General features: G+C 40.7%; 2 protein-coding genes across 3 annotated transcripts; one reads left to right on the forward strand and one right to left on the reverse strand.

Moving 5' to 3' along the window:
• Positions 1-15,179: 15,179 nt before the first annotated feature.
• ISM1 (isthmin 1) lies at positions 15,180-111,466 on the reverse strand. Of its 2 annotated transcripts, none has more exons than XM_060186488.1 (6): positions 111,319-111,466; positions 43,877-44,116; positions 31,717-31,981; positions 23,850-23,993; positions 17,865-17,954; positions 15,180-16,198 (listed from the first exon to the last, which is right to left on the reverse strand). In XM_060186488.1, the coding sequence occupies exon 6, from the start codon at positions 16,173-16,175 to the stop codon at positions 15,681-15,683; it is 495 nt and encodes a 164-aa protein (XP_060042471.1). In that variant the 5' UTR covers positions 16,176-16,198; positions 17,865-17,954; positions 23,850-23,993; positions 31,717-31,981; positions 43,877-44,116; positions 111,319-111,466; the 3' UTR covers positions 15,180-15,680. The 2 variants fall into 2 exon arrangements, with proteins under 2 accessions (XP_060042471.1, XP_060042466.1); XM_060186483.1 differs by lacking the exon at positions 111,319-111,466 and adding an exon at positions 110,564-110,711.
• A 2,385-nt stretch (positions 111,467-113,851) lies between these two features.
• On the forward strand, positions 113,852-115,139 carry LOC103116200 (S-phase kinase-associated protein 1-like). The gene has a single exon (XM_060186490.1). The coding sequence runs from the start codon at positions 114,574-114,576 to the stop codon at positions 115,042-115,044; it is 471 nt and encodes a 156-aa protein (XP_060042473.1). The 5' UTR covers positions 113,852-114,573; the 3' UTR covers positions 115,045-115,139.
• The last annotated feature ends 6,757 nt before the right edge of the window (positions 115,140-121,896 follow it).

Genomic DNA, 121,896 nt, shown 5'->3' on the forward strand with positions numbered 1-121,896 from the left:
CTAATGTAACAAGTTTTTTTTTTTTTAATTTTAATTTTTTTTTATTGCCACAGGGTCATTTTGAGAGACTCAGTGCAGGTACTATGAATCCACGCTCCCAGCAACCACTTTCCCTTTTTATTCTTTCTTCCCCCCCCATACTTCCTTTTTTTTTTTTTTTTAATTAGGTAGTACAGATAGAAATTGAAAGGAGAGGGGGATACAGAAGGGAAGAAAGAAAGAGAGATAAATGCAGACCTACTTCACCACCCATGGAGTTTCCTACCTGCAGGTGGGGAGCAGGGGCTTGAACCTGGGTCCTTACATATCCCATATGGTAATGCGTGAGCTCAACCATGTGTGCCACCACCTGATCCCCATGTGTCAATATTTTAAGGTTAAAATACCTCTTAAACAAAGAGCTAGTAGCCTTGCAGAAATCTTCTAATGAAGTCTGACTTATCCTTCAACCCTTAGCCTCTGGAAACCCTAGACGAGATGTATATCATTGGTAATGGTGTTCCTGAGTTCTGTCTTCTAAAACTCCCAGTTTCTAAAAACAAGCAGAAGTATCTGGCATGCCTACTTACATCTGGCTCATCTAGTGAAAGCTGCCTAGAGTCTAAATGTTTCTTACCCTGTTTGGTTTTCTGCAATTTGAGTTTTTAGAAGAAAGACTGTGGGAGAAATCTGTGGGCAGATTTGAGTGCTGAGTCATGGGTTATAGTGATGAGATGAGTCAAAGGAGGTTATCAGGTGAAACACATAAGGGCCCTAACTTGTATTTGAGACATACACAGATGAATCTCAAATCTCTTTTCCTGATGCTCCAGCTAGCTGATAGTTTGGTGAGAGTGGGGCATGATAGAAGGCACAGAAGTGAGCAAAGATACTATCAATACATTTGGCAGAACAGTTGAAAAGGAAATACAAATTTGGAGCCAGACCTACCCAGGTTTAAATATGGATTCAATTGTGTGATAATGTGTCAGTCTTCTTGAGTTTTGAGATCATCTGTGATGCTTTTTTTCCCTCCAGGGTTATCGCTGGGGCTTGGTGCCAGCACTATGAATCCACTGCTCCTGAAGGCTATTTTTCCCATTTTGTTGCCCTTTTTGTGGTTGTTATTGTTGTTATAGCTGTTGTTGTTGTTGGATAAGACAGAGAGAAATCGAGAGAGGAGGGAAAGACAGAGAGGAGGAGAGAAAGACACCCACAGACCTGCTTCACTGCCTGCAAAGTGACCCCCCTGCAGGTGGAGAGGTGAGGGCTTGAACTGGGATCCTTATACCGGTCCTTGCGCATTGTGCCATGTCTGTTTAACCCACTGCGCTATCGCCCTGCCCCCTGTAATGCTTTTAAAAGGTGATTTAGTGAGAGCAAATCTCAGTCTATTGTCTAGGACATAGGAGATGCTTTGTATCTAGGTCCTTTCTCTTCCTGCAGCAACAGGGGTGGGATTGCAGGGGTGAGTGGGAACTGCCACTCAGCAAGATTGTGAGGCTGGCTCAAAGTCTCCAATTCAGTAAGTGACAGATATAGGGACAATCTTCTGTTTATTACCTGTTGTGTATGAAACAAAAGGGAGGTATTAGGGAGAGGCATTAAGTACCTCTTCCGGATAAACTGATGTAGCTGGCAGGAGTGGCTTCATTGCCCAGGAACCAGTGATAGAGACGTTAACACCTGGATCTTCATCCAATGTAGCTGTCATATCCTCCTTTGTGTGGAGTGAAATACAGCAAGGGTATTGTAGAATGTCATTTAACCTCACAGCATTACCTATTTTTCCTTTTCAGTTTTGTTTATTTTTCAGTTCTTTAGTAATTTAAAATATGCAACTTAACCAGAATACAGTGTAACAGTTGTAAATTGTACACTACTCAGATTTAGGCAGTATTAATATTTTTAAATATGTATATATTTATTTATAAGGAAATAAAATATTTATCCACTCTGTCCACTCACTGTGATCTATGCCTAGAAGTAACGATTTACTTTAAAGTTGGTGTCTAGCCTTCTCATGCAGAATTTAGTACTTTCATTACTTATGTAATGAAATGTCCAGTTATATTATAGTATTATGGCATTGTTTGTGAGTCCTGAAATTATTGAAATTATATAATTCTACACATATACATTTGCAATTCACTTTCATTTTTATGACACATCTGTGACAAAATTCATAACTGTAGATCATTTATTTTAACAGCTGGAGAGTACTCTAGCCTAAGAATGTAACATGATTTATTTATCCATTTCTCTGTTGGTGGATAATTTAAATTGTTCCTGGTTTCTGATAATATTAAAAAAAATCCCTCTGGAGTGAGTGAGTTTGTTGAATTCTGCTACAGTTCACTTTACTACATGTATTCACAGTACTCTCCAGTTTACCTCACCAAAGGGAGTGGTGATGAATTTCTGTTTTCTCATTACCTTGCCAGACTTGTTTTATCTTTCTTTCTTTTTTTTTTTTTTTTGCCTATAGGGATATTGCTGGGACTCAGTGCCTGCACTACAATCCACTGCTCCTAGAGGCCATCTTTTTTCCATTTTGTTGTTGTTGTTGTTATTGTTATTTCTGTTGTTGTTCAATAGGACAGAGAGATATCGAGAGAGGAGGGGAAGACAGAGAGGGGGAGAGAAAGATAGAGACCTGCAGACCTGTTTCACCACTTGTGAAGGGACTTCCCTGCAGGTGGGGATCTGGGGGGCTCGAACCAGTATCCTTATGCTGGTCCTTGCACTTCATATCACTTGTGCTTAACCAGGTGCACTACCGCCTGACACCCTTACCCCACCCACCCCCAGACTTGTTTTATCTTATTAGGGTTATCTTATTAGGGTTTATCTTATTAGGGTGCATCTGGGTGACAAGTCTAGCAGATGGAGACTTGTCTCAAGTGGCCTCCCCCAGGGCTCTGTTCTGGCTCCTACGCTATTCAATATTACATCAATGACCTCCCAGAAACTTCTTCAAGGAAGTTCATCTACGCCGATGAGATCTGCTGTGCAACTCAGGCATCCAAGTTCGACATCCTTGAGGAAACACTCATGAAAGACATGTCTCTGATATCTGATTACTGTAAAAAATGGCGACTAATCCCTAGCACTGCAAAAACGGTATCATCTGTTTTCCATCTACACCATGCCTTGGCCTCATGTGAGCTTAATGTCTGCTTGGCGATATGAGAATCCGGCATGAAGCCCAGCCAGTCTATCTTGGCGTTACTCTCGATCGCACTCTGTCATTTCACGAACATCTCATAAAAACTGCAGCAAAGGTGGGCGTGAGGAATAACATCATTGCAAGACTGGCCAGCTCCTCATGGGGCGCGAGCACTTCCACACTGCGATCATCATTTCTGGCATTCTGCTATTCCACTGCAGAATACTGTGCCCCAGTATGGTTCCGTAGCCCCCATGTCCACTTGGTCGATTCCAAATTATATTCCTCCATGAGGATAATTTCTGGAACCATCCGTTCCACCCCGGTTCCATGGCTGCCAGTTCTTAGCAACATCGCCCCGCCAGATATTCGTCGGGATGCGGCATCATCTAAGTTCATTTCCCACGTCTACGCTCGACTGGACCTGCCAATATACGCGGATATCTTCGCCCACCCTGTCCAATGCTTGACGTCTCGTCATCCAATCTGGTCCCCTATGCCTACACTGATCTTCTCTGTTCCAGACTCTTGGAAACAGAGTTGGCAGTCAGCTGAGGTAAAGAACAAACACCTCATCACAGACCCCTGCAAGCGTCAACCCGGCTTTGACCTAGCACGTTATGATTGGGCCCTCCTCAATCGCTATCGAACAGGCCATGGCTGGTGCGCCGCTATGTTCCATCGCTGGGGAGCCAGAGACTACCCGAACTGCCCCTGCGGCTACAGACAGACTATGACCCACATAGTCAACGACTGCCACCTCTCCAGATTCAAAGGAGGTCTCGAAACTTTATATCAGGCTCAACCTGACGCTGTTGACTGGCTACGGAAGAAGGGCAAACGCTAGAAGAAGAAGAAGAATTAGGGTTGTCTTATCAGATCTGTTTTCCTAAACAATCTGTGGGGAATCTGGCTTATTAACTGCAGTCACTTTAACTAATCACACCTTCATCTGGCCCAACAGAACTATGGTATTACAAATAGTCTTCTGAGTTAGCTCCTCCACAGAACCTCTTTACATGATAGGGCTCTTCTCTGCTCCTCTTTGTGTCCCCTGAACCTAGAATGGTGAATGGTGATAGGCATGCAGAAATGTTCAACGCTTGTTGACTTTAAAAAAAAAAAAAGAAAGAAAAGGAGATGAAAGAATAAGATGGTCAAAGAAATCTTCCCAAAGAGATATCCCAAAGAGGATACAACTATCTACTCAGGTATTAAGAATGATAAAGTCATCCTTCTTCACCTCATCTTGGATAGAGCCTGAAGTAATCAAGTTAATTGAGCTAAGCCAGAAAGAGCAGGATGAATATGAGATGATTTCAGTCATAGACAGAACTTAAGAAACAATAGTAAAGGGCAGCATAAAGTAAAATTTGGACTGGTAGTGTATTACACCAAAGCAAAGGACTCAAGGGAAGGAGAAGGTGGGTGCGGTGGTGGGTGGGGTTGGTGGGGGGGGGTTGGTGGTGCTGGTCTTGCTACATGATGGTGGACCTAAATAACAGGTGAGTGTTCTACAGATGCCTATCTTGGTGAGATGAGATATTGTAACCATGTGCCAACAACCTAACTGGAAACCTCTCACCTCCAAATAAAACGAGAAAAAAGCAAGCAGAAAAGCCAATATTGGTAAAAGGAAGTGAGCTCTTCATATGCTCCTGGATAGCACTTCAGTTACTACAACCATTTTGAAAAACTCTTGGGTAGCATCTATTAATGCTGCATATATAAGGAAAGACAGAAACAGATTGGGGGGGTCAGGTGGTGGCACACTTGGCTAAGTGCACGTTACAATGGCCAAGGGCCTAGTTTTAAACCCCTAGTCCCCACCTGCAGGGGGAAAGCTTTTCGAGTGGTAAAGCAGTGTTGCATGTATCTCTCTCCTTCTCTATCACCTCCTTCCCTCTCAATTTCTGACTGTCTTTATCCAATAAATACATGGAGATGATGATGATAATAATAATAATAATGATGGAAACAGGCTGGAAGTATGGATCAATCTGCCAATGTCCATGTCCAGTGGAAAAGCAATTATAGAAGCCAGACCTTCCACTGTCTACATCTCATAAAGCATTTTGGTCCATATTCCCAGAGAGATAAATGTTAGGGGAAGATGACCAGAGGGCTCTGAACTCCAATTCCATCAGGATTCTGAGAGAGAAGAGGGAAAAAGGAAGGACATTCAGAAGTAGTAACAGGTGGAGGTGTGACTTAGAAAGGAAGAGAAGGTAGGACCATAGAAAAAAAGGGCAAATCTCTCTCATATATATATAATTGTCAACTCATATCTCTGAACTACTTGGGAAAACTACTGTAGTTTCCAATGAAAGGATTGGGGACACAGAAATCTGGTGGTGGGAAAAATGTGGAATTATACCCCTGTTATCTTATAATTTTGTACATTAATAAAAAATAAAGTTAAAAAGCAACATATGCTCTATGGTGTCTAATTCCACTTTTCACAGAAATGTGTACATCCCAACAACAGATATAGCCTGGAGTCTTTACTGCAGCACTGTTTATGAAAACTTCAAACTGGAAACCACCGAATACATGTCTACAGCAGAACTCTAAAATAGAAATGTGGAATACTAGACAATGGTAAGAAAGAATGATTGCTAGAAGCAACATGCAATCACTTCTTGATAGCATGCTGAGCAAAAACACATCTAATATCAGTCATGTATAATTCCATTTATCTGAAATTCAAAATCATATACTGACTTCATGTCAAAGTTGTGAAACTGATAAAGTTTGGTGGGAAGTGGGTACTCACTGAACAGGGGCATGAGAATATTGGCAACTTTATTTGTATATGATTTATTTTATTTGTTTACATTTGTATGTGTGTGTGGGTGGGGGGACTAGAGCATCTCTCTGGTCATATGTGGTGATGGGGAATTGCAGAGCATGAACTCTAAGTGCTGAGCTATACCTCTGGTTGCATATTTATTTTGTATTGATGCCAAATTACCATACAATGAAATTAATTTTTAGGTGCACAATTCAATAAGGTTTTCTTTTTAGTGATTTTTAAAAATTTATAAAACGGAAGTATTGACAAGACCATAGGGTAAGAGGGTACAACTCCACATTATTACTACCACCAGAACTCTGTATCCAAACCTCCCCCTTGAAATCTTCCCTATTTTTAAAAAATATCTATTTCCTTTTGTTGCCCTTGTTGTTTTTTATTGTTGTAGTTATTATTCTTGTTATTGATGTCATCATTGTTAGGACAGAGAGAAATGGAGAGAGGAGGGGAAGACAGAGAGGGGGAGAGAAAGACACCTGAGGACCTGCTTCACTGCATGTGAAGCGACTCCCCTGCAGTTGGGGAGCCAGGGGCTGGAACCAGGATCCTTACGCTTTGTGCCTCCTTCACTTAACCCACTGAGCTACCGCCGGACTCCCAAAATCTTCGCTATTCTTTATCCATCTGGGAGTATGGACCCACGATCATTATGGGGTGCAGAAGGTAGGAGGTCTAGTTTCTGTAATTGCTTCCCTGCTGAACATGGGTGTTGGCAGGTTGAACCATACTCCCAACCTGTCTCTCTCTTTCCCTAGTGGGGTAGGGATCTGAGGAGGCAGGGCTCCAGGACACATTGGTGGCAATTCAATGAGTTTTGACAAATGCATACAGTTATGTAGTCACCATCATAACCAACATCAAGAATATTCCTATCACCCTATAGGCATTCCCTGTGAGAAAGATATGCTTTGTTTCTTGACCTTGATTGTGGATTACATAGATGTGAGAACTTTGTGAAGATTCTTTGAATCTTGTGCACTTGTGACAAGAATGCATTTTTCTGATTGTATGTTGTATTTTTGCTTCATTTTTATTAGTGATTTAATATTGATTTACAAAATTATAAGATCACAGGGGTATAATTCCATACTCTATCACCACCAAGTTCTGTGTCTCCACTCCTTCCACTGAAAACTGCATTGGTTCTCCCAAGATCACATATATGGGTTGGCTATTATTTTTATAACTGTCTATCTATCTATCTATCTATCTATCTATATATATATATATATATTTGTCCATTTTTTTTTTGTATGGTCCTGCCGTCTCTTCTTTCCTATGTCACACCTACTACTTCTGAGTATCCTCCCCTGCCCCCACCTTTCCTTCCCTCTTCTCACTCTGGGTCCTGATGGAACTGGAGTTCATCTTCCCCTAGGCGTATGGACCAAAATTTTTTTATGGGGTGCAGAAGGTAGACGGTCTGGCTTTTTTAATTACTGGGAGTGGTGAATTCATTCTGCTGCTACCGAGGACCAGAGGTAACCCTGGTGACAAAACAAACAAACAAACAAAAAACAGTGCAGAACACTTTTGTATCGTGCTTGAAGAAATCCTGATCAATATGGCTTTGGCTGAGCTGAATCTAACCATCTGTGAAAGCTCCTTGGGAACAGGTGCATCAGTGTTGTGTCTTTTCTGTCTTCCTTTTGTAGAGGCTTCACTTTAGTTAACAGTGAGGGCAGTGAGTTACTTTAGAGCCCCCAGAAAATATTTCATTTTGGGAGATCCTGATTTTTTTTCTGCCTCTCTCCCTTTCTTCCTCCTTTGCTCCCTCTCCCTTCCTATCTGTCTTTTAAATTTAATTAATTAATTAACCAATTAATTAATTAATTTTACAAGAGCACTGCTTAGTTCTGGCTTATAGTGGTGTGAGGGATTGAACCTGTGACTTTGGAGCTTCAGGCATAGAAGTCTTTTTGCATAATCATGATGCTATCTCTCCTGCCCACATTCTTTCTTGCTTTTATTTTTAATTTTTGCTTTATTTTTACTTTTTCTTATATTTAGGACAGAGAGAAATTGAGAGAGAAGGGGGGAACAGGGAGTGAGAGAGACAGAGACGCACCAGAAGCACTGCTTCACCACTTGTGAAGCTTGGTCCCTGAAGGTGGGGACTGGGGCCTTGAAACTGGGTCTTTGCTCATGGTAACGTGTATGCTCAACCAAGTGTACTGCCACCTGGCCCTTTTTACCTTTTTTACTTTTTCATTTGTTAACTCTTTAAAATTTAACACAAAATAAAACAAAGCAGGTGCAGAGGGAAATAAATAAGAGTATAGCTAGACAAAGTGAAGCTGTATGACTTAAGGGTATAAAATTGAAACAGTGCTTCTTGAAGGCTGCTACTACCATTCCCTTCCACTAAGGAACTAAAGGCAAACTCATTTAGATGTTCCCTTCCATGGCAAATAAACCTAAGATTTAGTTATGACCTTTGTGAAAAATAAACACAGTTACACAGAAAAAAAAAAAACTTCTTTCTTTTATAAAAGTCAGGCTTGAAATTTTTATATCTTTTGAGTCATATTCTTGAAGCAATTGGCTGATTAATTCAAGAAATGTTACTTTCCCAACTCAAACATGACATTTTGAAAATAATCCATGAATTACATGCTTCAAGAATGAAAGGCTTTTCTGTGCCATTTAAAAGGTTCTTTTTTTTTTTTTTTGAGGGTAATCATGAATATCTATAAGGGCACATTTATTATTCCCAGAACAGATAGAAAATTAGCAAAGTCATAAAATTCTTACCCAGTTTTGCTTTTGCAGCTGTGTTTCAACCCAGTTCCCCGCCAATATCCTTGCCACTAAAGTGGTTAAGGATGATGCTATTTTTCCCATTACAAGCAAGGCACCAGTCTTTGTATGCTAGTTTTTGCAAATCTCTACACAGAGATTTAATAAAGTATCTAAGCGTTGTTCTTCTGGTGGCATTCAGTAAAGAGTTCTTAGTCTCATGAATTTACTTCTGGAAGAGTTTTCACCATAAAACTCTAGTTTGATTCTAGAAAACATCTCTCTCCTATTAATTCCATATAGTAAACCAGTGCTAAACCTCAGAAAAGCAACTGGCTATAAGTTATCTGCCTTAATTTACACTACTGTATCCAAGATCTATTCACATGGATGTATGTTTTTGTATATACCCACCCAGTAATTACTGAGGCAAGCCTTTAATTTGTCTGAAATCATGCAGGCATAATGGTGACGACCCACACAGTTTTCCATTGGAAATTGTATATGGATGACAAAGAGAGAGCCCCTTCTCATCTCCTCCTCCCCCCACATACTTCCTGGGATGATTTTTCATGACTTTTTGTATGTCAGGCCAAAATAATGTTGCGGTGTTTATCTCTGTGGTTCCATTGATTAGAGCAATGTTATTCAAAGTGCGTACTTTGGAGCAGGTCTGGTTGTAGTCAGCAAGAAGGTGCATTCAAAAAATAAGAAAAGGCACTCAAAAATTCAAGAGGTATTTGACAGAATAACTTTTCTCTCTGTTGAGATGGGGGTTATTATTATTATTATTATTTGCCTCCAGGGTTATCACTGGGTCTTGGTGCCTGCACCACAAATCCAGTGCTCCCAATTGGAGGGGAAGACAGAGAGGGGAAGAGAAAGATACACACCGGCAGACATGCTTCACAGCTTGGGAAGTGACCCCCCACACACACACACACAGGTTGGTTGCCGGGGCTCAAACCGGGATCCTTGCACCGGTCATTGTGTTTTGCACCATATGCATAACTCTTATTTCATTCTCAGAACTGGAAAATACAGAGGCTCATTAACCTATCTGATGGTACCCAGAGTGTAAGAGAGGTAGCCAAAACCAGAATTCAGGCAGTCTGATTCAGTTCTCAAACTCTTAATATTTTTACATGTAGCACAGTAGTTTTGGCTGAGTGCAATGATTCTAGGAGCTGGGGTGTAAGAAAGCAAGAGATATAACACATGCCCTTGAGATCTAATCAACTGAGTTCACATGCTGTGGGGAAAATAGACTAGTTTTCTTGTCAGTGGAGCAAGCTACCTTCTAGAAACATCCAGCTCTCTTATCCAGCCTGAGCAAGGTCTCAGCTATAGGATTAAAAATCCACTTATAGAATATAAGAAAACTGAGCAGAGTATGTAGAAATATCACCACACCCCTTGCCACTAAATATGAGACACCATAGAAGTTGGTGCAGGGATATTAACAGGTTCAAGTTAATTTGAGCAAAGGCACAGTGAGTTGGATTAAAAATCCTGGTTCTTTGATCTACTTGGTCTAGTACAGCTATATACAAGATACTGGGTACTGTACAGCAAACCCTAACAAAAGGACTTTTCAAAGTTAACCCAATTACCAAATAATGTGATGATAACATTAACTATTGATTGTCTTTTTGAACCCTAAGACAGCAGGAACCTCACATCTCCACTATAGAGCCTCTACTTCCCCCAGTCCTGGAACCCTTGGATAGGGCCCACTTTCCCATATGCCTCTCCCAATCCATATCAAATAATATTGCATCTGCCGATCACAACCTAACCAATGCAACGATTGCCACCTCAACATGCTTCACTTCAGACTGTGTCCAGAGACTTTACGTGTGGAATGACAACCCTTCAACTTCATTACTCGGGTGAGACCTTTCCTTTCATAGTATACTCTAATTTCATCTCAGGTGGTTCACTTTCTAACAAAGTCCCAAAACCTAGATATACACCAGTTTCTGTTAGAGAGAGCATATGTTCACACGTATCCGTAAACTACTACAAAATATATGCCTGAAAGCAGAAGTACACTAGAGTTTGCAGTGAGTACCCCCCTAACATTTCCTCTCCACTATTCCAAGCTTTGGGTCCATGACTGCTCAACAATTTGTTTGGCTTCATATGTTAACTCTCTTTTCAGTCACCAGGTTCCAGATGTCATCAGGATGCCAGCCAGGCTTCCCTAGACTGAAGACCACACTAATGTGTCCTGGAGTTCCGCTTCCCCAGGGACCCACCCTACTAGGGAAAGAGAGAGGCAGAGTGGGAGTATGGACCAACCAGTCAATGCCCATGTTCAGCGGGGAAGCAATTACAGAAGCCAGACCTTCTACCTTCTGCAACCCACAATGACCCTGGGTCCATGCTTCCAGAGGGATAGAGAATGGGAAAGCTATCAGGGGAGGGGATGGGAGATGGAGATTGGGTGGTGGGAATTGTGTGGAATTGTACCCCTCCTACCCTATGGTTTTGTTAATTAATCCTTTCTTAAATAAAAAATAAAATAAAAATCCTGATTCTGTGGTTTTAAGGAGAGTTAGGGAGAGACTAGAGCAAGGATATAGTAAGGGTAGAAGCATTGCCAAGGTCAATAGACAGAACTGGCTGCAACTATCTCTGCCATTTAGTGGAATAACAGCATTATGATCTTGAAAAGTAGTTAACCTTGTTGGACTTCTTTTCCCTCCTTTGCAAAATGGATAAAACATGTCAGCCTCCTATTGTAAAGTGATTAGTGTAGAGTCACAGAGTATGTGTTCAAGAAAGGGTGACTGACACAGAACCTGTTATTCAGTCCCAATTTCTAGTCTTAGGATGGGAACTCTTAACCTTTAGGTTACTGAGCTCCAATGACAGGAATACTTAAGAGACTAGTCATAGTGGATAATGAACCAAAGAGAAATATGACACTTCCCTGGCCTCTCACTCACTCTTCCTAGGTGCTGCCACTAGAGGGCATGGGCATCACTGCCTGCCCCTATTGGTTTGTTCAGATGTGATATACAAGAAAAAGGACTCTTTCTAGGGATAAGCAGTGGAACAAAGCATCCCAAGAGACATTTGTAGAGCAGTGAATGGCGGACTGTATTTGTATGTGCTTCGGGTAAGACCACAGATACTCTGCTTAGCTGTAAAACTGACCCTCTAGAACATGATACTTTCCATAAGGGAATTACGTGGGGTTAACTTGGAGTTGACTGGGGGACCCATACTGAATGAGATAAGGACTCCTTATCTTATTAGAAACAAGATCTGAGGATCACTCACTGGCCCCCTAGAACTTTGGGAATGAAAATTAGCTCATCCTTATACAAACAGATTAAAATTCAAAAGTTTACAGAGATGAAGCACCACTATCCTGATATGTGGGACACCAAAAGTGTTCTCAGTGGGGGGTTGTATTGTTATGTGGAAAACAGGGAAATAGTATGCATGTAAAAACTATTGTATTTACTGTTGACTATAAAACATTAATCCCCCAATAAAGAAATAAAAAAAAAGTGTTCTCAGTAGGCAATGAGTCGAAGAGCCTTCTTTGGATTCCACCTCATCCTAACTTCAAAATATGCACTCATCTGATCAACAAAACTTGATGGAAAGGGAAAACAGCATATAAAAAACACTGTTGCTGGGGCCAGATGCTAGCACAGTGGGTTAAGCACAGAAGTGCAAGAATGGGCATAAGGATCCCAGTTCGGGCCCCTGACTCCTCACCTGCGGCGGGGGTGGGGGGTGGGTTTCTGCTTCATGGGTGGTGAAGCAGGTTTGCAGGCATCTTTCTCTCCCCCTCTCTGTCTTCTCCTCCTCTCTCGATTTCTCTCTTTCCTATCCAATAACAATAACAACAAAGGCAAGAAAAAATGGGGAAAAATAGCCTCCAGGAGCAAAAAACAAAACAAAGAAAAAAAAAACAACCCCAAAACCACAAACCACTGTTGCTCAGTCATTATCATTGTAACAGGAGAGAGGTCTGTTCCTTTTAATATTCCATGCTAACTACTTAACAAAAATAATTTAGATATGATTCCATAACTCAACACTGCTCTACTACTCATTATTCTTAAAAATCTCAATTTCAGAAAATATCAGATGCTTTCCTAGTTCCTTGCTTTTGACGGTATTATATTGTTTTGTCGCTTTATAAAATATTCTTCTTCCACTGGACTCAAAAGGTTATTTCCCTGATTCTCACCTCTATTCTCACAGTACTTACCCTTAATAGAACACTTTTTCATGGTACTGTATGGTATATTTTTGTCTCTCCTTATTGTTCAATTGAACTTCTCATATTCTTCATTTCCAGTCTTGACAAGAAACTTATCATATATCAAAAGCAATGTACCTCATTGAAATCAATTCTCTTTATAAAATATATTTCCCTTTATTAGAAACTAAATCTGCTTCTCTGATATATGTATCTATTGACTCTCCCTCTACCAACCCAGTTGCCTAAAATTCCTCTGAATATTGTCTGATTATGGATCCTCCTTCCACAATTAGGAATTGATCTTAAATACAAATATCCTAAGAATAAGAAACACATAGATAATTCATTCAATAGTATAAGTGACTGATAAAGAATTTTTCCATGGAAACAATATATTATTAATGAGAACCCAAGAGTGTGGTTAGGAATGCCAAAGACACCAGATATTTCTGATGTAATAGAGGGATCACTGGGATTAGAAGTGAAAAATGGGCCTAGTATTATTTATTATTTTTTTTCTGGGCTTTGATTTTCTTATTTAGAAAAGAAATAATTAGTGTAATGAATAGTTACACTTAGTATAATGGTCACAGAATTTTATATAGACGTAACCTTGCTTGTTTGGGTTGTCTCAAGTCTTTTTGATGAGATTTTTTTTTTCTTTTCTTTTGTTGCCACCAAAGTTACTATTGTAGCTTGGTCTACTGTTCCTCTTGGCCAATCCCTCCTCCTCATCTTTTTCTTTCTTTTGCTTAACAGGACAGAAAGAAATTGAGAGGGACGAGGGAAATAAAAAGAGAGACTCCTGGTTATGAAGTTTCAGGTGGGAACTTGGGGCTTGAACCCAGGTCCTTGTACACTATAACGTTATGCTCTTTACTAGGCATGCTACTAACCAGCCCCCTCAAATCTTGGCTCTGGTTTAGCACTTTCTTTTCTTTCTTTCTTTCCTTTTTTTTTTTTTTTTTTTTTTTTTGCCTCCAGGGGCTCAGTGCCTGCATTAGGAACACTGATCTTGAAGGTCATCTTTCCCCTTTTGTTGCTCTTGTTGTTTTATCAGTGTTGTTATTACCATTGCTGTTGTGTTGCTGTCTGATAAAACAGAGAGAAATTGAGAGAGGAGAGGAAGACAGAGTAGGGGAGAGGGGGACAGAGAGGGAGAGGAAACTGCTTCACCCCTTGTGAAGCGATCACTCTGCAAGTGGGGAGCTGGGGGCTTGAACCAGGATCATTAACTGGTCCTTGTGCTTCTGCCGTGTGTGCTTAACCCGCTGTGCTAGTGCCTGGCCCCCTGGTTTAACACTTTCTTAACTCTGGGTGGACAAAAAGTCACATTTGTCTCAAAAAGCTTTAGACTCTTGGGAGACTGGGTTGGAGTCCTTTAAGCCAAAGATTCCATGACTTACACCACCCACCATCAGATCAGCTCATGAGCCTTTTATTCCTACCTGATTTGAACCTTCTTCTTCCTTGTCCTGAAGTCTTAATTCACCAGGACAACTTAAGGTATCTATAGTATAAATATTTTCAGGTAACACATTTAGTGCAGGTAACACATTTTATTATGATTTTATTATATATTCTCTTTTCCTGGAGTTTTACAAGTTAAGACTGTATAATAACCAACTCTTCATTTGTCCTAAGTTCCATACTACAGAATACAGAACCAGGTCATATTACAATTGCTTGATGCATATGCTTCAATGATTCAATAAATACTTTACAAAAATAATGTAGTTTTTTTCTTTTCTTAAAACATAAAAAAATTAGGATTTTCTAGATTTGAGCCCCTTTCCCCTCTTTTTATATATATTTACTGATAATATGCTGGTGGAGAAAAACATTGTTTAGAATTGTTTAGATGGCATTAAAATAAAAATAGATGAAATGAGGTCTATGCTCCTTTCTTATTTTGTTTTATTTTTTTGGAAAGTGCTATTCCCTGTTTTTATGTTTGGCGGTCCTGCAGCATTCTGAACCAACTAAGACAGGAACAGAAATTCTGCTATTCTGGGAGCATTTTAGTAGAATCAAAGCATTATGTTAACAATGACCTTTTATTTTAGGTCCTATTTAAAATCATGTCTCAGATTTGCCCCTAAAATGTCCATTTTCTTCCCTTTACCCACTCTGAAGCAAGAGCATTTCAGAAGCCGAGACTTCAGCAAATTGCCTCATGACCTCATGATTAAAGATTTGATGGGTATTTTCTTGTTTTGATACATTTTTTGGTGAGATTTAAAAAAAAAATTTCCAAATCATTATAAAAATTCCCTTTCTCTTCCAATTCCCTAAGCCCCTTTTTGAACTCTCATAGAAGTGATTAAATAGCTTCCCCATGACAACTCCAGAGAAAAGGTTACATTTAAGTCACATTCGTATTAAATAAGTTATATATAAAAATTGCTTATAACGTTTACAACTTCTGTCTCTGTCCTTCTTGCTTTGCTATGGAACACTGGATTGGGGTGTGAACTGAATCACCCACTATGCTTCTAGACTTTTAGTCCTCATCATTCTTTTGACCTATAGGAGGACTTCCAAAGAGGTCTGTAGGCATTGGGAAAGGCAAGGGTGGCTTCAAATGGCAATCACCTGGGCCTGAAGCACACCTTACATGTGGTTTATGAAAAATACTCATGTGGTATATACACATATACATGGATGTGGGTTAGAGTGACTCTGCCCCAGGTGGCAGATCAGTGCAGTGCTTTTGTATCCAGGCACCAGAGGTGGTGGGTGTCTCTTTAGTACTCTCTCGCTTCTTGGAATTGTTTGATGTAATCTTCATCTGAGGGGCTCTCCGTGCATTTCTGTCCATTGTTGGGAGGCCGGGCCTCATTATATCTGCTCCAGTCTCCTTTGCAGATAATCCAGGGCAGAATGTCCACTTTGTAGTGGAGTTCCGCTGAGAACTCCGTGCTGATGAGGTTGGGTGTCCCAGCCCCTTTGCCTCTGGTGATGAGCTGCATGTTGTCGCCATAGCAACAGTGTTGGGCTGCCAGTGTGGTGCTCTCCAGGGACAGCATGGACCGAATACAGTATCGGGCTGTTGGCTTATAGATCTCCAGTTTCTCCTTGGGCCCACTGGCGTCCTTCCAGCGGAAGTCCTTGCGCTTGACACGGTCAAAGATGTCTGCCGTGCTGTAGGCCACCTCTGTGGGGTAGGAGCAGGGGCAGCTGGGGAGGTCGTTGACCACCTTGTGCATGTACTTTTTCAAGAATTCGCTTTTGCAGCTCATCCATCTCTCACAGCTGTCTGTGTCTGCAAAAGGCCATATATAAGCCCTCTAATCACATGTGATAAAGGCAACAGGATGACTCTGAGGTCAGTTCCTCCCTTCCCAGAGTCAACCCTTGCAGTACTCTGGAACTGACAAGCCATGGATGGCCATGCTCACCTCACATAAACTTGGGAACCTCATTCAAGACATAGTCAAAAGCATTTATACTCTGAAAACTTTTCAGACACATAGAAAAGCAGACAATATACTTATGCAACAACAACTAAGTCTATACATGGCACTTCATAAACTTCAGTGAATCTTTTACGCTTTAGCTTTTGGGGAAATACATATTATTGCCCCAACATTTTAGTAGGCATATGTGAAAAAGTCTATTTTACTGGATAGAGATAGCCAGAAATTGAGAGGCAGGGGGAGATAGAGAGGGAAGAAGATAGACAGACACCTGTAGCACTGCTTCACCACTTGTGAAGCTTTCCTCCTGTAGGTGGGTGGGCCTGGGCTTGAACTCAGGTCCTTGAGCATTTTAAGATGTGCACTCAACCAGGTGCATCACCACCCAGCCCCCAACAAAGAATTTTCAAACTGCTTCCAGGTGGCCTAATGAGGCAAAAGTAAAGAAGTTAAGAAAGAACATAAAAAGAAGTAGGATAGACAAAGACTTAGGATTCTGTAATATAAAATCAATATCCAGAAACACACAAAACTTTATTTATTTATTTTAATATGGTACTGGGGAATGAATCAAAGACCTCGCCAGTGTATGATAACATTGAGCTAGTTCTCTGGACTGGCTTCTTAATTCTGTTTACACAGAGAGATGGGGGGGTGTTATATGGAGAAAGATTAGAGAGAGGTAGAAACACTAAAGTACTACTCTATCATAGGAGTTTGCATGGTGCCAGGTCTCAAACCTGGGGATTCACACAAGGTAAGACACGTGCTTTAGCTGCTGAACTATCTCTTGGCTCCAATAAGAAACTGAAGCTTCATGAACACACGATTTTATCACTCTGGGCTACATTTTTATTCAGACAGGGACAGAAAGGGAGAGACACCATAGCGGTGGAGTTTCCTGTGGTGCCATAGCAGCGTCCCCCATGTGTTGCTAGGGCTTGAACCTACCTGCTGAGCTATCCATATGGTCCTATTAAAATGTTTTTAAAGAGCCAATCTCCACCTTGCACTTACCTGCTCATGATATCTAGCCTAGTACTTTCTAGCAGTTGAACGCTAGTGTGTAAGAAAGTTTGCAAAAATACTATGTGGTGGAGGAGAAAGTCCTTTCCCTTTGTTAGAGACCTGAGGCCATCTTTTTGTTTCTTTGTTTGTTTGTTTTATCAGGAACACTTTGTGAAGACTGTGAGAAGAGAGTCTATGTGACTTGATATGTGCTATGAACTGATTCTGTGCTAAGGAAGGAGTGGTCTGTATGTGGCTGTGAGGCTATGAGGCTCACAGGGCAGGCATAGAAGAAACTGTTAGCTCATTCTGGTCCAAGGGACAGAAAATTGTTGTCTCTTGCTTGGAATATGCTCAGTGAGGGAGGGATATGCTGGGAAAATTGGACCCCATCAGAGGAAAATAAAACATTTAAATGAATCCAGTACAGTGTTGCAAAAGCAAAAGGAATCTTCAAATCACTAAGTCACTATGTGGATGAAAGAGAAAGAAAAATCTTCTTACCAACTTCAAACAGTTTGGTGGCATTGAACTCTTCACTTCCCGCAAGCAGACTCACTTCAGTGGCAGCTGTCCTGAAGGTGTCTTCAATTCCTAAACACAGACAGGAGCTTATTTTTCCCTAGCTATATGGAAAAAGTTACCCCTTTCCCCCCAATTAAAAAAAAAAATACACCTGAACAAAGCTTTTTTTGTATTCATGACTACTCAAGGGCAGAATCTTGCCAACAGAGGAAACTGTAAAAAGCACATAGCGGAGCATAAAATATATTAGAACCCCAGATACCTTTGCAGCACGAAATCAGATGCAAATGTGCAGAATAGGTCCTAAGGATGCCATTCACTAGGCTCAAAGATGGACTTTTGGGCAATAGGGGATACATGTCAGGATGATATCTGTCTGTTGGTATCAGAGTGATACATGAGACTGGAGACAGTTCAGTATAATGGTTAATATCACACTTTGGGACTGACTTACTGGTTCATGTCATGGCTCTTAACCCTTGTGTGACTCAATTGTCACATGTGTGAAATGGGAGAACTAAGTGACCTACCTCATAGAGTTGAGTGAATTTAATGTTATATGTAAAGAAAATACCTAGAACAGTAAATGGCAAGTGCCAAGCTTATTTTTCCCCTGAAGATTTGCTCAACTCATTTTGAGGAAGAGGCAATTCATAGCTAGAGACCAAGTATCTCAAACATATCCTAATACTATACCAAAAAGAATAAGCTGGGCTTGTCAATACTTGTTCTGAGAAACTGAAATCAAGTGGCCTCAAACTTTCTCAAATTTCCCTCCAGTTCCCAAAATACCTCCCCCTTCCCACACACCTACTAGGCTTCCATTACAAACAAGAATCTTGGGCACTCTAAGGCACTCAAAAGAGGTGGGAGTGGTAGAAAGTGGACTATTCATTGGGGAACCTGGGCTGCCCTGTAAGGCATGATTTTATTTTAAGGGACTCTGATTTTATGTGAGGTGCCTAAACTTACTTGTAAGTTGGCTTAAGGTCAAAACTTTTATAGTGTAATCACCACCAGGGACACTGCTGCTTCATATTTTTTTCTAGTAAGGCTGAGAATCAACAATAACAATAACAACAACAACAAATAAAAGAAAGGAAGGAAGGAAGAAGATTATGCAAAAGGAAATTCCTGAAAAAGATGAAAGATAAATTTAGGAACAAAAAGGTAGAAAGGATGGAAGTAGGACAAGGTAAGTTGAGAAGATGTTTGAGCTGAGCTGTTGGTCACAGTGCTCTCAGCAGTGAAAGAAAGTATTCAAAAAAAAAAAAAGTGACAGAAGAATCTTTCCCTAGTAAGGTGAAGTCTGTTAGCTTGCCAGATGGCTAGACTTGGGCCTGAATACTAGCTCTGGTAGAGAAAACAATAGGCAAATTTCATGCACTGACTTCAAATGCTATTTACATCCATGTGTAGTGATGAGCCCAATACCTTTTCTGTTGGAGATAGGTTTAATGGGCTCACATTGTCTGGATTCAAATTCCAGATTGGTCACTTGTTGCCCATGTGATCCTTCAGTTTCCAAAGTGTCATATAAGGGTTAGGGGAGATAGCATAATGATGATGCAAAACAAACAAACAAACAAAAAACTTTCATGCCTGAAGCTTCTAAGTCCCAGTTTCAGTTCTCCTGCCCTACCATAAACCAGAGCTGAGCAGTGCTCTGGCAAAAAACAAAAACAAAAACAAAACAGCAACAAAAACTCCACCTATTTCATGATGCTATTATGAGAATTAAATGAAATAATCTATGTAAAGACCTTACAATTTACCTGATACATAATTATTAAAAAATCCTATACTTCATTATGTTCTCTATTACTGCCTCTTCATCTTTGTTCTCCCGATTTTCATTTTTCTTTTGCTTCAATTGCTGTTTTCAGTAGCATTTTCATCTTTTCTTCCTTTATAATTTTGTCTCATTCTCTTTTCCTTTTATTTTTATTATTCATTGTTTATTCCTACCCACCCAATTGCCATTATGTCAGACTTTCAACTCAGCTCTACTGTAGCAAGCATGGGAAAGACTGGGAAAAGCATCTTTATGGTTTTTCCACTTTTTGAAATTCATCTGCATGGCTAACAGGGAACCAGAGTTTCCTGTTTTTATTTTTTATAGCTTTATTAATTTTATTATTAAATAGGATAAGATTTAAACATTTCCACCTGCACTTTTACTTCTATTAAAAACATAGCTGTCACCTGGGATAACTCAATTTAGCAGTTTATGGTAAGATAGAAACTAATCTAAAAAGAGCTCATACTCTCAGATTTCTTAAAGAGGAAAAGTATGAAATAGGCAATATGTTCATGCTTATACAAGCAACCCTGGCATTTTTCTCCAAGTTGAAACCTTTTGGTATTTGTATATTGGAATGTTATATGAATTTAAAAAATTGAAGTAATATTGGTTTATATCACTTTCAGGTGTACAGCTCTTTAAAGTTAACATCTGCATGTATTACATATTTTTACCACAAGAACTCTATCACCATATAACTGTTATTATTTTTTTAACCAACTATATCCATACCCTACCACTTTTCCTCTATGGTAATTACTATTTTGTTCTTTTTCTTCTAAGTTTGTTTCATATTTATCTTGTCTATTTACCACATGTGAGTGAGATCATATGGTATTTGTTTTTCTTCACTCATCATAATGCCTCTAGTTTCATCTATATTATTATTATTATTATAGGATTTCATATTTTATAATACCTGAATAATATTTCATTGTGTTATATATCACATTTTCCTCTGTTCCCTCATCTGCAAATAGCTTTAGATTTAAGTTGCTTCTAGCTTCTGGTAACTGTAATAATTCTGCAGAACTACCACTTCGGCCTCATTTTCTACATGTGGTCCTTTGCCGATTTACACCTTCTCTCTCACCTTAGAAAATCCTTTACTCATCAACTTTATTTTCGTTGTTGTTCCAAATATTGGCTTTATAGATTGGAGAATGGAACTTCTAACAGTAAATAAGAGTCTGAGGGTATAGAGATCGTTTTCTGTCTCTAAGTCTCTTTTAGATGTAGCCACTGAATGTGTAGCTTTTTGGAAGAGCCTAAGGTAATATTTTAGTGGGAGTCAGGTGGTAGCACAGTGGGCTAAGCGCATGTGGCGCAAAGCACAAGGACCATCTTATAGATCCGGGTTCGAGCCCCTGGCTCCCTACCTGCAGGGGAGTCGCTTCACAGGCGGTGAAGGAGTTCTACAGGTATCTATCTTACTCTCTCTCTCTCTCTGTCTTTCCCTCCTCTCTCCATTTCTCTCTGTCCTATCTAACAATGATGACATCAACAACAAAAATAAAAAAACAAGGGCAACAAAAGGGAAAATAAATACAACATATAAAAATATTTTGGGCTGGTATTATTTTTTTAAATATTTATTTATTCTCTTTTGTTGCCCTTGTTTTTTATTGTTGCAGTTATTATTGATGTTATTGTTACTGATGTCATTGTTGTTGGATAGGATAGAGAGAAATGGAGAGAGGAGGGGAAGACAGAGAGGAGGAGAGAAATATAGACACCTGCAGACCTGTTTCATTGCCTGTGAAGCGACTCCCCTGCAGGTGGGGAGGCAGGGGCTCGAACCGGGATCCTTATGCCGGTCCTTGTATTTTGTGCCACCTGCGCTTAACCCGCTGAGCTACCACCCAACTCCCTTGGGCTGGTATTCTACCTGGCAGTGGGGACCACATAGTAAATGTAAAACTACACACCAGAAATTGATAAGTTTCTTTCTGGGGTGTGGGTCAGCAAATTCTCAGAGTATATATTATGCTTTTGGGCAATATGTGATGCTGGTGGCATGTTATTCCTTATTCTCTTCATCTTCTTTTTAATAAAGAAATGTACAGGTCACACAAATACAGGCCATTGTCTAATACCACTGCTCTATTCAGAATTCTGTTTTACTGCTAGTATGGCCAGTCACTGACTGTTTTTTAAAACACTGACAATGCAGCTTAAATAAATGTCAGGTTGCCCCAGTATATTGTCACGGGAGCCCTCAACAAGTCTCAGGCATGACCGACAAGGCTCACTGTGGATTTTTTTTTTTTTGTCTGCGCTATCAAGCCCCTAACCTTAGTTTCCATATCAGATTGTGAATGTCTGTAACCATGTGTCTGTTCATTGCACAACAAATCCCACATCAAAGACCCAAATTGACTAGAGTTCTTCCTTTAAATTAAGTAACTATTCTGTGGCATTATCTCCCAGGTGATGAGGCGATTGTAATTGTGTGTAGAAGACAGAAAACTCATCATTTCACCCATTCGGCTCATTATTTTTCTTTTGTTTCCATCTGGTCAGAATTCTCATTGTAGAAATGTTTTTCTTTTTCTTTTTTTTTTTTTTTTTTTTGCCTCCAGGGTTATTGCTGGGGCTTGGTGCTTGCACCATGAATCCACTGCTTCTGGAGGCTATTTTTTTTCTCTTTTTGTTACCCTTGTTGTGGTTATTACTGTTGTTGTTGGATAATACAGAGAGAAATGGAGAGAGGAGGGGAAGACAGAGAGGGGGAGTGAAAGATAGATACCTGCAGACCTGCTTCACCACCTGTGAAGCGACTCCCCTGCAGGTGGAGAGCTGGGGGCTCGAACTGGGATCCTTACACCACTCCTTGAGCTTTGCGCCACATGCGCTTAACCCGCTGCACTACTGCCTGACCCCCGGAAATGGTTGTCTTTTAAAGTCAAAATCTGTAAGATTTTGGTTTTGTTCTTTTTTACCAGAGCCGATGACATCTGCTGTGCAACTCAGGCATCCAAGTTCGACATCCTCGAAGAAACACTCACGAAAGACATGTCTCTGATATCTGATTACTGTAAAAAATGGCGACTAATCCCTAGCACTGCAAAAACGGTATCATCTGTTTTCCATCTACACCATGCCTCGGCCTCGCGTGAGCTTAATGTGCAGCTTGGCGATACGAGAATCCGGCATGAAGCCCAGCCAGTCTATCTTGGCATTACTCTCGATCGCACTCTGTCATTTCACAAACATCTCATAAAAACTGCAGCAAAGGTGGGTGTGAGGAATAACATCATTGCAAGACTGGCCAGCTCCTCATGGGGCGCAAGCGCTTCCACACTACGATCATCATCTCTGGCATTCTGCTATTCCACTGCAGAATACTGTGCCCCAGTATGGTTCCGTAGTCCCCATGTCCACTTGGTCGATTCCAAATTATATTCCTCCATGAGGATAATTTCTGGAACCATCCGTTCCACCCCGGTTCCATGGCTGCCAGTTCTTAGCAACATCGCCCCGCCAGATATTCATAGGGATACGGCATCATCTAAGTTCATTTCCCACGTCTACGCTCGACCGGACCTGCCAATATACGCGGATATCTTCGCCCACCCTGTCCAACGCTTGACGTCTCGTCACCCAATCTGGTCCCCTACGCCTACACTGATCTTCTCTGTTCCAAACTCTTGGAAACAGAGTTGGCAGTCAGCTGAGGTAAAGAACAAACACCTCATCACAGACCCCTGCAAGCGTCAACCCGGCTTTGACCTAGCACGTTATGATTGGGCCCTCCTCAATCGCTATCGAACAGGCCATGGCTGGTGCGCCGCTATGTTCCATCGCTGGGGAGCCAGAGACGACCTGAACTGCCCCTGCGGCTACAGACAGACTATGACCCACATAGTCAACAACTGCCACCTCTCCAGATTCAAAGGAGGTCTCGAAACTTTACATCAGGCTCAACCTGACGCTGTTGACTGGCTACGGAAGAATGGCAAACGCTAGAAGAAGAACCAGAGCACTGTTCAGCTCTGGCTTATGGTGGTGCCAGAGACTGAATTTGGGATCTCAGAGCATTAGACATGTTAAGTCTCTTTGCATAACCATTGTGTTATCTCCCTAGCCTATATATGTATTTAAAGTATAGATTAAAAGTTTCCCATGGAACTTGAAGCTACATCCCTGTGTAAACTCACCTGGGCAGTCTGGACGGTCACATGTCCTGGATTCTGTTGCAGTACACGCATAGCCGCAAGATCTAGTCCGTTTCTGGTTGCCATTCCCGCAGGTGACACTGCACCCAGACCATAGACTCCAGTCACCCTCACCATCTATGGAATCTGGAAAGGAGCCAGGGAGAAGATCATCAACCTCATCCAGTGTCCCCAAATCCCCTCTGTCTGGCAGGCAGCCATTTGTCTGCTGTCAATGAATACTCTTACTGTTAGGGAGGACTGGGTGCCTATTGGAGCCCAAAGGCATGTATGATTGCAGGGTTCACTTGAGGGATTATCTTCACAAAGGTAGGAATTCTGAGGTGTGCAGAGCTCTGGTCATTCACATATGGTCAGAACCCTGATTCCTAGAGGGTTCTCAGTAAGTTCTTATTGAAAACACATATTATTTTCAGGCAAGGACCAAACAGTAACATGACCATTTTTTTTTCCCCAGAGATGACAGTTCCTTCTCTCCCTGTTTGTATATTCAAAACCTGAGCAGGCTCTGGCTAAGGAGGCTAGACAACATCCTATGATTGTTCTTGGGAAGCCAGTCCCTGTGGAAGAAGCCTCAGCTGACATGTTAAATTGTGTGACATCACATAGAGGAGCAACATGAAGGGCTATCCAACATGGGAAACTAGTGAAATATTCTTGAACTTCCCAGCCCTTCTCATAGCAGAATGTAGCTGATGGCATTAGGGGTACAGGAACTGTCCCTTGCTTGGGTCCTGGACTGAATCCTAACCACGGAATTATGAGAAATAATAGATTACTATTGTCTTAAGCCATACATTCTTGAGCAGCTTTATAACACAGAAGATGAGCAATACATGATAAAGTTAAAAGAGGTCCTCTGAAGTCATCATTTAATATACAGTTGATATTATTTGTTGAGTCCCAGCCATATTCATAGCAAAATTCTACAAATGTAGGCTATATCATTAGAAAAAAAGTTGCAGATTGGGGAGAGCTATCTAATAGATAAAACTAATAGATACAACTTCACCATATCTGAGGACTCAGGGTCAAGCCCTCAGCACTACATGGAAGCAGCGTGCAGGGCTCAAAGGGAAAGCTCCATGGAAAGGGCTGTGGTGTTTCTTCTCTATGTCTACCTCCACCTTTGTCTATATATGAAATTGAAAGAAAATTTAAAAAGTCCACTAGGAGCAGTGGAATTGTACAGACACAGGGCTCTTGGTAAAAAAACTTGGGGTCAGGAGATGGCTCAACAGATAAAGTACATACCTTACCATGCAAGAAATTCTGGGGTCATCCCCAGCACTACATAAAAAAACAACAACAACCCATGATTAGTCAACAGGTTTTTTTCCCCCCTTTATATGTTAACTCTTTTTTCAGCCACCAGGTTCCAGAGGCTACCATGATGCCAACCAGACTTCCCTGGGCAGATGACCTCACCAATGTATCCTGGAGCTCCGCTTCTCCAGTGCCCTATCCCATTAGGGAAAGAGAGAGACAAGCTGGGAATATGGATTGACCTGTCAATGCCCATGTTCAGCGGGGAAGCAATTACAGAAGCCAGACCTTCCACATTCTGCACCCCATAATGATCCTGGGTCCATACTCCCAGAGGATAAAGAATAGGAAAGTATCAGGGGAGGGGGTGGGATATGGAGTTCTGTTGGTGGGAACTGTGTGGAGTTGTACCCCTCTAATCCTATGGTTTTTGTCAGTGTTTCCTTTTTATAAATAACAATTAAAAAAGATTTATACCACAAAAAATAAATAAAACAAAGAAACTTTCAGGGCAGCACTAGGGTAAGTTCATTTATGAAGCAGTGCTTTGGTGTCTGTCTCAAAAAATATAGACTGGGGCCAGTAAGATAGCTTACTTAGGTAATGTGCTCAATTTGTCAAGAGTACAACACAGGTTTAAGCCTGGACCCACTGCTCTGATGGAAGCTTCTCCCTGTCTCTGTCTTTCTATCTGGAAAAGCTAACCCAGAGTGGAGAAGCCTTAGAGATGATCAGAAAAAGAAAAACACAGACTAAAATTTGGGTTGAGAAAGCAAGTCAGTGTGCAGTATGCATGTATGAAGTGTTGGTCTTATTCTCCAGAATCACATTTAAAAAATGATAATAAAATAACAGCATTCAAAGGTCCCTACCCTTATGGAATTAGTATTTTCAAGAGAAGAGTTCAACAGTAATTGATAAAACACAAAACCTGGCTAAGTTATATACTCTGTTAAAAGTCCACGTGTAGTATGGCAAAAGAAGAAAATCAGGTGTGTGTGTGTGTGTGTGTGTGTGTGTGTGTGTGTGTGTGTGTGTGTGACAGATATGGAGGTAGCATATTATTTATATTACTCTACTCCATGAAAATATAGGTGTTACATTCTCAAAGGGTTGGGTGACTTAACTAAGGTCATAAGGATAACAGGAAAACTTGGGTTCTAGGGCTAAGTCCTGGATGTCTAGAGTATTTCTGTAGCATTTCTTAAGTATTTCTCCTGGTTCCCAGAGCCTTGGAACTTCTGTCGGTGCCAAGCATAGAGCCATGAACATGTATTTTTCAGGGAAGGGGTCCTCTGTTTTTATAACAAGTCATGGTAATTGCTATTACATAGACCCTGGAAGAACATAGTCAACACATGTTTCTACCTGAGCTGTGGGCTCTGTGCCAGCCTCCTAGGCTATGTTTACATAGCATTCATTCTGAACTCTCTACAGGCCAACAAGAGCACTAAGTTTCCTCAGTCCATTAAGCAGACTCCGTAGAATTCAGGGCTATGTCCTCTTTCCTATTCCAGAATTCAGACCTTGCCTGCCTCTAGGGCCTCCATCTATTTCCTCCTGCATTCTCCCAAACCCCTTTATGCCTCCCACAAGATAATTTTTCTAGTGTCAATTTTCTTCTAAGTAATGGTTTTCCCAATCACACTACCAAAGCAGATGTTTAAAACTATAGCTTCACATAAGGAACCTGGGCCCGCTCCCCTGACATTAGCCTTCTTCATCTCTCTTATCTGTGTGGGCATCAACATACAGAACTGGAGACACATGTGGTTTCCAGACAGAAGAACCACTGAGGTAGGGTAGTTGCTGCTCCTTAAGATCTTTGTGGTCTGGTATCTCTTCACAGCCTCCCGAGAACAACAGAGATAAGCCTAGAACATTCACAAGAACTGTTCTTGTCAGTGGGAGCACCTGGGTGCAGTGCTTGTATGCACATGGTCACATCACCACCAAGGAAGACTTTGTTAAAGGTCACAAAAACTCCCAAATGTAGACTATAAAATCTTTAAACCCACAAAATGGAGATACCAGCTCAGTCAAAACAAAATTTATTAAATCACAGAGGTAGAATTTATGTGCTGGCTACATGTCCTGCTTGTAGCAACAGACATGACGTGACTTGAAACTGTCTAAAAATCTCTTGTAATCTTTCTTCCCTGTTACAATAGTGTGATGAGCTGGTTTTGGGAAATATCATCCTAAACATTGAAATTTTAGTGTTAAATGACACCTTGAGACTTATATTGGTCTATCTGCCTGAGTAGATTTTGGGGCCTAAATTATTGAATGTTATTACTGTGCCAGATTATGTGAAAAACAACTTTCACAATTCCTCTCTTCATGCCTACTTCCTTGGTTATCCCCTTCTCATGCCAACTCTAGCTGGAGCTATGTGACTTGTTTGATCAGTGGGGAAACAGAAAATATGAGGCAGAGATTTAGGGCTCATTTTTGTGCTTTAGTGGGTACTGCCATCATATGAAGAGCCCAGGCTAGTCTCCTAGAAGGTCAGGAAAGTCCAGAAAACATGCCAACTCTTGAGAGAGAGTATACTTGTTCTAGCCACTAAATTCTAGGGATAGTTTTTTTTTAAATTTTTTATTTATAGAAAAGGAAACACTGACAGAGACCATAGGATAAGAGGGTTACAACTAAGCACAATTCCCACCACCAGAAGTCTATATCCCATTTCTTCCCCTCATAGCTTTCCTATTCTTTATCCCTCTGGAAGTATGGAGCAAGGGACATTAAGGGGTTCAGAAGGGGGAAAATCTTGCTTCTGTAATTACTTTAGGGATAGTTTCTTAAGCAGCAAAAACTAACTATTACAAACATATAATAAAATTTCCTTTGAAATATGTTCTCCAGATGTCAAGCAGACTCTGGAACCATCAAGGATTTATTATCTTGATAAATAGCATTCTCTATGTCTTTATTTTTTAAAAAAAAACCAATTTGGAGGGGCCAGGCAATGGCACACCTGGTTAAGCACACATATACATAACAGTGTGCAAAGTCCCAGGTTCAAGCCTCCAGGTCCCCACTTGCAGGGGGAAAGCTTTACAAGTAGTGAAACAGGGCTGCAGGTGTCTCTCTGTCTCTTTCCTTCTCTACCTCCCCCTTCCCTATCAATTTCTTTCTGTCTCTATCCAACAGTAAATAAATAAATAACAACAACAAAAAAACAACTGGAGAGAGAAAGAGAGAGAGAGAGAGATGTAGCATAGAGTACCACAAAGCTTTGGTATTATGCATTGCTGCAGACTGAACTTGAAATCTCCTGAATGCAAATCCTGTGTCTTAGTGTTATACTATGTCCTGGGATCCATGTGGATTCAGTCGGCTAGGAAGGATCGTCAGTTTCCCCAATTGGGGAAACTGACGATCCTTCCTAGCCGACTGAATCCACATGGATCCCAGTCACTTTCAAAGCCAGCAACAAGCAGCTCCTGACAGCTTTCAACCTGACCTGTTGACTGGCTACGGAAGAAGGGCAAACGCTAGAAGAACTATGTCCTGGCCCTCAATGCCATTAGCTCAGCTCCTTATGTAATCATTTATTTTCCAAACATTTTTGTGTTACCTCATAAAGTTAGATGTGCTAGTTAGAAAAGCTATATTGCCATGTGTTGACAATTTATATTAGGCTCACATAAAGAAGGAAACAACTTCTTAAAAAAAAGTGTGTATGTTAGTTTGACACTCCATAGCCTTTACAGCACACCATCTTAGCAAAAGCTATCCATTTCAGATTTCTATTTGTTAAAATGCTCAGAGGACAGAAAGAATATTTCTAACCATGGAACAAAGCTTGGTGGCCAGTATTCCTCTCTATTGTAATAAAAGAAACCTGTTCTTATTTGCTCACTTATCAGGGGATATCATTCAGAGCAGAAAATGAATGTGAGCAGCAGTAATTGCAAAGACCATAACAAAGACAGTAGAGAACAGTCCCTGTGAAAATGTATATGGGGCTTTGACTAGCCCTATCTGTGACATCAAAGACTTCAATGAGGGAAGAAAACAACCCACACTGCATTGGGCTGCGAGCTGGGTTTCAAGGATATCATTTGGAATTTTAAAATAGTCATTATACAGCTTGAAGGCCCTAGAGTTCTCAGGGTCAGTTATAGTGTTTGGACAACTGAAGTATCTTGGGTCTTGCATGGGTCACTGAAAAATCTCTACTACTAATCCTAGATGATTGTGGCTACTGATTTTTGATGACTTGTTTTAACCTGCAGGTCTGCCTAAATACATTGATCTCGTTCCAGTAGTAATCTTGCAAGGTATGTGGAGTCATCCTCCTTTTGTGAATAGGAAACGGTGTCTCAGAGAGGTTAAAGTACTTGCCTAACATCACACAGCTCCATTTTAACAGGGCCTGGGTTAGACCTGAGATTTTTATGCTTCTAGTCTATAATTTGATATTCCAGCAGCCTGGAGTCTGGCCCAGACTGGTGTCACTTCTTTCAAAAACAAACAAATAAACAAACAACCCCCCACTATGTAGCCAGAATTCAACATTACAAAGGAACAAACCTGAGAAAAAAATCACTATAAGGTCTATGAAAATAGGACCATGGGTAGGATTTAGAGTTACAAAGAAGTGAGTTCTAGCCCAAGATACTATAAGTAGTATTGGGGCCAGGCAGTGACGCACCTGGTTAAGTGCACACATTACAGTGCACCAGGACCTGGGATCAAGTCTCCTGATCCTCACCTGCAAGGGGAAAGCTTCACAAGTGGTGAAGCAGGACTATAGATGTCTCTATGTCTCTTTGTCTCTCTCCCTCTCTATCTCCCCCTTCCCCCTCAATATTTCTCTCTATCTCTATCCAATAATAAATAAATAAAAATAATTAAAAAAATAATAAGTAGTGTTTATGTTAGTTCATTGTATGGGTTATTCTGAACAATTTTAGGGGAAAGCTTACTACTGTTCTATGGAAAAATGGTTATTTGGACTCTCTTCCTCAAACACATATCACCTAAAATTAAGTCAACTTACGTGTGTTCTTCCAATAACAATTTAAGTCTAATATCTCCCTTATGTATATTTTATAATTCACTCTAAAGATAACATTATATCGTACCTGGGTCCTTGTGCATGGTAATGTGTGAGCTCAACTGGGTGCACCACAACCCAGTTCACAGATCTGCACTTAAATCTGGGTCCCAGTTGATGCTGATGCTGCTGACTTGGGGGGCTATACTTTGAGGACCATTGAATCTCCAATATACAACTGGTCACTCAGTTATAAAATTGAGGGGTAGGGGTGCGATTGCAAATGAGGCAAAAAGAAAAAAAAAGTCATTCTTATCATCTGGTGTTTGCTCTCAAGTCTGCTGCTGGTGAAGCCACAAGAACATTTCGATGGTCAGTGCATTTGTAAGACATCAAATATTCTTATAACACAAGGCATACTGCCTGATTCTCCGATAAGGCTGACCAGATGCTTGTCAAATCTGTTTCCTCTTCTTGGATGCTAAGAATTCATTTCCTACCCAAGCTTGCATCTATGACCAGGTCTTGCCAATAGAATTTGAGTAGATGTGATGCATGTAATGTCCAGGCTGAGAGGGTTAAGAGCATGTGTGCCTTTTCTAGTTTCCCTCAATTTATTTGGCTGCCAGCCAGATTCAGAGCATCAGGTAGGAAATCGCAGGTCCTAACAGATGGTGGGGCCCCAAGAAGGAAGGGTTTGGAGTTTCTGAATGACTGGTCAGAACTGAGTCCCCCCGCCCTGTCTCCTATTCCAACTCAAGTGAGAAAATAACTTTTATTATTTTAAGTCACTTCATTCAGAAGTTATTACCTCATCTACCTTAAAAAAAATGTATAAAGGGGCGGGGGTAGACAGCATAATGGTTATGCAAACAGACTCTCAAGCCTGAGGCTCCTAAGTCCCAGGTTCAACCCCCCGCACCACCATAAGCCTGAGCTGAGCAGTGCTCTGGTGTTTCTCTCTCTCTCTCTGCATCTCTCTCAAAAATAAAATTAATAAAAAAAAAAAAAATTAAAAAAAAAATGTATAAAGTTAGAAGTCACCATGTGGGCTTTGAGATTTATTGATGGGGAGGCCTGCCTTCGACAACCCATCACATTTTCATGTAGACTTCCAAGGACCATTCCACTGTTAGTGTCAAGCACAGCACAGTTGCCTAGTCAGAGGAAGGAATTGAACACATGTCTTTTCCAAAATTGATTTTGAATATGAATTTTCATCTTCAAATATGAGAAGCTCTTATGGTAATTTCTTGATATTTTTTTTTTTTTTAGGAAAAAGCTAAATTTGGGGAGAGGGGAGCAAATGCAGAATCTCAAAGATGCCTTAAGAAAAAAAAAATTTTGCTTCAGATAATTGGCATGATTTTAAAATTATAGTCTTTCCAGAAATATTTGGTTGCTGGTGCTTCTTTGGGGCTTCTGTGGGACAGTTTTTATGAGGTACGCCTCCTAGAAGACCAAAAGCCACATACTGTAAACTGGGTTTTGCTTGGCTCCATTTCTGTCAAGCCTCATCATCCTCACTTATTCTCCCTCCCCCAATTTTACATTACTGAGTGGTAAACTTACCATATTCTGGCTGCTCTTTGGTTTCAAAAGTCCGGTGGCCTGGAACTGGCCGGTCCCAACCCCTGGGGGGATTAAGGAAGTTGCTGTCATCGGAGGTACTGTCGAACTTATAGTCCTGGTCCCCACTGTTGGCTCTTGCTAAGGATAAGGACCTCTGCCACCAGGCCCGCCAGTCAGGGGATGGGACTGACCAGCTGGGTTTATTCTCTGGATGCTGATCTTTATCTGCTTCAGAGTCAGGACCATCCACGACCTCTATAGTCACCTGAAGAATTCAGAAGAGGTACGGATCAGAAAGGAGTCAACAGCCTTTAAGTGGGTGAGCCTTGGAAAGAAGTCTGAGCAAGCAGGAGGTAACAGCAGATGCATCGCTCATGAAGAAAACTGGTGCTGCACGATGAGACGGAGCAGAAAACACCCAGAGATCACCCAAAAGGCCCCGCTACTAGACAGTACTAATACATGTGGGCCTCTGGTTGGGAGGGGACAAAACCTTGCTTTACTGATAACTACACAGTCGGAAATTCTTTAGATCAAGAAGCAAGTACTATGGATGCTGCTGAAGTAGCACAAGATTAATTTTCACAAAACTGAACTCTTGTTGAATACACACCCTGTCCTAAATGCTCTACATGCTCTGTGAGGACTCTGTTGTTCAGAAAAAAAAATGGATGGAAGTGGAGATGATTATGAAGTAAACGACAACTACCGGATGATTTCACTCATATATAGAATACAGAAAATTGAAGTACATGAAGTTAAAAAGAAAAAAAAAAAGAGGGTGGGATAGATAGCCTAACAGTTATGTATAGACACTCCCATGCCTGAGGCTCCAAAGTTCCAGGCTCAGTCTCCACACCACCATAATCCAGAGCTGAGCAGTACTCTAGAGGGGAAAAAAAAAAAAAAAAAAAAAAAGCCAACTTGCCTCTAAGATCTTGGGAGAATTGTGGTGCTGGGAGGAGAAGTGGGACACAGAATTTGATGAGGTGTGGTGTGGTGTGGAATTATACCCATTATTTTATCACCTTGTAAATCACTAATAAAAAATAAAAATTCTAAACATAAAATAAACGCTCTATACATGCTAATTCAATTAATCTTCATAACAGCCCTCCCTAGATGAATCCCTGTTTGCTGGGAAATTGTGCCGATGCAGTCACACCTGCCATGTTGTCCCCTCAGGCTACTGCTAGTTCCCGTGAGAGTTGGGACATTCTCGGAGTGCCTGTTCAGCCATGTTGTGCCCTCAGGGCATTGTCTATATTTGGAGTGCTTTGGTTACTCCTCACCCCTCCCATTCTCACGAGAGTTATTATCCTATCCTGGAGTGCTATGGTTACTCCTCCCCCTTCCCATTCTCGCAAAAGCTACTCCTATAAAAGCCCTTCTTCTTCCGCACCTCGTTCTCTTGCCAGCGCTTCACTCCGGTGTTCAGACGCAGGAAAGGTTACTGCGTGAGGCGGCCATTTTCGCTACCTCCACGTGGCCCAACCTGCCTGTCTAGCACCCAACTCTGAGGTGCCAGCGCAAATAAAGATTTGTGTTTCCTCTTCGCTCTGGACCCCCTCTCTCTCTTCTCCACAGCCCGTGCACAACAACACCTGTTTTTTTTTTTTTTCTGAAAATGTGAGCCATACTACACCTTCCATGAGTGGTGGAACTTATCTCTCCTCCATCCAAAGTGACCTTAGACTCAGTCTGTCAGTAGCACGTGGTAGGAATGACACAGGGACATGTGTTGTGAGGTCTCAAAGCTTGTTTTCATTCTTTCGGAATGCTCCTGTCATTATTTAAGGAAACCCAGACTAAGCTACTGAAAACAGAAACCATGTGAATGAGAGGCCTTGCAGAAGAGAAACAAGTTGCCTCAGCCAACGGCCAGTCCAATGAGCCCAGCCTTATGGGGCCATCTAGGATTCTTCAACCCAGTAGTTTCAGCCAAGGTGATTATCAAATCATGTGAAATAGAGGCTAGTTCTCCTGGATAAGCCCTGTTCAAATTCCTGACCAAATAGAAGCAATGGTTGTTGCTTCAAACTATTAAGTTAGGGAGTGGCTGCTAAATAGTAACAGATAGCTCTTCACAGACAGGGAAAGCTGGTATACGGTGAAGCTGACAATTGGCCTGTCACAGGAAGAAGTTGGCAGATGTGGGCAGTTAGGCTTCAGAACCTGTACTCATACCCGTCTTGTCACATTACCTCTCAAAAAGTGGGTAATGGAAATGCCATCCCCTCATAGAACAGAGGAACTAAAAAGAGGACAGATGCTGGTCGGTGCTGGATACTGCAAGTTCTGAGGGGATATGAATACAAAGGCCCCAAGATCCCAGTACCCACACTTAATGGTTTTTACTCATCCCATAGTCCAGATCTCATGTACCCCATTCATCAGTCCCCAGGGTCTGAGCAGATTATTCCCAGAGCCAAGATCAGACCTTGCTCTTGGATTTACACAGCCTAGTTTGGAAGTCTTGTGACTGGAAAAATGCAGCTTCTTGGCTCCAAGAGACAATCAACATAGGGAAACTTGTTTTAAAAATATAATAAAAGACTCACTGGGTTCCTTTGGCCATCACATAGCTCTTGCAACACCCCCTGGATGAGTTATGTGCAAATGAATCAGAAACATGCGCTCCAAGTAATCAGCGCAAGATGTACTGGGCAGATGCATTTCCAGTTTTGCCCTGACCTGACATCTGAGAGAGCTGCTAGGACGCTCTGCCAAACATCACCAGGGTGTGCCCAGTTGAGAGACAAACAGCCCCTTCCTTTTGTGTCACTGATGGAGAAGTTTCGAATTCAATTCTCTTTCACATCCAGAGGAAGCTGCCCAGTTTATAGTAGGTCTGGGCAGCGGCCTTCTGTGGTCCAGAGTGTGGCCTTAAATTCCAAAGCATACTCAGGCTGCACCAGGCTAACTGCATCATCCCTTTTTGGCATCCGGTGCCCAGAAGGGCAACATCAGCTTTATTTCATGCTACCACCATCACCCTGGTCTTGTAAGCATTCCTGGAATATTTGTAAATAATTATGATGCTTTGAGTTATCCCCAAAGAAAGAAAAAGAGAAGAGAGAAAAATATATCATGCCTATTGTAACCCTGTGGTATGCCAGAAACGGATGGTTGATGGAGAGTGACAGTGACCAGGAAGCTTTTACAATCCTAAAAGGAAAGATGGGCACATCTGAGTGGTGCTAATACAGGTTCTGACCTGAAAATGCTGAGTTCTTTGCAGGCATGAACTTTCCCCTCGGCAGTCTAGCCCTACCCTGCCTGCAGACAGACAGAACAACTGAGCCACAACAATCGTCTGCAAGGCTATTAAGGGTCTTGGAAGGGAGAAGCTGCCAAGAGCCAAGCAAGCCTGCAATTATGATAATGAAATCAGTCTCTGGGTAGGAGATAAGGGGGAATATGCCCAATGGTCTTGGTATTCCATTTGTATTCAGACTGGAGTCAAAGGGATTGCCTAAACAAAACATGCCCTGCAATTTCTCCAAGCTGGGAATAAAAACAATTTTATGTTTTAAACTATTACCGTCAATATGAGTTTTTATTTTATTATTTTTTTCAAACTGCTGCTCAGATCCAAACAAAATAGATTTATTGCCTGTCTAGGCAATGAGTAACAAAACACGAATTTACTCCAAAAACTCTATCAGTGACTAAATCTCAACAGCTTAAAGGTTTCTTTTTCCCCTTTAATTTCTAGCCATTGCCCCAACTGAATTAAAAACAAAAAAACAAAAACCACATAAACCTTTGGATCTACACTCCTCTACATTTAATACTGTGGAAACCTCATACTTCTTCTGTTATCAAAAGGAGAAATCTAATCTTGAAACTAAAATTTCATAGGCATCCAATTAAAAAAACTTAATGAGCATGATCAATGACTTCTCAAACGGTAGGATTAGTTTTACATTTCCCACTGATTTCATTCCATTTACATGTTCCCTACCATCAAAGAGTCTGTTTATAAAGATTTCTTGAATACGATGTCAATGTGAAGAACTGATGTGTGGGAGTGAGCCCAAATATTTACAAGCTTGATAAAGACTCTAGATTTTACCATTTTTTTTCTACTCTTAGATATACATAATTGGAATTTGTTCCCTGTGGACACTTCCATACTTTGAATCAAATAAAAAGATAGAAGAGGGGGCAGGTGGTGGTACACCTGGTTAAGCACACACTACAGGTCACAAGGACTCAAATTCAAGCCCCTGGTCCCCACCTGCAGGGGGAAAGCTTCATGAGTGGCGAAGCAGGGCTGCCTCTCTCCCTCTCTATTTCCACTTTCCCTCTCAATTTTTGTCTCTATCCATTAATAAATAAATAATTAAAAAAAAAAAGTTAAAAAGAGAGAGAGAGAGAGAAGAGACTTGTTCAAAAGACCAAGACCAACTTCTGGCTCTTTAGTGATTAAGAAAGAGAGTACAAAGTAGATGCCAACTGGGGAATTTTGTTCAAAGTCACGAAATGAGGATCCTATGCAATACCATCAACTTATTTCATCCACTTGGTAGTTAAAACATTTATTAGAAATACACTCTTGCTCAAAAAAGCATATATGGAAAAGATACATTGGGGAATGAATATAATTATTAATTAAGCTTATAATAAATGAATGCCAATGATACTATGCCAGTCCCTGTTCAGGCGCCATTTGCCAGTCCCTGTTCAGGGCGCCATATGCTGGGCTGGGCTAACTTCATGGGTGGTAGAGAGATGACCAAGGACTCATGGCTAAGCTGGGAAGCAGTATCTCGTTTATTAATCAGATACATGGCCTTTTATGCATCTCTTCACCGGAAGTGACAAGGCAAAGGAAATGACTAGGAGAGGGGGTGGAGCAAAAAAAGAGTGCGAACAGAACATAGAAAGCTTCCATCTAACCAGTGGGGATTAAACCAATACCCTGCAGGCAGGGTGGGACCCAGGTAAAACAGTGGTTATGTAAATAGACCACATCGTAAGTAATAAAAGCGAACCTAATGTGATGATCAAAACAGAAGGTCTTGTAAGCAGAATTTAGAAGCATACCAACAATACTACAGAAGTACTGATATTCTGAACTCAGTATAATTTTCCAAAATGCTCTAGCTCACTGGTTTGTCAAGCCTTGTGATTAGGAGTAACTGAGTAGACAGGGATCAGCTTTCCCAGAGAGGAAAGTGAGACCCAGGAGGTAAAGTGATTTCCTCAGGAACACAGATTACCAAGGGACATGAACACAGTCTCTAGTGAGGGGTTAGGCCCTGGAGTAGGTTACCCTTTCTTTGACTGACCTGGCTACAGAAGGAACATAGAAGGAATTATGGAATATATGTTCCTTTTTTCTCAGACCCACTGTTGGCAAAACAAAAAAACCTCTGGCAACATCAGTTAAAATGTGAACCTTAAGATTTGAGATGTGTTGGACCAAATATTACTACTTGTGCAACACAAGTTAGACCCAAACTTCAGGTAAAGAAGTTGGTTTGGAGAATTTGGGTTCCCAAAGTGAACACCAAGGATGACGTAGAAATGGTTTCCAAGCTAAGTCTTCTGCTCCCCAGTGATTTTCTTTTTCTTTTCTTTTATTTTATTTTATTTTATTTTATTTTATTTTATTTTATTTATTCCCTTTTGTTGCCCTTGTTGTTTTACTGTTGCAGTTATTATTGTTGTTGTTGTCGTTGTTGGATAGGACAGAGAGAAACGGAGAGAGGAGGGGAAGACAGAGAGGGGGAGAGAAAGATAGATACCTGCAGACCTGCTTCACCGCCTGTGAAGCGACTCCCCTGCAGGTGGGGAGCCGGGGTTCGAACTGGGATCCTTATGCCAGTCCTTGTGCTTTGCGCCACCTGCGCTTAACCCGCTGCGCTACAGCTCGACTCCCCTCCCCAGTGATTTTCTACATACTTCCTGAATCCCCATCATTATCACCAAATAGCATTTACCAGTTTGGGAAGTTTATCATCTTCTTGAACCAGAGCTAAGCATGTCCATGAGAGATGTCAGTGGACCTTCTTAGTAGTATTGTCTTATACAGGAATCATATGAGGATACTGAAGCACAGGAAAGTTGAGTCACTTATGTGAAACTACAGAGCTCAGGCTTAGATGACTAAATGGTGGCACCAGATCCTAAAATGTAGGTCAGTGGACTAAGTAGCTCATGTTTTGAACAGCAGGGCCCACGAGAAGCTGAATAATACAGAGCTGGCCCCATAGGTGTGAGGGTCCTTGTCTTGGACACTGATATGTCTTGGTTCTTTCTTATATCTGTGATTCCAAAAGTATTTTAGGGTAAATGGAGGAGGAAAAAAATAAAAAATAGAAGCACGTACAGTACAGTATTTTTAGCTCTACTCAACTTATCTGATTATATCTGGTGGCATTCAAGAGGCCTAAGGCCATGTAAATAAGTCTGTGTAAGGAAAAAAAAAAGGTCTTTAGATAACTTTTTAAAATTTTCCCTCTGTGGAAGAAAAGAAATAAGTACTCTGGTTGAAGTGGATACTAATCTCAGCATGATCCAGAAAAGAGAAATATTTGGTTGTGAATAGCTACTGTGGTAATGAATTGATGCAGTAAGCCTAATAATGAGTTTATTTTAGAGATTTTTGTTTTTGCTATCAGGCCATCAGCTGTAGACTAAAAAACTCAGCTGAGGAGGGATACTAAATTCATGTTTAACTTTTCCTGAGGAACTTTTCTTTCTCCATCCCTTCTTTTCTTCCTTCTTTCCTCTTTCTTTCTTTCTTTCTTTCTTTCTTTCTTTCTTTCTTTCTTTCTTTCTTTCTTTCTTTCTTTCTTTCTTTCTTTCTTTCCTGAATGACTCTTAAAAACAAATCCCAAAACCCAGCTTCCGGTATTGTTTTAAATTTAATATGGAGATTTGGTTCAGGAGTCTGAGGCTCTTTCTTTCTATTTTGCAAATTATTGTTTTTTTTCTCCCCTTACTTCCATGGCCTAAAGCAGTCTTAAAATGGAGAGTCCGACTGCGACAAAGTTGTGTCTCCCCCCAACCCCCCCATACACACAAAGGGTTAAAAACGAAAAGCAGGGTTTTTTGAAGGATTTCCCTTCCTAAAAGTTAAGAGGCCCAAGAAAGATTGGGGAGGGAGGGTGTGCAGGAGGGGGGCTTGCCTGGGTTAGGCTCAGCAATGCCAGTTTGGAAAGGTGTGGGCCATTTGGCAGGAGTGACAAGGGACCCTGCCTGGAGCGTGGGAAAATTTTCCTGACACTGAAGGGGTGGGAGAGGGGGGCTGAGTTGGTGTGTGTGGGGAGTTAGGCAGAAGGGTATCAAATTCCTGTTCAGTTCCCCAGCTCCAGTCAAAGGTAACTAGGTAGGGGTGAGGGGCCGGTTGCTAGAGAAAGGAGACAAGACCAGTGCTCCTGGCAGCTGAAGCAGACCCAGGCAGGCTATGCCCTTCATCTGTCCTCACTCTGCTCCCCAGGGAGAGAAAATGTTTTGATGGGGCCCAGGGTCACCAGTGGACTGTCTGCTTGGCTGAATTGGCCTGTGTCAAACCAGTGGATTTCAACAAAAGAGCAGTGCTCTAAGAAAGGGGCAAGGGCTGCCAACACACAACCACCACCCCCTTTTTTTAGAAAACACTTCATCTTTTAAAAGACCACCGGGGAGCTGGTTTACTCAAGTGCACTGGTGCATGGGGCTGCCTGGGGACAGTGGTGTGTGTGTGTGTGTGCGCGCGCGCACATGGGCACATGCACATACAGAGGCCTGTGGTTCTAGCAATAGCAGCTGCTTTGCTCATTTCTTTGAACATATTTTTCTTTTTTTAGATATTTATTTATTTATTCCCTTTTGTTGACCTTGTTTTTTATTGTTGTGGTTATTATTGTTGTTATTGATGTTGTTGTTGTTGGACAGGATAGAGAGAAATGGAGAGAGGAGGGGAAGACAGAGGGGGAGACTTGAAAGATAGACACCTGCAGACCTTCTTCACCGCCTGTGAAGTGACTCCTCTGCAAGTGGGGAGCCGGGGGCTCGAACCAGTATCCTTAATCCGGTCCTTGCGCTTTGTGCCATGTGTGCTTAACCCACTGCACTACCACCCAACTCCCAACATATTTTTTTCTTTGAACATATCTGAACATACATTTGTTTCTGATTAACCAACATTAACCTTTTTGATCCTATAAAGAGAAGATTAGAAAGGTAGTTCAACTTTCTTTCCTTTTGGGCTAATATGTTATTAAAGCACAAGACTCCCCACCCCCTTTGATACTGTTTGGGGAAGGTTAAAAGACACAGGGAATGTATGAAGCAGATATGGAATGAAAGATAGTGGTGGCTAGTCTTTCTTTTTTCTTTTTTTTTTTTTTTTCAGTTTAATAATATCTAGGTTGGAGTTTTGTTAGTATCTACAGTTCTGATATTTGGAGATATGGGGAGACCTACACTACACTGTTGGGAATTCTATAGGGTGTGATCTTTACTCTCCAAAGGGTAACCCAAGAAAGGTAAGGGTGCTTTGAAGAAGTGGCCCTGTCCCTTTACTATGCTGTACTACAAAGCATACTGTTTGGAAATAGCACCTATATGTGAGCTTGCTCCTGTGCTGAGGTAAGGGTAAGACCTTAGAGGAACTGCCAGAGTGAATCTCATGTATGACTGTCCACAATTCATGGTTTGCGTGGTGAGACTTACTGGGTTCCCATCTCTCAGGAAGCCAGACAACTGTCTGGGCCTTTGGTTCCCATGTGCATGGGAGAAACTTTACAAGTGGTGAAGAAGTTCTGCAGATTCTCTCTCTCTTTCTAACTCTATTTCCCCCCTCAATTTCTCTCTGTTTGTCAAATAAAAATAAAATAAAATCAATTTAATTGCAAACTTGGTGGCACCACCTACTTCATTATGTACAAATCTGTCTTGTAGACTGGAGGAGGTAGTTGCTCTGTTCTTTTTGGAAAAAGAATCTGGATTTCTAAGCTCTGCAGACCCTATACACCTCTGTATCATTATTCTTTCTTGACCCTTAGGTAATATTTTTAAAAGGTCCCAAGTGGGAATTTACTGACTAATGGTTTCACCTGAGTGGAAGAAGGGGGAGTTGGGAAATTCTCTTCAAACTTTGATTCTCAGTTGGAGCCTCATGCACTTAGTAGCTTTTCAACAAGGCAACACTCTCCCTAAAGCCTTCCACTCCCTCACATCCAGACCTTTTCTTATAATTACTCATGAGTAATTTAAAAATGCATTACAGTAATAGTTCACTTCTTAATATTAATCCCCACAGTGACATTTCATATTAATTATTTTCTAGGAAATAATGTGATCCACAGAAAGCTTAAAATTGTTTTGGAGGGCACCATTGGGGTTCTCAAACCATAAAACCTACAAACAGGGAAAATCATTTCCTGCAGATGAAGGCATGATGGGGAGCAATGTTGAATGTTGATGCCTGTTCCTTCTCCTTCCTTCCTTCCTTCCTTCCTTCCTTCCTTCCTTCCTTCCTTCCTTCCTTCCTTCCTTTCTTTTTTTTAAATATTTATTTTATTTATTTATTCCCTTTTGCTGCCCTTGTTGTTTTATTGTTGTAGTTATTATTGTTGTTGTCGTTGTTGGATAGGACAGAGAGAAATGGAGAGAGGAGGGGAAGACAGAGAGGGGGAGAGAAAGATAGACACCTGCAGACCTGCTTCACCGCCTGTGAAGCGACTCCCCTGCAGGTGGGGAGCCGGGGTCTGAACCGGGATCCTTATGCCGGTCCTTGTGCTTTGCGCCACCTGCGCTTAACCCGCTGCGCTACAGCCCGACTCCCCCCTTCCTTCCTCCCTTTCCTTCCTTCCTTTCTTCCTTCCTTCCTTCCTTCCTTCCTTCCTCCCTCCCCTCCTTCCCTTCCTTCCTTCCTCCCTTTCCTTCCTTCCTCCTCTTCCTTCCTTCCTTCCTTCCTCCCTTTCCTTCCTTCCTCCTCTTCCTTCCTTCCTTCCTTCCTCCTCTTCCTTCCTTCCTTCCTTCCTCCCTTTCCTTCCTTCCTCCTCTTCCTTCCTTCCTTCCTTCCTCCCTTCCTTCCTTCCTTCCTTCCTTCCTTCCTTCCTTCCTTCCTTCCTCCTCTTCCTTCCTTCCTTCCTTCCCTTTTTATTTTTCTTCATGCCTTCTTTTTTCTTTTTCTTTCTTTTTTTTTGTCAATCTACACTCCCCCCCTCCCAGTCCTTTGTTCTTTATCAGAAAGCCATGTGGCCACTTCCTGGAGGGAAAGCAGTGGAGTGAAAGTTCTATTTTTCTAATTCATCAACTGGAACAATCCAAGACTCATCAAAGATTACTTGGGTCATGCAGTGATTTCTGCACATGGGTTTTCAAAGCGTCACCTGACCTCTACAACATCTTTCTCTCCCGTGTCATAAACACTGTCCTAGCCTGTATCTGCTCATCCATTTTGAGCTGCCAGTTGTGGAGTACAATAATTTTCCCTCCTGTGTCTCTACAATCCTCTGGCATTGTTTTAGGTAATACTTGAGGTCTTCAGACCAATGTCATTTCCAAGAGGGAAAAGACCTTAGATTTCTTAATTGCTCAGGGCCAACACTGTCATTTTACATGTGACAGTGAATGGTCAGTATATCCTCTCTGGCTTGTGCTGTCAGTGACAGTATTTAGTCACTATGACATTAGTGCTATGGCTAAAACAACTCTGGCCACAGAAATTTGATGTGAAATGCTGAGATTGTTGGTCTCGAGAGAATTACGGATGAGTTGCTTGGGAGTCATCCTCAGAAACTTTCTACCATGAAAGCTAACTGGAATTTGATGCAGTGCATAGTAATAAGAAAATGCTGCCTCTCCACAAATGAAATACATTGAGAATAGAACTAATACAGAATCAGGCAGGTGAGAGCATGAACTCTATAGCAGTTAGGTTGTCTGGGGGAGAGGAGAGACTGCACAGCTGTCAAAGGGGATCTTCTCCGGGAAGACTCAGCAAGACAAAAGCAAAATTCAAAACTAGCAATTTTTCTGAAATGTCAGTGGTAGAGTGAGTATTCTTGGGGACCATAAGCCTGGATTTGAGCTCCACAACTACAATTAATTTGACATGTGACCATGGGGAAACTCTAACTTCCTGAGTACTAGTGGGATTACTGATGATATCCAGAAAGTGACCTGGGCTTCATCTCTCACAGGAATGTGTTGGAATAGTCATATTGGATCAACATCTGCTTTGTGTATCTGGTGCTATTTCAGTAGAGATAATGAGTGTTGTTGTTTTCAGTCCAAAGCACCCCGGCCCTTTGCCTGCCCATACTCTCAGTTCATCCCATCCCATCCCATCCCATCCCATCCCATCCCATCCCATCCCATCCCATCCCATCCCATCCCATCCCATCCCATCCCATCCCATCCCATCCCATCCCATCCCATCCCATCCCATCCCATCCCATCCCATCCCATCCCAGTAGCAATCTTTTCCTTAGGAGTTTCTCTATCACTTTCCTTTCTTTCTTTCTAGTCACTTACACTTCAGAGACACTGAATTATTATCATCTCCTGAAGGGACATGGTGTCCAAGGTCAACTTAGAGAAGAACCTCAGAGAGTACCTTCCTCAGAACCTCTAAAATCACACCAGACTTTTCTCAGTCTCTTTGAATCCTAGGCTGGTTCCTTCAGATAACTACTCATTTTTCATCATTTTCTGGACATAATGCTTTCTTTTGTTTTCATATTTAAGTGTCTCTGAAATTAGGACATATGATATAATCATCAGCATCATATCTTAATTGTGTTTTTATAGTTCATGAAAAATGGCACATTCATAATATACAACAGGCTATATCACATGGATAAAATGGTAACATCATTTTTTTTTTGTCATAGCAGGTACCTCATCACTAAGGGATGAGTTTTTTCAAACAGAAAGAGAGGGAAAGTCACTACAACACTCAAGCTCCTTGAGTGCATTGGGTCTGGGCTCAAATCTGGGTTGCACATATGGCAAAACAGGTATACTACACAAGTGATCTATTTTGCCAGCCTTGTAACAGAATTCTCAACACAAAAATAACATGTCCATAACGAGTGGGATTCATTAACTGGTGAAGAAGAAAAGTGAAATCAGATCAGGAAAAAAGAAAGGAAGGAAGGAAGAAAAAAGATGAATAATTTGTTTTGTCCACCTTCTTGCTGCCAAGCCTTACCTGGATATTTGGATTCTGCCCATTGATATCAGCTTTGGAAAGATCTGGAAAGTTTGGTAGGTCAAGAAGAAAGGATCTGGGACCATCTCTTTGCAATGAAGGATGCTCAGCCTCTGGCTGGAATCGCTGTCGGGGGAAGGGTTGGTGGGCTGCTTGGTGACCTGGATGCTCCTCTGGAACTTCTTTGGAGAGAGGAAAGCTGGTTTCTGATGCAGAGTCACTTTCCACATTGAGGTTTTTCTAAAAATAAAAACAAAGACTAAGCAAACAAATAAATAGGAGACACAGGATTAAAAAACACCAACTTTAAGAGATCACTAAATTCAGGAGTAAGCTTACTTGTAGTGGTTAAAACCAATCCAGGATAGTATTCCTTACTCATTTCCATTCTCCATGGCTTGGTTTCTCCATCTTCAGAATGCAAAATCATCAGGAAACTTTTTCACAGTCTGATATTTGCGGCTATTTTAATGGTGGTTGAGTTATAAACTATTTAGCATATCAATACACAAGTGATGTTTTGAAGGAGAGTAAGTCCTCATTTAGGACTGGAATCACATTTATTCTTTTTAAAATTTTTATTTACTTATTTTTACTAGAACACTGCTTAGCTCTGGCTTATGGTGGTACTGGGGATTGAACCTGGGACCCTTAGTACCTCAGGCACAAAAGTCATTTTGCATAACCATGATGCTAGCGCCCCAGTCACAAATCATGGTTTCAATCTCACAGCCTCAATTGATTAAGAACTTTGGTTTCACTTGTAGCCCTGTATCTAGAGTTTTTCTATGATGTGCATCTTGAAGCAAAAAAATAAGACACAACTGGATAAAATATTTGAGTCAAAGTATTGATTGCATTTTACTATTTATTCATCAACCTGGCTAGTCATCCATCCAACTAATCAGTATGTGCTAATCACAAGCTAGACAGAGAAGATCAGCCATGGTCAAAGTAGACTTGGGTCCTATATCTAGGAACTACATTAATTTATTCCTATTTGTTATCAGTGATTAAATAATGGTTTACAATATTATAAGACGATAGGGATATATCAATAGTTCCATACTTCATCCACTACCAAAATCTGATCCCTTCACCCCACAGGATAACCCTGGTAGTTTTCAAAGTCTCAAGACAGTGTGGTCACTTTTCCCCCCTAAATTAATGTACTTCAATTTCCTATATAAGAATTACATTTAGCTGGGGTGCATAAGGAATCAATATTCCAATAAATAAATAAAAGTACAGCAGAGAGAAAGAAAAAAGAAAATGAGAGGGGCCTTGAACAAAGATAGGTAGTTAAGGAAGATCTTTTTAAGAGCATGAAGATATGCCCTGCAAGGAAGATCTGGGGCAAGAATATTCTAGCAGAGGAAATAAGTGAAACCAGTCCTGAGATGAGGCTGGACTTGGCTCATTTGCAGAACAGAAAGAAGGCCAGTGTAGCTGGTATGGAGTAAAGACTAGAAAAGTGTTATTATGTGAGGATGGGGAGCTAAAGAAAAAGTGATATTTATGAAATCAGATACTTTTATTCTGAAAAGTACAAGTTTTTTTTTTTCTCCAGATAGTGAAAAATGTCTCTATTTAGTTGTCACTGGGGAAAATTATTCTAGTAATTTAAGAGAGTACAAATTGTCAGACTTCTTTCCCAAACCAACTCCTCTGTCTCCTTGGATCTCTTACTGGAGGTTTCCTCCATCCCTTCAGAGATAGCATTTTCATGCTCACTTGGGAAGGGATAGAATTTCATCAATGTTTGGGTCAGTGGTTAATGTTGTTGTTATTCTTGGGCATGCTTTGGGGATTGGGAGTGTATGTTCCAGCACACTGTCTCCACATATACTCCATGCCCTCTTCCTCAGTGCCTTTGACCTAGCTCAAGGGTTATATCTGGTGTCAAAACACTCCTGACTAAGCACTGAAGGTCAAGAACAGACCAAAGATGAAACATGTGCAGTTCATAGATATCTTCTTCGAGAGGGAACCTGAGGGAATGGATTTTTCTGTATCTCTGAAACAAAAACAGGGCTATGGGATAAATTTGCTGACACACAGGCAACCTTTGTGAAGGTCAAGGAGGTCAAGAGCAGGACTGAGACGGGGAACACATCTTTTCTCTTCTTTATTTTATTATTATTTTCATTTTTTATTTTTCTTATATTTGATAGGACAGAGAGAAATTGAGAGGGTAAAATAGCACTGCTTCACTGCTTGTAAAGCATCCCCCCCTGTAAGTGAGGATCAGAGTGCTCAACTGGGTGAGCCACTACCTGGGTCCTCTGTCTCCTCTTTAACACATGCATTTACAGAGAGGGAGACAGGCTGCTCTTCGTCTTGTTCCTCACTCTACATCACCCCCCCCCAAACAATCAACTGGGGACAGTGTCTTTGTTCACTTTCCAAGTCACCTCTCTTCACAGATGTATTATTGGCTGATCCACCTTTATAGAGAGAATTTCCCTGGCATTGCTTGATACGGCAGAAGTCAAATGTACTATGCTGACTTACTCTGGAACAGAGAGAAATGAGAGAGAAAGAAATCCATAAGTAGACAAAGTTGTGCTGCCCTTCAGCCACCAAGTTGCAGACCCTATTATGATTTTATCCTGACTTCCCTGGGCAGATGACCTCACCAATCTGCCTTGGGACCTCACTGCTTCAGAGCCTTCCTCACTAGGGAAAGACAGAAACAGGCAGGAGTGTGGATCAAACTGCCAATGCCCATGCCTAACAGAGAAGCCATTACAGAAGCCAGACCTTTTACCTTTTGCACCCCCAAAACAATTTTGATACAGATTCCAAATTGGGGACAAGATGAACAGAGGGCTCTCAACTCCAGCTCTATCAGGAATCAGAGAGAGAGAAAGGTGAAAAAAGGGAGGGAAATTTGGATGTAATAACCGACGTACCGATGGTTATAGAAATAATAGTTGAGGGGGTCGGGTGGTAGTGCAGAAGGTTGAGTGCACATGGCATGAAGCACAAGGACTGGTGTAAGGATCCTGGTTGGAGCCCCTGGCTCCCCACCTGCAGGGGCATTGCTTCACATGTGGTAAAGCAGGTCTGGAGGTGTCTATTTTTCTCTACTTCTATCTGTCTTCCCCTCCTCTGTTGATTTCTCTTTGTCCTATCCAATAGCAATAATAACAATAAGGGCAACAAAATGGAAAAAATAGCTTCCAGGAACAGTGGATTTATGTAGGCACTGAGCCCTAGCAATAACCCTGGAGGCAAAAAAAATAATAAGTAATAGTTGACCTATATTTGCAATCTTGGGAGAATAGCTATAGTTTATAGTGGAGGGAGTGGAGATCAGAACTATGGTGGTGGGAACAGTGCGAAGTTGTACACTTATTACCTTGTAATTTTGTAAATTAATATTACGTCACTCATAAAAAAGTATATAAAGTTGTAAGACTTCTCTGTCACACTCCAAAGGTTGATAACTGAATGCAATATTCACTTGAGTTTCTCCCTGTAGCCCCAACTCTAAAACTTCTACAACAGTGTAAGTAGAGACAGGGAGCTCATTAGAATGAGTTTGGCAGTTGCTTGTCAATTTCCTGAGAGACCACCTGCAAATCAAATGTTAATTTCTTTTTTTAAAAAAATTAAATTTATTGGATAGAGAAAGCAAAAAATCGAGAGGAAGGGGGTGAGAGAGAGAGAGAGAGACACCTGCAGCACTAATTCACCACTCGAAAAGTCCTGCAGGTGAGGACTGAGAGTTTGAACCTGGGCCCCTGCGCATTGTAACCTGTGCTCAACCAGGTGTGCCACCACCTGGCCCCTTCAACTGCTAATTTCTTTGTAGCAACTGGGATATACTGCTGAATTGGGTTAAAAATGGAGTTCACTTTCCATTTTCCTGTGGTATAGTGTACTTCCTATTCCTAAAACTTATATTTAATTAAAATTTGTTTTGTTTTTCACTAGAGCACTTCTCAGCTCTGGCTTACTGTGGTGTTGGTATTGGACCTGGGACCTTAGAGCCTCAGGCATAAGAGTTGTTTCACATAACCATTATACTATCTCCCCAGCCCTAAAACTTGCATTTTTAAAAGAAGAGATAGGTAATGCACTTGTGTTATTACGGGGTATTTTGCTTGAATGGCTGAGAAAACAAAAACTGAATTTAACTGGTTACTTGATTTGACTCTGGAATGTTTCCTGGTAGGAGATACATCACCACAGTGTGATCACTTAAACTTCTGTGGCCCAGTGATTCTCCACGTAAAACAGAGGAAAATAAAAAAGTCTATAACCTTTTAGTGAGGTGGTCAAGAGGACTCAGCTTGGGTTGGATCTACATGGGGAAAAAAAGAATGCAGAGCTGGGGCAATTGGTTGGACAGCTCAGGCCACAAGTGCCTTTGCCAGGAATAGACTGGGAATAAAGTATATCTTGGCTTGAGTTATGCACACAATTGTGGCATTTCTCCATCTATCTCCAATTCTTACAAGCTCAGTGTTTCTAAAGCATTTGAGAAATGGACAGTAATAAAAAAAAAAAGTTCTCCATGATCTGTGAAATATCTCTCCCATCTTTTCTCAAATGTGCTTATGTGAAAGTCTTGACTGCAAAGGCACACCTCAAACTGCCTGGAGGCTGGGTATTGTAGAATAGGAGAAATGTGTCTAAGAATGGCTCATGTAAAATGACAATCCACTTCGTCCAATGAAAAGCAAGATTCTGGGTAGCCATTACTTGAGGGAGTCTAAAGTTTAAATATAAGGGAGGAGATGGAAAAAGGGATCTGCTGACAGTGTAGGAAAAGAGTATTCCCTATCTTTGTCAAAGTGACACACCATGTATCTTTCTTGCTGAGGCCCTGTAAGAGGCCTTGGTTGATGGACATCATTCCATGTATCATCAAGCTCCTTCTGAGTGTATTTATTTATTTATTTTAAATATTTATTTATTTATTCCCTTTTGGTGCCCTTGTTGTAGTTATTGTTGTTACTGATGTTGCCGTTGTTGGATAGGACAGAGAGAAATGGAGAGAGGAGGGGAAGACAGAGATGGAGAGAGAAAGATAGACACCTGCAGACCTGCTTCACCACTTGTGAAGCGACTCCCCTGCAGGTGGGGAGCCGGAGCTCGAACAGGGATCCTTCCTCTGGTCCTTGCGCTTTATACCACGTGCGCTTAAGCCGCTGTGCTACTGCCCGACTTCCCGGAGTGTATTTATTTTTATGTGTGTGAGAGAGAGTCATCGATTGGTATGCTGCTCAGTTCTGGGACATGTGGTGTGGGAATCAAATCTAGGGTGCCAGCCTTGCAATTTCTTGCTCTTTTCTTTCTTCCCTTCCTTCTTCCTCCCTCCCTTTCTCCAACCTGCCTGCCCACCTTGAGTGTTCCATTTAAATTATTCTAGCTGAGTGAAGATTCTCTGGAAGTGTGGATCTCAACAAAGAGGACTTAAATAATTTGTGTTTTGCTCAGGAAATTAAATCCTTTTTAAAAGATGTCAACTTAGTAAGTCCAGGAATTGAAGAAAATAAATATCACCATTCTTCCCAAGGTTCTGCAAAGTTCAATAGCTAAAATCAAGTGACATTATGAAACCTGCTTAGATTAGGGAAATGTTTCTTTGCCTACAGGGTGTCTTTGATATGATTTTTAATTTGTGATAATGCTATAGCTATACTAGTAGTAGTCTTTCAAATTTTGGGAGAAATAGAACGAACGCTTGTTTATACACATGCACTGTTCAGCTTCTGAGTGGTCAAATTATCTGGCTGCTGCTTGATGTGCTCTATCTTTGGGCAAGGTACTTATCCTTCCATTATTTTATAGCTTATTCTTATAAAACAGGAATAAATAATAACAACAAAACAACAATAACAGTAATAAAAATAATAAAAGACTCAATACTCATGTAGCCTAGTATTTTACTTCAGATGATAGTTATTGTGGTATTGCAATTTCCTTCTCACTATGCACATCCCTATTTTTTACTTGATATTTGTTTCAGGAGGCAATATGTCTGTGGAAACTATGTTTCTCAGCATCCACTGTTGCTAGGGGTGAGAGATTTGTCCTCACCAGAAGAAACCAGAGTTTCTTGGACAAATGGCTGATTCTAGAACTTGAGACAAGGGAGGTATATTTGGGATTTACTTTTCCAGAAAGCAAAGACACTTATGGATATTTATAATCCTCTCAAAGGAATATAGAAATGGGTCCTAACGTATACATAAAGATTAGACATTTGGGTGTCATAAAGAAAAAAGCTTACAGTTGACTAACACATACCAAATCTATGCAAATCTATGGAACTACAATGATTCTCACAAGTGAAGGTCAGAAAGAAATATATTTTGCCACCCTTTGAGGTAGCTATTATAAAATTCCTTACTTTGGATATTAGAATTAAGAAGGAAAGGTTTTTTTCTGAAGAAATAATGTTTCAGCTAAGATTGAAAATGAGAGTAAGCAGGGAGAGCATGTGATGAGAAAGAGAGAGACCATTGGATACATCCGTCCTCGTGAAAGAAACAGAGGATGCAGAAGCTCTGGTGCATGATGGGAACTGACCAATAGAGCCAAAGGAGAGCAGAACTGGAATGAAGCTAGTGTTTGAATTGGGGATAGTCTTCTACCTTTGTAAGAGATCACTGAGTTAAATAATACACACACCCAGATGTCCCCACTCACTAAATGTTAGTCTGAAAATTAATTAATATTGTTACACTTTTCCACCAGGCCACTACTTCCTTGATGCCATTTTCTAGGCCATCTGGAGATGCACTGAAGCTATATAGTACTGAAATCTCCTTCCTGCTTTCACTAACCCTAGGAAAACACCAACAACATGAACTGAGAAGAGAACATCTCATTTGTAGACTAGGTATAAGTTCTAAGATAACTGGTCCAGGTCTTGTATCCACTCTCCAGTATAACACTGACTCAAGAACAAAATTGGCCAACCATCTTCAGCTACAACATGGCCAGAGCCACTCATTTTGTCTGTCCTGAAGAACAAGGTGGATTGTCATAATCTTGTCAAGGTCAAAGTATTAACACTGGTCAGGGCTCACCAAAAGGATCATTTGGTAGGCAGAGAATGAGGGAATGTGTCTCTGGAGAAAAAAGCCACCAGGCAAATGAAGGTAATCAAAGGGGATGAGGAAACTGGAAAAACTGCTAAGGCACGATTGTCTCTTTGCAAACAGTCACCTGTCTTATTCTGCAAACGCCAGCCAAAGATTGTTGTGTGAAAAACAGGGCTGACTCTACTACCACTTCTAGAACCCCCAGAAGAGGCACAAATGAGCAACAAATTGTGGCTGGCTAAGACAGTTTGAATGCTTTTGCTTAAAAAAAAAAAAGGCTGTGGTAACTCTTCTCAGATTAACACAACCAGGCAGACTACTTGGAGGCTGACGAGATGGCAAATTTCTGTAGGGCACAGAGCAGGCCATATCTGCAATCTCTAACCCCCCACACTCTTAATTCCACTAGCTCAGGGGGCACGAATAAGTACTAGTTGATGATAATGATGGCTGTGAGCCTAGTCAGATTTTGTTTTAATTAGGCTCAGGCTACAGGCCTCATTACCCCTAATGTGGCTTTTATGTGGGATTCTAAAAGCGAAAAAAAAAAAAAATCCAGGAATCTTCTATTGAAGATATTAAAGAAGATATTATTAGCAATGCTTTTGGTCTCATAGACTTTGAACAACAAACAACAGAGATTATAATTAACGTCACTGCAGCTCTCTCCTTAAGACATACTAACAATATAGCTAATTAGCAATATGTCCTCATTTGGGGCTGGACATCTGCATATTATTATCGACAATGCCGGTTTCCTTTTCCAGATTAAAGGAAGCCATGCTACACCCAAGCATATGGCTATGCTCCCTCCACATTAAAACACTTCGTTTTCTTCTACCCATGGTAAACACACTTGGGGCTTTATCTGTGCTGGGCATCGTTTTTTTTTTTTTTTTTTTTTTTTGGTCTGGAACACGTCCACACGTCTAAAAATAAGTTCAAGAATGCCATTGGTGGTATTTCAAAGGGAAGAGCAAAAGTTTCCCCATTTGGGAAGATAAAAAGATAAAAGAACACACTGATTATCTTCACACATGATTGGGGAGTGAGCTCTCTTTGGTAGGAAAAAGTCAGAAGAATCAACCAGATGAGTTTCAGACTTAAAAAACTGGCTTTCTCATGGGGGCGCACTTGCTCTCAGTGCTCAGAAAGACAGCAAGGGGCTACCATCACAGGAGCAGTAGTGGCGGGGAGTGGAGGCTTGTTCTGTGAAGTGTTGGAAAGAATTTCTCTTCCCCCACTGGGGGCAGTTGGGGGGAGGGTGACTGCAATGTTGAATACACAGATGGCAACAGTGGCTGTCTTCTGCTTCTCTCTCTCTCTCTGTGTGTGTGTGTGTGTGTGTGTGTGTGTGTGTGTGTGTGTAATCACTGTCCCCCAGACTGCATGAACAGAGTGAAATCAACGTCTCTATTTTGTTGCTAGCATGGAAATGCAGTGTCCCCAAAGGAAGCATTCCCATTGGATGGCATGGTGGCCAGAAATGTGCTCAGTCTTTGCACAGAACCCTGGGAGCTGGTGACACAGGCACATCACATTTCAGGAGTGCAGGAGTGTTGTATCTTAGTTGGAAAACAGAGTCTTCTGTTCAAAGTCTGACTAATAGCTGAGGAATCTTTTATTATGGTGGCAGAATGTATCCAAAGGATGTTTACTTTAGGGCTTGGGAGTGACCCTGCTTATGATCATAGTCGATGCTTTGGATGAAATGAGGAACGGGTCAACTCACTGCACTAGGGTAGGGAGCCTGTTCTTCAGGGAAAGACACGACTAGTATGGGCCACCCACCCTTGTGCTTCTTTCTTAATTGACAGCTCTTGGGGCTAGCTGACAAAATGGAAGTCAACACCACACAGACTCCTCTTGAATCCTTCTGTAAACAGCTTTGATCTTGAGAATGTGTGGGTTACTGGTGCTTTTTTCAAGTTGTGATTTCTCTACTGTTGGCAAAGAAAACACATCGGGAAGTATCCCATACCCATTTCCTTTATGTTCTGTTAGGCTGAAGAATGGACATAAATGAAACACAAATTATTCTTTTAAGTCTATGAACACACTAATAGGTAGAGCAGTAGGATGGAAAACAAATTGGTAAGAATTTTGCTTTCATCATCTCTGCAAATGTAAGGTGATGGGGAAATTGTATTTTTTCCAAAGCTTTTCAGGAAGAATTGTGGGCTTCCTGGAAAGGACACTGATAAACCTCTGGGTGTATAGGTCACACCCCTTTCTGAAATAAGAAGCTAAGCAAAGGCTTCATTTGCTGAGAGGGTATTTGAATTTGAGCAGAATTATCTTGTTCAGGGCTCTGAAGAACTGGACAACAGTGACCACCAGGGGGCATCAGTTGCTGCTCTTCACCAGTGTGGAACTCTGCCCAAGTTAAATTTAAAATAAATGACAACATCCCTTTATGATCAAAACAAGTACAAAAAATGGGAATAGACGGAAAATTACTGAAGACAGTGGAGTCTATATATAGCAAACCTATAGCCAACATCATACTCAATGGTGAAAAACTGGAAGCATTTCCCCTCAGATCAGGTACTAGACATGGATGCCCACTATCACCATTATTATTCAACATAGTGTTGGAAGTTCTTGCCATAGCAATCAGGAAGGAGCAAGGAATTAAAGGGATACAGATTGGAAGAAAAGAAGTCAAACTCTCCCTATTTGCAGATGACATGATAGTATACATAGAAAAACCTAAGGAATCCAGCAAGAAGCTTTTGGAAGTCATCAGGCAATACAGTAAGGTGTCAGCCTACAAAATTAACATTCAAAAGTCAATGGCATTCCTCTATGCAAACACTAAGTTAGAAGACGACAAAATCCAGAAATCAATTCCTTTTACTATAGCAACAAAAAGAATAAAATATCTAGGAGCAAACCTAACCAAAGAAGTGAAAGACTTGTATACTAAAAATTATGAGTTACTACTGAAGGAAATTGAAAAAAACACAAAGAAGTGGAAAGATATTCCATGTTCATGGGTTGGAAGAATTAAGATCATCAAAATGAATAAACTACCCAGAGCCATATACAAATTTAATGTTATCACCATAAAGATTCCCATCACATTTTTTAGGAGAATAGAATAAATGCTACAAATATTTATCTGGAACCAGAAAAGACCTAGAATTGTCAAAAGAATCTTGAGAAGAAAGAACAGAACTGGAGGCATCACACTCCCAGATCTCAAATTGTATTATAGGGCCATTGTCATCAAAACTGCTTGGTACTGGAACATGAATAGACACACTGACCAGTGGAATAGAACTGATAGCCCAGAAATGAGCCCCCACACCTACGGACATCTAATCTTTGTCGAAGGTTCCCAGACTATTAAATGGGGAAAGCAGAGTCTCTTCAACAAATGGTGTTGGAAACAATGGGTTGAAATATGCAGAAGAATGAAACTGAACCACTATATTTCACTAAATACAAAAGTAAATTCCAAGTGGATCAAGGACTTGGATGTTAGACCAGAATCTATCAGATACTTAGAGGAAAATATTGGCAGAAATCTTTTCCACATAAATTTTAAAGACATCTTCAATGAAACGTATCTAATTACAAAGAAGACTAAGGTAAGTATAAACCTATGGGACTACATCAAATTAAAAAGCTTCTGCACAGCAAAAGAAACCACTACCCAAACCAAGAGACCCCTCACAGAATGGGAGAGGATCTTTGTATGCCATACATCAGACAAGAGGCTAATAACCAAAATAAATAAAGAGCTTGCCAAATTCAACAACAAGAAAACAAATAACCCCATCCAAAAATGGGGGGAGGACATGGACAGAATATTCACCACAAAAGAGATACAAAAGGCTGAGAAACACATGAAAAAATGCTCCAAGTCTTTGATTGTCAGAGAAATGCAAATCAAGATAACAATGAGATACCACTTAACTCCTGTGAGAATGTCATACATCAGAAAAGGTAACATCAGCAAATGTTAGAGAGGTTGTGGGGTCAAAGGAACCCTCCTGCAGTGCTGGTGGGGATGTAAATTGGTCCAACCTCTGTGGAGAACAGTCTGGAGAACTCTCAGAAGGCTAGAAATGGACCTACCCTATGACCCTGCAATTCCCCTCCTGGGGATATATCCTAAGGAACCCAACACATCCATCCAAAAAGATCTGTGTACACATATGTTCTTGGCACCACAATTTGTAATAGCCAAAACCTGGAAGCAACCCAGGTGTCCAACAACAGATGAGTGGCTGAGCAAGTTGTGGTATATATACGCAATGGAATATTACTCAGCTATAAAAAATGGTGACTTCACTGTTTTCAGTCGATCTTGGATGGTCCTTGAAAAATTCGTGTTACATGAAATAAGTCAGAAACAGAAGGATGAATATGGGATGATCTCACTCTCAGGCAGAAGTTGAAAAATAAGATCAGAAGAGAAAACACAAGTAGAACCTGAACTGGAATTGGCGTATTGCACCAAAGTAAAAGACTCTGGGTTTTTTGGGGGGCGGGGGGGGATACATGTCCAAAAAGGATGATAAAGGATCTAGTGGGGGTTGTATTGTTATATGGAAAACTGGCTAATGTTATGCATGTAGAAACTATTGTATTTACTGTCGAATGTAAAACATTAATCCCCAATAAAGAAATTAAAAAAATAAAAATAAAAAATTAAAACAAATGTTTAATGACTATAGTTTATTAGGGTTATGTTTTCTCAATTGTTAAAGAAATTCATGTGACAACTAGCTATCCAGGGTTCATTTTCCAACACCTAACTTGATATTTCACCAAATTATTAGACTACTTAAATGGTTCAATTATCCAAGTCCTCTCTTGACCTGAGAGAGGGGAAGAAGTAGGACAAAGAGACCCAGGAGATGAACATTCCCTGCAGTGATCTTGTGTATCCTACATGGAATGGGGGGCCCAAAGCCCAGGTCAAGTATGGTGTTCTCTTGTTGGGAGGCAGAACCTGCATGGCATGACAAAGAATGGGGATGGTGGACTTCAGACACTTGTCTGGTGTGAGGATGGCCCAAAGACCAATCATGCCTTGGTTGGTATTTTAATTAAGAAGGTAGATTTCTCATGATGGTCAAATTCAACACTCTTCACTGAAACCTACCACACATCTCTGTATTTGGAGGTACTCCAAATATCTCTTAAGGTAGGCTTTAACAAGAATTGGATCTTAAGCTTGGAACTGGAAAGGGGCTCATGGAATTGTAGAAGAGGCCTGAGCTACATGGTATAAGATTTAGGCCTACATGCCAACATTCATTGTTTTTATTTAATTTTGTAAGATTAGATCAATTACTACAGCTTTGTACCAGTGGTAGATTGGCTGGCAAAATTGTCTACACATTCTCTAATTATCCATGCCTAGGGTATTTCCTCTTTCCCCCCAGTGCCTTTCAGCTTGACCACATGATTTACTTCACCCATGGGACAACAATAAGTAGGGAAAAATGCTTGTACATAGGACCTTTTCTGTTTTTTGTTGCTCTTTGACATTCTGAAACCACTGTGTGAAGAGGCCAGAGATGCTGAAAGGCAATCTATTGCAGACCAACTAGCCAGTCAACGACCCAGTCACTCAAACAGAGACCATCCTAAGCCAGGCAGTTTCAGCTGAGATAGTCATGGAAAAAAAAAAAGTTTGTGGTTTTACACTAATGATCTCAAAATGGTTTGTTAACAGCAAAAGTAATCGACACAAGACCCCAAGTTATTCCTTCTGTAAAAAACACAATTTGAAAATCACCAGTAGCTGGGGCCAGATGGTGGCATACTCAGTAGAGCACATATGTTACAATGCATAAGGATCTGGGTTCAAGACCTGGTTCTGTAGCGGGAGAGGGGTGGTGGTGGTGGTGGTTCATGAGTGGTGAAGCAGAAGTTCCTCTGCTCTCTCCCTGTCTCCCCTTCCCTCTCAATTTCTCCATCTCTACCCAAAAATAAATAAAATAACTAAAAAAAATCATCAATATGGCTGGGTAGACAGCATAATGCTTATGCAGAGAAATATTCCTGCCTGAGGCTTTGAGGTCTCAAGGTCATTCCTTAGCACCACCAGAGCTGAGAAGTGCTCTGGTTGGTATCTCTCCCTTTCTCTCTCTCTGTAATTTTCCTTCTCTATTTCTCTTTCTCTCTCTCATTAAAACAATACAATATTAAAAAAAGACATTCTTAAGATCAAATGCTGAGGTAGGATGAGAATGCAGAAAACCTCAGCCTACCCAGTTCTGACTGTCTAGGAATGGAATCCTCAAGAGACAGTTTTTTTTTTTTTTTTTTTTTTTCTGAGGAAAAGACGCTTCAATGAGTAAAACAAAAACAAAAATAAAACTGGCCTTAAATGCTGAAAAAAAAAATCGAGGTGAGGGCGGGGGGAGCCAGGGAGGTAGCTCAGTGGTGGAAAGCATGTTTTGCATGTGTGAAATCCTAGGCTCCATCTCTGGGACAATATAAAGATAAGAAAGACAACAACAAAAAAATAATAAAAATGATGCTTTGTTCTCATTCTTTCTCTTCCTCTCTCCTTGTCCTTATATAAAGATGAGGGCTAGGAAGATTGAAGAAAAACCTGACAATTCTAAACTCATAAAAGGGAAGTACTATTTTCAATGACCTTCTTTTTCATCTTCTTTCATGTATTCACTCAATGCAGAGTACACTCTCTTGGAAAATACCATCCCTGCTTATTGCTTTTGTGCTTTACATGTACGGTTTTGTTAACAAGCCCAATGGCAAGTTTTTCAGAGATTTGGAGCTGAGACTTAATAGTTCTCCTTTACACTTTCATGATGCACCTGTATAGTTCTGTGAGCTGCCAGAAACTAATAATGGTCATTTATTAGGGGACCCCTACTAACACCATTAAACAATTATAGAGCTATCATAGACCAACTACGGCCTGAGGTGGATAAAGCTGTACACCACAGGATCCGATCCCTTCCCCACCTGCCTGTACAGATTGTTCTTATTTGCACTGCTGTTCTTTTTTTCTCCTCCAGGGAAACTGTTTGATCCATGCTTAGCAAACTGGCAGCTGATGTGACTATGAGCCCTTAACCTTGCTTGGCTAAGATTTCTCTGTAGATGGCTGGGGTGTTTGTTTTATCTTTGGATTCACTCTGCAAATACTTAGCGGGCCTCTATTTTGTGCCAGCACATAGGTTATTAAAACAGATTATACAAAAAAGAAGAGTACACATTTATCAGTTCCTGTTTACATCTGTTTCTTTTCCTCTCTACTCTCTATGGCTCACCATTGTCAAGCTGGTGTATTACTTCAGTCTCTAGTTCTCCTCTCTCTCTTTTGTTTGTTTGTTTTTGTTTTATTTTTCCCTTTTGTTACCCGTGTTGTTTTATTGCTGTTGTAGTTATTATTGATGTTGTTTATTGATGTCGTGGTTGTTGGATAGGACAGAAAGAAATGGAGAGAGGAGGGGAAGACAGAGAGGGGAGAGAAAGACACCTGCAGACCTCCTTCACCGCTTATGAAGCAACTCCCCTGCAGGTGGGGAGACGAGGCTCAAACCAGGATCCTTAGGTCCTTGTGCTTTGCACCACGTGCTTAACCCGCTGTGCTACTGCCCAACCCCCTCTAGTTCTCTTCTCTTTTACCAGTATGCAGATCAGTAAACAATGCTGGGCTCCTCTCAGTAATTAGGTCATAGCTCAGTTCACTTCTCCAGAGAGGGAAAGACTTTTTTTTTTTTTTTGAGGCTGATGTGCCCATGTAACTCAGGTCATACCTATATTAGGTCATACCTAATATAGATAATTATTCCCATTTTCAGAACAGTGTGCATGAGTTTGTGTACGTATGCATGCCCCCAAAACTGTAAAGTCAAGAAAATCAGGTGTCTGTCTGTCTGTCTTGTAGACCACAATATCCCAGGCACCTAGAACAGCATCTGGAACACACACTGGGGCCTGAAGTGACACATCTGTTAAAGATGATTAATTCTCTAGGAGAATGCAACTTGTTTCATCTGTTATTCACTACTGAGTAGGAAGAGCCAAGACTAAAAGTCACTTGGTAATTTACAGATTTTCATCCTGAAAAAATATATTTTTCTTGATTGAGTGGAAACAATCACTCAAAGGCTAATATTTTATTGACCTATAGGACACTGACCAATTTTACTTTCTTTAAGTTTCATTTCACTTCATTTTTTTTTATTTCATAGAACAGAGAGAGATTGAGATGAGGATAGAGGAGAGACACCTGTAGTACTGCTTCACAATTAATGAAGCTTCTCCTTTTGCAGGTGGGGGTTGTGGTTTTCAATCCGGGTCTTTGTACATGTGTGCTCAACCCCTTGATTTTATTTTATATATTTTTTTCTTATATTTGATAGGACAGAGATAAATTGAGATGGGAAGGGGATATAAGAAGGGAGAGAGGGAAAGAGAGATACTGGCAATACAACTTCACCATTTGTGGAATTTGCCCTCTGCAGGTGGGGGCTGGGGGCTTGAATCCAGGTCATTATGCATGGTGACATGTGTGCCACTGCTGGTCCCTTTTCAATTTTGCTTTTAATATACTAATGTACTTCTTCATGATTTTTCCAACTAGTTTCTACAGATGTCTGTTCCTTTTATGCTCTGACTTTGTATTTGCATCTGTTTCATTATCTCATTAAATAGCTGAATAAATCTTTAAAGTTTATTCATTCTATAGTTGTGTGAGAATCATGTTTCTAGCACTATAAACTCATATTTATATGGAGTTTATAGTTAATGGTATTTATATACTTTTCCCAGATTTGGGAGCTATTCTCTTCCCCGATCCTGTTTTCTAGTCCTATTTCCAACCCTGACACCACCTCCCCAGATAAAATCTTTGGCCCACTTGTATGTTAGCTGTCAGGCTCAGGAAAAAAATTAGTAGAGTTATGGGCCCCTTGGAGTATACCTAAAATAGACCTACTAACTTTTTCCAAAATGGAGACCCCAAATCTCATCTGCTATATTCTTGTCTTTAGGTCACAGATTATTAAACAATCTGTTATTCTTTATATCTTTATGCTTTTTCAGACACCAAGTTGAAGATGCTACCATGATGCCAACTCGACTTCCCCGGACAGAGGACTTCACCAGTGTACCCTGGAACCCTATCTCTCCAAAGCCCTGACCCAATAAGGGAAAGACAGAAACAGGCTGGGAGTATGGATGGACCAGCCAATACCCATGTTCAGGAGATTACAATTACAGAAGCCAGACCTTCTACCTTCTGCACTCCATACTGATCCTGGGTCCATGCTCCCAGAGGGACAAAAAATAGGAAAGCTTCCAGTGGAGGGGAAGGGATATGGAACTCTAGTGGTTGGAAATGTGTGGAATGTTATCCCTCATACCCTATGGTTTTGTTGATAACCAAGGTTATTTCTGGAGCTCAGTGCCTGCATGATGAGTCCATTGCTTCTGGTGACCATTCATCTCCCCACCTTTTTTTTTTTTTTACTTGATAGGACAGAGAGATTTTGAGAGGGGATGGAGGAGGAAGAGGGAGATGGAGAGGGAAAAGGAGAAGGAGAGGAAAAAGGAGAGGGAGAGAGAGAGAGAGAGAGAGAGCGCTAGCAAGCCATCTGCGGTACTTGCTTTACCATTTGTGAAGCTTCCTTTCTGAAGGTGGTGAGCAGTGTCTCCAACCCAGGTCCTTGCACATGATGACATGTACACTTAACCAGGAGCTCCAGTGCCTGACCCCCTGTAAACTATTCCTTTTATCAAGCTCTCCCCAACCACACAGTGTACCATCGAATCCTTCTCCAGATTCAGAGTAATATATACTTTAATACAAACATAATTTCTCTGGGAAGAGTAGTTAGCATGCATTATGCTTCTCTCCCTTTCATGGAATTCTTACAAAAGAATGTCTCTGAGAAGCTTGCAGTTCTCTTTTCTTGAACCACGGCTAATGAGAGAATTATCTCTCTTGAGAACAAACTGGCAGGTGCTCTGTTTCTTTTGGGTCAGAGTAGGACAGTATTTGAGAGCAGAGAGAAAATATGATTGCCCAATGAGGCAGAGAACACAGGCAGTAGGTCACAAGACCATAAACATACATTTCTTCGAGTATTAGCACATTTTTCCTGGGGTGAATCTTGAAACTGACAGAGGCCCAAGCAGTCATCAATAGTTGAATGTGCAAGTAAAAACACCTGCATAAGAAAAGTAGTCACAGAATGAAACACCATAAAGCAAGAGAATGAACCAACTATAACCACACCCAACATCAATGAATTTTTACAAACCTTGAACAAAGGAAGTCAGACACAAAAAACACATAAAAGGTATGCTTCTGTCTACATGAAGTTCAAAAGAAGACAAAATCCCCTAAGGCTGTTAGAAGTCAGGACAGTGGTGACCTTAGGTAATTGGAGCTAGAATGTGAGCCTTTGGTAGCCATCTGAGGCATGCCAACCATGCTCTATTATTGATCTAGTAGCTGATAATATGATATAGTTACCTTGTGAAAATTCACTGAGCTGTACATGTATGAACTGTACTCCATTTTTTGTATGTACGCCACACTGAGAACCTACAAAAATACCCAAAACAACAAAGAAAAGAAAATGGAAAGGGACTCAGAGAGACATGGTGATTGGCAAGGTGACAGATATTTCCCAAAGAAATAAAGATGCTGTTACTGCTATTTTCTGGTAAAAATAAAACATGACACACACAGAAATACAGTTTTTGAAAGAAAAGGGGGTAGCAGTGGTGCACTCCATTAAGTACACATAGTAGTATACACAAGGACCCACAAAAGGACATGTGTTCAAGCCCCTGCTCTCCACTTGCAGTGGGGCTGCTTCAGGAGCAGTGAAGCAGGTCTGCACATGTCTTTCTCTCACCCTCTCTCCCTCTCCCTCCCCTCTCAATTTCCCTCTGTCCTATCGAATAAAATAGGAAAAAAAAAAATCAAAGGATAAAATGGCTGCCAGGAGTGGTGGATTCATAGTGCCAGCACTGAGCCCCAGCTATAACCCTGGAGGTAAATAAATAAATAAATAAATAAGTAAATAAATAAATGGGAACTTTCCCCAGGCACTTTATTTGCCTGGGGTTCAGTCTTCTCATTTGTAAAATGGATGAGTATCTCTGTAATTAAGAACATATTTTGCCCAGGCTTCATCATACCAGACTGACGTTTTTAGTTAGGAAGACAGAGACAGAGGGTGAGCACCATAATTACCCCCAGTGTGGTGGGAGCCAGGCTAAAACCTGGACTGTGTGCATGGTAAAGCAGGTGCCCTCTTACGTAAGTTATCTTCCTGTTACTTTCCTCTTCTTTATTATTTCTTCCTTTCATCAGTCTTCCCACTTGTGCATTGTTTTCTTTTCCTTTGACTGTTTACCTTTCAGGTCCAGCTCTATCTTCTTCCAGAGTAATATCTATACCCCCACCTCTGTCACTTTTATTTCAAATATCTTCTTTGTGCTGACTTGGTCCAAGTACTCAATATATTATCTTAACCAGTATCTGCTGAGACTTCTTACCATACGACTACAAACATTATTACCTCTATTGTACTGATGAGAAAATGGATGTCGGCAATGTTATCTAAGATGTCCAACATGTAAAGAATCTAGTTGGGGCTTATCATCACTATGGAATCCATTTAGGAGTCATGGTTGAAGCATTAATGCCAGGCGAGCAGAAACAAGAGATCTCATCCTGGTTAGCTGAAATTATAGAAAGATTTTTTTTTTCTTTAAAGATAAAGACAGAAAAAGACAGAATGAAAGAGACCAAAGTACTAAAATTTTCTTCAGTGAGGTGGGGGGTAGGATTGAACCTGGGATGTATACATGGCAAAACAGAGTACTTTCCAAGTGAACTATTTTGCCAGCCTGGAAAGAATTGTTTAATGTCATTTTAACTGGTGTGAAAAAAGAGGCAGAATGGAGAGAGATGACCTTGATCACTGGTGGTCAGTCTCTCCAAAGAGATCCATCTGATGGAGGAAGGGGATAGCCAGTACTTCACTCTTCTGAATTTTAAAACCATTTGCATGCACAATTTCCTCCACTAAACTATAGCTAGATGTGAGAATAATCACACTTGACCTGCTTGGCAAGAGCGGGGCACAAGTTGGGTCTCAGGATTCAATGCCGTATGTTTATAAGAACACAGTCTAGGTGATCAGTGCTGTGGGGTTGGCACATGCAAGCCTAGTTAGCTGCCCCAAGAACTCAGGGCTCCTGAATCCCAATCTAGTGCTCCTCTTATAGAATTAGCTGGTTTGTGGCATCGTCACACTACCCTCCATGATTTTGCACAACTGAATTATAAAAAGTTAGCCTTTTCCATTTCTTTTACAACTTCAGAACCCCTGAATCATCTGGACTGTGTTACATACTTTCTGGATGAATGAATGGATGGATGATTGAATAAGATTTTGAAGTCCAACAAGGTATGTTCATGGATGACGCCTGTGCTTTCACTCACAGTTGCCATGTACACAGCACAAATGAGCCTCGTAAGGGTTAAGAAGAGCTGAAAGTCAGATGGAGAAAGGGATGCTCTGTCCAAAGGGAGTGCTAAAAGTCAGTCCTGTAACTCAGATGGAGGCTAACAGGTGATAATAGATCCCCTAGTGTCATACCACATTCTGTCTCCTCTGATCATAGAGTTTGTTTCCCTTAAAAATACAGAAAGCTTCTAGGCAACCTATAAAAATCCATTCTCTATGCCGTCTTCCCTGATAATAAACTCAATCTCTCCTTGCTCTGTATTTCTACTACAATTTATATATTTTATTTTTTTTATACTTTATATGTATAACTAGACTTTTACTTTTTTTTTTTTTTTGGTCCAGATTCTAGTTAATAAAAGACACAAAAAGTGACTGGACTTTTAACTCAGTTATACAAAGGGTAAAATACATTAGCCGTTCTAATATTTTCATGTCCATTCCACTAACAACAAAAGAAGTGTTATTTTCTCTTTATGAAATTCCACTACTATCATCCTAGCACAGGCTCACATCATTACTCTCTCCTCCTCTGTCAAGCTGCAGTTTAAACATCACTTCAAATAAAGTAGAAGGATTTCACCAATCATCTTATATAAGTAGTGTTCCTTCCACAAACAGTTCTTCTCCACTGTGTCACTTATTTTCTTTAATTATAACAAGCCAAAATGATTCTATTTATGGTCTTTCTCCTGTGTTGTTGGTCCTACCAAGAGGTCAGTTTCCTGAAGCAAGGATTCTGTCTTTTCTGTCAGTTCCACCAACTTGGCACTTAGTCCAGAGTTTGACATATAATAGAACCTCACGTAATGCCCTTTGAATGCATGAAAGGACAAGAGATTAGATGAGTGAACTCCAAAGATAATTATAAATATAATCCCAAATCTTGATAAGTATGTATATCAATGACTCACTTATATCTCTGGACCTACATTTAGATATGGTGGGGGCAGGGATAGTGACAAGTTCTGGCTCAGTTCCTGACTTACTCTGCATTTGTGTAGTAATCCAAAGTCTGGAAAATCATGCCATGGCCATCTGGTGTTTCTCAGTGATCTCAGGTGCAGTGCCCTGCTACTATGTTTGCCCATAGAGAAAATGTAGAGACTGCAGTGGAGGCCCCAGGGCAATAATCACCTAAGCATAGCTGATTCTCTGTTTCATACCCAGTAACTGCTCCAAGGATCCGTTCTAGTGGAATAACATGGGACAGTAGGGGTTAGGGAAGTAGGGATATAGATACATAAGGAGACTTAGAAGAAGATGAGAAGTAGACACCCAAATATTTTGCTCTCTTGAATTCAATGTGATTTTTAATATTTTTTGGATCTGCTTGTTTCTCTTTGATGTCAAACAAAGCTGCATAGATATGTTTATATCTTGTTTATATATACACATTCTTAAGTCCGTAAATATATATATTTCTGTTTGAAAATATGTTTATCAGTATATAATTGTGTACATATCTTTTTATATACATTCATGCACATTAAATCTAATATGATTTAATTTAATTTTAATTTAAATGCTTTAACCACAGAAAAGCTGGCAAAGGAACTGAGTTAGCCCTAACTGTTTTCAGAATGTAGTCTCCAGACCTGAAACATTAGCATCATTTGGAAACTTGTTAAAGATACTGATTCTTACTTAGGCCCTACCTCTTTCTGCACAGTCGGGAGTCTGGAATGGGGCCCATTAGCCTGTGTTTTGACCATCTTTCCCAGTGAGTGATTTTTATGGAAGCTAATAACTTACAACCTGTGCTCAACCCAGAGAAGATAAACAATAGTGGTTGAGAAGTAGTGCAGCAACAATACTTCTTATGGTCAATTTAAGAAAGGGCAGTATCTCTAGCAAATAAAGGGCTGTTAAATGATTTGTATACTTTGACCTTGGGGAATAATCAGGTAAGCAACAAATGAGCCCAAGACATTCACAGTTCAATTTGAGGAAATCATCTGACCAGTCACCCACTCCTCAGGCCTCCCCCTAAAAGGGAATACTGTCAAGAGAAGGGTCAGCTCCTGATTCCCAGAGCCCCTGCATAAAGAACCAATGAGTCAAGTGACAGTAGAGACCAATACATGAAATGAAAAGACAGAACCTCAAAGATGGAGGATGAGCTATAATATTTGATTCATTTCCTGTTTTTCCCCTGGCATCAATACATCCTATTCTTTTTGTGTTTGCTTAGGTAGTAAATGCCCAAATGAGGCAGCAAAAGGTTACCTTCACAAACAAACAAAAACCATGCAGGATGACAGAGAGGCTAGGACCATGATTGGCTATGAATAGGACAAACATTTCTAGCTGGAAGATGGGCAGAGAGTAAAACAAGACCTGAAAGGTGTCCTCAGGCAGGTCTAAGAGAGAAGAGAAATAGGAAGAAGGTAGGTAGGTGCTCCAAATGCCAACAGAGAGTTCCTCTTTAAACCTGAGAACTCTCTGTTGCTCCTGAAGTCCCTTCTTCCCTGTCAAAAAACAAACAAACAAACAAACAAACAACAACAACAACAATAAAAACAGCAAGGATAGGGAGTCAGGCAGTAGCAAAATGGGTTAAGCGAAGGTAGCGCAAAGCGCAAGGACCGGCTCAATGATCCCGGTTTGAGCACCCGGCTCCCCACCTGCAGGGGAGTAGCTTCACAGGCGGTGAAGCAGGTCTGCAGGTGTCTATCTTTCTCTCCCCCTCTCTGTCTCCACCTTCTCTCTCCATTTCTCTCTGTCCTATCTAACAATGACATAAACAACAACAACTATAATAACAATAAAAAACAACAAGGGTAACAAAAAGGAAAATAAATAAATAAATAAATATAAAAAAATTAAAAAAAAACAGCAAGGATAAATCTCAGACCATCTAACATCTAACCTGAACTTCTCTGGGAGATAAAAAGCAATGATATAACTCAGGAGGTGGCTCTGGCTACTCTCACTCATTAAGTAAATACATCCTTTTCTTCCCCCTCAAAATAAAAAAAAACAAACTATATTTCAAGTGAAGTAGAAGCGTAATCTTTGTGTTCACCTAGCATAGTTCATACACTGCTAGCAGTGACTATCAATGTAGAAATATTCTACTCCAAAAGAAAAATGCCTGGTTAGCATTCACCAACTCCTCTTCTGACTAGTTTCCTATTCTTTTGGGGAGATCTTCCAGAAAATAGAAGCCTGATGGATGCATTCATATTCATGTAGCTGAAGGCTCTGTAGGCAGGAAAATGTTCTCTTTAAACACACGACGCAGGCTCTAACGGGAAAGTCTCAAGTAGCAACCAGAGAGTCATTTTACTCCAGCAAATTTATATCTTGTTCTATGAGAATCCCATTTATTTGTTTCAGCTTAGATTCTCCCTGTCACCTCTCAAATCTATAGTTAGAAAGGCTTGCATTTAGATAGAACTCAGCCTATTTTTAACTAAAGCCCCCAGAATTCAGTCACAGAGACGTACATGCTCACTCTCCCCATTGGTCTACAGGGAAGGTACCTGGCAAGCAGAATTTTATTTTAAAATTATTTATTATTGGATAGTGATAGAGAGAAATAGAGAGGGGAGAGAAGGTAGAGGGGGAGAGAGACAGAGAGACACCTGGAGCTCTACTTTGCTACTTGTGAAGCTTTCTCCCTGCAGGTGGGGACCAGGGGGTTGGACCTGGGTCCTTGTGCACTGTAGTGTGTGCTCTTAACCAGGTGCACCACCACCTGGCCCCAAGCAGAAAATACTTTAACATAGTATGCTATACAAACTTATGAATGGTTTCTTTCAGAAACATGACATTTGAAAATAGGCTTAAGAAGGTCAGATCTTAGAATTTGTTATAAATGGATAGCTCTCTCTCTGACCAAAGCAAAGTTCATAGCATTTCAAAAGAGGGAAGGCATCTTATGCTCTCTCCCTCCCACATGTCACTGATGGTTCCCTTATTCCCTTGAGCCCAACTTTCTCTCATGCCAGATCATGATCTCAGGCCATACACTTGACTAATAGAAGAGCCTGTTCCCCGGAATTCCTGCCCCCCCCCAAGTGGAATTTCTCTCGTTCCAGGTTTTGAACAAAGATTCCACGACACGTGTTTGATCTCTTCACGCTCCATTTTCATTAGTCCTTCACACTCTCCATCACTTGGAAAAATACAAACAGCATGGTTCAGTTTTAAGGTTAAGAACTGACAGTCTCCATAAACATTTTTACAATAAAAGCTGACTTATCTACTGCCAGAATTTGGTGTGGGGGGGTAGTGGTGGTGCGGTGGGGTGAGGTGGAATGGAGGCTAAGAATGGGAAGTGGGCACCTACAGCTTCAGAACAAAAAAATACATGCTGTGTCTTCATCTCCTGTTTCCTCACTGCTGGCAAAGAAATGGGTTAAGCCATCTTCAGATAATTACGTTATCACAGGAGGGACAAGGAAACCTAAAGAGTAGACTAGCTCAATTCCTGATTTATGAAAAATACAAAACAATCACTGGTTCTAAGTTATGAGGTTTCCAGGCTATGAATATTACAGATCATCATTGAAAAACTTGTAAAGTTATTCCCAAGCTTTGAAATTTTTTTATTATTATTTATTTTGGATAGAGACAGAATTTGAGAGGGGAGTAGGGATAGAGAGAGGAAAGGAAAAATGAGAGACACCTGCAACTCTGATTCACTGGTGAAGTTTCTCCACTGCAGGTGAGGACTGGGGGCTTGAACCTTGGGTCCTTGTGCATAGTAACATGAGTGGTCTACTAGGTGTACTGTCACCTGATTTCCCTAAGATAGTTTAAGTAGAGAGAAACAGAGGATCACATAGATGGGTGGCAAGGGAGATCTACAACTTAAACCACACTCCATCCAAACTCAAAATATCTAAATACTGAAATCACTTTATGACCTCTGTTTTGATAGAATGTGGATATAGGAGCTTTAGAACCTTTATACATACACTCAACCCACATACAATCAGCAAGGACCAATGATTTTGTTCGAAGTGCTTGGAATAGATGAGTGAGGACACGATATTTACATACCTACATATCTATATATCTTAGAAGACAGACACAGAAATTGAGAGGGAAGTGAGTAATAGAGAAGGAGAAAGAGAGACACTGACAACACTACTTCTTTGCTTCTTTGTAAAGCTTCCCCCACTGCAATGGGGTCTAGGGGCTTGAACCCAGGTCCTTATACATAGTAATGTGTGTACTCTATAGGGAGTGTAATCTCTCAATCCCAAGAGAGAAATGATCTTGATCTTCATGGAATTTATAGTCTCCAGAACTGCTTCCTTTAAACTTTGTTCACTTTTTGATGACCAGCTTATAAGCAAAACATTTACATTAAAGTGCCTTGGGTAAGACTGTTAAAGACCCTTGGACGATTTCATCATATAGCAAAGTCTGAGGAGTCCCTTATGGTTCTTAATTGTTTTGCTAACACTAGCCTAACATTGAGCACTGGAATCTTGCCCATCTCTCACTCTAAGGTAAGTTCCTGTTCTACCTTCTGAAGCTTCATTATGTCTACAAGATCTGCATTGCAATATCTTCAGTGTGAGAAATTCCCCGGGAGTTAAATTTTTTCTGAATATTCCCATGGGAATTTTCTAACTAAAAATAACTGTCATATCCTTAAAAATGCTGGTAGGATAAACTCCTTCTTTGAACCATAAATCAGGACACATAACCCAGTATCTAATATGATAATAATTTAAAATACTTGAAACTGAGGCCATCTCAGAAATCATAAGCCTCCTGACTGCCCTATCTACAAGGTCATTTCATGGCATGAATCCTGGGAGCAGACTCCCAGAAGGTTTAAATCACTCGAGTTCTTTGTTAAAATAGAAAAAGAGAACTTGCTTGATAAGCCTTTTCCCTGTATTCACTCTGAGCTTTTATATCCAACTCCCCTTCAAGTGATCAATGGAAATCCATTATAAATTTTCTTGGGCTTATTCCTGAATTTGCATCAATTTAGAAAGGAAACACTACATTATGCCTTGTTCTGGAGGGACCCAGCAAATTAGAAAAAATAATAAGAAGAAAAGGACTCTGCTTTGAAGTTGTAATGAATATGCGGACACCACACACACACACACACACACACACACACACACACACACACACACACACAAATGATGGATCTTGAGAAAAATGTTTCAGAAGTAGTACTTCCCCTGCTTGCCATTGTGTGTTCTTAAGGGTGAAGTGGTCCTCACTCAAACCATCAGAGTCTGCCAGTTGGCCAAGCCAGCGGCATTCCACTACAGAGATTAAAACCAACTTTATGATTGTGGTGCAAATAATAAAGAGCCTGGCAGGGTTTTCTCCCAAAATGAAAGCTCATTTATTTTCTGAGGTGTATAATTTGGTTGTAAATGTTTCCTTTGGGCCAAAACATCCCAGATTGGGTTTTTGCCTGGAACACATCACTACTTTGCTTAGAGAAGAATAGATTCCGTGTGGTCCCGATTTGTCCATCCACTCAGGGCATGGCAGGGTTCAAGTTGGCTTGTGCTTGGCTGAGTAGAGCCAGAGATTGTAGGAAGGAGGCTCTGAGGGTTGGACTAACTGCACTGTATCCAGAAATTCTGGTCCATCTGTGAAATGGGAAGGCTCAGGCTGGCCCATAGGCATAGCTAATCTGGTGCTTTTTGGTGGTGGGTGAATGGAAGAACATCAGGAACCCTGTTTCTTCTGAGATTTGCCTTTTCTTCCAGGCCTTTGTGTTTTATTTATCTTTTCAGAAATCATACTAGAAAAACCCACCCAGCAATGACTAATATAATATTTGGATAAAGGCAAAACCAGATTCTTTCCAGGGCTCATGGGCTAACCACATATACTTAGGGCTAGAATTTGGCTCATGATATTTAACCAGCCTCACCCAAATATAAACAACCATTTCTCCTACACAAGTAGCTTAAAATATTTAATATATATGGAGAGAGATATGAGGGGGAGAGAGAGACACCAGAGCACAGCTCACCTTAGGCATATGACAGTGTTGGGGATTGAATTTGGGGCTTCTAGGACAAGCATGCAAGTCCTATGCTCTAATATTATGCTATCTCTATGATCCCAAGAAGCTTAAGAAGTAAATAATATCCTTTTCTAAAAACATCCCCATGCTTATTGTGTCTCTTCATTACATCACACACTCTTACTCTGCCTTCCATTTGCATCTCCATGTCAAATTTAAAAACTAGTATTATGATTTGTAGAAAAAAATATATATGGGGGCCAGGCGGTGGTGCACCTGACTAAATGCACACATCACAGTGCACAAGGACCCAGGTTCAAGACCCTGGTCCCCACCTGTGAGAGGAAAGCTTCCAAAGTTCTGAAGCAGGGCTGCAGGTGTCTCTTTGTCTCTCTCCCTCTCTATCTTCCTAGCCCCTCTCAATTTCTCTCTGTTTCTATCCAATAATAAATAAATAAAAATATTAAAAATATATCTAAAAAGGATATATATATATATTTATATTTGCTTTATTGTTTTTACCTTCAAAACAGTTGGTAATGCAAGACAGAATAAACATCTTATGGCATCAAAATTCACGTGATATCAATTCACATTGAAGTTGAGGCTTCAATACTGAGACTGGGATGAAGTTGAAAGAAGGAGTTGAAAGAAGTAAACTGAAAGGGTAAACAAAATTAATGCAGTTCACCTGGGGAACATGAGATGTACCTAAATCAAGAGAGAAAGGTAAATGGTCTCATTTATTATGAAGTCACCTAATGGGAAATGATGAAGTATGCTTTTATTAGACCCGATAGTCTTCTAAACTTGACCTTGAGGCAGTATGTCATACAAAATGTTACTAAAAACAGCTTCCTATATAATGTAGATACCTCATAGTAAGAATGGCCCCACCAACTTGTCAAAATGTTATCATATTTTCCAGTAGATCATGGTCTTCTCCAAATCAGTTCACATGCCAACTACACAATTCATACTAGGATTTTTGGGTAGTCATTGACTTACTGTTGGGTAGCAGGCCCCTAATTTAAGGGGAGGAATGAGAAATGTGAAGGAAAACCAAATAAAGAAATGCTAGAGAATAAAGATTTTTGATGATTCATAAACAAAGAAATATATAATATGAAAACGGGAATAAGGCCTCCATCTAACCCACATGTCTTGCTAATTCCCTCAGCACTTTGGTTGCTGCCATCACCCACAGCCCACCTGGAACTTGGCAAGTCAGGTTCATACAGTATTTGGAAACCACAATACTGACAAATGATGAACAAGTCATAGAGGAAATTCTGACTTTCTTTAGTATTAGACCCACAAAAGCAAAGGATTCAGACCATGCCTGATTCGTGAATGTTACTTTTTCACTGTGGTTAGACATTTCATTCTGGGACACACACATACTGAGATAAAAGGGAAACTCAGATCCAATTTCTTTTTGAAAACTGTAATTCTTTCCTATTCCACTACCTTATGTCAATACATCTGAGCCTCTGGGGCTCTAAGTTACTTCCTGTTGTGGTCAAGTTTCATCTCCTTTATGAAGCTTTCAATATTTTTCAGTTTCCAGGTGCAAACATGATTTGGCTGAAAACCATTTTGAATTCAGAATATTGTCTACAGAGATCTGGACAATGGATTTTGAGAAGCAATTTTCCCTCATGCTTAAGCATTCCTTTTAAGTTGCTCTTCCTTCCCTTCTTCCTCATCCTCCGCCTCTCTCTCTCTGTCTCTCTCTGTCCCTCTCTCTCTCTCTCTCTCTCTCTCTCACACACACACACACACCCGTTTCTGATAGAAATGTTTATGGTTGCAGCAATGGCATTCTGGGTCACTAGAGCTCTTATGGAGAGTACAAGCAACATAAGAATTTTACCACATGGTCTGAAGTGAATAAGAACAGCAAGAGACATACCAGGTATAATTTAAGCACAGTGTTTCCAGTGGTTCAGTTTTTGTAAACTGAAAAGATTAATCCACAGAAGAATAAGAAGTTGTACAACAAGGATTTCCTCTTGCTCCTGATGCTCTTTGGCTTATTTAAAACAAAAACAAAAACAAAACAAAACAAAATAAAACAAACAAAAAACTCTGTTGTGCTACATAAAGTGAAATATGAAAGAGAAGCAAGTTACCATTCCTGTTCTCAAGGCACATTCTGTGTTTAGGTAAGTAGAGAGTAAGGATGTTTTGAATCTTCAGATAATTATATCTAAGAATCATCATTTCATGGATGTACATGACTGAGAGTATTCAGAAGTGAACACAACTTTCCATCCTGACAGTTTACAGCAAAGTTTTTGTGGTTTGTCCAGAATTCTTGCAGCTAGAAAGAGAAAGTGTGGCATTATTAGCCAAGTGAGTGGTCTGAACAGAGAGGCAAAAACACATGAGTAAGGTACAAGGACTAGTCAGAATTCAATATGGCTACAAATACAGTCTGTAAAACAAAGGTCAAGAAGAGCTGATTAATTCCAGCTCTTGAATACCTATTTTGAGGTGAGAAATGAGGGGAATAATTGAAAGTTCTTAAGCAGAGGACAGTAACCATTTTTAAGAAGATAGTTCCAGACAGTATGACTTGAATGATTGTGAAAAGAAACTGAAGCAAAAATTAATGGTGTTTGGAAAAATAAGGGTTCATGTCACCACATCATAGAATAAAGGGAAATTATCACTGTGAGACAAACAGGAATGAGCAGGTGTATGTGTGAAAGGGAGTGTGACAGATAGCTTCAGAAATGGCTCTTAATGGTCCCATCTCCTGGGATTCACCTTCATGCAATTAGTTCCTTTTGAATGTGACATGCAGTAAACAACTTGTTTCTAGAAAATAAAATATGGCAAAAAGTGGCGAGAAACTGCTTAGATGACAAAGGACAATAAATTTTGTCTTATTTATTGTTTTTGTTACTTCTTTTCTCTGCTGAGGCCAGTTGCTATATGATCTGTCCTATGGGGGTGAGGAACTGGGGGTGGATGCCTGTGGCTAATAGAAACTACAAGAAACTAAATCTTTTTTTTAAATGTTATCATTTATTACTGCAAAGAGACAGAGAGGAATTGAGAGGGGAGAGGGAAACAGAGAGGGAGAGAGACAAAGAGACACCTGCAGCCCTGCTCCACCACCCGTGTGACGCTTTCCCCTGCAGGTGGGGACCAGAGGCTTGAACCTGGGTCCTTGTGCACTGCAATGTGTGCACTTAACCAGGTGCACCACTGCCTGGCCCCTAAGAATCTGAATCTTACCAACACCCAGGTGAACAAGCCGTGAAGGCAGTTTTCCTTCTGTGGTACCTTGTCCCACCTGATAAACTTGGTTTCAGCCCTTGAGAGAAGCTGAACCAAAGGTGCCCAGTTAAGCTATGCCTGAAATCCTGAGTCACAGAAATTTAGAGGTAAGAAATATTTGCTTCCAAAACTACTAAATTTTGAACAAGAAGTAACTAATATACAGAGAAAAATATGACAAGGAGATGATGTGATACAAATGCATTAAAATCCCAGAATCATGGTACAAAGCTGTTCAGACTCAAAAGAGAAAATCTAGGCGTTGTTGATTTTAGAAACTTTTCATAAAAAGAAACCTTTACACCACCCCTTTCTTTCACTGTTTCCTTGAGCTGATTAAAGAAACATGACTTGATTTTCAATTTCAAGTCACTCAGGGGGGCATTCCAATAGAAAACCGGCAGGAAATGAAAGCCATACACCGGGCCAGGCAGAAGCCTCTGTTTCAGACATGTAGGTGAAACACACCTTTACTTTCTGTATGTCTTGTTCTTTTCTGGTTTGTATTGGTATTTTATCTCTCCCATGCCTGGGGAGAGGGAAATATTCTCTTACTAGAAAATGAATCATCCTATAAGTGCATAAGAGGCTCCAAAATACTTGAACAAGAGTTAACAAAAATTTGGTCAGGGGATTTTTTTTTTTAAGAAAACGTTATTTCTTCATTTATGTTTGGATTTATGGAGCTATCTAGTAAAGTCTCACCAAGTCTTTGAAATATGTGGAATATAATATAATATGAGTGGAATTGTGAATAAGTCTCTATGTTAAATATTTTTAATATTTCCTTTATATAAAATGTCATTACTTATAATTAAATTTCTTTCATCAGTCTTCCTGTGGTGAAAACAAAATACAAAATCACCTTTCCATAAAACTCACAGGACTCAAGGACAAATAAGATTCCAGTAAGTAAACCTATTCTATTTTCATTAACTAAGGGTGTGTTTTTCTTTCTTTTTTAAATATTTATTTTATTTATTCATTCCCTTTTGTTGCCCTTGTTGTTTTATTGTTGTAGTTATTGATGTCATCATTGTTGGATAGGACAGAGAGAAATGGAGAGAGGAGGGGAAGATAGAGAGGAGGAGAGAAAGACAGACAACTGCAGACCTGCTTCATTGCATGTGAAGCGATTCTCGACTCCCTGCAGGTGGGGAGCTGGGGGCTCGAACCAGGATCCTTACACAGACCCTTGTGCTTTGAGCCACCTGCACTTAACCCGCTGTGCTACCGCCCGACTCGCTAGGCTGTGTTTTTCACACATCTTTCACAGTACTAGAACACAGAACTCCTGTATGTGAACTGACTCTTCAGTAGTAAGCCTTATGGTCATGCGAGACTGCCACTTGCAAACCAGAGGTATTCTGATCTGAATCAAGTCTCCTGATTTGGTAGTCTTTTAATTTGATCTTTGGAAGTACAAGCATATTACTGCATTTAATCCAAGATTGAGGTAACAAATGAGTTTTCTTTGTATGAGTGAAGGTGAAAATAGCAAAGCATAGCACTGTATTACTTATCTAAAGTGCTCTTTCTCTCACTTGTGAGTGGATCAGCACCATCTTCATTGTAGCCGCAGTAATAGAAAAATATTTCCTTCTGTAATCACCATAAGTTTTTTTAAGAATTATTTATTTTGGATAGATATAGAGAGAAATTATTACTTATTGGATAGAGACAGACAGAAATCAAGAGGGAAGGGGAGAGAGAGAGAGCTACCTGCAGTACTGTTTTACCACTAACAATACCACTTACAAAGCTTTCCCCTTGCAGGTGGGGACTAGGGGCTCAAACCTGGGTCCTTGTGCATTGTAACGTGTGTGTAACTAGGTGTGTCACAACCTGCCTTCCCCTGAATCATTATTCTTTATTCTATTTAAAAATATATTTTACTTATTTTAGTGTAATGAAAGAGAGGAATATAAGGAGAGTTCATAGCACTGCTCAACTCTGGTGGTGAAGGGGATTGAATGTGGGACTTTGGAACCTCAGGTATGAAAGTCTTTTTTGCATAACCATTAGACTGCCCCCCCTATCCTCATTATTTCCTTTTCTATCAAAAGCTCTTTAGCTTTCTGAGGGATTGATTCCTGGTCCACATCTCTCAAGTAGACATTGTAAATATCTCCCTTAGTACTGACACAATTTCATCACTATCCAAAGTATTTTGGCATCTCTGCTCCTTAATCTTATATCTCAAGTCTCCACCCTCATAGCAAAAAAATATCCTGATTCTTACTTATATATTTTATCTCTACTTTCACACTTGCCATTTTCTCTTTTTATGAGTGTCTGTTCCATGATTCCTCTGAATCAGCTTTGCTAAAAGCTATTAGTAACTGCCCTATTGTTAAGCTGAATGATAATTCTCTGTCTTCATCTTCTTTGCTCTCATGGTGGCATGAGTTGGGGGACTCTTTCCTTAAAGCACTGTATTTGGTTCCTCCTACCAAATGGTAATGACATCTATTTTGATCAGGTTAATTTGACCACCTACTCGATTACTGTCTTCACTTAGATTGTCCTACAGGTATGTCAAAGTCTGCACATCAAATATAGATTCCAACCTATAAAGAACACTTCCAATATATTTATGCTTTAATTCATATAACTAGAATTATATTTGATTCTTCACTTCTTAATTCTGAAATCTGATCTGCCAACACATCCTGTTGACTCAGAACTGTGTGTTTCATCCAGCTCTGGTCTTATTTTTCCCTGTCTTACACCATATTCTTTCATCTCTTGCTTTGTTTATTTTGTTATGAAATTTCTTAATTCTCCACAAACCAGACAGAGACACTATTCAAAATGCCTTTCGTGACTCCTTCCCTGCCGATTCTATGAAATTCAGATTCTTTATCATGACCTACGAAATCACTTCCCTTGTCTACAAGTTCATTTACTACTTTCTTGCTTACATGCCATTTTCCCAGTGTTTTTTTTCTTTTTTTCTTTTTCTTCTGGTTCTCTAATCAAGCCAAAGTTCTTTCCATATAAGGTTTCAGTTCCTGTGACTCCATCTATCTTCTAGGTCGTTACAGAACTGGCCCTTTCTTCATTCCCAGCTTGGGATTTGCATACTACTTTTCATATATATATATATATATATAATATTTATTTTATCTTTTGTTGCCCTTGTTGCTTTTTTGATTGTTGTTACAGTTATTATTGTTGTTGTTATTGATGTTGTCATTGGATAAGACAGAGAGAAATGGAGAGAGGAGGGGAAGACAGAGAGGGGGAGAGAAAGACACCTGCAGACCTGCTTCACCACCTCTGAAGTAAGTCCCCTACAGGTTGGGAGCCGAGGGCTCGAACTGGGATACTTCCTCCGGTCCTTGAGCTTTGCGCCACCTGCGCTTAACTCGCTGTGCTACCGCTCGACTCCCGAGTACTACTTTTCTATCAAGTCCTTCCTTGCTCATCCTCCAGGTATTCCCTATGTTTACTTCTTGTTCATGTAGTTCTTAGCATTCACCACAATCTATAATGATTGTTGTAGTAATCAGTTGTTTTCAGTCTTCTCTCTTAGAACGTAAGTCTGCTCTCTATTGAATTCCCAGTATCAAGTACACACATACATACAACAGGCATTCAGTATGCTAGTGTTGGATGAATGAGTGGAATTGTGGAATGCTTATTATTTAGTCAGTTCATGCTTTATATGTGCTTTGTTTCATCTATTTAACTGCAAAATGGTTGTCTCTGAAATAAAGGGAAATGTTTAAATCTGTCAATTTCTCTTTAACTCATGAAACAACCAAACCACAATTGAAATGTCATAGAGAATGGGCATTTTAGATACACTCTTGCTCCAATTCTTGGCAAAACAGAACTATGAAAAATCTTACGGGTGTTCTCAGATGAGGGGCTCTACAATTTCATGAAAGAGAACTGTCACTGTATAGAAGTTGGTCATACTGAATAGGTAGTATAGCTTTAGGCAAGTCTTTTATTTTTCTAGATATTAGATTCCTCATCTATGAAATCAAATGTTGTAATGCAGTTGTCCCAGGACTCTCTCTCTTTCTCTGTGTCGACCTCTCCCACCCCAGCCTCTTTTCCCTTTTGTGGTTGCTGGGACATCACCACTCCAGACCAAATTTTTCAGATAGAAAGGGGAGACAGAGATAGATAGAGAGATAGCATAACACTAAACTTTCTTTCAATACCACAACACTCCTATTTGGTTGTACCAGGGGCTTGAACCTGGATTGCACACAGTGAAACAGGTGCCATACAAGGTGTATTATCTCATTGGCCTTCTGCTGGATCTCTCTCTCTCTCTCTCTCTCTCCCTTTCCCCCTCCCACTCCCCACTTGCCTCCAGGTTTATTGCTGGGGCTCGGTACCAGCACTACAAAATCACTCTGTTTTAGGTAACTATCTTTTCTTTTCCTCTTCCTCCTCCTTTCCCCCCCTATTCAATATGACAGAGAGAAATTGAGGAGGGAGCGGGAGAGAAAAGACAAGAAAGACAGCTGCAGACTTGCTTCACCACTTGTGAAGCATCTCCACTGTAGGTGGGGAGTAGGGGCTTGAACCTGGATCAAACCTGGGTCTTTGCATGGATCCTTGTGCTGTGCTTAACTGAGTGTACCACTGCCCGACCACCCTGGGTTTCTTGATTGAAACAAAATTCTAGGATTTTGTGGGGAGGACATGCCTTCTGAGTAGAGTGTTTCTTTGAAGTTGGGTGTGTGCATGTGGAACTTAGATGAAGCCCTGGCTCAATTTTGTGTACAGGGCAGTAGCAACACCTGTAGCCACAGACACTTATCACATGCTCATGGACCCTGGTGACATACGACCACAACACAGAATTTTCCAGAACATTGTTATAACAGTTCTCCTGCTGCTACTATTTGCTTTAAGATAACAGCTAAATAAAGCTTGCCTTGGATCTAAAGGGTTTCAAAGCCTGCACATGGCTCCCTGATGTTGCTCTGGGTGGAACACTTGGGTTTTGCGGGTGCTGAGTTTTTCTTTTAAAGGACATCTGTGTAGCCTGCAAACAGCTGCTGCCATCCATGAGGCTCCATCTCACTGGCAGGTTTTCACAGAGCTCTATTTACACAGCGTCCTAACTGGCATGAAAAATGCCAGCCCAGTGGAACCACAGATGCAAACAGGAGCCCTCCAAATAAATTTGAGTTAATGGTTGGAGTAATCTTGGAGTAACAATAAGAAAAGTTGCAGCTTCCTTAGTTAGAGGTCACTCTTTGAAGTTGCCATTCCATCTCCACTTTCTCCTCTGTTCACACTACTGTCTTAATTCATATTAGGAAGGTCAGAAATGGGTTCTTCTTGAGCTTACAGCACTGATTTTCCCCCTTATTTTGGGCCACATCATTCTGTTATTTAAAAAAATTTTTATTAGTGATTTAATATTGATGTACAAAATCACATGTCAAAGGGGCTGGGTGGTGGCACACCTGGTTAAGCGCACATGCTACAGTGTGCATGGACCCAAGTTCGAGCTCCTAGGCCCCACCTGCAAGGGGAAAGCTTCACAGTGGTGAAGCAGGGATGCAGGTGTCTCTCTGTCTCTCTCCCTCTCTGTCACCACCTTCCCTCTCCATTTCTGGCTATATCAATCTACTAAATAAAGACTAAAAACAGATGCAAAATCACATGTCAATAGTGGCATAATTCTATATCGTTCTCACCATCAGAATTCTGAATCCCCAGTCCCTCCATTGTAGATCACAGCAGTTCTCCTAAGGTTGTAGACCTGGGTTAACTGCTATCTTTACAACTGTCTGCCTACACTTGCACATAATTACCCCTCTTTTCTTCCAGGTCTAGTCCTTTCTTCCCCTCAAATCCACACATTTACTACTACTACATCCAAATGTCCCTCCCCTTTTCCTCCTCTCTCTCTGGCTCCTGATGGAGATTGAGTTCTGAGCCCTTTTATCCTCTTCCTCCTACACTTCTCCCCCACTGGGAATATGGATAAAAATTGTTTTGGGGGTGCAGAAGGTAGGAGTTCTGGCTTTTGTAACTGTTTCTTTGCTGGACATGGGTGTCGGCATGTTGATTCATATCCCAAGTCTGTTTCTATCTTTCCCTAGTGGTGTAGAGCTCTGGAGAGGTGAGGTTCCAGGACACGTTGGTGAGGTTGCCTGCCCATTAAAGTCAGGATGGAATCATGATAGCATCTTCAACTTAGTATCTGGAAGGTGGGCCATATTACTCTGTAACTGAGTTCATTGATTCTGATCAGGCTCACTTTCCTTCTTTTATTCTTCTCATTTATAAATAAATTTAATATCAAGTGCATTGGCTTTCATTTTGGGATTGTCCCAGAGTGTAATACTAGGCCCAGGCTTAGAGAGAATAAGCAGTGAAAGAGCTACTGTGATCATGAGAACCGCATTGGGCTATGCTTTAGGGCAAGGAGGCCAGCAGGAGAACTTGGAACAGAAACATCGCCAGCCACAGGTACCTTCAAAGAGCTTAACTCATTATTTCCACCTGCCGTTCAGTACTTAGAGTCACTCTCCTTGGATTCCACAGGCATCTCCAAATATTTTCATTTTCTTCCACTTGATGTTTATTCTTGAGATCCACCTCATTTCATAGGTGCTTTCTGAATGTGTGTTTTGCCTCCATCCTAATCGTAGCTGGAAAACTGTCGCTATTTCACACAGTAGGTGTTATCTTCTTGAATGTGCCAGTATGTGTGGGGGGAGTAAGGGAAGGGGAGGAAAAGTAAGCCTTTTTCCCCCAGAAAAGTGTGGAGCACTAAACCTCTTGCAGAGTAATGGATGAAACAGAAGTGGAAGATCTGAGCTATGATGAATTGGCAGATCTTTAAAATACTTTATCTCATGTGAATTGATCCACTGCTATCAACAAGTGACTGTGTATACAAAGGACCATTTTAGCTGGTCAATTTTGAGTGGGATGGTAATTTTATATATATATATATATATATATATATATATATATATATATATATATATATATATATATATTATATATAAAGTATTGACAAGACCTGGGCTGGTAATTTTGACAGCAGACACCTCTTTGACCAAAACCGAGGTCAGACTCTAAAGTGAAGCCAAAGACCATGTTTTTTGTTATAGGTAATTTATTTATATGCTAGAGAACTACCCCTTATAGAGGTAATGATACCCTCAATTTTTTTTCAACTCCATCTTTTTTTTTTTTTTTTACTAAGTTCATATATCTGTTTACACTGATAACCCCTTGAGATTTCCACTGCAGATACATGAAGGGGTGCTATCCATATGGATATGGGGAGCTACATATATTCAGCTGGGAATTTAGTTTGACCTCAGTCCTTAATACATAGTTACTCCACTGAAGGGCAGCTCCTAATAAATTAATGAGTAATGGGATCTGAAATTTGCCATTTTGCCTAATTTCAGTGAGGTGGTCCTCTTGTTTGATGTAGATTGCCTCTCATTAATGACTTTCCCAAGATCTTGCTTTGGGAGGGGTGGAGCATAAAAAATTAACTCAATTAGTCCTCTAAAGTCACCATGTCAAGTAGAAGACTTTCAGGCCAATGGTAGGACTTCCAGAGCTTGGGTACATGTAACCACAGGGATGGAATGTCCAACTCACAGTGCTCTCAAAGGTATTCTTTTTTTAAAAAATTTTAAGTCATTGCTTCTCTTATTGTACACATGTCCTATAAAGAAGATATATGTCCACAACTGAGCTTTGAAAGAGAACCACAGGGCCAGTTCCATTTAAAGGGAATGAAGTCAAGCAGTAAATTTGCTGGTCACTCTTTTCATATGGACTGTACTGTAGCCAGCAGTTGGTCTTTGATGTCCTAACAATAGCACTGGGCCACAGAGGCAAGAGGAGGATCCTCATAACACTGCAAATAGTCCATATTCATTAAAATTTGGAAACCAGACTGCAGGACAGCACACATCATGGATTGCATAGAGTAGATTTCAACACTGTGGGCTGCCTTCCCTAGTTTATATATATATATATATATATATATATATATATATATATATATATATATATCCATCTCTTCTGCACTATCTATACTGCCTAGAGCATTTCTTACTATGTTTTAAATAGAAAAAAATGATATATCTACTGAAAATGCACATGTATAGCTATATAACTTAATGGGATTTTACAAACTGAGCACATCTGCGTAATCTACACTCAGATCAAGAAACAGGACATCAAGGAGGTGGCTCAGTGGCAGAAACCTGTTTTTATAGGTAAAGCTCTGGGTTTGAAGCCATCACTATATGGGGTCAGCAATGGTGCAGTGGTGCTTGAACCTCCTTCTCTTTCTGCCTCTATCTCTTTCACTGGTATCCTCATTGTAAAAAAAAAAACATAAATGGAAAAAAATAAGCACAGGAGGTGTCTCAGTAGAAATGATCTCTTGCATCCCATAAACATTATTAATATATGCATATATTAAAAGAAGCAGAACATTACCAGCATCCCCACATGATACCTTTGTAGTTCTTTCTGGTAACTTATTTTAAGGAGGTGATTTAGTTTCTCTCTCTCTTTCTCTCCCTCTCTCTCTGTATATATATTTGTCACCAGGGGGCTTGGTGCCAGCACTATAGATCCACCTCTACCAGGTGGCCATTTTTATTTTTTATATTTAATTTTTATTAGATAAAATAGCGAGAAACTGAGAGAGGACATAGAATTAGAGAGAGGAGGAGAAAGAACCCCCCTGCAGGTGGGGAGCAGGAGCTCAGACCTGGATCTTTGCTCTTAGTAATATATGTGCTTAACCAGTTGTGCTGCCACCTGGCCTGAGGTCGTCACTTATTTGACAAAGATAACCAGTGTTCTCTTTTCCAATAATACAGATTATTTTTTTTCCTGGTTATGAATTTCACATAAACAGACTATAGATATTATATGGCTTGTTTGATGATTTATTCCTTTATTCTAATGGAGGGGGAACAGAGCACTGCTCCACTATTATTTTATTTAATTTTTATAATTTTTATTTATAAATTGGAAACACAAACAAGTCCATAGGATAAGAAGGGTACAACTCCACACAATTCCCACCACCAGAACTCCGTATCCCATCCCCTCCCCTGATAGCTTCCATATTCTTTATCCCTTTGGGAGTATGGACAGAGGGTCATTATGGGGTGCAGAAGGTGGAAGGTCTGGCTTCTGTAATTTCTTCCCTGCTAAGCATGGGTTTGTCAGGTTGATTCATACTCAGCCTATCTCTCTCTTTCCTTAGGAGGGCAGGGCTCTGGGGAGGTGGGACTCCAGGACACATTGGTGATTTTCATATGATATGATTTTTGATAGTGTTGGAGATCAAACCTGGGCCTTTAGGCATTCAAGTCCTATGCTTTAAGGTGGTGAGCTTTCACCCTGGCCCTATACAGCATATGCTGTTTTATGTCTAGCTTCTTTCATTCAGCAGTACCACATTCCTGAAATTGCACATGTGTAGTTGTCATCTGCACCTGCCTAGCATGTGCACATGCTGCTTTATCACCCATTCTACAACTGATGAGCATTTTGTCCACTTTCAGTTTGGGACTACTATAAACAATGCTGTTCTGACTATTCTTTTTTTCAGGTCTTTGAGTATATAGCTAAGTACATGTCTTTGGTGTATATACCAAGAGTTGGGTGCTGCATTGGATGCTATGTATACATGTATATATTCTATTTTAGCAGTTAATTTGATAAAGCAGTTTTTAAAAATGTTTATACCAATTCACACACCTATTAGAAATTGGCATTTTCACTATACTCCCAGAGGGATAAAGAATAGGGCAGTCTCCAGTGGAAGGGATGGGATATATAACTCTGGTGGTGGGAACTGTATGGAATTATACTCCTATTATCTTACAGTCTTATAAATAATTACTAAATTACTAAAAAAAAAATTGACATTTTCATTCTTATCACCATAGGACAGTCTTTCATAAATTTAGAGGTATTTTTTTTCTTTAAATTTACTTTTCTTTTCTCATGAAGTTGCTTGCCTAGAGATCAGTTATGTGACACTTAGCAAATTAATAAGCTGTTATGATAACTGAAATGAGACTGGTCCCAAATCAACATTTGGGGTACAAACAAAGTAGAGAAGCCACAGTTAAAATAGCTCATTTGGGAGAGCATCAGAATGAAGAAAACAGAGAGGGTTCTATAGAAGATACCTGGCATAGGGTGTACAACACTATCTCTCAATAAACAAAACAGAGGCTAAAATGCAATAGACAGGACGTTTAAGAAATTGAGAAAAATAACAGAAGGTCTATAGTCACAGAAGTCCATGAGCTGATTAGATAGGCAATATAAAGCCTTAACAAAAACTAATCTGAGTTTACTCACAGTAACAGCAAACAAACAAAAAAAAACGAATATTCTTTGATTTGTTGCTCAGAAGACTTTGAGGAAATAGATTTACTGACACAATGAAGAGGAGAAAAATATGATTACTCAAAAAGAATAAATTATTCTAGTCACTAGCAGAATGAAAAAAAAGAGAATGAGCAACTTACAGAGCTTGTGAAGCTTCTTTTTCCCCAGGCATGCCCCTGTTTGTTATGTCTGGGAAAGGAAGGTAGGGAAGAGCGTCCCTTTGTCAGGGAAAGTGGTTGCAGGCTTAAATTGTTAAAGCTCTATGAGTGATTAATAACATATTTATGGGCACAGTGCCATCCCTACCATGGAGCACATGATTTTTAAACAGTAAAACTACACAAGAGAGGAGAATGTAAAGAAAGAAGGTGAAAAGAGATGGAACATGGGTTCCTATGATGACAAAAAAATCCAGGGTATTTTCTAGTTCTATTTTTTTTTTCAGAAGTATATTCCTTTGGGTTTTATTTCCCTCTTGGCCCAACTCTGGCCTAAACCAGGCTATGAAGTTCCACAGCACAGTTCTAGGTGATGGTTGAATACTACTGGAAATGTTCATCACTTTCATCAGACACCTGCTTCCTGAGATGGGATTGTATGGTGGCTGGGTAGGGAAGAGAATAGTTTAACCAGAAGGCCAGCTGCTTCTCTGTGCCCCACCCTCCCAACCCCGAATCTGCCTTTGCTCATTCTTTGCCTTCTTTCATATGGTAGAAGAGGCCAAGAATAGCCTTTTTGGATGCATCCCTGATTGGCATGAGGCAGAACATATGTCAGTCATATGGAGGCAGGCTGCACTGCATTGGTTCTGTGATACACTTCCCTCTGTGTGAGGTGCTCAGAAAAGTCAGGTGTTAAATATTCATTTCCTGACATTACTCTCCTGAAGTTTCTCCAGCTACACAATGGAGATAACCCCTACTGAGAGATAATCTCCAGTTTTTAATATCACAATAATTAAAGGAGTAAATCACATTAAGTTTTTACAGCAGTGCCTGGCACAGAACAAATGTTCACTGTTAGTTTTGTATCATCCTCATCAGCTTTGAAGATAAAATTCAACAATTACTATGATGTCAACAGAGTAACACACTATTGTCTATCATAATGACTATTATTCATAGAGAAGGGCCATGGAATTCAGAGTTGAAATGACTTGTCCAAGGACATATAGCTCTATAAATGCTGATGACATTCATGACTTAATTCATTCCTATGCATCAAGGAGTGTACTTTCAGTAGCATAAGCTCAAAGGTATGGAGCTATTATTATCCCATTTTTACTGAACATGACATAGAAGTATAGAGATATGTCAGCCCCTTCTACCTCCATGGGCACACACATTAGTGAGAAACAAGTAGAACTGTAACAAATCCAGAGTCTATGGCTTTTTGCCATTCTGTTAGGTCTTGTGACTTGTTCTGGTTAAGAAGAATTTGAAAGGAGTGACTGAAGTAAAGGTTAAAGTATGCTTGCCCAATTTCAATTTGCCTTTGCTTTCCTTCACTTTGCATCTTCATGGGGGAAAAAAACAAACAAACATGACAGGTAGCTTTCTGGTTACAGAAGTCTTGGCAACACACAAGACAAATGCAGACACATCCACGGCTAGAAGGCAAGACAGCTTATCCATGTTGAATCCCAGCTTAGCTATGGACTTATGCGCATGAGCATACATATTATTTTTGCAGGTCTCTGAGTTTTGAGATAGTCTGTGGTACAGAAATACTGGCTAGTAGCCAAATAATACCTTACCTATATTGAGTGTTTTCTGGGACTTAGAATTTGTACAAGAAGCATACATCTAGAATAGTGCTTCTCAAAATACAACATGCATTTGATTAAGCTAAGGGACTTTGTTAAAATGAAGGTCTTCTTTTAGTACAGTTGGCCAGTATTGTGATGTTTATTTTCTAATGAGGTTCCAGGAAACGCTGGTGTAGATGTTAACTCCACAGACTGCACTATTGGTAGAAGGGCTGAGAAACCGCCTCATTAGTAATTCTGAGCCACAACTGTTGCAGAGGCAGTGAAGGGCTACCGATGTGTAAGGAAAAGGCAGACTTTGCTCCCTAGGATGAACTGTGTCAGTATCTAATAATCCGTATACTCCCAATGTTCCATGTAGCCAGGGAGGTCAGTCCAGTTCCTGGACTAAAGACTAGAAACACCTAGTGAGATCTCACTAATATTTGCCCTTTTCTGTTTACTGGAATTTGGAGTTTCCTAGCAATAAATCTGACTTCCAATCTATTTTGGGGTCATAATCAATGAATGCTGAATTTCCTTTTTCAAAAATATTTTCAAATATACTTCAATGAGGGGAGAGAGTTAGAGTGGGAGAGAAAAATGTTTGCAGGTGAGAGAGCATTGTCAGCTCTGGCATATATGCTGGTGCCAAGGATTGAACCTGCAACCTCTAGGGTCTCAGGAAGACAAGTCTTTTATGTTCCTGTCCCAAATCCAAATGATAAATAGCTAAATCACAATAAAATTGAGTATCTTGCAGGACATACTAACTCTATGTCCGGTTTTCTTAATTCTCAGTCAGGAAAGGTATAGGAATAAGAAGATGAAGGCAGTAATAGACAGTAGTTTGCAGAAGTTGGGCCTTCTGCTAGAATCCTAGAGAACTTGCTTTTTTTTTTTTTTATTTTTTGTCTACTATATAGCTTTCTTTCCCTTTACCACCAAGAACACCTGGAGAACTGAGTCCCATGTAAATTTCCTATTTTGGGAATCCTGGAAAGATAGAAGAATTCTTTCCAAGGAGACAGTATTTTATTGCTTTACTTCAGTTTTTCATATTTTTTGTAGGTCACACATCTATGTGTTGGCTGTAGAAAAACAGCATCTTGAGACTTAACTTCCAAACTATCTTAATAAATAGAAATTGTTCCAAATGCCAGCAGTACTCCCTGGTTTGCTATAATCCTAAAATAAATTATATGAGTACATTTAAAAGAATCTCACAATTTCCTAACTATCTAAACATATATCAACCATATAATCCATCCATACTGCTCTTAAGTATTCACATTAGAGAAAGGATAGTTTATGTTCATGCAAAAACTAGTACATACATAAAAGCTCAAAGCATCTTTATTTTTTTTTTACTAGTTGATATTGGTTTACAGAATTTTAAGTTTTTAGGGATAGAGTTTCAAAGCAAAGCATCTTTACTATTTTTAATTTTTAATTTTTTTACCTCCAGGGTTATTACTGGGGCTCGGTACCTGCACTGTGAATCCACTGCTCCTGGAGACTATTTTTTTTTCCTTTTGTTACCATTGCTGTTGTGGTTATTAATATTGTTGTTATTGCTGTCATTGTTGCTGGATAGGACAGAGAGAAATGGAGAGAGGAGGTGAAGATAGAGAGGGGGAGAGAAAGACAGACACCTGAAGACCTGCTTCACCGCTTGTGAAGTGACCCCCCTGCTGGTGGAGAGTTGGGGGCTTGAACCAGTATCCTTGTGATGGTCCTTGTGCTTCCTGCCATGTGTGCTTAACCTGCTGCACTACCATCTGACCCCCAGCATCTTTATTTTTATAGGTATAAAGTGGTAACAACTTAAATGTCTTTCACAGGTAAACAAACAGTTACACGGTGGTATATCTATATAATTGATACTAGTTGGTCATAAAAAAGGAGCAAAGCTTGAGAAAATAGAATAAGACTGGAGTCATCACACTTCCTGACCTCAAACTACTCTACAGAGCTATGGTAATCAAAACTGCCTTGGACTGGAACCAACACAGATACATGGATCAGTGGAATGAATAGAAATAAAAGCCTGGAAATACCCTCTCTCTATACACACACACACCTCTGGACAATTAACTTTTTAAATATTTATTCCCTTTTGTTGCCCTTGTTGTAATTATTATTGTTGTTGTTACTGATGTTGTCATTGTTGGACAGGACAAAGAGAAACAGAGAGAGGAGGAGAAGACAGAGAGGAGGAGAGAAAGGCAGACACTGCTTCACCTACAGACCTGCTTCACTGCTTGTGAAGCAACTCCCCTACGGGTGTGGCGCTGGGGGCTCGAACTGGGATCCTTACGCCGGTCCTCACGCTTTGCGCCACCTGCATTACTGCCCAACTCCCAGACAATTAATTTTTGACAAGGGAGCTGAAACCATTAAATGGGGGAAGGAACAAGTGGTGTTGGGAAAACTGAGTTGAAACATGAAAATGAATGAGATTGGACCACCACATATCACCACATATGAAAGTCAACTTCAAATGGATCAAAGCCGTGAACATTAGAACAGAAACTATCAAATACATAGAAGAAACATTAGCAGAACACTTCATGATCTATGCTCCAAAAAGGTTTTCAGAGATTCAAATCCAATAGCAGAGAAAATGAAGCCAAAAATAAATTAATAGGACTACATTAAACTGAAAAGCTTCTGGACCACAAAGCACACAGCCACCACAATAGAAAAATACCCTCAGTGTGAGAGAAGATCATCATACAATATATATCAGGTAAAGGACTAATAATCAAAATACATAAAGAGCTCAGTAAACTTAACACCAAAAAAAACCCCCAAGCAACCTCATTAGGAAATAGGGAGAAGAACAGGACAGAAACTTCACTGAAGAAGAGGTTCAAAGGACCAACAGACACATATAAAGGCTGTCAAAGTCATTTATCATCAGAGAAATGCAAGTAAAGATCATTGGTGGCCTGGGAATTGCTAGAGAATGAGGGAAATGACACAAAGGAGCAAAAATCAACTTTTGGAGACAGTGGATTTATTCACTATCTTGATATTGGTAATGATTTCATAGGTGTCAAAATTCATCAGATTCTTCTCTTTAAATATCTGCAGTTCAATTACACCTTAAAATACAGACTGTCACTTTCCCCTCTGCTTTCTCTCCCTATCATCATCTCTCCAATGGGATTGGGAGCTAAGGCAGTCTTTTAAAATCTATTTCAGTGATAGTGGCATGACTGTTCAATCTGGAAGCCTGTGAGAATAAGTTAACAAGTATGTGGGCAATGGAGCCAGATTTTGGTGCACACATTACAGTGCACAAAGACCTGTGTGTGGAGGGGGAAGCTTCACAAGTGGTGAAACAGTGTTGTATCTCTCTCTCTCTTTCTCTCTCTCTCATCTCTCCCCTTTCAATTTCCCTCTCTATCTGTTGGGTAGTTGCCATCTCCCCCTGGCTTCTTCTTATCCATATGCCTATATAGGGATTTACTGATCCAAAGGTTTGGTCTATTTACATAAATCACTTTTACATAAAGCACTCCAGGGCATTGGTGGTTCAGTTATAGGATTCTCGCCTGTTCCGCCCCCTCCTTGTCACACTCTGATTTTCACCAGTCACTTTTCTCTCCACCCTCTCTATATCACATCCTGTTTCCACCCTACTTGGAGAGTATAAAAACAGCTGCTCTTCTGATTAAAGACACTTGGAAATTGCTTTCCGGCTCCAAGAGTTCCAGAGTGTATCTCCTGCAGAAGTTGGTGCAGCACGAGTTCCTGATCCCTCTCCCACACAGCAGCCTAGATCAGCTCCAGTTGAGTGATCTCCAACCCAGACAGCACTAGCTCGGGAAGAAGTACCCTCAGGCTATTCCGGCATCTGGCGCCTGAACAGGGACCCGTAAGCAGCAGATTTACAAGAAGACATCTTAGATAAGTACACACCTTTTGGGTATCTGCAATATTGTGTTAAGGCACTGTGATTTTTTTTCTTTCTTATTGTTTTCCGGAAATCTTTCCACCATGGAAAATTTTTTCCAAATCCTGCATTCTTTTTCCAGTATACAATTTTTATATATCTGGGACATTTTTCTCGGGGCTTCACCTTATATCCTGTTGATCATCATAGCAGCTTTTAAGGGATATATAGGTCAACCTCTCAAAAGGCTTAAGGACCTAGAGGCTGAGGTCAAAGAGATAAAGGAAGTAATCATAGAACTTAACCAGCACCTTAAAAACAAGAAGAAGCAAAGGCCTGTCGTGATCTTGACCCACCCTAGTTCCTCTGCATCTTGCCCTGAGGCTCCTATTTTGGCATCTTGCCCTGAGGCCCCTATTTTGGCAGACACGTGTCCGAATTCTCCTTTGGACTCCACAGCCACTTCTTCGGCCACCCCCATTTTGGCAGAAACGTGTCCGGAACCTCCTGCTGCCTCCACGGCTGCTTCTTCACCCCACCCTGTTTTGATAGACACATGTCCGAATTCTCCTGTAGCCTCCAAAACCACTTCTTCGGCCACTTGTCCAGAAGCTTCCACTTCGATGACTCCTCCTACCGCTACACACTTAGAGCAAGTCCGCACATTTCCGGTCAATGTTGCCCCCAATAGACAAAAACCTCAGGCCTGGTATCCATATTCCGCCACAGATCTGAAGGAACTACGCCAGGCTATCAAAGATGACGGTGTTCATGCCCCATGGACCAGGTCCATTTTACAAGGCCTGCTTCAGAACCTTAATACCCCTCAAGATTGGATAGATGTGACTCGTGCTACGCTCCCAGGCCCCCTCTTCCTGCAATGGGAGGCATTCTTTCGCGACGAATGTTTACAACAATCGCGGAAAAATATTCAAAATCAGCCAGAGGGTAATTTTGATGCATTGTTTGGAACAGGCCAATTAGAAACAGGGATTCAACAGGCGGAAGCCAAGTTTCCAGCGGGGTATTTTGATCAAGTACGCCTGTGTGCATTAAAAGCATGGGAGCGATTAACACCACCCATGGGAGCAGCCTCAGCCCCCATTCTCTCCCTGCAACAAGAACCTGATGAATCCCTCGCTAAATTCATTGCCAGGGTCCAGTCGAGTTTGGAAAGGAAGATTTATAATCCTGACGCTCGTTTTCTCCTTCTGCGATCCATAGTCTGGGATGGAATGCTTCCGCATTTTCGACAGGCCTGTATCACTCTTAAAAACGAACACCCAGATACTTGGATTCTAGCTACACAGGATCTCAGATCAAGCTCTTTTCAAGGACCTATGTTACAGGCCTATGCAGCTACCTTACATAAGCAAAAAGGAGCTTGCTTTCAGTGCGGTCGCCAAGGGCATTGGCGTAACCAATGTCCAGAAAATAGACCGCGACCCCACCTCCAGTCAGGGCGACCCCACCTCCAATCAGGGCAACCCCGCCTCCAGACAGGGAATCAGAGACCACGAATGCCTTGTCCCAGATGCCAGAAAGGATTTCACTGGAGGAGAGATTGTTGGTCAAGGTTCCATAGGAACGGCACGCCTCTGCCAAATGTAAACAGGGATTTAAACTAGGTATGGGGCTTCCCTTAGCCCCGCCCCCAAGAGGGAAGGAAGCAGGTCGCCCGCTTGGTGCTGTGCCCTTCTTCCACAAACAGAAGCCCAGCTTGGGACCCAATCCATCGCTGCACCCACCACGCCAAGTAACAATAACAGAGGGTGAGCAGAAGGAGGAACCCGCGGTATGTGGGAACTTCCAGCATAGAAATAACCGGCTGGAGCAAGAGAACAGCTCGAATTCAGAGCCTGAGATTTTATGGACCACCCCTGTTTTAGAAAGGGGTCACCCAACTATGACAGTAAAGATTGGTAATATTCCTTTTAAATGTTTGATTGACACAGGAGCAGATAAGACAATATTAAGACAAGCAGAGGTTCCCCAGAGTTGGGAACTCCTCCCAGGACCACGCTTACATGGTGTTGGAGGATTGACTCAGGCATTCCGCACACGAGATTCCCTTGTGTGGGAAGATCCAGAAGGGACTACCGGACGCTTTCAGCCTTTAATAGCTGATATAAGCACCAATTTATTGGGAAGAGACTTGCTGGAATCTTTAGATGTAGTGATATCCTCAGACACCTCTGCAGGACACCACACTCACTCCTGTGAGACTGCTAGACTCAACCAGCACCCCCAATACTAACTGCCACTGTTCGTAACAGAACTCCCCGCTTAGATTGGCTTTCTAATGAGCCTGTCTGGGTGGAACAGTGGCCTTTGCCTAGGGAGAAGCTAGAAATTTTAAAAAAACTCGTCCAAGAGCAGTTATCTTTGGGACACATTCGTCATTCTCGGAGCCCATGGAATACTCCAGTCTTTGTAATTAAAAAGCGCTCAGGAAAATGGCGCCTCCTCCAAGATCTTCGTGCAGTTAATAAAACCATGCAGGTTTGGGGCTCCCCCCAAAGGGGTTTGCCTCTTGCTTCCGCAATTCCCACAGGAATTCCAATCATAGCTATTGATCTACAGGATTGTTTTTTCTCTATTCCCTTACACCCACAAGATTGTAAACGTTTTGCTTTCTCTGTTCCTTCTGTTAATAATGCCAGCCCTGCCGATAGATTTGAATGGGTGGTACTGCCCCAGGGCATGGCTAATAGTCCTACTATTTGTCAAGAGGTTGTTAAATCTGCCCTTTTTCCATATATTCATAAGGGCCTTAAGGTTTTTCATTATATGGATGACGTGTTAATATGGGGAGAATTAGATACAGATCTCTCCGCCCTACGTGATTTTCTAATCCCTGCCTTAAAGAGAAGTGGACTTAATGTAGCTCCTGAGAAGATACAGCTAATCCCTCCAATATCTTTCTTAGGCTCAGAGATTTCCCTAACGCAGATTCATCCTTTAAAACCTTGTGTTACTTTTCCTTCTAATCTCACTCTTGCTTCTTTACAAAGTTTTCTTGGAAATTTGAATTGGCTTAGGCAGTATCTTTATCTGCCTACGAGCTGCCTGCAACCACTGTTCGATCTGTTAAAAGGAAACAAACAGCCCTCCTCAAAGCGTATGTTAACCCCCGAAGCATCCTTGGCTCTGGAAAAAGTTAACCAGGCTCTCCAGGACATGCACCTCGTTCGATTCTCCCCCTCCTCTCCAGTAAATCTTCTAATCTTTAACTCCACCCCCACGGTAGTGGGGGCATTGTGGCAGAAACATGGTGTTCTCGAATGGCTTCATACGCCAGTAGGCGGAGCTCCAAGACTCCTTACCGAGATTGATGCCTTAGCATTTATGGTTCGCCAAGGAAGAAACAGATCGGTTCAGGTCTTAGGAAGGGAACCAGATTCAATCATTCTTCCCTTTACTCTCACTGATACAGAATGGCTCATATGCCACCATTCTTGTTTTGCCATAAGTTTAATGGGTTTTCCAGGACAATTAGATAATCATTTTCCCTCTAATAATTTGATAGCTTCTTTACCTCTGTTGCCTCTACTAGTACCTAAACTTTTCTCTCGAGATCCCATCCCCTCTGCTCCTACAGTGTTCACTGATGGTGGAAAAAAGGGAGCTGCTGCCCTTATATATTATCCAGACCAGCAATACCCCAAACCTCTCTTTACTGAACTTCCTGATAATTCCCCTCAGTACAAAGAACTTTATGCTGTTTTCCTTGCATTAAAAGCTGTACCAGAATCCTTCAACCTTTTTTCTGACAGTGTGTATACTGTTAGCTTACTTCCATGGCTTGCTTGATCTTATGTAAGAAGTGATGACAACCCACTTTCTCCTCTTTTAATTCAAATTGCCTCTATGCTCTGTTCTCGAACCCATCCACTGTATGTTCAGCACCTACGTTCCCACAGCCCTCTTCCTGGTCCCCTGTCCGAAGGGAATGCTGCAGCTGACCGCCTTGCCTCCACAGGAATTCTCCTAGCCTCTGTCTCTAATCCTGCTGACTTTCATTCCCTAACCCATGTTAATCTTAAAGGTCTTCGAGCTCGATTTCCTGATATTCCTCTGCCACAGTTAAAACGTATTCTTGCTACATGTTCCTCCTGTGCAGGTCTAATCAAAACACCTGCTATTCAGACTCTAGGGGTTAATCCTCGAGGTTTAAAAGCCAACGCTCTTTGGCAAATTGATGTTACCCACATACCTAACTTTGGCAAACAAAAATATGTGTTCGTCTCAATTGATACCTTCTCTAAGTTTATGTGGGCTACAGCTCAAACTGGAGAAAACTCAAAAAAGCTTATAAGCCATATGCTCTCCTGTTTTGCTGTAATGGGCTTACCTCTTCAACTTAAAACGGATAATGGACCTGCTTTTACCAGCAAACAATCTAAAGATTTTTGTTCCCTCTGGAACATTACTCATACTACAGGCATTCCGTATAATCCACAGGGACAAGGCATTGTTGAGAGGGCCCATCAAACTCTTAAGGCTCAATTAAATAAAGAAAAAGGGGAAATGTACCCCCCTAATATCCAGCTGGCAAAAGCCTTAACTACATTAAATCTCTTTAATATTTACAAAAACTCCGACCAACCTCCTATAATTCTTCATTGGCAAACACCACCCACCCTCCCAGCTATTAAAGTCAAATGGAAAGACCCACTTGATAAAATTTGGAAAGGACCTGACCCCCTGTTGACTATGGGGAGGGGTTTCGCATGTATTTTTCCACAAAATTACTCCAAGCCTGTTTGGGTTCCTGCCCGCCATGTCCGGCAATACCCACATGATGGTGCTGATATCCCTGAAGAACAAGAAACACTGCAAGAAGACTGGCTGCAAGAGGACTGGCTACAGGATGCACCCCAGGATCCATAATACAGCATGGCAGAATCAAAAAAAAAAAAAAATCTGATTCACAGAACTCTCCCCCCCCCCCCCGAATGAATGTCTTATGCTATGACTGGCCAGTTGTGTTTTGTGAGTGAGTGAAAAAAAAAAAAAAATTGAGTGAGTTGAGTGACCAAAATTTTTGTATGACCCATTGTGCTCAGAGTACTCTGAAAGTTAACTGACTTTATATCAAATGGCTGGACGCAGCCATGGTTTCTGGAGACGTCCAGAAACAGTCCAAAAATTGTTCATTCCCCCTTTTGATTTCTTTTTTAAGTCTTGATATCAATATGAAATGTTTAGTCTTAAACTGTGTGAGTAAAGATGGTTCAACTATGACAGTAGTTCTAAATTCACATTTGAAATGATATATCTTATTTACAAGTTTTTCTCCTCCTGTGTGTTATAAACTATATGTTTAATATGCGTGTTTCAAGTTTGGTAAACATTAACTTGACAGTTAAATCGTAACTTCGAAGTTACATTTTTACGAGAAGAGGTAAAATCAATTCATTTAAGTAACTGAGTGTTTAAGGTAAAACTCTAAATATCCAATGTGACAATTCATCATCTCCTAAATTAAAATACAAATTCTCTATACAGGACATTTTTGGAGGGCCCCCAAAAATGTCCTGTAAGCTATCTTGTGGAAATTAATCCACAACAAATTTGGCATCAATCTGATATTGTAAATGTACCAAAAAAAAAAAAAAAAAAACTGTCACTAAAATGTGTTAACTCTAGTAACCTGAGTTTGCTTAAAAACCCAATGTAAAAATAGTCAAGAATCAATATATGTAACTTAAACTCGGTATGAAAACTTTGCTATATAAAGACTGCTACATGAGGTCACGTAAGATGACCTTTACACAAAATTATAAAGATACCTAAACCAGTTATAATCATTGAGTTATCAATTGTAGTAAACTTCTAATTTGTTACAAAGTTTTTTCATAAGTAATTGACTACAGCTATGACAAGCCTTCGCATAAAGAAGCATCTGCTCATATAGAATCCCCAGAAATCCATCTTGGACCCCTGACCTCTGACATCACCCACAATTACAGCCATCCCCAGAAACCCATGATGTGACCTGACACGATCTGGAGAACCTGATTCACAGACTCCGAAGGACAAGACTTTCCTACTGCCTTTCTCTCAACCATCGGTGTCTGCTCTTCCTGCTTCTGTTTCGCCCATCATGTTTTGGCGGTTCCAGGTCACTCTCTACAGAGAAGAAAAGTTCTGGTGGCCGTCCTCCTCCATCAAGATAGACGTGTGGCATTTATTTCCTGGCCGTTGACATTGGACTGATGCTTCTATAGAACTTGCTGGACACTCCTTTTATACTCCTGGACTTCTTGAAGAATGACTGTAGCAGGCTGACTCGGGATTTTGCAATGCCAGATCACCCCTCTAGCCCCTCGGCTTATCAGGCCCCCACTCCTCCACCCATCAGGCTCACTCTGTCTCTTGCTACTCTTACTTATCCCTCCGTCTTGTGCTAGTTCTTTTTAAAGACACTTACACACTATCATTCTGCTTTCTTCCCAACAGGTTTCCGTTCACCCCTACACTGCTATTCCCCTGACAGAGATGAAGCCTTTTACAGACATTGACCCAGTTATATATGGCCATTAAGTAAGAGGAAGATGTTGGGGAGTTGTGAGGATATGGTTGAGCTTGGAAGGGCTTGAGCCTGAGGGGTGTGTCAATCCTGTTAGTCTCTCTCTCCACGGAGAGGTTGAGCAAGGAGGGACAGTAGAACCCCAAAAAAGGTGTGCCTCTTATCAGTCTCCCTGCCTCACAAAATGCCCCACTCTCCTGATACTATGGCAAAAAGTTAAAAAGAAAGGGGGAGATGTTGGGTAGTTGCCATCTCCCCCTGGCTTCTTCTTATCCATATGCCTATATAGGGATTTACTGATCCAAAGGTTTGGTCTATTTACATAAATCACTTTTACATAAAGCACTCCAGGGCATTGGTGGTTCAGTTATAGGATTCTCGCCTGTTCCGCCCCCTCCTTGTCACACTCTGATTTTCACCAGTCACTTTTCTCTCCACCCTCTCTATATCACATCCTGTTTCCACCCTACTTGGAGAGTATAAAAACAGCTGCTCTTCTGATTAAAGACACTTGGAAATTGCTTTCCGGCTCCGAGAGTTCCAGAGTGTATCTCCTGCGGAAGTTGGTGCAGCACGAGTTCCTGATCCCTCTCCCACACAGCAGCCTAGATCAGCTCCAGTTGAGTGATCTCCAACCCAGAGAGCACTAGCTCGGGAAGAAGTACCCTCAGGCTATCCCGGCATCTATCCACAATAAATAATATAATTAATGAATAATAAATAATATAAATAACAACAAGAAGAACAAAAATGGGTGGGTATGTGGGCAATGGAGCCAGATTTTGGTGCACACATTACAGTGCACAAAGACCTGTGTGTGGAGGGGGAAGCTTCACAAGTGGTGAAACAGTGTTGTATCTCTCTCTCTCTCTCTTTCTTTCTCTCTCATCTCTCCCCTTTCAATTTCCCTCTCTATCCACAATAAATAATATAATTAATGGATAATAAATAATATAAATAACAACAAGAAGAACAAAAATGGGTGGGTATGGATACCATTTCCAGTATTTCTGTGTCCTCCATTTAGTTTCTACTTATTATTTTTTAAAGTAGACCTGTAGTGTTCAATAGGAAGCAGTCTATTGCATTTACAATCTGCCTCCTTCCAGGTCACTACTATTGAATATCTGCAAGCCTGGACTTCTAAGGTTCCAAACTTGAAGACTGAGATGTTATACTCCATTATTCCTGTGGCACTAGGAAGGGAGGTGTTCCCTCTCTCTCGTTTTTATTTTTATTTACTTTATTTTTATTTTTTATTAGTGATTTAATAATTATCGACAAGACTGGGATAAGAGGGGTACAATTCCATATAATTCCACCACCAGAGTTCTGTATCCCATGTCCTCCATTGGAAATTTCCTTATTCTTTATCTTTGTGGGTGTATGGACCAAATCTTTATGGGGTGCAGAAGGTGGGAGGTCTGGCTTCTGTAATTGCTTCTCCACTGGACATGGGTGTTGACAGGTCAATCCATACCCCCAGCCTGTTTCTGTTTTCCCCTAGTGAGGTAGGGTTCTGGGGATGTGGGGTTCCAGGACTTACTGGTGAGGTTGTCCAGGGAAGTCAGGTTGGCGTCATGGTAGAATTTGCAGGATGTTGCTCTCTTATGGAGGTACATCAGCCCTAGGCAGCATTCTATGCAAGATGACTTGGTTTACTAAAATGCACATAGGTCAGGCTAACAGGAAGAAGGGATAGTTAACCCACTGTTTTTACATCTACTCAGTTTACAGAATCAACTTCCCAGTGACACATGCTAGTCTGTGCTATAGGAGTTGATGCTAAGCTATATTTATCAAAGTATCTTGGTCTTGGTCTTTTTTTCAGGCATTAGATGACTTTCCATTGCCACTTCTCCTCCCCCTAAAATAACAAACAGTCATGGATCAAGCTTTCAGGAGAAAAACACTAGTGATCTCTTTTAACACCAGGAATTTGCCTTAGATCTGATCTTTCCCATTCCTACAATTCTGAAATTCTCCTTCTATCAGTTGCTATAGAAGGACAATGGGTAGGCTGATTCTTTAGCTGCTCACAGTGCATTCCTTTCAGAGGCTAACAAACTTGAGCTTTGTTAACAACAAGAAACAGCAGGTGCTCCATGATCCACCACACCAATAAAAGAGAAACCAAAAACTATATTGCTATCTCAATAGATGCAGAGAAAGCCTTAGACAAACTCCAACATCCCTTCATGATCAAAATACTACAAAATGGGAACAGATGAAAAAAAAAGTTTAATCTAGTGGAATCCATATACAGCAAACATACACTCAATATCATACTCAATGGTGAGAAATTGAAACTATTCCCACTTAGATCAGTTACTAGACAGGGCTGCCCTCTATCATTGTTACTATTCAATATAGTGTTGGAAGTTCTTGCTATTAACAATTAGGCAAGAGAAAAGAATAAGTGGGATACAGATTGAAAGAGAAGAAGTTACTGTCACTATTTGCAGACAATATAGTAGTAGACTTCTTAGCTCCTTCCAACATGAAGACCAACATAGCAAAATTCATCTGATATACTCTTACCTTTAGGTTCCTGTTTATTAAACAATTTGCTCTGCTTTATATCTTTTTTTTTTTCTTTTCTCCAGGGTTATTGCTGGGGCTCAGTGCCTACACTACGAATCCACTGCTCCTGGAGGCTCTTTTTCCCTTTTTGTTGTCCTTATTGTTTTTCATTATTGCTGTTTTTACTGCTGTCGTTGTTGGATAGGACAGAGAGAAACGGAGAGAGGAGGGGAAGACAGAGAGGGGGAGAGAAAGACAGACACCAGCAGACATGCTTCACCGCTTGTGAAGTGACCGTCCTTCAGGTGGGGAGCTGGAGTCTCCAACTGGGATCCTTGTGATGGTTCTTGTGATGGTCCTTGCACTTTGCACCTTGTGCACTTAACCGGCTGCACTACTGCCTGCCCCCCTCTGCTTTATATCTTAGTGCTTTTCACCTACCAAGTTGCAGATGCTACCGTGACGCCAACCTAACTTCCCTGAACAGACAACCTCACCAATGTATGTGTCCTGGAACTCCACATCCCCAGAGCCCTACCCCACTAGGGAAAAATAGAAACAGGCTGGGGGTATGGATTGACCTGTCAGTGTCCATGTCCAGTGGAGAAGCAATTACAGAAGCCAAACCTCTTACCTTCCACACTCCATAAAGACCTTTATTCCATACTCCCAAAGGGATAAAGAATAGGGAAACTTGTAATGGAGGGGAAGGGATACAAAACTCTGGTGGTGGGAATTATCTGGAATTGTAACCCTATCATACCACAGTCTTGTCAATAATTATTAAATCACTAATAAAAGTAATTTAAAAAATTCAGCAGGAAGCTTCTGAAAATTATCAAGCAATACTGTAAAGTATCAAGGACCAAGAAAATACTGGCAGAACTCTTTTCCATCTAAGTGTTATAGGAAGAGAAAAGCAAAAATAAGCCAATAGGGGAGTCAGCAGTAGCACAGCGGGTTAAGTGCAGGTGGCACAGAGCACAAGGACCAGTGTAAGGATCCAGGTTCGAGCCCCCAGCTCCCCACCTGCAGGGGGGTCACTTCATAAGCAGTGAAGCAGGTATACAGCTGTCTGTCTTTCTCCCCCCCCCCCATTTTCCTCTCCTCTTTGCATTTCTCTGTCCTATCCAACAACAATGACATCAATAACAACAACAATAATAACTACAACAACAAAACAACAAGGGCAACAAAAGGGAATAAATAAATAAACAAACAAATAAGCCAACAGGACTACATCAAACTGAAAAGCTCTGCACAGCAGAAGAAAACACCACCCAAATAAAGAGATTCCTTACAGAATGGGACAAGATCTTTATATATGACACATCAGATAAAATGCTAATAACCAAAGTATACCAAGAGCTTCCCAAACTCAGCACAATGGTTATGTAATATTATTCATGCCAGAGGCACCAAAGATCATAGTTTTAATCCCTGGCCACAACCATAAACCAGAGCTGAATAGTGCTCTGTTTCAAACAAAACAGTGTCTTTGAGAATATAGCAGGAAGATAATAAACGGAGGAGTTGCACAAGTACTGGAACTTCTTATGTTGTATACAGAAAATAAAATTTCAAAATAAAAAGTTAGCATTTCTGTTCAAGACCATTCAATAGTGAACATTTTAGTTTATTACTTTTACCTTTTGAAATTATGAAAAAGTAGACAAAATAGAAGGTTAAACTCATAATAGAAGTATAAAGCTGAAATGAGCAACCTATAAGAGAAGAAATGATTTCTGGTAGGTGTAACCTATTGAAAGTGAAGCACTAAAGAAGACAGCAGATGAAAGATCTCTGAAAAAACATGTTTCTCTAGAGGAATCCCCATAATAATATCAAGATCAGAGACTGTATCAGTTTCACTATTAGGTAATTATTCACAATAAATGAAAACATGTGTTCAGTGAAAAGCTTATACTAGAATGTTAACATTATAATATCCACACCATTGGAAACTAAATGTCCAGTAGTGGAAGAATGAATAAATAAATTGTGATATAGTCAGATAATGGAATACAATTCAGTGATAAAAATAGAAATATACTGATATACATATTGGTTTAAGTGAATCTCAAAAAACATATGCAGCCAAAGAAACACATGCACACAATTACATGAAATATGATTTCATCTATATGAAGACATAGAACAAGCAAGATCATAATATGTGGTGATAAGAGTTAGACATTGGTTGCCTAGGGGAGAAATGAATTGCCTACAAGCTATAATAAGACTCCCTGAGATGATAATACTCTATATCCTGATGTTAATGGTAACTACATGGGAAGAAACAATGCAAAAATGTAACTCACAACTGATCTCCCTGTATCTCATGCTTAAGTCTCTATAATTTGTTCTTAACAGTAAATATCATTTTATTAAAAAGCAAACTAAATCATAGCACCCGTCTTCAGAATTGTTCTTCCATCTTACTCAAATTATCTGCTCAATTTGTTGTGTGTAAATCATTCACCATTAAAATGTATTAAAAATGTAGAGAGATCAGCATGTATGAAAGAAGAGAGAAGAATACATCAAAAGAGAGAAGGTCTGTAGGTGTCTATTTTTCTCTCCCCTTCTCTGTCTTCTCCTCCTCTCTCGATTTCTCTCTGTCCTATCCAACAACAATGATAGCAATAACAACAAAAAAAACAGAAACAAAATTCCAGAATCTTTATCTAGGTTCTGTGGCGGGTACACCACCTGATAAGTTGCAGGTGCTACCATGATACCAACCTGACTTCCCAGGACAGAGGACCTCACAAATGTACGCTGGACCTCTAACTCTCCAGAGCCCTGCCCCAGTAGGGGAAGTTAGGGACAGGCTGGGAGTATGGATCAGCTTGCCAATGCCCATGTTCAGTAGAGAAGTAATTACAGAAGCCAGACCTTCCACCTTTTGCTCCCCACAATGATCCTGGGTCCCTGCTTCCAGAGAGATAAAGAATAGGGAGGCTTCCAGTGGAAGGCTTGGGATACGGAACTATGATGGTGGGAATTGTACCCCTCTTATCCTATGGTCTTGTCAATATTTTTATTTTATAAATAAGCTAATAATAAAATTCAGAATCTTAAAGAGTTTGCTTTTTGACAATACATACCAGAAATAATTTTGAGGAACTATTTGAGCTAAATTTAAAAAAATGGCTATTAAGATTTTAGAAGCAATAGCAGGTAAACCTTATAGTTAAATCTCCATAATTATTGGAAGCATAATACAACATATAAGAAATAAATCTCAAGACAGTCACAATTTAAACAAAGAGTGAAAAAAGAGAAAACAACAACAATATAAGGTTTAGAGCTAAATAGTCTCATAACATATTATATACTATCATATTGAATTCTAAATAAGCAAAACAAAAATTAGTGGGATAACAAGGAGAAACAGGCAAATCTCCAAAAGTTGTATAAGAATGAATTTGGGAAAGGATAGGAATTGGTATGTAGATAGTACAAATATTGAAACTTGGAGAGTTCTCAAAATGACCTGGTGAGTCTTTTGCCCCTTTTCTCTCTTTTATCATTTTATTGGGGGTAGTGTTCAATCATTTACACTATAGTTGTTGACACATGGGTACAATTTCTCATCTCCCAATAAGTGTCTGCAAAGCACTTTCACTCCCAATATAGGCCCTTTTCCACCATCATGTGATCTGGTAGGTCTTCTAAAGATATGTAAGTCTTTGTACACAACAAAGACTATGCAGTCATAAAATATTTTCAAACTATTGTGGTAGCATACTGCAAATTTGTAATGATAAAGTTGATAGCCAATAAAAATGTCTGGAAAAATAGTAAATCATCAAAATTGACTAAAGAAAAGTTATACTACCTGAATATACTATTGATATTGGAGTTGGAATATTATTCAATGAACTTTAAAAAAATACCAATCTCACGGGGGTCAAGTGGTAGTGCAGAGGCTTAAGCACCAATGGCTGGAAGCCATGGACCGGCATAAGGATTCTGGTTCCAACTGCCGGCTCCCCACTTGCGGGGGGGAGGGGTCGCTTCACAGGCGGTGAGGAAGGTCTGCAGGTGTCTTTCTCTCCCCCTCTCTGCCTTCCCCACCTCTCTCGATTTCTCTCTGTCCTATCCAACAATAACAGAAGCAATAATGACAATAATAACAACAAGGGCAACAAAAAGGGAAAAAAATAGCTTCCAGGAGCAGTGGATTCGTAGTGCAGGCACCAGGCCCTAGCGATAAACCTGGTGGCAAATAAATAAATAAATAAATATGTATCAATCTTATGAGGGTTTTTATAAGTAAATACTAACAATCTTATAAGAAACCGAGAGTTTGGGCTGAGGATATAGCATAATGATCACGAAAAAAAACTTTTATGCCAGAGACACCAAAGGTCCCAGGTTCAACACCACCATAGCCAGAGCTTAGCAATGCTCAGATAAAATAAATAAATAGATAATTATTACTATTTAAATTGCTACAGTGAGAAAGGAAAGAGATTTTTAACTCATGCCATGAAACTATAATACCTTTACTGAAGTGGGTACTACTAGCTCATATATATATATATATATATATATATATATATATATATATTGTGTGTGTGTGTGTGTGTGTGTATATATATATATCAAGAAAACTAAAACTGTTAACATACATTGCTAAGTGTAATTTTTCTAGACGCTATAACTAATACATGTGAGAATATAACAAGAATAAAATCCTACTCACAATAGAAATGAAACCTAGAAAACAGCTTGCAAACATAACTATGAAGAAGAACAATGAAGAACTTAACTCAAGAAATAAATATCCTGAATATGGGGATTGGAAATTGTAAATTTTCAGTTCTCGTTAACTAAAAATAATTTCCATTACACTGCAGTGAATTTTTAAGCAGAACAATTTTAAAGTCAAATTGAGAGAATATACTTTATAAAAACTTCTCAAATGAAAAAATGAAGACATTCTCAAATGCCTTTTTCAAATGAAAAGACATTTGACCTATTAAGAAATAGTATTCAAAACTATGAAACTACATTAAGTGAAATAGCATGATGTTTTTACATGAATAAAAAATTCAGGTTAATAGTCATGTATAGCTGAAAATTTTAGTATGTGATAAAAGTACTGTTTTGTATGCATAAATTTAAAATGATTTTAAAATGTTATAGAATATTTGCTATTAATGTGGACAAAAATCAAAGTTGCATTTTTCACCTTAAACCTTAAAACCCACAATGTAGATTATAATTCCAAACCAAATACAGTGTAAACAATACAACCCTTAGAATAAAATATATTAAGACATTGACTATCTTTACCTTAAGAAATCTTAAGAAAACCAAAAGTCATAAGGGAAAAGATTCAGACTTGATTACGTTTAAAATGGAAAATTTCTGCAAGGCCAAATGTTAAATGTTAAATGTTAAAATGTTCTTTTAACAGCAGAAATGTTAAAAGGCAAGTGAAAGGTTGGCCCAAACATTGACAAAGTATATGAGCAAAAAAGATCAGTGTGGTAGATGCTCTGCAAAGATATGTCCTACAATAGTTCTTCCCATCCCTGTCCACACTCCCCTTTGCAATGTTACTCAGGTGATGTTCCCATCAAGTAGTCTACTTCCTTTTCCACAGAATCTGAGCTGACCTAGTAGCTTGTTTGACAGACATGACTGAAGAGACTTTGTGAAATTCTTGTAGTCTCTGCTTTACTTTCTTACTGTTGAGTCATGATTTAAATCTAGATGAAAGGCTCCTTGAGGATAAGACTATGTGGAGAGAAGGCATAGGCCAACAATATCATGCATCAGAGAAATGAGGATTCCAGCCTATGTGAAACCAACAGAAGGTTGTAGTCACATTAGTGACCCAGGGTGAGAGCAGCATAAGAATCATCTACCTGAGTTCACAGTAGCCTCTGATACATACAAACTCAAGAAGAAATAAAATGGTAGTTGTTTTAGACTGCCAAGCATCGGGTGGTTTGGTTATATAGCAGTAACTAAGTAAGATATATAAAATTTATTTTAAAAATCCCAGGATTCTTTCTTATTAGGGGGATTAATGTTTTACAGTGAATACATTGTTGGTACATTTCTCAGTTTTCTGCAAAACAATCTCTCACCTAGCCTAGGTTGCCTTCACCTGAAAGCCCCCTCTTCCTTCCCACCCACACTCCAGTCCTTTATTTTAGTGCAAATCACCAAACCAGTTGAAGTTCTACCTTGTGTTGCCCTTTTCTGTTGTTATTTGTCAATTTATGTCCATGAGTGAGATCATCTCATATTCATCTTCTTTTTTTTTTCTGGTTTATCTCACTTAAAATGGTTGCTTCAAGTTCCATCCAAGATAAGGTAAAGAAGGTGAATTCATCATTTTTAATAGCTGAGCAGTACTCCATTCTGTCTATCTGGGATTTGATTTTGAGCCCCTGACACCACATAGGAATAATATGCACAACAGATGCTGTTTTCTCTCCTTATCTCTACCCCTTTATATATTTATTATTATTTTTAAAAATTTATTATTGTTATTATTTTATCTCCAGGGTTATCGCTGGGGCTCAGTGCCTGCACTACAAATACACTGCTCCTGTGGCCATTTTCAGTTTTTTTTTGGATAGTTCAGAGATAAATTAAGACAGGAGGGGAAGATAGAAAGATAGCTACCTGAAGACCTGCAGTTGAGGAGCCAGGGTCTTGAACCTCCCGGTTCCTTGTACTTCATACTATGTGTGCTTAACCTGGTGTGCCACTGCCCAGTCTCCTTATTATTTTTTAAAAAGATTTCTTACTTATAATTGGGAGAGAATGGAGAGAACAAGAGTTATCACTCTGACATATGCAACTCTGGGGATTAAATCTGGGACCCTGGGATTAGTAATCCAATGCTTTATGCATTGTGCCATCACTGGGTTGCTTTATATTAAATTAATAATATGACAGAGAAGGATTAGGAGACTGTTAACAATTTACTATTCTCAAGGCCCCATGTTCAATCCCCAGCTACCACATAGGAGCACAATGAAATAGGGAAAGCTTCATGAGAGGCGGAATGGTACTTTAGTCTGTCTTTCTCCGTCTCTGTCTCTCACAGGGGAGGAAAGAGTCTGCTAGGAGTGGTGGAATCACACAGTTTAAGCCACCCTAACAACAACAACAACAACAACGACAACAACAACAACCCAGGGGTCAGAATAAAACAAAAAGCCTGGCTGGAAAATGCAAAGAACAAATGAAACAAGAAATAGATACTGAATAAGAATGATAAATAATGAATGAATAAATAAATACTGAATAAGAATGATAATAAATGAAATAAGAAATAGATACTGTTGACTTGAGTCAAAGCAAGAGGGGGCTGACTGATGGGCTGGAACAAGAACTTGGTGTCTCCATAGTCACCCTGTCTGGGTCTGAAACCTGGTTCTTCCAGAACACCAGACCTCTGTGGTATTGATTAAGTTACTCCAACCTCCCCATGCCTCAATTTCCTTATCCATCTCTGAAGTGGGGAATAAAACCTCATCTATCCTATATGGCATCATATTCCTTGGTACAAAGACCAACAGTATGAGGTTAACAATGTTTGTATTTAGTACAAATAAATGTTATTTGAAAGTGCAAGTCGAAGAAACTGAAGGCAAGTAGAGGAATAAAAGTCAGAGTGGGCTTGTAAAGATGGCAGTAAGGAGATAGTGAACAAAGACATTTAATTCCATTGCAGAGCTTTGTTTGTTGTTACAAGAATAATAAATTTGGTGTTCTACAACTCTTGCTTAAGCTTCACTGCCTTAATGAGTTCTAGCTTTATTATTTAAAATCTGTAGAAATTCAAGTTTAAAAATATGGTTGAGATTTAGTAGAAAGGTGTTATTTGAACTCCAAGTGGACTTACAGTGATTGAGGAAAATAAAATAAGAAGGAGGAGAGGAACTATACTTCTATACTTTTAGCCCACTTTCATGTTAGCTGTTGGGTTCAAGCAAAAATTAGTAAAGTCATGGGCTTTTGGAATCTACCTAAAATAGATTTCCTAGCTTCTTCCCACATGAAGATGCTTAGTTTCCATCTGCTCTATGCTTACCTTTAAGTTCCTGATTATTAAACAATTTGTTCTGCTTTATATCTTAATGCTTTTCAGCCAAGTTGCAGATGCTACCATGACGCTATCCTGACTTTCCTGGGATGACTACCTCACCAGTGTGTCCTGGAACCCCACCTCCCTAGAGCCCTAGCCCATCCAGGAAATATAGAACAGGTGGTGAGTATGGATTGACCTGACAATGTCCACGTTCAGCAGAGAAGCAATTACAGAAGCCAGACCTTCCACCTTCTGTTCCCCATAAAGTTCTTTGGTCCATACTCCCAGAGGGATAAAGAATAGGGAAACTTCCAATGGAGGGAATGGGATACAAAACTCTGGTGGTGGGAATTGTATGGAATTGTACCTTTCTTATCCTAAAATCTTGTCAATAATTATTAAGTCATTAAAACAAACAAACAAACAGAAAAACCCTATCAGATCTTAAATGAGAGTATATCTCTTCCTAAATGACCCCCAATATACTACAGTTTGGGCAAACAAATCTATTATTACACATTTTTTACTTCAATATCACATTTTAAAATATGATAAGCAGATCTACCATAAAACTAATGTAGTATAAAGAGTTGCAAAGAATGATTTTAGCAGTGTAAGCTATCATAGGACCAGAAAATTTAGATGTAGCTAAAGAAGGGTTAAAATGACCAGTCAGCTAGAAAAAAAAAAACAAAACAGTGCCCACAGTTTTGTTTTCAAATATACCTGTGACTAGTGAATTTATTTTTCTGGCTCCTGAAAATCAGAAACAAAGCAAATAAATGTATTTTGCAGACCTTCTCATTTGGTGAAATACATTCTCTTCATATAAACTGTAATATCTTTATAGAGTTAGAGGATCAGAGAAATAATATTAGTCAGGAAGAATATAAAGTGTTTACAGTAAGAAATTTCCAAAACAAACAAAGAGCAAGATTAGGAACTAAAACTTTACATTCATCATTCTGCCTAGATAAGTGCACTGAGTTGACAGAGCGTAGAACAGTGTTTTACCAAATTAAGTTGAAACTGGTCTATCAGCAATTACTTGGGACCCCAAAATACTCCTTGCAGCATTACTCTTCTTACCCCCCTCCCATTTCTTCTGACCTCTAGGGGGCAGTTCTTCAACCAAAGGACATTTTGAGAATTTAATCCACTTCCCCTTTGCAGTTGCCACTTCCACCAGCTGCTTCTCTCATTACGTTACTGTTCAGGCAGAAAATGCTAACCTTACCAGGTTATTTTAATGATAGCAAACACCTCATAAAGAAATCTGCCAAATTTATAATACTTTTCCATAGAACATCATTTTTTTTTACAGCTTTTCATGAGTCCATGAGGAAAGAAAACATCACATAAAAAATATGGCTTCTAGAAATCTTGAAGCTATTAAAGATTATGCCTATGATATGAGGCTGGTAGGTTCACCACAGTTTATAGAATGATGGCATCTTCAATTTCCCCACAGGAATTCTGACAATTTGTTACTGTACCTATTGACCTATACGAGAAGATAAAAGAGACCCACAAAGACAGATAATGTTCAGAAATGTGTCAGTTTTAAAAGAACTTTAGATCTGGATGTATACTATTCTGTATTTGTATTTGTATATGTATTTGTATTTGTGTATAAGGGCCATGTCTTTTACTTATAATACCTTTATAGAATGACAACTTAGTGTAATTAATCAAATATTTGGAATGTGTGTTCTTAGACAAGTTTCTTAACTTTTTTGTAATTTAGTCTTTGTATCTGTAAAGGGGGGACTTGAATAATTTAGTATTTTCTTTAATCATTTGCCATTTGTAAAGTACTTAAAACAGTAGCACATAGTAAGTACTTTGAAAGTATTTCAGTTGGGTCGGGTGTTGACAGACCCAGTAGAGCACATAAGTTAGTATAACAAGGATTCATGTTCAAATTCCTGCTCCCCACCTACAGGAGGGGAACTTTCCAAGAGATTAAGGCATGTAGATATCTCTTTTTCATATGCTCTACCCTTCCTCTCAATCTTTCTGTCATTATAAAAAACAAACAAACACACTGAGAACAGTGGATTTGTAGCCTGGGCACCAGTCCATAATTTGCCAATCCTGGTGGCAAATTGTGTATACTTTCTTTTTCTCTAATCTCCTTGCCTCCCTAGCAACAAATTATGCGAAGATTAAAAATTAGCAGGGGCTAGGATTGTAAAGTAGTGTGGGAACAATGAATAAAAAATTTTCAGGGGGTTGGCTAGAAGAGATTTAGGAGCCAGACAATTTCTGCGGCTCCCTGAGAAAAATTCTTGCTGACTTCTATCAATGCTAAAAGCTGACTGTTGCCACAACCTTAGACACAGGAGAAACACTTTCCAAGACAGCGACAGAGAAATCTCTAACCTCTCTACCTGGAAAGGCATTTATTTGGAAAACATAGCTCACCGTTCTGTCAGATGCCTTCTGCACTCTCCTGAGTCATGACTTCTTCTTTGCCTCAGAGTTTAAATTATCAGTACATCAACAGAATCTCATTCTCAAGGCGACTGTCCACAGGTCTACAGGAGCAGACCGCTGGTAAGAAATCTTTGTTGTAAATTTAAAAGCCCAAGTTAACTCCTGTCCAAAGCACGACAAGTGCCTGCCTTCTCTATGGCCAAGACTCAGGAATACCTAAAAAGGTCTAGGACTGACCAAGGCATACCAGGACCTCATGGGAGACAAGGTGTCAAACCACTCTTATTTATTTATTTACTCATTTGTTTATTATTGGATAGAGACCGAAAGAAATTGAGAAGGTCAGGGAAAACAGAGAGGAAGAGAGACAGAGAGACACCTGCAGCCCTGCTTCACCACTTGTGAAACTTTTCCCCCTGCAGGTAGGGACCAGGGGCTTGAACCCAGGTTCTTGCTCACTGTAATGTGTGCGTTTAACCAGGTGCGCCACCGCCTGGCCCCCAGTCTGTTCTTCTTAAGGCATTATTTCCTAACCTTTGGCATAGCTTTCTGAAGGGACAGGCTCTTGGGAGTTCTTTCTGAAAGGACAGTTTAGAGATAATCAATAAAGTCTCCTTTAGTCCTCCTTTGCCCATTCTCCACACTATAGTATCCAGCCACTGAAAGGCAACCAAACACTAGAAAGCAAACACGTATTCTACACTTCTTCTCATTCCCAAGCCTCGCACCGCCAGAAATCTGACATGTGACTGACCGACCTGGAGAAGCACTGCCACCACATCCTGAAGCCTGGTTCCTCAGCCAGGCACAGACCCTCTTACCGGACCCCTCATCCACCCCGCTCATGCCTTTGATTGACTACTCTAGCCAAAAAAGAGAGAAACAAGAAAGGGGGGGGGGAGAAGAAGAAAGAAGAAGAAGAAAGAAGGAGGAGGAGGAGGAGGAGGAGGAGGAGGAGGAGGAGGAGGAGGAGGAGGAGGAGGAGGAGGAGGAGGAGGAGGAGGAGGAGGAGGAGGAGGAGAAGAAGAAGAAGAAGAAGAAGAAGAAGAAGAAGAAGAAGAAGAAGAAGAAGAAGAAGAAGAAGAAGAAGAAGAAGAAGAAGAAGAAGAAGAAGAAGAAGAAGAAGAAGAAGAAGAAGAAGAAGAAGAAAAGAAGAAGTTGTCCAAACAGTGTTGGTGGGGCGGGGTTCCGCCTCCTCCCAGGCTTGAGGCGCTGGTTCAGCACCCCGCCACCCCGGTTTCCGCTGCCGCTCGCGCCCCTCTCCGGCGGCGCACTCACCTGCAACTGAGTCTGGCTGGTGTTGCCCGCGGCCGCGTCCGGCCGGTCCGCAGCTCCGGAACCGCGCAGCACCGTGATGTGCAGCGTGAGCAGCAGCAGCCCCAATAGCAGCAGCAGCTCGGCCGCCAGGCGCACCATCCTCTTGAGGCGCGCGGCTTTAGGACCCGGCGCGGCGGGAGGCGGCGGCGGCGGCGGCGGCGGCGGTGGTGGCGCCGGGGGAGGGGGAGGAGGAGTCGGAGCCCGGGATCCCGGCAGCGCGGCTCCCGCCTCGGCCCCCGCCGGGGCCCCGCTCCGGGGGCCCGCGGGCCTGGCGCTGGGCTCGGCCGGGCGCGCCGGGCCTGGGGAGCAGGAGCCGCCGCCACCGCCGCCACCGCCGCCGCCGCACCACGGCGGAGCCACGGCGGGGCCGGGGGCGTCCAAGCCGGCTGTGGGGCGAACCCCGGCGCTCCCAGGTGGCGGCGGCGGCGGGGGCTGAGGGCTGCTTGAGACCCGAGCCGGGCCGGAGACCGCCCTGCGGGCAGGGAGCTGCGGGGGCGGCGGCGGGACGGGCGCAGCCGAGCCCCCGAGCGCACATGGGCGCCCCAGATGTGGCCGCGGCGCCGCAGCTGGAGCTGGAGCGGCCGCCAGAGGAGCGCGGGGAGGAGGAGGAGGAGGAGGAGGAGAAGGAGGAGGAGAAGGAGGAGGAGGGCTTCAGTGGCGGCCCAGAGTTACCTCCACGCTAGGCTCCCCCGCCCTTGCCGCCCGGAGCCACTCACCCGACGAGCCACCTCCCCTCCTCCCTGCGTTCCTTCGGGCCGCGGGCCGCGCCGCCCAGCCGCGAAGTCCTGGGGTGAGCTGGCTCCAGATGGGGACCCCGAGCCCGCGGGGACTGTCGCTGTGTGGAGATGCCCCGGGCGCCTGCGGAAGGTGCCAAGTGCGGGCTACTTGAGGTCGTCGAGGCAGACGAGGGCAGAGCCCTTGGATGCACTGAGACTCGGGGCTGTGGGTGGGTGGGTGGGGGTGCCTGGGCGAGTTTAGAAAGCTTTATTGACAGAGTGGAGTTGGAGTTGTGGTGATGAAGAACAGAGGCGGGGAACCCAGGCGAGATAGGTGCCTGCCCAGGCTGAAACAGGCGTGATTGTGGTTGAGGGCAATCATACAGTGACTTTCCAGAAAAGTCTTGAATCTCGCCCTGCTCGCCCCTGGACAGCGGGTCTGCAGCTCTGGTGCACAGCGGCTCACGCGCGCGAGCTGGGAAAGGAAGCGAAGGGATTCGCTGGGCGTCGGTGCGGCCAGGCGCGCAGGTGTCGCGGCGGGAAGCTGCAGGGGCCGGGTGTCTGCGGCTCGGGTGCGCTGAACTTAGGTGGAGCGCTGGGGGCCAAATCTCAGTTTACGCACTCGCTGTTCAGGAGGCTCATCCCGGGGGCGCCGCGCCAGGAGGCGACTGGGGAGCTGCCTTCGTGCAGCCACCAGCGCTGGGCCACCACCTCTTGACCGTGTTGCAGCCTCGGGCTCCCACGAACCGCTCATGCCTCTCTGGGAGTAGCTGGCGAGTGGCAGGACTCAGGGGCTGAGCAGAGAGAGGGCTGGGTCCTCGCCTTAGAAGGTAGAGCGAACTGGGTCGTGGGTCGGCGGTGGGCTCAGATCACCATGGTGGCACCGCACGTTTCTCCCTATTCCATACTTGCTCAGACTCTCGCCTTGTCCAAGTAGCTTGGAGAGGCTGTAAGGTTGGAACATTTTATACTGTGCTTCCAACCCTCTCCTTCCGCGCCCCGCCTCTGTACCCGCCCAATCCTGCCTGCCTTTCCAGTGGAATTCTCAATCTGAGCGCTCTCACACTTCTACTTTACAAATTCCCAAGCCAATCTCACATCCCAGACTCTAGTGTTCGCGGGGCGAGTCCGCCAGATTCTGTTTTAGTGAAATAAATAAATAAATAAATAAATAAACCTTTATCACCAGAGCAACCCCTCTTCGTGCCTGGTTTTCTGCCTTCCTCCTTTCCTACAAATAGACGATTCTCAAATCATCTATCTGCCTTCCGGAAATTCACATCTCTGTGTAAGGCCCCTCAGCCAAGTCTTACCCAAATTAGAACAAGATATGCTTTTCATCATTCCGAAAGTTCCTCAAGTCATGGCAGCGTTTTGCAGCATTTAAGTGGCAGTAGTTAAGGTATGAAGCGCTGGTTAGTTTGTGTCAAGGGAAGGAATTGTCAGTTGCAACTCCAAAGATCCTTGGGGCATCTTTAAAAATTCTAACCGGTCTTAGAATCTTATTAATAAACAGCTATTTCTAGTACAGTCGGTGTCTATTCCAGTTTAACTAATGGGAGGTGTAGAAAGGGGAGACCTTTGGAAGGAGTTCTTGCTTTGGATCTTTAAGTTGCTGGTTCCTGTCAGGCATCTTATTGCAACCTCTGTGTTCTAAACTGCCAATAATTGTTAACTGGAGCTCTGGGGGGAGAATTTGAAACAATAGACCATCCCTGGTTCAGATGGGAGATCAAAGGGTATACCAGCAGCTTGCAGATCCCACAAGGATCTTCCTGTGTGTCTTCTAATTAGAATCACTTAGAAAGGAAAGGAGACTCAACACATGGATGGAATATATAAATTAAGATGGTAAACTAGAATCCTATAGCCATGGTGTTTGAAGACTGGCTTGAGTACTACCCCCCCCCCCCATTGTGATGTGGCTCTAAGGGACATGACTTTCCCATTGCCTGAGGCAGGCTGGTATAAATTAGAATCCAGGCGCTGCACTGCTGGGTCCTATATTTTCATCACACACAGTCTCCACATGTGAATCTCAATTGCCTCTCTTCTCATCTAAAATTAACATTTTTGGATCCAATGGAAAAATAAGTTTAAGTAACTGGAAAAAGAAAAAAACAAAACTGTGCAGTGAGTGTAAACTGTTGTAAATTTGTAAAGGGAGATTTGAAGATCAAAGTCTTTGCAAAATGTTGTAAAAATTGTAAATTGAATTTGGGGGACAGGAGTCTTTTTAAAATGTTGGGCAAATGTATGAGCGAATCCTATTAAAATCCTTTCATGCTGTGAGATCCAGATTCCAGGTGAGTCTATGTTCCAATAAGCATATATAACTAGTATTGGTAAATACCCATGTTTTGTTACTAAACCTGTCTGCCAGAAGATTTCTGCTTTTAAGGAATCAAAGAAAAGTGGCTTATAATTTTTGTGGAAAAGAGAATTACAAATTTAGCAGAATAAACAAATTAAGTTGTAAACAAGGCCATTTATGAAATGATAATTTCATAGTAGTCAATGAAAGGTTAAGAAATTCTGCCTCTGCTGTCACACTTCCCACAGCATTTTATTCACACCTTTATTACTGAGCTTACTATGACCTAGTAGAATGTGTCTACATGTCTCCATCACCAGACCTGGCTCACTTTCTGGAAGAACATTGCAGAACATAGCCCTTGTCTACCCTCCCATCTCTACCACAAGTACCTAGTTTTCTTTTACATATATCTTTTTTGAGAGAGACAGGTGGGGTGGAGGAGGTAGTGTTTAGCTCTGTAATATGGATGACAATGCTAGGAACTGACAGATTTCTTTCTGAACTTGCAGTTTTCCAGTTCTATCTAGTTATAAATACACACACACACACACACACACACACACACACACACACACACACCCCTTTCTAGATGGCAAAGAACTGACTTGGAAAGAAAGTGAATCTTACATTTACTGCTGCAAAGAGAGCTGTTATATTAGGCAAATCTATATTTAATTTTACATAGTAAGAAATTAAACTTTATTCTTTGGTGCTATGTTTTATTATTTTTTGGGGGGAGGGAGATGTTACCTCTAACAAGTGGTATTACCCATCCTGAACAGTATGATCTTTAAGATAAGGATACCTGCCTTGGTAGTAGCCTTATTCTTCGCCTTTCTCCTCTAGTCCTTTTTAATGCCACTCTGTTTTTGTTATCCTCTGGTCATCATGCTCCTGGAGAACCAACTTCATGCCTTCAATTAAGTTGTAGAGTTCTGATGTATAGACTACTTGGAGCTGATGTGGAAATTGCCAAGCAATATGTGACTATCAAGATCATGTTGGAAGATTTGGGAATGGATGATGAAGGAGATGATGATCCAATTCCCCTACCAAACGTTAATGCAGCAATATTAAAAAAGGTTATTCAGTGTTGCACCCACCACAAGGATGACACTCCTCCTCCTGAGGATGATGAGAATAAAGAGAAGCAAACAGATGATATCCCTGTTTGGGACCAAGAATTCCTGAAAGTTGACCAAGGAACATCTTTTGAACTTATTCTGGCTGCAAATTACTTAGACATCAAAGGTCTGCTTGATGTTACATGCAAGTCTGTTGCCAGTATTGTTGAGGGAGAGAAGGACCACCCAGAAACAGGAGTGGTTGCAGGTGTAGGTGGGTCCTTTGGCTTTAAAGGAGTTGAACCTTTGGGGGCATACTCTCTCTCTCCTGGGACCACCATGTGACCATAAAGCCTGTAAGTGAATCCTCTTCTCTTTTTCTATCTCCTCTCTTTCTCTAACATGTTTTGTTTTCAATAAAAGTTTAATTTACCTGATAATCATGCTCTCTTATCAATTCACTGTTAAGAGAAGACATGGCAAACTCCCGGAATGGGGACAGAGGCCTCCAAAATCCCGTGTAGTTTGAGTACAGATTCCAATTTATGGCTGAGATTTTTTTTAATTTAAGAAAGGATTAATTAATAAAACCATAAGGTAGGAGGGGTACAACTCCATACAATTCCCACCACCCAATCTCCATATCCCACCCCCTCCCCTGATAGCTTTCCCATTCTCTAGCCCTCTGGGAGCATGGACCCAGGGTCATTGAGGGTTGCAGAAGGTAGAAGGTCTGGCTTCTGTAATTGCTTCCCCGCTGAACATGGGTGTTGACTGGTCGGTCCATACTCCCAGTCTGCCTCTCTCTTTCCCTAGTAGGGTGTGTCTCTGGGGAAGCTGAGCTCCAGGACACATTGGTGGGGTCTTCATTCCAGGGAAGCCTGGCCAGCATCCTGGTGGCATCTGGAACCTGGTGATTGAAAAGAGAGTTAACATACGAAGCCAAACAAATTGTTGAGCAATCATGGACCCAAAGCTTGGAATAGTGGAGAGGAAGTGTTAGGGAGGTACTCACTGCAAACTCTAGTGTACTTCTGCTTTCAGGTATATATTTTGCAGTAGTTTATGGATACGTGTGAACATAAGCTCTCTCTCACAGAAACTGGTGTATATCTAGGTTTTGGAACTTTGTTAGAAAGTGAACCACCTGAGATGAAATTAGAGTGTACTATAAAAGGAAAGGTCTCACCCGAGTAATGAAGCTGAAGGGTTGTCATTCCACTCGTGAAGTCTCTGGACACAGTCTGAGGTGAAGCATGTTGAGGTGGCAATCGTTGCGTTGGTTAGGTTGTGATCGGCGGATGCAATATTATTTGGTATGGACTGGGAGACGCATACGGGAAAGTGGGCCCTATCCAAGGGTTCCAGGACTGGGGGAAGTAGGGGCTCTATAGTGGAGATGTGAGGTTCCTGCTGTCTTAGGGTTCAAAAAGACAATCAATAGTTAATGTTATTATCACATTATGGCTGAGATTTTTGTAGTATGATCTCTAGAACTGAGTTCAGGCCTTGTTCAATCACTTTTTTTTTTTTTTAAAGTAAATGTAACAACCACAGTTTTTACTAAGCCTTTACTTAACAGGTTAACTTTCCTTAAAGAGTTTCTTCTGTAAGTGGTTGGACTATAAATATTAACATTTTTTTCTTTTGGTTGTATTATTATAGATTTTGTCTTTTATTATTGGCCCACACAACTTTATTAGACTAGAATATATGTAGAAAATAAGATAAATGTTTTAACAGGTCAGAATATCTGTAGTAAATTTTGGGTTTTCTGATGCTTAGAAAAACAGAAAATATATCAGGACTTTCTGACTTTCCAATATAATTGAAAACTCTGTGGTCTACTATGATCAGGATTTACTGTTTTTACTTTACTGTTTTTCTACAAAAAAATTTTTGTAAGACTACAAAGAGTAGTCTAGTATAATTATTTTAAACCTACTATGATTTTATTATAAATTTAATATATCTACATAATAGATTGCATCATGTGAATAAGTAAATATAAAATGTGTATGTATGTCAGGAAAAAGAAAAACTAGTTGTTATTCTTAGGATTCCTGAGTATCTTTTTTTAAAAGGAATTTATTTATTTATTTATTTATTTATTTATTTATTTATTTATTTATGAGAAAGATAGGAGGAGAGAAAGAACCAGACATTGCTCTGGTACATGTGCTGCCAGGGATCTAACTCAGGACCTCATGGTTGAGAACCTAATGCTTTATCCATTGCTCTACCTCCTGGACCACAGAATTCCTGAGTATCTTTAAAATTCTAATCAGTACTAGTATCTTACCATTAGATTGAGAGCTGTTTATAGAATATGCAATATGTTTTCCTTTTCAGTATTTTTAGTGGGGGGAAGGGGAGCTATGTAGGTAGGTAGATAAGTAGGTAGACAGATAGATAGATAGACCAACAGAAAAGCTAATATAATGAGTGTTCACATAACCATAAGCAAGTTTCAAAATAACTGATGGTTAATACATGCTTATCCACTTTCTCCTACTTGGGTGACTCTGAAGCACATTTACTATGTATATCCAAAAAGTAAGGGTTCAACTAAAAAAAATAATAACATGCATACTGTATGTGAGCTTCAAAGCAGACTTGAGAAGTTAAAGCCAGAGATTTTCTGGGTATAAGATTAATTAACATTTAGAAATTCTGGTGATGACTGTTATTTTTTATTTTACACCAAAATTCATTCTCTCTTCTTCCTGGACATACTAGTAGACTATTCTTCAATGTCCTATGCCTTTAAATACTGCCATATGACTAAATTATCATTACTAGTATTGGATGGATGTGATAAGTGCCACTCCTATATCCAGTCCATAAAAATCTCCTGTATAAATTTCTCTTAAAGCAGTGATCAGTCTTAATCCCTAGAAGGGAGCTCTTTATAGAACACTGCAGATGAATTATTGTCTGATTACTAAATACACTTTTTACAAAAGAGTTACACTGCTAATTTAAAAAAAAATGAAGTCTTTTTATTAGTGATTTAATATTGATTTACAAAATTAAGAATCAACAGGGGTATTCCATACCATTCCCACTACAAGAGATCTGTGCCCTCATCTCCTCCATTGGAATCTGCAGTAGTTCTCCCAAGGTCACTGTTTATTGATATATATTCCCATTTTTTCTATGGGACTGCCTTCCCTTTCTAAGTCACACCTATACCTATTAGTACTTTCAAATGCCCTTCCTCTTTTTCTCTTCTCTCTCCAGGTCTTGGGATCTTGATGAATTGGAGTTCAGAGCCCTCTGATCATCTTCATCTAACATTGCTCCTCCTCTGGGAGTATGGGCCAGAATTCTTTATGAGGTGCAGAAGGTGGGAGATGTGGCTTCTATAATTGCCCCCCTGCTGGACATGAGTGTTGGCAGGACAATCCATATCCCCAGCTGTTTGTATCTTTCTTTAGTAGAGCAGGGCTCTGGAGAGGTGAGATTCTGGAACACACTGGTGATGTCATCTTCCCAGGGAAGTCAGGATGGAATCATAGTGGTATCTGCAACTTGGTGCCTGAAAGGTGGCAAGATATAAAGCAAGACAAAACAATAAAATTGAACAATAAACAGGAACCAGAAAGTAGGAATAGAATAGCTGAAAATAAAGATCTCTAGACAGAGAGAAGCTAGGAAGGCTATTTTAAGTATGTTCCTATGGGCCCATGACTTTAATTAAATTTTTGTTTGAGCATGATAGCTAATATGCAGTTAAACTAAAAACATTGTTTGGGAAGTTTTCAGAGTTGAGAATAGGGCTATAAAGCTGCATTAGGGCAGAGGATAGCTCCCAAACTTGAAGCAAGTATATGAAATCAATTAACTGTTTACCACATTGATCTGACCCAGGGTCCATGTATTTTCATATTTAGCACAGGAGCCTCTGTAACCACTGAGTTCCTGTCAGTCTGAGCTTGCAGACTGGTCACTACTTGGAATAATCTAAGCTGCCCTTACTTCAAGACGAGACTTCCTTGAGTGGCAAAATAGGATGACCCAGCCTCCCTTAGGAGAGTAATGCAATCCCTGTTTGACTCTGTTACTGAAGCTTATGTTACCCCTGCTAATTGGGAATGATATATTGAAAGATTAGTGTGGTAAATCATCTTAGAGGGTCAGATAGCAAATATTTTTCTTTGTGGATTATAAAGTCTTAACAACTGCTGTTGCTGTTATAAAGTTGTCAAAGAAGATATGTTAATGAATAGGTGCGGCTGGGCTGTTAGCTGTTAGTAAAGCTTTGTGTACATAGGAAGCTAACCAGACCACGTGGGTTTGCAAGTCCCTGATCTAAGAAGCTGACACATCTCACTGTATTACACAGGTGCCATTATGAAGGCGCTGTAGCAAACAGATATAGATGGATTCCACTTACTGGTCATGTAGTTCTTGACCAAGTTATGTTCTCCAAGTTTCAGTTTCCTCATTTTAAGTTGGAGCCAAGAATTCTTATTTTTGGGACCATTTTGAAGTTCAACTATTACTGAAGGCTATCTCCTTCTGATAAATGAAATATATCACATTGTATCTGTGTGGGTAGGGGACTGATCTGTGCCATTCACTTCTGAATTCATATAGTGAGATGCTCTATAAATACTTGCCAAATGAATGAATGCAAATTTTAGAAAACTGCTAAAAAGTGTAGCTGAAAGGAACTTTAGAGGGAAACCCTAAGCCCTTGAGGAAACACAAACAAACAAAAAGCCCAAAGTGTTGTTCCATTAGAATCCTTTGAACTGTGAAGGGGTCATAGTGTTCAGAAGTGAGAAAACCACCACCCTCAGAGGCCCTCCCAGGGGCTACACACCCTGAATTAATAGGCCTGTGGGATACCTGGACCTCCAGCAATGTTCCTCTTCCCAGTGCTGCAACATATTCAAGATATATATGAAGACTGAGAACCGTTGTAGCTGTCTTAAGTTTACTCTACAAGTTCCTGGACTGTACAAATAACCCAAGAGACTACTGGGTGTGTGAGCTGAGTAATTGCATTCCAACATGAGATTTGTTCCCCAGCAAGGGCTAGAGTACTAGGAAATAGGATTGGTTTTTGAAAGGGTTCATAATGGCTCTTTCATCATGTGGCAGAGTCTTTTACCATATATGTAGTGTCATATTAAGACATGAAGTCCTATTAGTCCTCTCACCTGCAAAGACACATTCCTGTAGTCAACAAAATACCTCTTTTATCACTTTTTCTTTGCTATATTTAATTATGTGCAAATCCTAGAAAGAAAAATAAGATCTGAGGCACATGTAGGTGGAGGAGAAAAGTGCTTCATAATTACAAGATTATGTGTTGTACAGCATGTAAGGTTTTTAGATTTCTGATAAATATTTTTAGACAGGAAGAGAACAAGCTATACAGAAGGAACTGAGTCATGCTGGGGGTGGGGCATCAAGCACATGCAGTTTCCTTTTATACATAAGAAACTGGAATCCAAAGAAATAAGATATTTATGCTATTGCAGAAGAACTTGGTGTTGGGTCAGAAATCAGGCTTCCCAGCTGTAAGACTAAAGCTCTTTCTATTTTTCAAGGTAATCTTAGGAAAAAAAAATCAAAAGTGTGATGGACATATTGAAAAAAAATTACATGTCCTTATTGTATAGTTCAGTGGACTTTTCATTGCTGAGATTAAGAAACAGTATATGACAACCCTCCAGAAAAATCTGTAACTCACATTACTAATGTTTTTACTCCTACCACCATGTATTTGATTTCCCATTTATGTAAATAATATTTTATAGTATATGATACTTTTTGATTATACTTTTAATTCTTTAAATTTATTTTTATTAGTGATTTTATAATGATTGACAAGATTGTGGGATAAGAGGGGTAAATTCCATACAATTCCCACCACCAGAGTTCTATATCCCATCCCCTCCATTGGAAGTTTCCCTATTCTTTATCTCTCTGGGAGTATGGACCAAAGATCTTAATGGGGTGTAGAATGTGGGAGCTCTGACTTCTGTAGTTGTTTCTCGACCAGGCATGGGCATTGGCAGGTCAATCCATCCCCAGCCTGTTTCTATCTTTTCCTGGTGGGACAGGGCTCTGAGGAGGTGGGGTTCCAGGACACATTGTTGAGGTTGTCTTCCCAGGGAAGTCAGGTTGGTGTCATAGTAGCATCTGCAACTTGGTTGCTGAAAAGCATTAAGATATAAAGCAGAATAAATTGTTTAATAATCAGGAACTTAAAGGTAAGAGTATAGTAGATGAGATTTGGGGTCTTCATGTTGGAAGAAGCTTGTAAGTCTATTTTAACTATATTATAATGGGCCGTGACTTTACTGATTTTTGCCTGGGCAAGACAGCTAACATGTAGGTGGGCTAATAGTATTGTCTGAGAGGATAGTGTCAGGGTTAGGAATAGGACCAGAAAGCTGGATCAGGGCAAAGAGTAGCTCTCAAATAATGGGAAAAGTATATAGTATATTTAATATATATATATGTGTGTGTGTGTGTGTGTGTGTGTTTGTGTGTATATATATATATATATATACATATATGTGTGTATATATATATATATTTGCAGATGCAAAGATCTTGAGTCATTTTTATGAGGTTAAAAGGAAGAGTTTTTCAATGATAATGTGTTGATGTGATATATATACACACACATGTACCTCATATAATGTCTGGGAAAAGCCTTTATTATATCTACATTGTTTGTTAACCTTGGCCAGTCCCCTCAGGTCGTGAGTATATTGAAGGATGATTTTCTAATATGGATTAGTTTTTCTTTCTGTGTGTTGCCAGTCCCAGTTCGGGGCAGTCAGTTGCCAGTCTAGCTTCGTGGGTGGGAGACAGATGACCAGGGACTCATGGCTGAGCTGGGAAGTAGTATCTTGTTTATTAATCAGATACATCGCCTTTTATGCATCTCTTCACCGGAAGTGGCAAGGGAAAAGAAATGACTAGGAGAGGGGACAGAACAAAAAAAGAGAGCAAACAGAACATAGAAAGCTTCCATCTAACCAGTGGGGAATTAAACCAATTCCCTGCAGGCAGGGCAGGACCCAGGTAAAACAGTGATTATGTAAATAGACCACATTGTAAGTAATACAAGCGAACCTAATGTGATGATCAAAACAGAAGGTCTTATAAGCAGAATTTAGAAGCATACCAACAGTGTGTTCTAATCAAAAGGCAGTATTAATTCATTCT

Source organism: Erinaceus europaeus, chromosome 1 (genome assembly GCF_950295315.1).
Source record: "Erinaceus europaeus chromosome 1, mEriEur2.1, whole genome shotgun sequence".
In the NCBI taxonomy this organism is placed as follows: Eukaryota; Metazoa; Chordata; class Mammalia; order Eulipotyphla; family Erinaceidae; genus Erinaceus; species Erinaceus europaeus.

Excerpts from the sequence above, each read along its gene's own strand:
- ISM1 (XM_060186483.1), bottom strand. The coding sequence starts at position 110,701 with ATGGTGCGCCTGGCGGCCGAGCTGCTGCTGCTATTGGGGCTGCTGCTG. Across the intron at positions 44,117-110,563 it reads CCAGCCAGACTCAGTTGCAG|AAAAACCTCAATGTGGAAAG; the intron begins GTGAGTGCGCCG and ends TTTTATTTTTAG. Across the intron at positions 31,982-43,876 it reads GGCAGAATCCAAATATCCAG|GTGACTATAGAGGTCGTGGA; the intron begins GTAAGGCTTGGC and ends TGAATTCTTCAG.
- LOC103116200 (XM_060186490.1), top strand. The coding sequence starts at position 114,574 with ATGTATAGACTACTTGGAGCTGATGTGGAAATTGCCAAGCAATATGTG.